At 38.6% G+C, this 144,179-nt stretch overlaps 1 protein-coding gene across 2 annotated transcripts; it reads right to left on the reverse strand.

The window, feature by feature from the left end:
• Positions 1–8,445: 8,445 nt before the first annotated feature.
• On the reverse strand, positions 8,446–102,127 carry PPP2R2A (protein phosphatase 2 regulatory subunit Balpha). Of its 2 annotated transcripts, XM_045991562.1 has the most exons (11): positions 101,813–102,127; positions 99,894–99,968; positions 57,209–57,347; positions 41,720–41,817; positions 25,165–25,330; positions 18,875–18,987; positions 17,969–18,146; positions 16,366–16,530; positions 15,381–15,550; positions 12,461–12,552; positions 8,446–9,441 (listed from the first exon to the last, which is right to left on the reverse strand). In XM_045991562.1, exons 3-11 carry the CDS (start codon positions 57,222–57,224, stop codon positions 9,162–9,164), a joined length of 1,278 nt encoding a protein of 425 aa, XP_045847518.1. In that variant the 5' UTR covers positions 57,225–57,347; positions 99,894–99,968; positions 101,813–102,127; the 3' UTR covers positions 8,446–9,161. The 2 variants fall into 2 exon arrangements, with proteins under 2 accessions (XP_045847518.1, XP_045847509.1); XM_045991553.1 differs by lacking the exon at positions 57,209–57,347.
• Between the last annotated feature and the right edge of the window lie 42,052 nt (positions 102,128–144,179).

A 144,179-nucleotide genomic window follows, 5' to 3' on the forward strand; every position in this document is an offset into this window, starting at 1 on the left:
CTCAAATAAATAAATAAAATCTTCAAAAAAAAAAAAAGTGGTAAGGAGAAAAATCTCAAAAACAGCAGCAAAAAACAAAAACAAAAACAAAAACAAAAAAAACACCACTTACCTTACAGAGAGACAAAAATGTAACAGAATTCTCACTGGAAACCATGGAAAGCATATTGATATCTAACTTAGAACCTAAAGCTTCTTATTCATTCATTCTTTCTTTCTGCTTGTTTTACTTTCTAATAAAGATTTGTCTACAACCTTTCTGGTGGAGTTAAAACACTGTATCCAGATTTTAAATGTAGCTGCTTGATCTAGAACTTTCATTTTCCGGAAATTGGTCTAACAGAATAATCAAAGAGTACTAGATGTCTATACATGGATAGCTATTGCAGAATTACTTGCAACAACAACAAAAAAACCTAGAAAAAAAATCTAGATGTGGCCAATAGGAAGTCAACTTAATACACCATGGCATAGCTTTGTAATGCAGCAATTAAAAATGAAAATGTATCTCAGTAGTGAGAAAATGTGGGCTACAACGTGAAAATAGTTTATAAAACAGTGAATAGGGCTCCTTTTTTTTTTACACATGAAAGCAAAACGAATGACCTCTAAGAGGTGGCATTATGGATGAACTCTATTATTTTTTTTTTCTGGCAGTCTAATGTAGCAGTTAAGACTCTGGGTTCTGGAGGGGTGCCTGGGGAGCCCAGTTGTTGAACATTGGACTCTTGGTTTGACTGGGGTCATGGGACTGAACCCCACGTGGAGCCCTGAGCTTCTCACTCTGGCCCTCCTGCTCATGCTCTCTCTCTCTCTCTAAAATAAATAAGTAAATCTTAAAAAACAAACAAACAAAAAAAAAGAAAACAAAAAAAAAACAAAGACTGTGAGCTCTAAACCTTGACTCTACTATTTATTAGTTGAATGGCTCTCTAGGCAAGTAACTTTTATGAAAATTACGCGAGTTACTTTATGTAAAATCTTTAGCACAGTGAAATCGTCATCATCATTATAAAATGGACACAAAATTAAAAATATAAAGTGCCTTTAATAACAAAGAGGCAGTGTGTTTAATATTATACCAAAGGACACATGGCAATGGGAGTAAGAAAAACTGGGTTTGCGCCCAAGCTTACCAAGTGGTGGAGATTCTGCGAGATTCTGCACAAGTCCCATCCTCGGAGCCCTGATTTCAAGGGTCAAATGGGGAGAGTAACACTCTTTCACCATCTCAGAAATGTGGCTGGGATCAAATGAGAGTTTATAAGAGGACTACATAAATCATGCTACACTCGGCAAAATATTTTATTATTATATTGAGTGTTGAATCCTTAATATCATACGCAATTACAAACAATTCTGTCCTAATTGCAAAGCAGGAAAGGTGCAAACTCAAATGGTTACAGCAGAAAGGGAAATAACTAGTTGTAGTAGAATAAGCTCGTCCACAAGATATGTCAGCACTTGGCCACCAGCAGGGAGAGTGAAGCAAGGGTAAGAGGAGAGAAAGAACTTTAAACAATATTTTCTTAGACTAGCAGTATTCCTAGTGTGGCATTCCATCACATCCTAAGCACCTGTTCTTTGCTATTTAAGATAACTATATAATCTGATCAGTGGATCCTTTCAGGCATCACTGAGTAAACTGCTGGGCAGCAAGGCTTTGATCTAGATTTGGGCCAACAGATTAACATTTTCAAAGTTACTGGGAAGAAACAAAATATCACCAGTTCAAGTTCAAATTATGGTGCTTCATTCTGCTGACTTTGCTGGGTGATTCAAAGAATAATAAAGTAATAGTACATTTCAATTCTCAGAAGGGACATATGTTACAGCTCTCTTTGTAGAGTGACTCACAGCTATGTGACTCTTGACGGAACAATTTTATGTTTTGCTATTTTTCAACTGAGGAGCTTGGCTTAATGGGGTTTGAGGTCCCTTTAAGCAATAAAGTACTTTATTGATTATAGGTCAAGATTATGCTAATAGGACATATTATTTGGTAATTTGGAGTAGATTCTTTACTTATAATAATTTTACCTATTATAACCTTGATGGAATTCAGAATTAAAGTAAGAAGGACCTTTTGGAGAAGAAAGTAACCGCCACAGAAATAAAATCCCCTTACCTCTTGCCACCCTACCCCCTCTGCTGGAATTCCCAAGAGTACACCTGATTAAAAGAAGCAAAACCATGCTAAAGCATTGAGAGAGATGAGACCATCTAATTTTATGAAGCTGGCCCAATCCTGACAACTGCACACAAAAATGTCATCTAATATACAGAAGTAAATTCCAAAAATATTATCCGTCAATTTAGTAGTTTCAAAGGGAATAAAATAAACTCAGCAGATAGCCACAGCATTTGATATTATTACATTTATAAAAGAAAAAAAAATCTTAGTGGAAATAGGACCAGGAAGATTTTTCTTCTATGTGATGAAGAGTATCTCAATCAACAGCCCACATTATACTTTAACAACAAACACCAAAGGTATTCCCCTGCAGTTATAAATAAAACAACTCCACATCTGTTTTTTATTTAGCATTACTTTGGAAGTTACTGCAATTAAAGCAGAGAAGTCAGAGATTTGAAAATAAGAAATACAATATTGGAAAATAAATGAAATTATGTGTAGACAACATAATTACACAAAACACCAAACAATCAACTGACATACAGAGTAGAACTACTACATGTTCTAGTTAATGGTTAAATTTAAAATACAGTGAAATTAACAGTTCTCATATGTCATTACTAATAGAAATGAAAATGCAATGAAGAAATAAAATGATTCATAATAAAAAGCATTAAGTGTAAAAAATGATTAAAGAACTTCTCATTTTCTAACCATAAATGAAATTAATGCTCTGGTTGGAATACAAAAGAAGAAGAAGGGGAGGGAGAGACAGGAGGAGGAGAAGGGGGAGAAGGAAGAAAAGAAAGTAAGAAAAAACAAAGTTACAGTATTTTGTTTAGTAGCTTAACCACAGGAAGACAAAACAGAATGTTATGAGTAACTACACTCATAAGTTTGGTAACTTAGATGAAATGGACAATTTCCTTTAAAGTCAAATTGCCAAAACTCAAGAAATAGTCTGCATAATTCTATTTAAAGAACTGAATTCAGATAAAAATCTTCCAATAAAGAAGCCCAAATGGCATCATTGGTGAATACTATCCAACCTTTAGAGAAGAAATTATATGAAGTTTTCCCACATTCTTCCATAACTCATGAAGGCAACATTACACTGACCAGACAATGAAATTAAAAGGTAAGGAAAACTACAGATCAACATCCCTTATGAACACTGATGCAAATATACTCAACAAAATACTAGCAAAGGAATCTAAGCAATATTCTGGAAATTCAAGGCTGGTCCTACAAAGGAAAATGAATGTAATTCACACACCAACATTATGAAGGAAAAAAAGACATGATGGTTTCAATAGATGCAGAAAGAAAAAAAAAAAAATCAGATGAAACCCAACATCCATTCATGATTAACAAGTCTCAGAAAACCAGGAATAAAAGGGAATTTCCTCAGTCTGAAAAAGGCCATTTACAAAAATCCAACAAATAACCTCCTTACTGAAGACAATGCTTGCTTCCCAGGACTGATGACAAGGCAAGAATGTGTCTAACCTCACCACTGCTTTCACCATCACCTAGAAGGTCAAACCAGTGCAACAGGACAAGGAAAAGAAATAAAAGGCATTTGAAAGGAAAATTAGAAGATTGTAAAGAAAGAAAACATTTATAAGCTGCAGACAACACAACTGAATAGAAAGCTTCTAAAAATCTACATAAGTGGATTTGGTAAGGTATCAGGATACAAGATCAATGTACAAAAACCAACTGTACAATGAACAATCAGAAATTGAAAATTTTGTACGTATACACACAGTAAACTAGTAACAATGTATGTGCAAGAGCTGTATGCTAAAAACTAGAAATACTGATAAAAGAAATCCATGACCCACATAAAACAAAGCAATATGCTGCCTTCATGGATTGGAGGACAAATATTAAGATGTCCACTCTCCCTGGTCTATGCATTAAGGGCAATTATCATCAAAATCCAAGAGGGTGTTTGTTTTTGTTCTCATCAAGAGGCTGACTCTAAAATGTATAACTGAAACATAAAGGAACCAAAATCGCAAAACGTTTTTGGAAAAAAAAACAAAAAAACGTTGATTTACTGGCTTATGGAAAGCTACAGCAACTAAGGCAATGTAGTATGGGTGAAAGCACAGACATATTAAACTAGTGGAACACCTTTTAGAAATAGACTAACACGGCATCAATTGATTTTCAACAAAGGTACAAAGAAAACAAACTTCGACCTATCTGTGGTGTGTATGTAATGTTTATTATGTACCGTATGTAAAAAGTAACTTAAATGGATCCCAGACCTAAATGTAAAAAGTAGAAACTAGTAAAGTCCTAAAAATAAAAAATCTTTGTCACCTTAAGGTAAGCAGTTTTACCTTTACCTAAGCATAATCCATTAAAGAAAAAGTTGCTCAAGTGGACTTTGTGAAAATTAGGAACTGCTGCTCTTCGAAGAGCTCTGTCAAGAGTAGGAAGAAAAGAGAAGCTCAGACTGGAAGAAAATATTTACAGAGCACATCTTGTATCAAGATTATGTAAGTTGGTATCTGGCTAGAAACAAAAAATATTAGTTACCACTTTTGACTTTTTCAATTTAATAAAGACATGGGATTTTTTTTGTCCATTAGTGAGAGTGTGATGATATGGGTAATCCCATATACTTGGTGGAGCTTCCAGTTTTGGAAGGAAATCTGACAAGATCTGTCAAATCTTAAATATACCCATATCCTTTAATACAGAAACTCTATTTCTAGGAATGTATCCTTAAAAATCTTACACTCAAAAAAAAAAAAAAAAACACTTTACACTCAGGTACTTCTATTTGCAAAAATGAAAAAAAAAATCAGCCCTCACGACAGACTGATGAAATAAATGGCAGATCATCCACCAATATGAGGCTTTGCAGACAAGGAACTCTTGCTTAAAGAGTCTTCTGATCTGGGAAACTGCTCAAGACACAACATTAAGTAGAGAAATAGGACATAAAACTGTATACAAGATCCCATTTTCCATGAAAAAGGAAAGACAAATATGTTTTCTCTGCATGATGAGATTGCTGGTGGGGTATTTTTCCTTTTTTGTACTTCCTGAAAAACCTGTATTTTCAGGATATAGAAGTTGCTTTGTAAAAGGAAATGGTGTCCCAGAGTTACCTCCACATACAGTTTGACATAAGCCAACATTTAATTCCTGGGCTCCTTGTAAAGGATAGAAGCAAGCATGGCACGTAAGGATGGGATTTTGCAAAAGGGTTGGCAGATTGCATAGGCTATGATTGAGAGCTCAAAACTTTTTTTGTTGCTTCCCCAGTAAGACCATGACACACACAGTTAACTGACATGTGGGATTCCCCTCTATCACTGAGCCCTCAATTGAGTACTCCTAGTATTCACGTTGAATACTGGTCTTATCTGGACTTACATATCCTTTGGCCTTTCCCTGCACTTGGATCCCAACTTAGTTTTTAGTAATTAAGCTCTTACAGTACAAGAATAGAATTCTGCTGATGCATTCTTAAAAATACCTGTTTAGGACTTAAACATTGCCCTCTACTGGGAAGCCTTCAAATAACTTATTGCTGTTCGCAGACTAGAGCAGAAACTGTAGCTAAAATATTAAAAGAAAAAAACTACTAGCTCTCCCCCCATGCCAGTTTCCTCCTTTTGGAGGAATCTTTGTAGTGCACTCATTATGATAGGTTCTGTACTAAAGAGGAACTTTTCACATGTATTAACTTTAAGCCCATAAGGTGGGCAGTAGTTATTTTAAGTGGCCATTTCTTAATGTTTACACAGAGATAAGTCACAGCGCCAATACCATTATGCAATAAAATATCAGGGAGACAAAAAATTTATCTTATCATTATGGCTAAAAAAGTATCTTCAGCAGTTGAAAACATCTCAAGACCTTTAATTTCACTGATCATTTAATACTACATTTTGGCCTCATATGCATTTTTACAAAATGAAGCAGCGTCAGGTTCAAAGGTTTTGGGTTAAGAGGTGTGTAAAAGAACTTTTTAGCCACAGTAACACACATACACACATACACACATACACACAACCCACCCCCGCCACAGCTTCAGTTACTGAACAATTGAATAAAGAAGATACCCCATAGAGTAGTGCTCTCAAATACTAAAAAAATTTCAGTTCTCAATTACCTAGCATTCACCTTTTTTCTCTTCTCTTGGTTTGGTTTTGTTCTTTCAGAAGTCTACAGTACTATCTCCACTTGAATGTACTCATGTGATCTAAAAAAAAAAAAAAAAAAAGATGCAGAAGCAGTGTTCCCTAAGAAGGTAATGATTCCACTAAAAATACTGTCAGTAGTGTTCAGGTTTCACATAAAAATTTTCCAAGACTAAAAACCCATTACTTGAAATAAATCCTGTTACACACAAGAACGTGTTTTCATATTTCTCATTTTCTCTAGGAATATCTGTAACCAGAATCCTCACACTGAAGATTTTAAAAGAATCCTCACTTAAAAAAGAACAAAAAAAATCCTCACAATTTGAAAGGGAAAAAAGTACATAAATGTAGTTATTTATTCCAAAAGACTAGGCTTCACAGAAGAAAGTTTAATATCCAGTAGTTGTTATATAAACTTTTGTTTACATACAGAGATTCATAAAGTAACTTTGCCCAGCCACTAAATAAAGATCAAAGGAAATTAACAGAATAGTTTTTTTTCCTACTCTGAGAGAAAAAAAAAGTTTTAGATAGAAGGGATAGGATAGGTGTCAAGAAAATAGGAGAATACAAGCAATTTGACAAGACTGTTTATTCTAAGCAAAATTTTTATTAATAAAACCATGACCATATGAGATGAGTGGCTGGGCTTAGAGTCTGCTACATCAAATAAATTAAAAACTGATAATTGAAAATATCATTACAATTTATAATAGCATTCTTTTATAGAGGCATTTAACTTTAGCAATGTTTCTCTTAAACATAAAAAACTAACCCTTAGTGTCATCGGTGAGAATCATCATAGCTACTGCTGACTCAAAAGAGAATTTCCAAGAGCTGTTTGGTGATATTACCTCAAGACCTACACCCGAACTTTAGGGAAACAATCTTCCAAAAAGATCTGGAGTGCCTGATAGGAAACAAGTATCAGTGTTTGATACTGTGGCAGGAGGATATCCCACTTCAAGTGTGAAGAATAACTAACACAAATTAAGAATGCATCCAAGACCCCCAAATAAGTTAGCAAAAGTGCCGTTACTTTAAGAATTATCAAACTTATGTGTTTAAATACAAATTCAAATTTGTTGAGCCCAAAAGATACAGTAATTTTATTACATAAAATCTCTCCTGTGTGCTAAAAGTGTTAAGTTACAAGAACATAATATTTGTATAAGTGTAGAGGGAATTACGGTCGAATTGTCTAATCATTTTTCATTGATGAGAATCGAACAGTAGGTAGTGGACATAGTCGAAGCACTCAAGAGTCCTCGAAAACTCAAGGTTGTCTATTACTGCTCAGCCAAAACACACTAACCATTCTCTAATAATATAAATGCCTACTTGATTTTTATTTTTAAAAATAAAGTCCATTTGTTTCTCCATTAAAGCTTCTGCAAGACTGACAAAGGTACATTCTACCTATTAAAAATAGGAGTACTCATCTTTGGATAGGGAAATGTAATCATATACAGATTACTAAATTTTTATTTGAGGCAGCTCTTGGGAGTCCATTAAGCACTTTTTGAACACTGTACCTTTAAAGTTTGTCTTTAATAGTAATACTTTGGAAAACCAAAAATAGAGGAAAAACATCTATGGCAAATTACATTTCATTCAGATTTGATAGCAGTAAAGTACAAAAAAAAAAAATAGTGCAGTGTCATTTCTCTGTAAATCACTTGAGAATAGTTTTATGTTTTATGATTGAATGACAAAAAGTTTTAACCTGTTTAAAAAATTTTTTAAGTCTTTGACTTTAATAAGGCAAAAATGAAATTAAGACTGTAAAAAGACTTTAAAAATAAGTTCTACAAATTTGGTTCCCATTTACAACAATTTCATTAACAGAGGAGTTAAGTGTAGATACAATGTATCCAATACTCATAACCACAGTAAAAAAAAAAAAACTAGCAATTTGTAGATTGTTAAATCCTTAGTAGTACCAATATATATTCAAAACATGTTCATACAGAACCAAAACCTCTCCTTCTCCATGTAAAAGAACACTTGTTAAAGATAATTAACAAAAATACCAATTAAACAATGGAAACTCATTTCATTTCACTGCGCCCAAAAGTATGACACAAAATACTGGCTTGAAGAGGTAGATTAAAAAGAAAAAAGAAAACCAGATTCTCCATTCTTTGTCACTTTTATTCAGTAGTAGTATTTTTTCCTTATTTTCGGTGCCAGACACGGCAAGGAGTGATTACAGCCAACTGTTATTAAAACATTTGTTCGCAACATATACCCCCTTTACCACTGACCCCAAACTGACTCATTTTGTGTGCTTTCGTTCTTTTTTTTTTTAATATACCACCACCAAGACTGGGTGGAGGGGGCAAGGGTAAAAGAGATGAAGGGGAAGAGTCCAGGAGGCCAGAAGAGGAGGAATGCTACAAGCCACAGTAAGAATGAGCTGTATTTAATTTAAAAAAGGGGGAGGGGTGTACCCCACAAATGATACAGTAATGAGGATACACAATTAAATCCCATAAGCATGACTGAAGGCTTTCACTGTGTTTGACGTCATCACAATGGAAGGCATAAAAAGTGGAGTAAATCAATGTTGATACAGTCCAATCTAGTCCATTAGGCAAGATGGTGCAAGAAGTCATTTAAATTAAAAGTGCCCTACCCTTACCTACATGGCTAGCAGACATGGAGAACACCACAGTGATGAATCCACAGAGATTTCTCCATGTAGCTATAAAAAATGTGTTGTCGAATGGCACATTGTCAAACACTGGAAAGGGGCGCCACAATGGACCTCTCTCTTTTTTAGATACGAATGCTAGATTCAACTATCTCAACTAAGCAGGAAGTGGGCTCTTCTGCTGGGAATGCCAACCCTAATTCACTTTGTCTTGAAATATATACAGATTGTTTGTAGTAGCTACAGCAATGATATTTTCCTTGGGGTGCCAGGCTGTATGAAGGATTTTCTTGTTGAAGTCTAAGCTGTCAACACTTATTTCATCTTTCTTTCGCTTGCCACTTGCACAGACTTTTCGTGGCTTCAGAACTGTGCGAGGTTTGTTGTTTTCCCGTGATGCTTCTAGGGTTATGTCTCGCTTTGTGTTCCTGTCAAACATTCTGAAGAAATTATTGTAAGATCCAGTCATGACAACACTGCAAAAGCAAACAGGACGCAAGTAAGTGAACAAAATTTATTTCCAGTAAAATGATTTAGTGATGAAACCTAGCCTATTACCGCATAGGAAATAGCTACTTCAAGCTAATATGGATTTAGGGAGAGGGTTGCTGACACCAACCAAGGATCAATTATTCAAATAAACTAGTACTAGTCTGGTACTAGTTAGTAGTAGTTAGCTTGGATTTCTATTAATAGCTATCACTGAAGTTGAAAATATTCTCAAAAGTAGCTTCTTAGTAGTACTGAAATAATCTCTGCTGAATATATTTTTGCAACTACAGGTTTTGTGATTAACCAAACTGGTAGCTTCTTCAAATACCAACTGTGGGATCACAGGTTCTAAAACCCTTCAAAATTCATGGTATATAGCTATTCATAAGAAACCAATGCATTACTTTGTGATTTAAATTATAAAAAACAGAATTTGCTCCCAGGATGTTGTCTGATTGGGAAAATGCTATCTTATGAATGCTTTTAAGATATCTGGGATGCCTGGGTGGCTCAGTCCATTAAACGTCTGTCTTCAATTCAGGTCATGATCCCAGGGCCCAGGGATAGAGTCCTGTATCAGGCTCCTTGCTCAGCAGGGAGCCTGCTTCTCCCTCTCCCTGCAGCTTCCCCTGCTTGTATGTGCTCTCTCTTAAAAAACAAACAAACAAACAAAAACCTTCTTCTGTGAATATTAAGAGTAGAATATAAATTTTTTTCTTCACAGGAAGTCATTTTTTTACCTATTGCATTAAATACATTTAAAGCACGTTTTCTGGGGACAAATATTTTTACAGTATCCGTTTAATCATTGCCAAATTTTAACCTTACCCAGGGTACCTCTGTCAGTTCAACTTCCCATCCATCACTGCTCAGCATTTGCTAAGTTTAAGCACCAACAAGCAAAACCTCCCAAGTCTTAAACTGTTAATTTAGAAAGGGTCTGGTGCTACTATTACATACCATGTTCTTCCACATGGTTTAAATTACTTTTGTAAATAAGATTACAGAATATCAAGGAATTGTTTAAAGTAATGCTTGAAAATAAGTATTTACATGTATCACATATTACACAGGTCATATATGAAATATAAATGATTACCATCTATTCAGTAAAGTCAAGTCCTCCAAAGGACACTTGACATTTTAATCAAATCAAATTGGTGCACATACCTGAGGGTAATAAAACTGTCTCTCTTTTAAAATGAATTATGTATTTGGATTGGCAGCCCCATATTATCTGAATTTGTGAGATTTTAATAATTGGACACCGAGGTCAATTGCTCTTTGTAAATTTTAAAAGGTTTTGGTAGGTCAGCATTTCTATGGTATACCTGCCCAAAATGTATAACCTGAATCAAATTATGAGAAAACATTAGGTAATACTCAGATTAAGAAACGTTCTATAAAATCATTGGCCTGTTTTTCAAAATGCCAAAGTGGCAGTAGAAAAGGGAAACACAAAGAACTACTATTCCAGATTAAAGGAGAACAAGACAAGACAACTAAATGTTACATATACTTTGGGACTGCATATTTGACTGGATTTTCTTCTCTGCTAGGAAGGACATGGCCGAGAGGGCTGGTGAAATTTTAATGGGCTCTGTGGATTTGATGGGAGGACTGTGCCACTGAACTGTTTTGCTTTGTATGACTGCCCCGTCACAATGTAGAAGAGACTCTTATCCTTTAGAAAATGCTCATTAAAAAGTTTAAGAGCAATGGGCCACCATGTTATTGGTTCACAAATAAAGTATGTGTATCTATTTGCATGTCTTTACAGAGACAGATATAAAGGAAGAGACTGACACAGCAAACAGTAACAGGAGACCCTGATTAAGGGTTAAATAAAACTGTGTCACTCTTACAAATTTTCTCCCAGTTTGAAATTATTTCAAAACAAGTTTTTAAACAGTAAGGGAAATCAAGAATTTCTTTTTGATAATGGAACCTAACTTAAAACTGGCAGCAATATGTTTCAACAATGTGAGAAGAGCTGGTACAGCAGTGCATCGGATCCTAGTGTATCAGTATCTTCTTTCTCTTCCTGTCTGCAAATTTCTCCTTTCTCTTCCTCCCTTTCCTTCTTCCTTCTTGATGGCTTAGGGTTAAAGCAGTAGCATTCGAAGGCAAACCTTGCTTGTTCTGAGTCTAGGTTTACTGTGGCCAGCCTATTTCTGGGTGGTTACATTCAGATGAAGATAATATTAAACATCACACCAAACATAAGTGATCCAAGTTCTAGCATCCTCTATAACACAGAACACCATGATACTTGAATGTTCTATCAAGCTTTCACTGATGAAACTGTTAAGATACATCTAATGACCATGAAGGCAAGTTTAAGTAATTCCAAAATTGTGTTTTCTAATGTTTTCTGTTCTACTGGAACACAATAAATGGTAAATAAATATTGATAAGGAAAACTGAAAGATTAAGACTTATTTGTCCTTGGAAATAATGGTACTACACATTTTAATGATACAGTAGAAATGAATCATACACTGTAGCAAAGTTGTAGATTATAAAAACCCTAATTACTCAAGGTAATATGGTTAAAATGACACATGGTAATTCTACTTCTATGAGATACTGATGCGGTATCTGGAAAAAACTGGTGTTTAATATTCCAAATGAAATATCTACTGCCTAAATATTTCTCAAAAGTTTCATAGATTAATCACCAAGGTGAAATTTCACCATTTTAACAGTTGTCATGTCAAAGATGTCACTGATCTGGTTCATAAAAAGGAATATTTAAAGATGTTTAAATCATAATTTAAGATAACTACATTTTTTGTGTATTTTCATATTTACTGAGACAAAGTTTAATTTTTATTTACTATTATTGCTACAAGATTACTGAATTTATTTCAAGCAAACTGAAGGAAAAATGAAGTTAAGGATTTGTAATTTATGTCTATCATACTAGAATTGAAACAGAACATTTCTTTTCCACCAATAAAAGGCCGATTTGAATGAGACGTTCAAATTATAATCAATTACCTGTCAGATCCATTCCAACAACATTCAAATTTATCAAATATGCAGTCATTTTCATACAGTGAACAAAGTTTACTTCTGAGGTATTCATGAACCTGGATTTTAAATATAAATATATTATTATAAATATACTTATTTAACTTCAAGATCTGCTAATTGATATTAGAAAAATATTTAAACAAGTCCTTATTTTTCTTAAAGGAATATATAGACACACATACATACTCTGTAATCTTACTAAAACTCAACTCTCTAAGTAACAAACAATAAAGGCGTTTATCCTTTTCACAAACAAATGAGCTCCCCTCCATGAACACACATTTTCCTACTGTAGGACAGAGAAAAATACCCTTTGAGGCACGACACATAATACATAAACTCTTTACAAGCGGACTAAAATATTTAGGCTAAAATACCTTTGAAAATGGTGCAGATAATAGAATAAGTAAGGATTATTATATCTATAGTTGAGTATATTAACACCTGTCTTTTTTCAGTCCATTAACTGCTGATTAAAAAAATGTTCAATATTGTTGTGCAAAAAGAATGAATACTGTTACGCTGAAAAAATAAATAAAATGGAAAAAAAAATATTCAATATTATGTTTTACTTCCTTTTCAGATACCATTTTCAGGCATAAATACCTGAAGCCTACATTATCATTAAAGTGCATATGCTATGCAATTATAACTGACCCTTGAGCAGCTCGAGGATCAGGGGTGTTAATCCCCCTGCAGTCAAAAATGCACATATGGGGACCTATGTGGCAGAGTCAGTTAAGCATCCCACTCTTGGTTTTGGCTCAAGTCATGATTTTGGGGTCTTGAGACTGAGCCCCATGTCAGGCTCCATGCTCAGGGTGGAGTCTGCTTCAGATTATCTTCCCCCTTCCCTGTGCCCCTCCAGTTTGCGCTCTCCCCCTCTCTCAAATAAATAGGTCTTAAAAAAATATTTCACATACACCTCTTGACTCCCCAAAACTTAACTACTAAGAGTCTACTGTTGGATGGGGAGGACTTACTGATAACAAAGTTAACACGCATTTTATGTTTGTAATATGTATTATGTACTGTATTCTTATAAGAAAGTAGGCTAGAGGAAAGAAAATGTTATTCAGCAAATCACAAGAAATATACATTTGCAGTACTCTACTGTTTTTATAGACAAAATACCCAAGTATAAAGTGGACCGACCCAATTCAAACATGTTGTTCAAAGATTAACTGTATACAGTTACTCAAAGCATGCATCACTGAAGAAATCGTATCACTTGATTTTCCTCACAGAATATCAAAAACTAATGAAAATGTACCTCTTTTTTGAAGTAGAATTCGCTAGGATTTCACAAGGGGATAAACCAAAAAATAAATAAATTTTGTATTTAAAATGTACTCTGAGAAATAATGCATTTCAATATTAACACTGTTAAATTACATAGGAGGAAAGTTCCAAAGCTTTTGTTGTGATGGGGTGGGAGGGAAGGGGTTGTCTCGATCTCACTAACCCTTTTTACTTAGAAAGAGCCCTAAAAAAGAATTAATGACAGAAAAGAGTAGGTACCTTCCAAATGCTAAGAATTCCCTGTTCCTTATGAAGCCACCTAAAATCATTTTAAGTGTCCATTTCAACTTTTAAGTATAACAGAATGATTCAGGCCATGTCTATGTGACATTACATACAAATTTGTTAACTATGAGGAACTGCAACTCAGGGAGGGGTCAGGATAGAAGACAAAAAATTAGTAAGATCAAAATACCCTTTAGTCACACACAGCTCAGGAAGATGCTTATATAAATTCAACAACAGCTAAATCTGCATGCATTGAGTATAAAATATAACTCTACCCTGAATCACTAATCCAATTCAGCAAAAGCAGAAAAACTGCAAATTAGGTTAATCATAACAATTCAGCAAAGTTTTAGAATCCACGTACAGGGTTTCTCACTAAACAATTTTAAGAGTATGAAATTAAGATCCAAATCAATTTTATTCTCAATGGCAACCCGGGTGGTGGTGGTGGTGGTGAGAAACACCAGGAGACAGATCACAATCTTGGAATTTACACAAATGTAACTGAAAACAAAGCAGTATGTATCTCTTTACCTTTGTTTCAACGTAGCATTTCCTTTAAAATTTCAAATATCATTAAGGAAGAATCTTTACAGTAGTTTATGTTTGTAAAGAGGAGTAAAAGGCTTGAGAAACATCATTTTAATTTTACAGACAACACACAACATAAAGAAGGTAGCATTTACAAATTGTGTATTCTTAAAAACAATGTTAAGTGTTTTCTATACTGTAGTCTAGGGTTTACCCCAGGTTTCTGCTCACCCCCCATTCCTGTCCCCGGCTGTCTTAATTCTCTTCTCCAGAAGAAAGGGATAAGGGAACAATGGTGGCTGACTGACAAGAGAACCCAGAACTAATATCCTACAACAGACAGCCAAACACCTAAAGCCGTACACTGGGCTTTCAAGCCTTTCTCCTTTAGCCTAAGACAACAGTCATCCACCGAAAGGCAGAATGGCAGTCTATTTGACTGGGCACGCCAAAGTTAAGCTCTAGTTCAACTACTACTGCTCATACTCCAACCAAGATGGGCCATTCTCCCCAATACTCTTCCCCACCTAGACCTTATTAGAGTACTCTTCCTCCTCACTTTAAATGTAGACAGCAGTGTGGAAAAATGGTGTCAACAGTGAACCAAACTGGTAGCAAAATCAAAATCACACTTTAACTGAACAGACAACACAACCTCTATAAAAGTATACATAAAATTAACATATGAAAAAGCAACATACTTATGAATCTCTGAAGGAAAACACCTAAGGGTCCACCATCCTGTACTAGGATTAACACACAGTACAAAATCCTTTTAGAGTAAACAGGGTATATGCTAATTGAAAGAAAAAACTGCAAATACCTGGTATGTTTCCACAGGCCTGTTTTCCATATTTAAGTCCCAAATTTTGACTGACAAATAGTCTCTAGTCATCATATATCGACCACTATGGCTGAATTTTACATCAGAAATAGAGGAGATGATTTCAGAAAAAAAAGACCTGTTACTGGGATCTTCAGGTTCTTCAAACACTAAAAACAAGCAAAAAAAAATTTTTTTAAATGGCAATTTGTAGAATATTCTGGCTTGGACAAAGCACTTGCTGAGACAACCATTCACAAACTTCCTAAGAGTGAGCTAGAGATGACAGGCTAGTACAGAACTGAAAAAACATCTCTCTGACTATAAGAACACAACCTTCCCTGAAGGTTTCTTAAGGGGAATGACGTAACATTGATATTGAAGATTTAAAAGTATACAGTATCTTCCCAGGGTCCTATAGCTGATTTAGCAGAACCAGGAATAGCCAGGACTTCTGATTTCAAAATACCAAGTCTGTAGGTTCTGCACATACCTCCATAACTTTGCCCATATGGTCACCACAAGGGAACACACCATTCGTATTTAAACCAGATTTTATTTTTTTTTAGCAGCCAGGTCTTGGTAACAGGCATGTACCCATTTTTATGAGTTTTAAAAACATGTCACGACATGAAGACAATAATAATGCAACCCTTAATTTTTTAACCCAGTGCTTTTTCAAAATTTTTTAAACCAAGGAAATATCTTCTCAGAAAAATCTTCCTAGAAAGCTCAAAACAGAAAGCAACAAAGGGAGAGCAGGAGGAAAAGAGAAATGGAGGCAAGGAGGGAAGGAAAAAAAACAAAACCAACTCTACTTAAATAAAAAGTTAGAGAGCCCAGCCCCAAGTTCTCCCAAAATCACATTCCATTTAAAAATACATCCACTAGGACAACAACAGACAGGCTCCCAGGACAGCCTTTTATGGTCTTCCAGCAGAATGACCTATAATACCAGGCAGTTTATTACCCAAAGGGTACTTACGTTTAGAATGCCTATCACAGAGGGCAGAGGCCCGCATGTCACATAACCGAATAGTTCCTTTACTGCTGCTATATACAAACGTGTTACAGCTGTTTGGATGAAATTCTGCTGCCGTAATCACCTCTGTTAGCTCTTCCATATTGGCAGGTTTGATATCCACAATATCTGGATAGCATTTTATTAAGGAATTTCCACTTAGAAAAAAGGGCAAATATAATTTTACATTTCTCAAATCTGAAATTAATTCATAAACTTAACCACAAGTTGCATTCTACTCCTTACAGGAGTATAAATCCCAGAGGGATAAAAATTTCTAATGCTTGGGAAAAAATCTTAGAAGAAACCATGTTAGAATGAGATGGGCCTCTTTTTCTGAGTATGATACAAATCCCAGAAGCCATAAGGAAAAAACTGATTAAGTTTATCTTCCTATATTAACAGGACTTAGTGTAAATTCTAAACAAATCAAAAGTAAAAAACTTCAAGGGGGTAAAAAAGAGAACCTATCTGCAACACAAAGGAGCTGATTCACTTAATATTTTAAAAAAGTGCTTTAAAAACAAAAACCCCAGTAAGAATATATATAAATTCAATGAAAAAATGAGAAGAGAACAAAAAGAAATATAAACAGTTGATAAATAGGACTTTTCACTAACTAGACTGGTAATGGTGAAGGGAAACAGGCTCTTTTATATACTATGGGCAGAATATGAACTATAGGGGCACCTGGGTGGCTCAGTGGGTTAAAGCCTCTGCTTTCGGCTCAGGTCATGATCCCAGGGTCCTGGGATCGAGCCCCGCATCGGGCTCTCTGCTCAGCGGGGAGCCTGCTTCCCTTCCTCTCTCTCTGGCTACCTCTCTGCCTACCTGTGATCTCTGTCTGTCAAATAAATAAATAAAATCTTAAAAAAAAAAAAAAAAAAGAATATGAACTATAATGAAGTGTTAATTTTTCAATGATGTCTATTTAATACAACAGTAACACTAGCAGCAATAACTATATGTTATTTTTTAAAAAGATACTTAAAACAAATGTATTTATAAACAATCCTAGGTTTATATGTATATAGTATACTGTGTATGCCAGGTATGTCTGTATCAGACACTTCTGCATGTACAGAAAAATCTCAGAAGGATAATAAACAATTAAAGTGGCGTCTGGAGAAATATTTCTATTGCCTTTATACCACAATGACTTCTATGAATTTCTTTAGCCAACCTTACTAAGAATATTTTTATAATTATAGATAATACTCTACAAATGTTTTATTAAAAACTCAACCATTAAAAAAACTTTTTATAGGTAAAACTATATTTAATATACATAGCAGTATTATAGCCAAGTATTTAGTACTATGTACTAAACTTACTATAATAGTACTTAAAATTCTAAGAATCCTATTTTTTAATCAATATATCATGCTCTTTATCAAAGAACTTCCCCCACTATTTAATCACTTAAACACAAAGAAAAAGTGTTATAAAGTAAGAAGCTACTTTTAAAAAGAAGAAATAAAAATACACGGAGAGATGAAAATAAATCTAGTATGGGGCACAACATGTCTTCTTTACCAAACACCAAAAAAAGAAACCAAACGGATACTAAAACTCCTGTCTGTAATCTCCAGGTGCCAAAGATTAATCCGTAAATCGTCTGCAGATAAATATGTTTCATAATCACTATTAATAGAAATTGAGTTGATGTGATATGTATGAGCATTGGCAAATATTCTTCGTGGACTGGCCTCAACCATTAGGTCCATGGGCCTAAAGACTGGCACCTGTCAATAGACACATGAAAAACGGTCATTACAAAATGCTCATTATTTACAATGGCACGTAAGGTTCAGTTCTTTATCCGAGTTTTTGAGGGAACACTATAGTATAATATAGTATAACAGTGCAGTATAGTAGTTTATATAGTATAATATTACACAGATTTAGCTTTATAAAGCAACTGACGTTGATCTTTAAAGTGTTGAAATGAGAAGAAAAATAATTTGGTTAATTTACCTTCTTTTACAGATAGCAGTATTATTAGAATTTGATGTGCTTTCTAGTTCTAATCTTTTACTGGAGACTCGCAAAGCTAAATGTTTCTGGTTTGGACTGGCTAAAAAGGAAATTAGCTCAAAACATCTAATTCTTGGTATTTCTTAGCTTGAACTAGAATATCTGGTACATTTTTACCTACTTTCTTATCTCCAAAGCAAATTAATCTTGATACTTAAGGTCAGAATAGCTGACATTCAAACCGTAAGGGCAAAAAAGAGTGTGGCATTGTATTAAACGGTCTTACATTGGGTCCTGGGTCAGCCCCTGGCACAGACAGACCTTTATGTGGGACAGTTATTTAAAACAGGAATTTTTAATGTCCTATCTGGTTATAAACTTCTTGGGAGGAGGCAGATTATCATTAATCCTATTCAAGTTCTGTTTAAGATCTAGAATATATAGTACGAATACAGAACACTATCAGAGTTACCATTATTTTTTCTTAAGTACTTACTCGTAGTGTAGTGACTGTAGTAGGATCTCTATACCTTCCATCTTCCTCTTTCAAGTTATACCCTTCTGGTCTTTTGTCCCTTTCACTGATTTTCCATAATTTTATTGTTTTATCTGGAGGGAAAAATGAAAAATGAAAAATGAAAAAAGTCCTCAAAAAAAGAATACTGCTAATAGAAGAAAAACATTTTAAGGCATATTCAAACACACTATTTCATATTTCACCTAAAAGGATCTGAAGAATACAATCTCTTACATGACTTAATAAAAAAATTTCCTATTACCTGGTGAATAAAGACACATATACATAGAACTACAATACAGAAATCACAAATTTATACATCAGTGGCACTCAAGGTACCATTTTTTAGAAAGACTGTATTTATTTATTTGAGAGAGAGAGAGAGAGAGAGAGAGCAAACGCGGGCAGAGCAGCAGGCAGAGAGAAACAAGCTCCCCACTGAGCAGAGGCCTGACACTGAGCTTAATCCCAGGACCTTGGAACCATGGCCTCAGAGCCGAAGGCAGACACTGAACCGAATGAGTCACCCAGGTGCCCCTCAAAGTACCATTGGTATTAAAATCAAGTCACAGCCAGGTCCCTGTCCTTTAAAACTAATTAATCCAGGGATGGGGGGGTTGTGTTTGTGTGTATAAGCACCTACATGTCTGTAAATACAAACACATACATATACATACACACATATTACTATAGCCTATTATCTAGAATAAAAATGATAAAGGAATATCTATCTTTATCTCCTAGGATTTCTAACAGATCCTACCAAAGACTCCACAAATTCCTTCCAAGACTGGATGCCTCTGTTTGAATCTATCTTTCCCTGTTGTGTTAGGGATTCAAGTCAAGTTGGTCAGGGTCTGAAAAAAAAATGACCAATTAAAAGCTGTGTCCCAAGTTCTTTAAGACAAAATTCCTAGTATCAAGAATATATTAAATAGTATTTTTATTTTTTAAAATAATATTTTTTAAATAAATGCTTATTTTGGAGTAAATTTTGACTTACAGTAAAGTTGCAAAGATAGTCCAAAGTGTTTCCATTGTACCCTTCACCCAATTCTTCTAATGTCAACATCTTAAGCAACCATGGTGGTGTATTTGTTAAAATTAAGAAATTAACATTGTATATATTACTACTAACTAAACTCTAGACTTTACTCAGAATGCACCAGGTTTTCTCCTAACAGCCCTTTCTATTCCAGGATCCAAGCAACACTGTATTTATTTGTCAAGTTTCCCTAGTCTCTCTGATTTTAACAATTTCTCAGACTTTTCTTAGCTTTCATCATCCTGACGGTTCTGAGAAGAGCGATGCGGTATGTCTGCTGTTTTCTCATGATCAGACTGGGATCACTGGTTTTAGGAAGAATACCAGAGGGGCAGTGAAGGTATACACAGTATCAACATGACTTTCCCACTGGAGATGATAGCTCTGTTCACTTGGTTAAAGCAGTATCTGCCAGGTTTCCCCATTTCAGAGTTAATTTCCCCCTTGCCATACTCTAGTCTCTGGAAATGAATCTCTGAAGTCCAGCCCACACTTAAAGGAACAATTAAGTTACAGTCCCTGTGAGGAGCATCCATCCATATATTTGAAATTCTCCTGTAAGAAGCATCTCCTCTCCCTGCTTATTTATTTATTCAACTGTTTATTTAAATCATTACGGACTTGTGCATGTTTATTTAATACTTTGGTTATAATCTTCGAACTGCAGTCACATAAAAGTATCACATTCTTAATGGTCCTTTCATTCAAAGGGTACAATTAAAAAAAAAAGTGTACAGAGGCACTTTCTAATACGTTGTCTCACAGAGAGGTACAGGACTCCTCTAAGCCTACCACCTCTCTCTGCCTGGTAGTGAAGAGGGTGCTAGCCAACCCTGTGGATACCCTTTGCAAGGATGAAGTATAAGAAGAAAAAAACTGCTAACTTTACTAACTTGTAATCTATTTTATCTAAACCCTAGTAATCTACAGTTAAGTCATATGTGTTTTCTATGTGGTATGTCTAAGTAAAGATTTACGTATTTTAGGATATTCTACTTGTCCCCAAATGTAGTAAGTTAAGCCTAAACTCTTAATTTTCAGGGTAATTATATAAAAATAAGGATGAAAAGCTTCTCCTCACCCAATCTCCTAAACTGTCTTATGGCCTGTCCAAATTCATCATCCTTACCAAAGATCCAGATAAAGAAATCACAATGTACTTACCAAACTTTTCAAATAAAATGCAATTAGTTTATGGTTCCTAATAGTGTTTTAGGAAGAAAAAAGATTTTTTTTAAATCATGAAAAACTGGGTAAACAGATTTTTAAAATGTTATTACAAAAAAAGTTGTCACTTAAGAGGTTAAAAAAATTTGGGAGTCTGGGTGGCTCAACTGGTTAAGCATCTGCCTTTGTCTCAGGTCATGATCCGGGGTCCTGGGATCGAGTACTGCAACAGGCTCCTTCTCAGTGGGAAGCCTGCTTCTCCCTCTGCCCCTGTCCCTGCTTGTGTGCTCTCTGTCAAATAAAATCTTAAAAAAGAAAAAAAAAAAGAGGTTTAAAAAATTTAGTAACATAGGGGTGCCTGGGTAGCTCAGTGGGTTAAAGCCTCTGCCTTTGGCTCAGGTCATGATCCTAGGGTCCTGGGATCGGGCCCCTACATCGGCCTCTCTGCTTGGCAGGGAGCCTGCAGAATTCTTCCTCTCTCTCTGCCTACTAGTGATCTCTGTCAAATAAATGGATTAAATCTTTTTAAAAAATTTAATAATATAAACACAGGATAGAAAAGTACTATGCAATTTCAGTGCAATGCTTGGGAACAAGGCAGGTCAGAAATAAAATATTTTAATATATGTAACAATTTTTTTAAAAAAATCAAATTCTTAAGCTCTGTAGTAGTGACTTTTTTAGCTGTAATTTTTGGCCTATTAGAGGTATGTGACAATAATCAAACTCCATAGGACTACATGCAAAAATTATGCAAATATACATATTTTTCTATAAGGGGATTATTGGATTCCTCAAAGAAATCTGTCATTTCCACCACTGCTCTATGGTGTTTCCCTACAGTGGCAATACTAACAAGTAAGGGCACCTGGGTGGCTCAGTCAGTTGAGCATCTGCCTTTTAATCAGGTCATGATGCAGGGGTCTTGGGATCAACCCCTTAGTGAGCCCTGAGTAGGGTTCCTTGCTCAGCAGGTAGTCTGCTTCTCCCTTGTCCTTTGCCCCTCCCCCCACTCATGCACTCTCTCTCTCTCTCACAAATAAAACCTTAAAAAAAAAAAAAAAATACTAACATGTAAAGAGGGTTCCTAAAGTCCCTAAGCCCCAGTGTTGGTCTCACCACAAAAAAGAGGATTGGGACAGGGAAGACCACACTACCATGTTTCCTTTGTGGGAATGCAGCTTTATGATTAAAGAGATTCTTATCAACAAGCTGTTAAAATACACTTTACTAGTAAACTTTGTATTACTCATATATACAAGACCCACCGTCAACAGGTTAGAGGTGGACATTTCTGCAATGTGGAAGAGTTGAGAACTCAGAGAAAGCAAAAGGAGATGAAAGAGAAAGAGTATAGCTACCTGAAGAAACATTAAATCAACTAAAACTATGAAGTTATTTAAGTAAAACCGATTTGGGAGACATGGGACAGTTTATGATGACCGTGGAAAGCCAATGCAAAGACAAAAGTAAGATTACTTTCAGTCAATCACAGGTGATATGTTTAGTCCTGTTTTCCATCAATCTCCCACAGGAGTTCATCTTTAGTGGAAAGGCCTGTTGTCATATGTGGGGGAGAGGTATTATTTTGCTCAATCTCACAGAGACAACTATACCAAATAATATAAAAATTATTACTTAGATTTAAGCAATGCTGACATTCTTCCATGATTACTTTCTCTCTTCTTAAACAATAAGGCTTTCCAGATATAGCTTAAGTTTTAGTCCTTCCATCCTTTCCCCATCCCACCACATCCAGACACAGCAGTCTGTAAAATTCCCACACTGGTTTTATCCTTCCAAAGTGGGCTCTATTTTCTAGCTTAAAAAAAAAAAAAAAAAAAAAAAAGAAAAGAAAAGAAAAAAACCACAGCCCCAAATAAATGTATTTTATTTACTATTCATTAAGAGTAACAACAAAAGACAGAAACCTGCAATGCCTTATGCAGTGCCCTTTAAAATAATTTGTATTATTAATCAAGGTCTTAAAATTTACATGGTAAACATATTGGGGAGAGACTGCTGTTTCCGTCTACAGAAAAATACTACATAGAGTCACATACTTGAGACCCAACCACTGGAATTCCCAGTGGCCTCTCCCTCCACTGAGCCTACTGCCTAGAAAAGCTTGTCTGGCTAAACACTGCCTTGCATATTTTCAAATCAGAGAGCACATGGAAACCTGCATGGAAGACAAATGTGAGTATCAACAGAGAAGATAAAGGTAATTAAGACTTAATACATAAATGAAGTGAAATGGGATTTGTTTCCAAACAATACTGAGAAGGAGGGGAAATGAAAGTACCTGAAAAAATAACTGGCTATGAACTCAGACCTGCTGAAGCTGGCTGATGGGTACATAGGGTTCCCTTATCCTAGTTCAGCCTGTATTTTAAATATTTCCCTTTATAAAAAGAAAAGTAATTTATCCCATAAGAAATGAACTGCCAAAATTAAGAACAAATATCCCAATACATGAATTATGTATGTCCCAACACACTTACTGGGGGCATTTATTTCCAAAAGTAGAAACCATATAAATGATTAGATTATTATGATTTTATGTGAAAGAGCAGTATCTGAAGTGCTATTTGAAATAGCTCAGTTTATCATATAAATGAAAACTGAACCAAGATTAGAAGCCAACATACAACAGGAATAAACACAATTCCTCCATCTATAATGCTCTAAGTCGTAAGCTTTAAATCATTTATTTTTCTTTTAATAAGGAGAAGAGAGGCACATACAGTGATGTGAGAAGAGAGGGGGTAAAGGGTTTTGGTGGACTGGCTGGGGAGAAATTTGACCATCAGAAAAACAAAATAGACACCTAAGAGGAAGTAAACATGTGTGGTGTTAGCTAATGACACTGTGTTAAGGAATACACTTTTAAGAACCTGAAAAAGCGGGTGATAAGGCCTAAACAGGGTGCAAGGGGCACTTTGCATTTTCCACCATGTCACCCCAGAAGTTTCCTGAGTTGATAATCAGCAAATGGTAAAGAATGGTAAGGTCTACCAAGTATTAAAATCTGATTTCATTAATAGTGCCTTATATCAGCCTCAAGAAAGTTTTAACTTAAACTTTTACAGACGAAGGCTAACCAGATCCTAGAAGTCCCCCTCAATCACTCTAATGGTTCTCTTCAGACCCAAGCCCCCGAGGATTAACCAAGTCACAACAACCCATAAGAAAAAAATTTCGAAGAACAAAAAGAAGGTGCCTGTGTGGTTCAGGTCATGATCCCAGTGTTTTGGAACTCTCCACAGTGTTTGGTTCCTGCTCCACAGGAAGCCTGCTTCTCCCTTCCCTGTCTCTCATGAATAAATGAATAAAATCTTAAAAAAGAAATGTTCTTCGACTTGTCATGAAGTACTTTAAATTCTGGGATTCTCTTATTTGATAACTTTTCCCGAGCGGACTAAGAAGAATCTTCTCCCACCCATGAGGTTTGTTGGGAGAAGGCAGAATGCAGACTCCAGTTTGTATCCTTACTGAACAATGGATCAAGCAGGAAGAGTGCTCCTCTAGAAAGTATCCTGGAATGGAGACCATCCTTTGATGGAGTATTTTGTATTTATAGTTTGAGATATTCTTTGGAGAGTTTAGGCACACTTCAACATTTATGAGAACTTACTACGCATTCCAGGAATTTTATTTACTACCCATAACAGTACTACTACATAGATATTACCATCTCCAGTTTGTGTATAACTCAAGTGCTATAACCTCTCCAAGGCTAGTAAGCCAAGCTGGGACAAGCCATACCTGATCTAAATCCAATGATCAAGTCCCTTTTTTCTCCACTACAGACTGTGTATGCACTATTAGAAAATTGACACCTGAGGACCTTTTTGTGGAATTTAAAAACTAAGAAGAGAATTTAAAAACGGAAGACAAAAAAGAAGAATTTACACATTCCCTATGGGGAAGATATATTTCCAAGTGTCTATCTGCAGAAATCTCTGAACAACTATTCCTCTTTGTAAAGGGCTAAGTATCCTACAGGATACATGTAGGTAGTGGGCATATAAAAGAAAAAAAAATTAACACTTACCATTGGTAGACAATAAAAACTGAGCAGCATTTTTCTGGGGTAACCACCTAATTTTGTTGATCTTTTCTTCTATTTCTAAACTTTTCAAGTAGTCAAACTCTGGTTCATGGCTCTGAAAGGTGCTGTAAACATTATATTCTCCTCTGCTATGAGACTGGATTTTGTTCTAAAATGGAAACAAAAATATTTGGACCACTGTTGAAAAATATTTCAAAAAATAAACATGCAATCAATTCCAACAGACCCTGTAAAATGCTGGTTAATTACTTGCAACTTAAATACAATTATATTGTTTTTTATATTTAAGGCCTTCAAGGAATAAATAAAAAAGCTCCCCTCAAAAAGGGAAAAGCTAAATAAAGCCTAATAACAGTTACGCCCAATTCAATAGGAAAAGTGACATTAAAATATGATCATTTCAATGAATACTGTTACGCTGAAAAGAAATTTAAAAAAGTGAAAAAAATACGATCATTTGATTATTAATTTACCATTATTTTAATACATAGTAGAGAACTATTTAAAAAAATCTAAGCATCCTTAATGAGGGAGCACATCTGAAAAGTTAAGATTAAATAAAATTAATAAAAAGGGAAGATTAAGTAAGATAAGCGTGTCAGAATCAGCTAGCCACAGCACTCTTTCTCCACCCATTTTAGGGTCAATCAGTTATTTATTATGATGTATTGTCCTTGTCTTCCTTTTTCATGCCTGCCTTTAGGTCATTTCACTGCTGAAAAATTCTTTAATTTAAGAGCTCTCATCAATGTAATGGCATTATCTGACCCTGACTTCCCACCCCAAAGACCACTGTTACAGAGCTCTGTTACTCACTGAAGACCACATTCAGCATTACCCAGCCAACCTCATTCCACAAACCCGTCAACAATTGCTTCCCCTCCTTAAGTCTGCCTTTTTATGAGCCTAGCACACACTGATTTCTTTCATTTAGTTATCAGTGTGAGTGAATACAGTTTAAGCTATTGGACTACTTGTGAACTTCTTCAGTTAACACTAATACCTTTGCAAAAGTGAGAATGAGAACCATGAAAGAATTTCATCTTTTCAACCTATTACCACATAACTAAAAATCTTTCCATCAAAAACATTAAAAGTCTAGTTCTAAGAACCTATGGGAAAACAGTTTATAAAGGAAAGAGATTACTGACAGTCAATTACTTTAAAGTAAAAGTGAATTATCAAGTGAAATGTTTACAATTACCTGATTATAAGAATGGCTCATTAGTTATTGTTCTCCATATAGAAAGAAAACCTTATCGAATCATCATCTTAAAACCATGTTTTAGGGTTTTTTTCCCCCAGTAGTCTGATTACTGAGTTTGCCAATATAAAGAATGTAGGGCATACCATAAAACAATCCACACTGCGGATTCAAACCTTAGTCTCATTATCATACTTTCACACCAAATCAAATAACCCTATCTATTAAATATATATATGCTAATATTGCTTTAGAAGAAATTCCATAAGCCTTCTATGGAAAAATTGCTGTTTTAGAAGGTTTGTCATACAGATGTTGGCGAGGATGCAGAGGAAGGAGAACCCTCTCTCACACTGCTTGTGGGACTGCAAGCTGGTGCAACCACTCTGGAAAACAGTATGGAGGTTCCTAAGAAAGTTGAAAATAGACCAACCCTATGACCCAGCAATCACATTACTGGGTGGGTATTTACCCCAAAGATACAAATGTAGTAATCCAAAGAAGCACCTACGCCCCAATCCATCGATAGATAAATGAATAAAGAAGATGGGATATATATACAAGGGAATATAATGCAGCCATCAAAAAACCTGACATCTTGCCATTTGCAACTATGTGGATGGAACTGGAGGGTATTATAATAAGTGAGATAAGTCAATCAGAGAAAGACAATGGTATGATCTCACTGATGTGTAGAATCTGTAGGATCATAGGGGACGAGAGGAAAAAATGAACACAAACCAGACAGGGAGACAAACCATAAGAGACTTTTACTCTCAGGAAACAAATGGAGGGCTGCTGAGGTGCAGGCAGTTAAGAAGGATGGGGTGGCCAGGTGATGGACACTGGGAAGGATATGTGTTGTGGTAAACACTGTGTATTGTGTAAGACTGATGAATCACAGACCTGTACCCCTGAAACAAATAATACATTATACGTAAATAAACAGTTTGTCATGTTATTCTCCAAAAAATCTATAGTAGCAATTTGATTTTTAGCATGAATGCTATGTTTTGAATTTAAACAAGAAACTATGGTACTATGTACACATTAGGTTCTAGAAGTATGGAGACTGAAAAACACAACAGCATCTCTACCTTCAAGTAACTTATGTAAGTTAAACTTTAAAGTAGAAATTAAGGTCCACATAACTTGGTAAAGAACTAAGGGCAAGCACATATAGTTCTATATGTAAAAACTATCTATATGGGTCACAACATAAAAGTAAGAAAAGCACAAACATATGAACATATCTTCTAAAACAGAAAAGAAAAAAACACCATCACCCTAAAGACTCAATAATTACTACATGGGTCTAAACATGATCTATTACAGAAAACAAAATGAAACCACTGAGGTGATTAACAGTCTTAATAAGAAGCACTGTTGCTTTTCAACAGAAAAAAAATACATCACAGAAGATGAAAGTTATGTCTACAAAGTTAAAAATGCCAGGCTGGGCTCATGTATTAGCATCCACACCCCTAAAACCCCACTAAAATTACAGTGAAAGAATTTTTAAAGACAAATCAACAAGAACAAAGAACAGCAGCAAAAATGACAGCAGCAGTAACAAAAAGCAGCCATAAAAGAGACGCATAAATGGAGACTGGCTTAGTGAACTGCAGAGAACTGTGAGCTTTTGCCTTAAGTGAGCAATCAGATTCTGCCTAAAACTAGGAGGGATGCGTTTATATTATTGTAGTGATCATGACAGAGAGTTTAAGTGCAGACGAAGTACCGTGAGCAAAATATGAAGAAAAGAAAATATAATTCCCTGTTCTTAACACTGTGCCCCAAAAAATGCATCATAGAATGCTTTTTTGTTTTAAAAATTCTCCTACGTAGAGAATCGACACATTGTAGAAATGGTGCATATTTGTGTTTTCTTGCATAGCTGTTTCCAACTCCCTTTATCGGAGGTTGTTATGACCACTAAGAACTTACGTTCTTAGGCAATCTCTTTATAGAATTATATATACATCTAAATAAAATATTTTTATATATGAAAATAAATAAAATAAATTTAGAAGTGCTTTATCCTTCAATACATGTAATAGTACCTGGCATAACAGACATTAAATAGGTGACCAAAAAGAATAAAAGCTGGTGCTGGTATGGTAAAGGGGGTTGGAATTAACCCAGTAATTAGAGTATAGTGCAGGAATCAGAAGAAATGGGTTAGAGGTACATATAGTAAGACAAAAGGATCTTGAAAACATAGCTCTTCGTTTAAAAAAGTAGGATATTGAATGAGATGTGAGATACAGTATTTTTCCTATATACTGAAAACACACAGTACAAAAAAAAATGAAATCACACATTTCAACAAACAAAATTCATAAATACATAAAAGATACTATACCATGACCAAGTTTTAAAACAAAGTAATGAAGACAGCATGGTACTCACACAGTACTGACAAATAAACCAATGGAATAGAATAAAAGGCCCAGAAAATAGCCCTGAATTACAACAAAGTAGCACTGATGAACCAGGATGGTCTTACCATTAAATGGTTTTGGTTAATTTGCTATTCATATGTAAAAAAATGAACCTCAGGGCACCTGGGTGGCTCAGTGGGTTAAAGCCTCTGCATTAGGCTCGGGTCATGATCTCAGGGTCCTGGGATAGAGCCCTACATCGGCTCTCTGCTCTGCAGGGAGCCTGCTTCCCTCTCTCTCTCTACTTGTTATCTCTCTCTCTCTCTGTCAAATACATGGATAAAATCTTTAAGAGAAAGAAAGGAAGGAAGGAAATGAACCCTGACCCCTGCTACCTCAAACCAGTAATAAAAATTGATTCTAGGTGAATCAGAAATACAAATATAGGGGCGTCTGGGTGGCTCAGTGGGTTAAAGCCTCTGCCTTCGGCTCGGGTCATGATCCCAGGGTCCTGGGATCCAGCCCCGCATTGGGCTCTCTGCTCGGCAGGGAACCTGCTTCCCTTCCTCTCTCTGCCTGCCTCTCCGCCTACTTGTGATCTCTGTCAAGTAAGTAAATAAAATCTCTAAAAAAAATACAAATATAAATGTTTAATAATCAGGTTCTAGGACAACAATGTCCAATACAGCTTTCTATAGTGGTAACAGTCTCTTTCTGTGTTGTCCAATACGGTTGCCACTAACCACATGTTGTTTTATGAATGTGGTTACTGTGACTCAGGTAATAAACCTGAAATTTTATTTAATTTTAATTAATCAGAATTTAAATAGTTGCATGGAGCAAGTAACTACCATATTAGACAAGCACACGTCTAAAAGATCTGGCACATTATGTCTTCCCGGACCTTGGTGCAGAGAAGTATTTCTGATACAAGGCAGAAAAAGCAGTAAGTTCAAGGAAATCACTGATAAACTGTACTGTGTTATTCTACTAATAACCTCTATTTACCAAAATCCACCACTGAGGAAAGGGAAAAGGTAAGACACAGAGTGAAAAATTCTTCCAACAAATTGTAATTAAAATTACAGTATGATATACTCAAAACCTCCAAAAATATTTGAAATTTTAAAAAGACTGACAATAATGAAGCATTGGCAAAGATGTGGAACAGACATAATTTTCATATATTGTTCATGAGAATAAAACTGGCAGAACCACTTCTTACTCTTCTGTCTACCCCATGACATAATTTTATGCATGACTAATTACCAAAAAACATAATCAGGAATATTCATAGCTGCATTTATTAACAGCCACAAACTGAAATAACCAAAATGTACACTTATACAACATAATGGATAAACTGTAACACAGCAATACAAAAGAAATTATACAGCAATGAATGTGAGCAAATTACTTCTATACAAAGGTAATACTGAGACAAAAGGCCAGACCCAACACTTACTGTCTGATTCTATTTACAGAAAGTTCTAAAACTATAGATTAAACTAAGTGTTAGAAGACAGGCTTATAAATAGGCTTATAGGGGGAGGAAGCAGAAATTAGTGACTTGGAAGGGGAATGAGAAGGGTTATGTAGAAGGGCAGGAAGTTCTATCTCTTTTTTTTTTAAGATTTATGTATTTCTTTGAGAGACAGAGAGCACACACACGTTGAGTGGGTGGAAGGGCAGAGGGAGAGAGAATCTCAAGCAGACTCCCCACCGAGCACAGAGTCCCACTTGGGGCTCAATCTCACGACCCACAAGATCATGACCTCAGCCAAAATCACAAGCTGGACACTTAACTGACTGAACCACCCAGGTGGTCCATCTCTTTCTTGACCTAGACATCTGCTGTGTAATAATCTACTAATGCTTTGTGTGCTTTTTTGAGTATATTTCAATAAAGTGTAAAAATAAATATAGCACACAAAAGGTGCAGCCATTTTGAAAACAGTACCAGGGAATGATTTTGTGAAATAAAACTACCCTGTGATCCAGCATTAGGTACGTATATGAAAGCACTGAAAACAGGATCTCAAAGAGATTATTCACAACAGCCATGTGGTGGAAGCAAACTAAATGTTCACTGATGGACAAATGAATAAAGAAAATGTGACATACAAACACACATGATTATTATTCAGCCTTATAAAAAGGAACTCCTGTCATACGCTACAACTTAGAGGAACCAGGAGGAAATAATTCCAAATCAAACAATCCAGGCAGATAAAGACAAATACTTCATGATTCCACTTATATGAGGTTATTTAAAGTAGCCAATTCATAGAAACAGCAAGTGAGAATGGTGGTTGCCAGGGGCTGGGAGGAAAAAGAGGACAGGAGTTGTTCAGTGGTTACAGAGTTTCAGTCATGCAGGGCTGGGGGGTAGTTTCTAGGTATCTGTTGTACAACAACATATACATGGTTGGCAATGCTGTATCATATAGTTGGAAACGGTTGAAAAGTTCCATGTTATAGAATATTTTGCTAGAGCTGAGTAAGAATTCGGCACACAAAAACAAAATACATATTTACAAGAACACACTGAAATGATTATCCACATAAGGAGCAGGTGATGTGCAAAGTTATGTGCGTCTGCACACCTATGTGCACAGGTTCATTTCCTTGAAGAGAGGACCATGCTATGGTATGTCATGCACTCTAGTAGGCTCCTGAGGTTTAAGCAAACCAAAACAAAATTTATAAAACAATAATAAAATTCAATGGTGTTAGAACCAACCAACCATTGGACAAGAGGACTGGAGCTTCATTTCTTTTTTTTTTTTTTTTTAAAGATTTTATTTATTTATTTGACAGATAGAAATCACAAGTAGGGAGAGAGGCAGGCAGAGAGAGAGAGAGGAGGAAGCAGGCTCCCTGCCAAGCAGAGAGCCCGATGCAGGGCTCGGTCCCAGGACCCTGGGATCATGACCTGAGCGAAAGGCAGAGGCTTTAACCCACTGAGCCACCCAGGCGCCCCTGGAGCTTCATTTCTTATACAAAAGTATATTCCAGAAGGAAAAATTAAATTCTTAAAAAGAAGTAAAAGCACCAAAATGAAAGAACAATGGTGAATTTCTATGTATCTTGACAGTGAAAAAGAACTTTTTAGTATAAATCACAAGCAAAGCTCAGAGAAAGGCTGATATCTAACTTAAAAAATAAATATTTAAAGGTTAAAAGAAGCATACTAGCAAGAAAAATTATATCTTATGATAGCAGGTTACGGTCTTTCATGTATAAAAAGTCCTTAAAAATCACTAGGAAAAATATTAACACCTTTCCTTGAAAGATGGCAAAGGTCAAAAGTTGGCAATTTTTATAAAAAATGGTGAGGTGTTTATGTATAACTGATCATCAGTAATCAAAATTAAGAAATAATGTTTTGTCTCTTAAACTGAATAAAAAAAATTTAATGTTTCTCAAAATTATGGGCAAAATTATATACTACTAGCAGACGTATAAATTTTTACAGCCTTTCTGGATAATTTGTTAATACTTACTGAAAGCCTTAAAAAATACAGATACTCAACAATTCCACTTCAAAGTATAATATATGCAAAGATGTATCAACTTAATGCATATACACCCTCAATGTCCATCAAGTGAGTTATGAAATACTACAGAGCCAACTACATTCAATGGCAAACCAATGTTTCTCAACCATATTAGCTTAGGCACAACTCTTCCTGGTACCCATTCTCTGCGGTGCCCACAAGCTGCATTTTTATTGGCACTTCTGTCACTTAAGTTATAAAAACAGACTGGATATATTCTTCCAACTACACATATATTCCTTTCCTTTCAAAAGTTGTACAGTCTCATCACTTCACTTAGATTAACCTGAGTAAACATCAATATATACAAAAACTGCAAGTTACAGAATGACATATTCAACATGATTCTCTCTCATTCTGCAAAACAGTAACAAAAACACCCAGAACACGCACAAATTGGTTTTTACTCATGTGATGGGATGATTTTGGATTTTTATCTTTTTCTTTGTGAAAATGATACATTTTTTCGTATTTTCCATGATAAACAAATCAAGTATAATGAATTAAAAATAATCTTGGAAAAGAACATCACCTGACAGTCCATTAACAGTTAATTCTAAATATAAATAACTTGACTGTGCTTTTACTAACTTCCTCCTTTTTAGATGAAACTGAAAATGTAGGATTTCTTCTGCTCCTTAAACAATACATAAGTTTTAGTAAAAATTAACTACTTTACTTTAATCATCATATAAATGAGAATGGGTATTTTTTAAGCTTCCAAACAGAACACTACTAAAACTTAGTTACTGTTTAGTAATGCTACTTTAATCTTACGTTTGTCAGAGAATCATTTGTTTCTATTTCAAAGTAGTTTAAGGAGTTTTAGAGACTTGTGAAAAGGACCATTTAGGGACAGTGAGATAAATGGCAGAAAACAAAATCAATTTATATCTGATAACAAGCCACTATCAGTGAAAACAAGTGGAACTTTCTAGAATAAATCAAAACACAACACTATCAATGATGTAAATAGAAACAAAAAAAGAAATTTCAAACATTTTCTAACTGATCACAGTAACAGTGACAGTGGCAGAATACCTCAAGATTTTGCAGGAACTTACTAAATTATATTCAGTAAGTTGTGCCCCTTCACGGAGTGCCTACTATATACATACTATACTAAGAAACATGCACTTTATAGACAACTTATTAGACTCTTAAGGAGTTGAGTTTCTCTAATACAAGATTCAGCAGATGGATCCCACTTAAAGTTAGATTTTTTAAAAAAAAAGGGGGGGGGAATAATTCTACTAGTTTTGTGTGTTTTTACCTCACAGATTCATTAAATATAAAATCTTCAGACCTCAATTTCCTCACCTGTTAAACAGAATTTATCCTACCTTTGGTGTGACAGGGCAGTTATGAGAATTAAAAGAGAAAGTGAGTAATGTTGAAGTATCAGTTTTTCTTCCAGATAGACAGGAAGTCCAATCAATCCACATCATGCAGTTTAGAAACAACATGATACAGCTGAACATATAATGGCCTCGAAATCAAGGAGCCTTAAGTCAGTTTCTCAAATTAGGAAACCTCCAACACGCTTTATTCTGACCAAGTCATTTATTTTGAAAAGAACATAAAGAGATATATGAGAAAGAAAGAACTTCAATGAATTTCAAAACCTGTCTATACAACTCAATTACAATACAGGAAAAATGAGGGGAGAATGGGTGGCTCCGTCGGTTAAGCATGTGCCTTCAGCTCAAGTCACGCACGATCCCAAGGGTCCTTGGATCGACCCCCGTGTCGGGCTCCCAGCTCAGCAGAGAGCCTGCCTCTCCCTCACCCTTTGCTGCTCCCCCTGCTTGTGCTCCCTCTCTGTCAAAAAATAAATAAAATCTTTAAAAAAAAAAAAAAGTTGTTTCATAAAGATACATTTAAAACAATCACTGTGATAAGATTTTCAATAATTATGTTGGAATCACCTGCCTTTCAATTTGGGAGTGGGCACAGAAAGTAGAGGAGGGGAAGATCCTGAAATTGTATTAATTAGGGTAATAAATTTCAACCAGATAATGAACTGAAATGGGACAAATGAAATGTGAGTAAATGTCTAAATAATTCAGAGGCAGGAAAGCAACAACAAAAACAAAAAAGTGAACACAAGTTAAAGGCAGTCAATCTACAAAACTGAAAAACACAGCCTCATGAAAACACTTGTTTTCCTCAAAACATGTGGCCTATAAGAATCATTGTTAACAAACACACCAACAAAAAAACAGGGCATAGAGCAAACAATTTTAAGAACTCCAAGTATTAAGAGGTTAGGTAAAACTAAAACTCAGTAAAAAAATACGTTTTCAACTATCAATCTGTTTATTTATCTCTACTGAGAAATTTCTGGTTGAAGTATAAATCAATAAAATTTACTAAAAGAGATCTGGCCAATATGACTAAAAATGTTCACAACCTTAGATCCAGCTACTTAAATTCTACAATGTTCTAAAAGCAGTAATAAATTCTTCAAAGATTCCACCAGAAGAATGTTTTTAAAGCTTCATTTATGATAGAAAACAAAAAATGAACAGAAAACAAGAAATAAAACACTCTAGTTAGTATCTAAAAATAAAGACTACATTAAATAGTAAATGAAATCAGTAATGGAATACCATATAATCATTAAAAATGATGGTTCAGAATCTTTAATGACATGAAAGGTCTTTACATACATTATGCAAGGGAGAAAAAAACCATACTACCCTAAATATATTATAACATCATTTTAGAAAGATAAACTTAAAAACATACCACAAGTGTGTGTGTGTTTGTTTGGTGGTTGTAGATATTTTCTTTGCACCTTGTCCTTATTTCCTGAATTATCTACAATGAGTATGATGACCTTTTTTTTAAGATTGTGTTTATTTATTTGAGATAGAGGGATAACACAGAAGGAGAGGGAGCAGCAGACTCTCCCCTGAGCAGGGAATCCGACTTGGGGCTTGATCCCAGGACCATGACCTAAGCCAAAGGCACACATCCAATCGACAGCCACCTAGGCATCCCCATGACTTTTTAATTAGAGGTAAAAAATTACTTAGGAGAAAAAACATGTATGATGTTGAGGAGACGATAGAAGAGGGAAGAAAAAGTAAATTCTAAAATTACTGGGTATTATTAGTTTCATAGATTTTGATCTGTTTGTTGCTGTTGGAATTTGGGGAGGACAATATAAGAAATATGGTTAACTCAAATTTCTGGGCCAGCAGGTGAAGTGGAAAAGTAATTTTACTTTAATAGGCCAAAATATCCTTTCAAGATTTAATCTAGTGTTAAGAAAAATAACACTTAAAAGAATCCTACTTTGTCTAACAGTTGTTTAGTGACAATCATTCTGACAAGCTCAGCAATCAGCAAAGGTACTTTAAATGATAATCTACTTTTGAAAAATGTAATATTCTAAATGAGATAGAACCTCAAAAGTTAAAAGGTAGTTGCTAAGTGTGTGACAGCTGGTTGGACAGAAATGTGGTGACAGACAGATGAACGAGTGATGACAGACAGATGAACGAATTGCTGCATGAATCCATGAACAAACAGAAATGAAGACTACAACTTCTCCAGGTATTTAAACTCTCAATTCAAACTCTTTTTAATTTTTCCCTCCTTAAGCCTACTACAGAGAAGACATCATTCATTAACGGCTACTATTAAAAAGCTAAGATCCAGTACTTTCCTCATTATTATAAAGGGATAAACCTGATTTTCCTATGTGATTTACTTAGCGGAGACAGATTTTTTTCATTTGTTGAAAACAATACTCAACATTGTGGGTATTCTAACAATTTATACAGAATTAGCTTTTACGCACCTTCACTAGCTGTGTGATCTTAGAAAAGTTAATTATCTTCTCTGATCTCAAGTCATTTATAAATTGGTGATACACTAAGACACAGATACGAGGTATGCATACATCTTCACTATTTTGCTGTGAAGATAATAATTAAGATTTAGCGACCTTGGCAGGCCTGGCACAAAAACTATTGTTGCTATACCCAGGTCGAAATGGGAAAAGCTACGGGCAGGGAAACAGGACAGGGAATAAGGGTTCACCTTATTAACTGTATGATTTTGGCCCATCATCTGGGCCCCTAATCTCTTTATTGGTTAAAGAAGATTACATTACTAGGGACTGTTAAATTGGGGCCCTATTACTATCTTATTCATGGACAGAACCCAGGGATTTTGTGAACTTGGATGTGGTGCAAGTTTACGTATTTATCCCACTAATGTTCAGCTGAAATTCAGCATTTCTTCTAATTACGGATAGAGGCGATAAACCATCATTATTAGGAGTACCTGTGACTTTGTCACTGTAGAAATGACAGGTTTTAAAATCACACCCCAGCTGCTGTCCACAAAAAACACGTATTACTCAATGTGTTTTAACCTTGAAAATATTTTTCAATATAGTTTCCTTCTATGTATTTTATGCATCTAAGACATTTTGAGAAGTCCACAGAACTGACCAGGCTGGAGGAAATCCATGACACCAAAGGTGGAGAACCCTTGAAAAACCCTGTAAATTTTAGCATTTAATTTCTGTGAATGCACCATATATATATAACGTTCAATACAGGCAAAACAAGTTCATAGTTAGCTTTGGTAGAGGGTAGTAGTGACAAGAAAGGACAGAAAAGGCTTCTGAAGTGCCAGTAATAGTCCATTTCTTGATCTGGGGAAGAGCAACACAAGTGTGTTTGTTTTGTGAAAATTCACAGAACTATACACTTGTGATTCTGTGCATTTTTCTCTATGTATCATAAGATCTACCTTGGGAAAACAGTTTAAATGTATTTTTAGATAATATAAACCTGAAGCTGTATTTTGGAGTTTTTATCATTAGCCTGGTAGTGGAATATAGACAATTTCAACTTTACATTTTCTATTAAGTGATGTTCCCAAATGACTTAAAAAAAAAAAAAAAAAGTGGAATCTCATGCTTCCAGACATTCTCATTTAGCAGTTCACAGACACAGCCTAGGAATCTGCATCTGAAATACAAGTCCCCTGGTAATTCCAGTATTTTGCACTCTGAAAAAAACAAACTTAGGTCAAATAGAGAATGAAAAAAAAAAGATAGTGAAAGCCTGGTAGCTTAGAAAAGAAATTTCATTTAATAGATATGTTGATTTGGAAGATATCACAGTGGTATTTTCTTGAACTTCTAGTGTATTCTTTCTGTAATATTCCTGATAGAAGGGCATCCAGCTCTTGTGTATTTATTTCCACATACAAAATAAACTAATCATTTTCTTCTCACGCGTATCTCTAAACATCAAGACTCTAAATCATCTCTTCTCCCAGCTATTACAGGCTCAGTCCCTTTGACCATTCCTCCCTGGCACTGTTGAATTTGCTGTTCTGATTGGCGCTCAGTAAATATACCATGTTAAGTGAATGCTGCCACCATCACCCTAGCACAGTGAGTGGGTTCTATTCCTTCACTTAAACATCAAACTAGATCAACTCCTTTGTATAGACAATACTAAATTGTTAAACAACATCTTGATTTTGAGCCCCATTCTAGTCTTTCCAAATAATTTAAAAAGAACATTCAATCTTTTAAACTCCCACCCATCTTTTGTGATAAGCATGATTTCTAAGGTTTCTTCTATATCCTGTTGAGCAGCTTTAGGAATACCACAAAGCAAAAAACAGAGACAGAGACAAAGAGGGGAGAAAAATCCTGCCAAATTACTAGCATTCATAGGAAATAAAAACCAAAAGCTATATAATAATCTAGGAAGAACTGAAAAAAGGAAAAATCCTCCTTCTCACCTTTCTCCTTAATTATTCCTTTAAAAAAATCACTCCCCGCACACTTTAACTTATCATGTACATCAGGAAGCCTTAGAGAAAACTCAAGATCTGAGCAATCCAAAGTCAAGAGGAAACCAGCTATTTCAACAACTGCAAACCACCTAATTTGAGCACCCGTAAAAACAAAGCTCCTCTAAAAAGTACAGAAGCCAAGTACACCTAACAGTGGCTTGCAATCTCCCAAGAACTGTATTAATATTTTCTAATCAAAAAAATATATCCCACCATCTACTTTGTTGTGAAAAGCTATGACAATAAATTAGTAAGACTGTTGACCTATTTCAGGACATGCTATAAACACTTGATTGGATATCAAAACACAAGAGGTGGGATGCCTCATGGAAATCATCTTATCCTTGTGCCTCAATTTCCCTACATGACCTCTCTATCAAGAGATTCTATCAAACAGAAAACTGTAAGAACATACTAGTTAGAAAAGTATTACTGAATGGCAGCATTCAGTAATTCATGTTATAAGATCACCAGGCTGAAATATACTGAATTGAATGAAGACCTACCCTCTAAATGAATACCTAGTTTCTCTGACAGGGGAAAAGAGGGACAGGCAGCAAGAAGTACCTAATAGGATGACAGGCAGGGTCCTGCCACATTTGAAGCACAACAGAAGTGAGACAGGTGAGTTAAAGTTATCAGTATGATATGTTAAGTGAAGTTCTCACCCAGCCAATGGGTGAGAAGATAAAGACAATAATGCAAACGCCACTGTGTTTTGCAAATAGAGCAAGCTAGCATCATCATCAGAGGTGAAGACCATGCTCCACTGACAACACCAGCATGCCCTGAAATATATGCATAACAGCTGTGATTGTTAGAAGAAGCTGGACTTCAGAGCTCTGCTATTAAACTAAGCAATGTTGCCTTCTGATATAAACTTTTCCTATGATTATCTAAAAACTAGGAAAGGACCACTTTTCAAACTGTTATCACTGTTTTACAGATATAATAGGTGTGAATTCATAAAAACCTAATCTAAATATATTAGGTACTGACATAAAGGTGCCTCTAGATTTAAGCAGCACATATAGTATCAGTGACGTAAACAGTGACTGTCCTGAATACAGCACTATACTAGAAGCTCCAGTAAAAGATATGGCTTAAAAATGTGGAAAATAAATTAGGTAATAGGCACCAAATTAATATTAACAAGATCAAGTTTCAGAGAAGGAAATCAATCACTACATCACCATTATTTAATCTATCACTTAAAATTACTGATACTCACACTAAGTAATTCTCAGTGAACACACTATTAATCTGAAGTTCCAGATAATGAATTGGTCTTGAATTCTTTTTTTTTTTTTTTAATATTTATTTGACAGAGAGAAATCACAACTAGGCAGAGAGGCAGGCAGAGAGAGAGGAGGAAGCAGGCTCCCTGCGGAGCAGAGAGCCCGATGTGGGGCTTGATCCCAAGACCCTAGGATCATGACCCGAGCCGAAGGCAGAGGCTTTAACCCACTGAGCCACCCAGGTGCCCCTTGGTCTTGAATTCTTAAATGCAGTTAAGAATGATAGATACCAGTGGCCCTCCTCAAAAAGTCATTTTGCTGATTCTCATTATCAGGGCATGTATTTTAAGTATCAGTACTTTAGGGGTGCCTGGGTGGCTCAGTCATTAAAGGTCTGCCCTTGGCTCTGGTCATGATCCCAGGGTCTTGGGATTGAGCCCCCCATCAAGCTCCCTGCTCTGCAGGAAGCCTGCTTCTCCTTCTCCCACTCCCCCTGCTTGTGTTCCCTCTCCCTGTCTCTCTACCAAATAAATAAAATCTTAAAAAATAAATATCAGTACTTTAGAATCTCCTATAGCATTTCATGAAAGAAATTATCTGCTTCAAAAATTTTGTTTCCCAATACAAGTAAACTGTTCAAGCAGTTTCAAGTAACTCCGTGTTAGACCTTTTATTCCAATTTAAGGTATTACTGACAGCTTCAACTGTTACTCTTGAATACATTTATCGAGAGCTCCAAATACCTTTCTTTAGAATAGAAGTGAAGCATAGACAAGTCATTAACTTCCAGGAAAAAAAACAAAGCAAAAAACACTCAAGGGCACAGAATGCTTAGGGGAATGCCAGCTCAAATTCTGAGGAACAAAATTAACACTCATTTTTTGGTTATCTAATATGAAAGACACTGAAGAATACTGAAAAGATTACATGTCAGAAGTTTTGGGTTCTAGTTGTTAGTTCTGCCACTAATCAAGTGATCTCTTAGTATCTTGACTTTCTCACTTGTAAAGAAAGGGAAACTGTAATGATCTGTAAGGTTCCATTTCAACTCTATGTATTTCAAGATTCCTATGGTCAAGATTTTAGTTGTTTGAAAACAGGAACAGAAAATTGATTTTGCCCCCCCCAACCCGACTTCCCACAAGAACAGTCTCTGACAAGAAAAGCTTGAGTCTTTTCATCTTGTCTTCCAACGAAAAAAATAATAAAAGGAGACATATTTAGTGTTTGTGCATCTTCTAATCAGACACTATTAATCATTTCTTTTAAAATTAAATTACCTACCTCACTGGGGTGTTGTGAGGATTAATTCATTAGTGTTTGTAAAGCACTTTGAGATCCTCAGGTCAAAGGCGCTATAGAAGTGCAAAGTAGTAGTATTATTACTAGATTCTTTGCTTATTTAAGGAACTTCACAATCCTTTAAAACCTAACTCTCTGTTATGATTTAGACATCTATTTGTAAACCCTTGCAATCTATGCACATTATTTTAACCCTCTTTGGATCTATAGACAGGGACAGGATGTTTCAAAGCGAATGATTTTAAATAAGGTTTAAACTTTAATCTGTAACTGGAGGGACAGAGCAAGGGAAAATCTAGTGTGACAAATTCTGTTCAGCATAAAATTTTAGTGAGAAATCCTGTCAATTAGATTTAGAAGTGTGCCTAAGCTATACCCAAAACAAAATAAAACTCAATTTAATCTCAAGAGTCTTCAATGAGAAATTCCTTTCTTCAAAGAGAAAAGGAAACAATTTTCAAATCAACTCATTTTAAAAAGGGTACTGAGCTTACAAATTACATTACATGGGTATACATGCAATTGTCATTTAAAACCGATTTAAATCACAGTAACAGTATTAGTATGAACTGATATCAAAATAAGTGAGCAGCTTTTCCTTTAAACTAGCCTCCCACCCCCAATTACACAAAGCAAACTAGGCACTGAGAAGACAACAAAGCAGTTTTGCTTTACGGAGTTTTTTGGGGGGAGGTCGGGGGGGGGTGTAATCAAGGCTTCAAAACTAGCTCAACTCTTGGATTAATTCCACCACTTCCCACTCCTATCTCTAACCAAATCTTCTAACAATTAAAGCGCTGTGTTTTTAAATCAAAACCACACACACACACACACACACAGCTAAGAAAAGCAGAGCTATCTATCAGTTAAGATATTCTGCTTGAATAAACAGGTACGTCTTTAAAAAAAAAAAAAAAAAAAAAGCCAACATCCTTCGATGAGATACTTCAGTGCAACACAAGTTCTAGCCCCAAGAGCAAACTGAAATTCAGATATTAAACTTTAAACACTTACCTCCTGCTCCTGTTGAAAGATGACAACTCTACCACCTTTATCTCCTGTTGCTAGTAATTCTCCAGAATGATTAAATTCTACTGTAGAAATTATATCTGCTGTATAATTGAAACAAAAACAAAGAGAAAATGTTAGTTTTTCTTTCCCAACTTACTAGTTTCAGAACTTAGCATGTTTTCCCTAACATGTTCCAAGCATATAGATCAAATCATCATCAGAAATAAGTAATTCTAAGGTTCTTTCATGAACATTTTGGTTCTCCAAAGAAACACTCTCTCCAGAATAAATCGATATGAGAATATTTTAATAAGAACAGAAGTAATACTTAAATACTAGTGGGTTACTGATATTTCACTAAAACAATTTGTGAAACATTTTGATTGCATCACTGAACATTAATAATTCTGTTAATTTTCTTTCTTATATACTTTTGATAAAGTTCTTTATGCAAACCCAAAGGCAGCCTACAAAATTAAAGCAGATATAACTAAAATGGGGGAAATTTTTAAATGTAAAAATGATTTCAGATAGAATTTTAATAGTAAAATTATTAATTCAAATTATGGCCTCTCAAACAAAAGTCTGCAAACAGAACACACATATAGCAGAAATGCACTGTACTACTGCACCTTCAATATGCACAGCTCTTGTGGCAACACAAAGGCTACTAGAATCAGTCACGTTACACCTGAAGTCAGTGCTAGTCGCACAGTAAGTTCAAATAAAATTAAAGGGTTTTTCACTTGCTTTTTGACACTAGAGCCATTTTGCTAAGGAAAAAAAAAAAAATCCAAGTTACAGAATTAGGCATTAAGATAAAGCAACTGCTCCGTAAAACTTACCACTGTTACTAACAAGTTCTTCACTACAAAGTTTTAAGCCAAATTACTAAAGACTACGTCATACGCACTTGAAGTAAGTAAACTTTTCCCACAAGAGAAGGGTCATTTTCCGGTCTACACAGGCTCACTGTAAGAATTTAAGGATGCTGACTTCATATAATAAAGAATGCTGTCTACCTTAAATTTTTAAAATTACTAACATATCTTTATCAATAATCCATACCATAATGCATTTTACAGTTTTATTTTTAGTGATTTTTTCCAAGACCAGTTTGATTTTGGAAAGCTTTCTTTACTTTCTCTGTTGCCTAGGTCCAAGACACTTTACCTTTTTGGAACACTCTTGAGAATCTACTGAAAGTTACACAGCATATAACTGCGTATGTTTTAAGTGTGCACAAAAATTTGCATATACCTTTCAGAAGGCATGGACAGCACCCCACCTCCAGGTTAAAAACCTTATTCCAGAAGCCTCCCATGGTCAATGGTATCAGGAGGAAAGATTAAGTTTAGTGTCTGCATATGTATCATAAAGGTGTAAACTGAATACACTGCACTACTCTGTAAAGCCAAACACACGTAAATATTTTTTAAAGCCATTCTATATTTTATTGTTTTTTATTTTAGTTCCAGCATAGTTAACATACAGTGTGATATTAGTTTCAGGTGTACAATATAATGATTCAACAATTCTATGTTCAGTGTTCATCATGATAAGTTTACTATTAATCCCCTTCACCTGCTTCACCCATCCCCCACTCACCTCCCCTCTGACATGATTTATTTTAAATGAATACCCTTAAAATTAATTTTTTTTCAACAAGAACATTTTTTACTTGAAGCGTACTTCAGAATACATGATTCTAAAATATACATATAAAACATTCACAAGAAAAGCAGAATACATATTTTCTTCAAGTACAGAGAATCCCCTGATTAAATCACATAAAGAGACCTTACAAATTTAAGAGACTGAAATCACACTGAGTATCATTTTCCCATCACAATGGTAAAACACTAAAGATCAACAATAAAATAATGTTGGAAAAGCTACACTATAAATATTAAATATTTAATATGTAAATATTAAGCAACACACTACTGCACAAGCAATGGGACAAATTAAGAAATCAAACATTAAAGCCATTCTATCTGGTGCTCTGTACTGTACTTACTTCTGTACTGAATATGTTAAATGACTAAAAACATACATAGTCCCCGCACTTAAAGTACATTACAGTACAGTTTGAGACAGAAAGTAAGCAGAAGCTAACAGTATCAGACAGAATATATGGACTCACTTATTTGAAGGTTAGGTTCTAAAATTGGGGAATAAGGTAAAAATCATACATAATAAAATTATTTTTAAATTCAAACCCCTCAGGGGCTTCTGGATGGCTCAGCACGTTAAGCCTCTGCCCTCGGCTCAGGGCATGATCTCTCTGTGTCAAATAAATAAATAAATAAAATCTTAAATAAATAAATGAGTAAATAAATTCAAGCCCCTCAGACAAGCATATAATTCCTTCTGCTGTTAGTCCAACTCAGCCAATTTCCCCTATGCACTGCTAGTTTATGGTTTCTTTGGCTAATGCACCAAATGAACTACTTAGTTTGAATATAAAGTCATGCTGCATCAAATGAACTCTAAAACTCTTGACTTGGTAAAATGCTAACACCTAACACCAGATTCATTTTTCTGTTCATCTAACGAATAATAGGCAGTATTTGCTCAGTATTTACATTATTTCATCTTTTTTCCAGGTACAAATTGTTGCACTCATTTAAATCACAACTGCTTGTTTAGTAGATGAGCTGTCATGGCTATACCTTAATATATGTCAATGATGATGTTATGACTAGCCTCACCAGCTTCCCTGCTGCGTAGTGAAAAGCAGGAGGGATAGGTATTCTGCAAGATGGTCTCTATTTCCAATGAACTTCCTTGGAGGACCCGGACAGGAAAAAAAATTGAGAGATGATCAGTCAGAAAGGAGGTTGTTATAGTAAAAAGGGCTGAAGAAAGATGAGGAATTGGGATGGTGGTGACGGGAAATCCACATCTAAATAATCCTTAGAAGACAGAACAGGGATCAAGTAATAAAGCAGCCTTTTAATACACTACTCCTAGGTACTAAAGACAGTACTGGGGGCCCCTGGGTGGCTCAGGTGTTAAGCATCTGCCTTTGGCTCAGGTCGTGATCCCAGGGTCCTAGGATTGAGCCCTACATCAGGCTTCCTGCTGAGCGGGAGAGGGAGAGCTTCTCCCTCCCTCATTCCCCCTACTTGTGTTCCTTCACTTGCTGTCTCTCTCTGTCAAATAAAAAAAATAAAAATTCAAAAAATTTAAGACAGTATTGGTTCACGAAGCAAGTCATAATGCAGTCACTGAATATGTGATAGGGAGGGGAAGTGAAGTGTATAGGTCTGTGTCTGTGCCCATGTAACAGAGAGCCTAAGGGGTAGGAGAGTAGAGGAGGGAGAGAAGAATAGAAAAAGACCAGTATTCGCCATCAAAAGAAATGAAATCTTGCCATTTGCGACGACGTGGATGGAACCAGAGGGTATCATGCTTAGTGAAAGAAGTCAATCGGAGAAAGACAACTATCATATGATCTCCCTGATATGAGGACGTGGAGATGCAACATGGGGGGTTAGGGGGATAGGAGAAGAATAAATGAAACAAGATGGGATTGGGAGGGAGACAAACCATAAATGACTCTTAATCTCACAAAACAAACTGGGGGTTGCTAGGGGGAGGTGGGGTTGGGAGACGGGGAGGGGGTTATGGACATTGGGGAGGGTATGTGCTATGGTGAGTGCTGTGAAGTGTGTAAACCTGGTGATTCACAGACCTGTACCCCTGGGGATAAAAAATACATTATATGTTTATTAAAAAAAAAAAAAAGAAAAAGAAAAAGACCAGTATTTTAGTGCAAGCTGCAACAAGAATAGTAAGACATCTGTTCTTACATATGTTAACTAGCTAGAATTTAAATAAAAATTTGAAAAAGGAAAAAAAAAAGACATTTATTCTCACAATGGTCACTCATCCCAGGAATGGTTATTTTGTAACAGCTAGAATGCCAGAGTAAAGGGATGTTATAAATGTTTAATACTGAAACACCTCTGCAGCAAGGGTACAAAAAATTTTAACAGGCACACTTGATAGGCTGAGAAATCCTAGAAACAACTAAGTAACTGGCCTAAAAATCAAAAGACACTGAATTTTAGGGAAGGGAAGGAACCGAAGATAAAGATACAATACACCACAGAAGTCAACCTACTTTAAACCCTTTTGGAAGGAAGAAAAACCATGGGTGAAAGGCATACAACTTTATCAATTTACAGATATTCTTAAGATACTGGTGTTTGTTATTATTCGTCTTGCCAAAAGCCAACGAACAAAGAGAAATTTTCAGAAATAGCCAACCAAATCACTGCTTAGTTGAACAGTGTAGAGCAACTGTTTCTGGTGAAGGGGTAGGTGGATAGACTTGTAGCCTCCTTGCTGTGATTTTTATACTTCATGTATTTAATACAACCATACTTCAGTTAAGTATTTTTCTGGTTTGTATGATGGGATTTAAATAGGCACTGTGTCAATGGCATTCCTTCATCCCTTCCCCCCAAAAGAAAAGAAATACCAAAATTTCTGGATGCTCAGCCACATGTACCAGCATAATAACCATCTAAAACACACAAGCACCTATTAAATCTCCAAGTCTGTGGATGATGATTTTTAAGTTTTTTTTGACTCATGAAATGCCAAGATCTCACAGGGTCTCACTGAAAATATGACTATGAAAGGGAGGAATAAAAGGAGAACAAAATCAAATGCTGCCTACAAAATCACATCACTTATGAAGAACACTATGAAACTGAGCTTTGAACTGGACAGGCCATGGCATAATGGTGTGCTAAAGATGGGTTATGAGTTTGACTGGATACTGCAAAGCACCCAAATCTGTTAACCTCCCATATGAACAACCTTTTTACCTCAGCGTGCCATACTGAAACAACTGCTTTCTAGGGTACCATGATACACAAAAGGTGAGGAAGAAGCACAGCTCTAAAAAGAGTGCTCCCATATCACACTGTATACCAGCAATGTTGACCAAATACAGGTTATCAGTTTTGGAAAATTATAATAAATTCACTCCTAGAAAATAATCCTTTTAATGTTCCATACCATTTTTAAAAAATAGAGGCAATCTGAAAGTCCACAACAGGGTTATTCTACAGAACTGTGTCACAATTTAAGTGTCTTGTATCTGCACTGTTTAATACAATCATCAGAAGCCACACCTGGCTCCCACACTGGACAGTGTAAGTCTAAAACATTACAGCGTAGACCCTGACTTCTACTGCAAAGCCAAGAATGCCAGACCGAAGATAATTTTGAACCTTTAAACAATGAGCTATGGGTAAAATAAAACTATCTTACAAAACATGGACGGCTACCCCAAGGAGCAGCAGGATGAAAATATAAACGTGTTTCATGAAAATTTAGATTCCTGGATACTAGTTTTTAAACAAACTTAACAAAAACTTGAGAACACTTCAGAGATTAAATAACTATAACATGCTTTTAAAAACAAAGACTTTAACCTCACTGTTAAGAGTCATACTACTAAACTCAAGGGATGGCTCAGTGTAACACATCAACTAGGCTATGTTCTCCCAAACCAATAGCAACAAACAACAAAACTCAAAGAACAAAAACTTTTAAAGTTTCTTTTAAAGAAAAAGTAAGATACTGCCTATGGGCAATAAAAATGTTATTTCACAATGAAAAAACTGCCTATGTTAATCTTATAAAAGACCATTCTAATATAGTTAATAAAAAGAAAGGACTCCCTTTCAACTGCCCTCCTGTGCACTAAGTCACACAGTAATTTTAGGCAGAGACTGAATTCCAAGCAATATAAAGACATCACTTCAAGGCACAATCAAATTTTTAGTAAGAAAGCTTAATATCCACAATGTTTCTTACCTTTACTGTCAAATCTTCTATACTGTTAGTAAAAACCAACAATTTATAATGTATTACATAAAATGGAACTCTTTTCTTCCAAAACTTTCCTTCTAAACTATCAGTAGCCAAATTTCATTCTAAGAAAGCAAAATAACTGCTTTCATTTGGGAGCAGAGTGGTAGTTAATTGGTGGTGGCTAAGAGTGACAACTGCAGTATTACTGGTCTGTTTTTATTTCATCAGACGTAACATTTCCTTCTTGTTACCTACCTTCTCTTTTTCTTAAGTGGTAAAATAAACAGGGTACAGAAACAACATTCTCAGCAAAAAAATCAAACAAGGGAAAATTAACTTATGGTTTATATACACATGGTAGTAATAAACAATAATTGCTATGTATTAGGTGAGTAAATAATTATTAGCTCTGACACGTGGGTGAGGGTGAGGAAGAGGGTTAGGATGGGTCTTCTGCTTCTGGCCATGAAGGAAAGAAAATAAGACAATCTGGATGGATCCTCCTGCTGGGAAGGACTAGAAAACGGAACAAAATACTGTGGACTATGAACCGTTAGGCAAGACAAAGAAATGGAGTCATATATTTAACCCCCTTTACTTTTGGACACTGTAGTCAGACAGAAAGAATTCAAATACAGACCGGCACAGAAAGAATTCAAATACAGACCGGCACTCTAACTTAGTAGTGGTAACCGACACTGGGGGTTAGGGAAAGCAGAATCAGCTGCAATTCATGGCAGAGTTCATTGGAGGGATTGAGAGAGGAAACTTAGGATCCTTAATTGAATACCCATGTGAGCATTCCATAAGGCCTAGGAAAGAACCACCAGAAAGCTTATGAGGGCTCAGGATTGTTAAGGATCCCTACCAGTTGGAACAGAGAAACCTCACAATTAATGAGGCACCAGGTAAAGTATTCAGAAGAGCATCCCCTTAGAAGTGGGACTAGGGGCGCCTGGGTAGCTCAGTGGGTTAAAGCCTCTGCCTTCGGCCCAGGTCATGATCCTAGGTCCTGGGATCGAGCCCCGCATCGGGCTCTCTGCTCGGCAGGGAGCCTGCTTCCTTCTCCTCTCTCTCTCTCTCTCTGTCTACTTGTGATCTCTCTCTGTCAAATAAATAAATAAAATCTTTAAAAAAAAAAAAAAAAAAAGAAGTGGGACTAAATCAGCACTAAAGATGGAAATCTGTCCTAACAAAGCTAAAAGTAAATGCTAAAACAACAAAATTTACCTCAAGTAACAACGATGTGCTAGAACAAAATCCAACGCTCAACAATGTAAACCGACAATATTTGGCATCCAATCCCAAATCACCAGAATGTAAAGTAGTACGAATATGTGACTCATAACCAGAAGAAAAATAAACCAACAGAACCAGAAATGACAAAAAGGATGGAATAAAGGTCTCAGCAGACAAGAACCTTTAAAATAGCTGTTGTAAATATGCTCCAGAACATAGAATTATCAATATGTCAAGAACTATGAAAGACAAAGAAGGAACACCTAAAAATGAAAAATACACTGGATGGATTAACAGATGCTGAAGTAGAAAAGATCAAGAATTTGAAGGGCTAGCAATAGAGGGAAAAGTCTTAAAAGGCAGGAGCAAAGCAAGAAAAAAGAACAAAGACCTGACCTGTGGGATACAAACAGGTATCTACCATATGGGACACTGCAGTCCCAGAAAAAAAGGTGGGAATATTTTTTTTTTTTTTAAGACCACTGTATAAATGTTCAAGCATTTATGACACTATATGTAGAATAACAACTGTAAGAGATCAGTTATAAATGCAGACTTATACAGGTATACAATAGTGATAACTCAAAAACTATCAATAGCCTGCACTGGGGATGTGCCTCTGCAAAATCATGGAGAATTCTTTGTAAAGTTCCAGTATTTCAGGGGTGCCTGGGTGGTGCAGTTGGGTATACAACTCTCAGTTTTGGCTCAGGTCATGATCTCAGGGACCTGGAATTGAGCAGTGCATAGGGCTCTGTGCTTCAGACTCTGCCGTTCCTCCCAGCTCACTCCTTCTAGAATAAATCTTTTAAAAAATTTCTAGTATTTCAAAGCACAATATTCCCTTGATATACACAGTAAACTTCAGTATGTACATTAAACCTCTGTTTAAAAAAATAATTGATAAATAGAAAGTTGTATTTTAGGCTCACAGAGTAAGTGATTTTTTCTTCAGCACCATGAACTTTTGGCAGAATATTTTAAGTCACGAAGACCAGGACAATTTTTCCTTGTTCAAGACTGTCCTGCAAGCTGCCAAATAGCTAACACACTTGGCCCATGCCTAGTATGGCCCATACCTAGTAAATGCCAATAATACCTCCAATCATGGTTAAATTAAGTAAAAAAGAATTCAATAGGACAAAAGTTTTTAATGTGTATATCTGATAAAAAAAAATGTGGTAGAGATGTTAACAGTCATGAATCTTTACACCTAGAGATTTTTACTATATGTAATTCAAGGTTATTAGAAATGAAGGAGTTGATAAAAATTTAAACTACAGTGTAAGACTGACATATGCTTCTCCATGCCTGACAGATTTGAAGAACAAGGGGAGAAAGTACATACACCTGGGAGATATAAATGATACACACTTGCAGAGAGCTTTATGCCAATATAAAAAAGTAGTATCTTCCAAAGAACTATGCAATTTTTAAAAATTCATCCATTGAGCCACAGGCAGTCCCTTAAAGAATTCTAATTACAGGGGCGCCTGGGTGGCTCAGTGGCTTAAACCTCTGCCTTCGGCTCAGGTCATGATCTCAGGGTCCTGGAGTCCAGCCCTGCCTCCACCCACCCCCCACCCCCGCCTGCCTCTCTGCCTACTTGTGATCTCTCTCTGTCAAATAAATAAATAAAATCTTTAAAAAAAAAATTCTAATTACAAATTTAAAGACCACATTCTCTAACCACAATAAAATTAGCTAAAGATTAAGAACCACTGGTTCTAACTAACCACTTGGTAATCTTACAATTCTAAGGCAAAAGATAAAAATCAGCACTGCAATAAAAATACCAAAAAAAGACTTACAGGAACCTAACTATGTAAGTATTTAAGACAAGTGTCTTTACTAAAAAAAAAAAGCGACCACTTTTAACTTAAAAAAAAACTGAAAGAATAAGAAAAGATGAAATCCCACTACTAAGAGATGACCACAGGTGAAAGCTAAAGTCTTTCAGCAAATTTGAGAAATTATAAAATATGTATCTGATGTATTTATATACACTATTATTTCTGTAAAATCTGTAATGGAATTATAATAACTTTACTGTTTTAATCACACAAACTGCTTTATAAAAAAAGACAATCATCACTCTTAACACCACTTCTGAGAGAACCTATAACATTAGTATATATCCCTCCAAAGTCTATCCATGTATACCTTACATTCTCAGTCCAAAACAATAATATCTATTTGTATTAAGAATGCTGTCTACACTGTATCACTGAGTTTAAAAAAGTAACAAAGCATATTTGATCTTACTTGTGAGACCTAAATAAAACAATGAGCATTATGGAATTTGTTTCCAGAGCTCAGACAGGAAGACCAGGTTAATACATCTACAGCCATTAACATAAAAGTAACCTGAAAACTCTTGACAAAAGATGATCTCTACATGGTTAAAAAAAAAAAGGAATGAAGGAGACCACTACACACCATCTGAATGACTGAAACTTAAAGAAAAAGATGACAATGCCTAGTGCTAATACTGAGCAACAGAAACTCTCACATACAGCTGAGGGGAACAGCACACCCACTTTGGGGAAAAGGAGAAAAAAGTCCGGCAGTTTCTTATGAAGTCAAAACACCATGTGACCTAGCAATCACAATACTAGATACCCAAATGAAACAAAAACCTATGGTCACATAAAAATCTGGATGCAAACATTTATGCAGCCTTACTGAATGAAAAACAAAAAACTGGACACAATCCAAAATAACCCTAAACTGTGAAATAAAGAGAATACAATATAACCATACAATGAAATAACACTCAGCAATAAAAAGCAACTACTGATACAAGCAATAATATAATTAAAATCAAAGTGCATTATGCTACAGCTAAAGGAACCAGATTAAAAGGTTACATACTATATAATTCCATTTATCTGACACTCTGGAAAAGGTACTAGAGGGACAGAAAACAGATCAGTGCTTGCTTAAGAGTGGGGTAGAGGTTGAGTACAAAGGGACATGAAACCTCTTGGAATGATGCAACTGCTTTTCATCTTGGTAGTAACTATATGTCTGTACGGGGTTGGTTTTTTTTTTGTTTAAGATTTATTTTTATTCATTTTAGAAAGAGAGAGAAGAGAGCACATGTGTGCTCAAGTGCACATGCTTGCAAGGTGGAGCGCTAGAGTGAAAGGAAGGGGGGTGTTCACCAGACTCCGCACTGAGCCTGGAGCCCAACACGGGGCTCGATCTCACCACTCTGAGATCACTACCTGAGTTGGAACCAAGAGTCGGACTCTCAACCACGCATGCACCGTGTGTGTGTGTGTGTGTGTGTGTGTGTGTGTGTGTGTGTTTAATCAAACCTTGAAGAACTATATGCTAAAAAGGGTGAATTTCACTGTTTGCAAATTATAAGAACAATATGAACCTTTCCCCTGATTATACCATCTTCCTTTCTAGTTCCATAGCACTAGCCACATTCTCTAGAAAACATGATGTTTTACATATAGCTTCCACATTTATACTTATGCTGACTCTTATGCCTCCTCTAGCTTGGGTATCTTGTCTGCCTTGCTTGAAATATCACCCTTCCTACCCCCATTCCTTTAGCCCTTCTCTATGTGGCCCATTAGGAAAAAAAAATTTCGTATCAGATCTTTGGAGGGGTGGAAATACACCAGAGATAATCAATATAGATGTAATAAAAGAAAATGTGATTTTACACAATAACTAAAGACAAGTGGACTAGGAAAAAAATGTTTGTATTTCCAAAAACAGTTAATATACAACATGGTAAGACAATTCACAGAAGAGCAATACTGGTAAAATCTAAGAAAATATCCACTCAAAAGTAAATTAATTTTTAAATAAGACACCATTTTCTACTAAATGAGAGAAAAAATATAAACTGTTCTACTTACATTGTAGAGAGAAGTGTATCTGGTTATTTTGGAAAACTATTTCGTAATTTGTATAGACAGCCACAAAGCACTGATTCTCTTGGAACTTTATGTCAGGTTCCAGAAGTTATCCTACTGAAATAATCCAACAATTTTAAAAATGTATAAAGATGTTCACTAATATCTTCAGTTATCTAAAGAGTTAGAGAATATAAGGGAAACATCCAATGTTCTTATTCTGCTAATATCCTTTCACATTTTGCTCTAATTTTCCTTGTAATACTCCTCCCTTTCCACTCTTTTCCCTTGGCCCTTCATTAACCATTAGGCAAGAAGTAAAAGACCCCTGGAGACGTAGTCTCAACTGTACTGTAAGATATAATTCGATCGTGAATAAGTCATTTATAACTTCAAAATTTGCAAATTTCATTTGCAAAGAAACACTGAAAGATGATTTTTCTCTTCAGAGTATTTATCTTTCACAGAGTATATACAACATGTATTCAAATACTTAACACGTCTAGGGAGGAAGAAAACAGAATAAAAAATGGCTGGAGAAAAATAATGGGCTTTTATCAGGCAACTTGGAATATGGAAAATTTTAAAGACCTGAAAGGACAACACATCTGCAAATGGTAAGTAACTCCACCCATGACCATGTATCTCTGTCAGTCCACTAGTCCAGACTGCACTGAGACAAAATGGATCTCAGATTTGTTTCTTTACAACCTGGAATTCATCAACAACACTGATTTAACACAAGTTACTTTCTGTAACTTATAAGCCAATCAATGGTGAACTGAGAACAGAACTGAGGCAGTGTAGCATGATTCTGCTCTGTTCAACTCCCACCACTGCTAGAGCAGTTAACCATGGTATAGAGATTCTTGAGTCACTCAATGATCATTACTCACTCTTTTGAGATGAGGCCTTTCTCGCTTTTAAAGTCACACACATAAAAATCACATGCTACTTAACTCCAAGTGATAATGCATAGACATGTAAGAGAGAAGTTCCCCGTATTTCAAGACCGGGATGGTTTTTCAAACATCACTGAACCAAAGTTACATAGCACAAAAGTTAACCAAGCTGAATCTTTGTTTTCCATAAATTAACTTTAGCATAATTTTAGAATTACGTAAGAGTCCCAAAGACAGTTCCCGTATACCTTCACCGAGGTCCTTCCTTATTTGATGGCATCTTACATTTGCTATGGTTTATCTGTCACAACTGAAGAACAACACTGGAATATTAACTGAACTCCACACTTCATTCAGATTGCAGTCACTTTCTCTTGTGTCATTTTTCAGTTAGACGATCCCACATTACATTTAGTCCTCTTGTCTCTAGCTTCCTCTGGTCTGTGACAGTTTCTGAGACTTCCCTTGTTTTGGATGACCTTGACAGTTCTGAGGAGTACTGGCCAGGTGCTTTACAGTATGTCCCTTAATTTGAGACTGTTCTTCTCATGGCCACACTTGCTATTATGGCTTACTGGCAGGAAGATCACAGAGGTGCAATGTCATTCTTATCCCATCAGGCAAGGGTACATTTTAATAGTATTATTTACTGATGACTGCCAGGTTTCTCCACTATAAAGTCATCCCCTCACCCCATAAGGTGGAAAGTCATTAAGCGCATCCCACATATAAGGACTGGGGGGTTAAGCTCCACCCCTTTGAGGCGTATCCACATAAATTACTTGAAATTCTTCTGTTGGGGAAATTTGTCTCCCCTCCCCCACTTATTTATTTAGTTATTTATCTATATGAAATCATATTTATTGATTTATTGTATTGTTCAAATTATTCCAGATTTGGTCATTGAAAGCTCTTTCAGGCAGGCTCCTGCATCCCTTTATGAGATGCTCCCACCCTTGTTTTTTTTTTTGTGCACTTCAGGAACTTTTAAAAAATGTGTAATTTTCACATATTCTTAATATTACCACAAACTGAACATGACTTCTAACTTTTTCATTCTATAGTTACATACTATGTATGAGTTCTGAAGAGAAGAATAAACCATACTGAGAACAAGAGGAGTGCATCTGGTAAGGGTTAGCAATGTAACTAAATTCTCATCCATGGAGTATCTGACCAGAACTAAGATTTCTGTCTTGAAACAGATTTTTCATTTGATCAGCTGAGGTTCTAAAACTTAAATTGTATGTTAGCTTTCTTAGAAGTTTTAACATACGCCTGCAATTTGGACTTCAGCCTATCAACCTTCTGGTACTCATTGCTCTCTTTTCAGAAGCTGAGGAGGTGGTGGGGTAAGAACACAGTGGGCATAGTGATCATCTTTAGCTCTGCTAAAGTCAAAGCCTGCTGTCAAGACGTTCTGATAGCACAGAAATACATTCTCATTTTCATCCGGTTTGCTTCAACACTCAGAGCTCCCATTAAGAAGCATGCTCTTTTGTTTGTACACAATCTATTTTCAAGATCTTTTCTCCTCTCCTAGTTCAATATACCCTAAAATACAGCAAACACTGATATTAGGATTGACCCCACATAGCTTATTACAGTTATGATTAACCCAAATTTCTTCTCAAAGGTAGCTAACCACTCCCCAAAGAAAATATTTTTCCTAACACTGCATCAATAAAATGCTAGTTTCTTGCTAGCTTCTTTCATGTAGGCTAGCTGTAGGTTTAGTTTTTTCCCATTATAATGCATGCGCCTTTCTCACTGTTGACCTCTAGAGGGAGCTCAAATGTTGTTACCTTTTCTCAAAGGTCAATCCACTTCTCCCACAAATGCGGTATATTCAAGATTTAAGAACATTTTATTATGGCCTAAAAAGCAAGTTAAGCGTGTGCACTCCCTTTAGGAATTTCTTGTTCCTGTTACGTAAATGAGGTCTTGACCCACTCACCCTGGGGGAAGTGGGCTCCAACCATTTCTGTCTGTCTCCCTTCCCAACACTCTTTCCCACTTGCCACTGACTAGGAGCATATTCTGTAGCCAGAAAGGCTGATTGGAGGGTTTTAAGAAGTGGGGGCAAACGCTCTCTCTTGCTGACTCTTGTTGCTTTCAGTGGAGCAGGCCAGTGCATCGTTATCTTCATGTCAGCACATACACAGAATATAATATTTGTGTAGCACACCAGTATAAAAGATTAGGCTGTTCATGTTTATTCAATCAGAAATTCTAGTCAGCTAAGTCCCCCCCCCCAACCCCAATCCAGCCCAGCAGGCATCCCCAGGATCAAGTGATCATTATCTTAGCACACCTGTAATACATTTTTGGGGCCCCATCTCTAAGAAACTTGTTCAAGAAATGAGAAGTCAGGGCGCCTGGGTGGCTCAGTGGTTTAAGCCACTGCCTTCAGCTCAGGTCATCATCTCTGCTCGGCAGGGAGCCTGCTTCCCTCTCACTCTCTCTGCCTGCCTCTCTGCCTACTTGTGATCTCTCTCTGTCAAATAAATAAATAAAAAATCTTTAAAAAAAAAAAAAAAGAAAAGAAAAAAGAAAGAAATGAGAAGTCAGACTGCACTTCACCTGCCTATATGACCCTGAGGAGGTAAAGTAAGGCTTTTAAAGACTCAGCTTCCTCATCTTTAAATATCTCTCAGAGTTGCTCTGAAGGCTAACCAAGCAATAAATGTAAAGAAATGAGCACTGAATGTGGCACACAGCAGGCACACTGGTAAGCCAAAGATGTCAGCAGGGGTTTGGGCTTTGCTGCACAAAGAAACAAGCATTCACCGATTCTAGTTCTAAGCTACTAAGGCCAATTTGGCTTAGGTAAAGTTCTCCAAATGGTCCAGCAAAGCTCCCTGGAGCCTGAAGCTAAAGCCGGAACTACCAACAAAGTGTTACAGCTGACCGACTTTGCTGCTGCTTTGCATAAACAGTCTTGACTGAAGACGAGGTTACAGCCCAATAAACCCATCATAAATTGAAAATACCATAAATTGAAATGCATTTAAATGCACCTACCCTACCAACATAGCTCAGCCACACCTACCTTAAATGTGCTCAAAACACTTACATTAGTCTACAGTTGGCTAAATTATCATATTGGATAATTTTGTATTAAAAGCCTGTTTGATAATGAAGTGTTGAACAGCTCACGTAAGTTACTGAATACCTATCCTGACAGTGAAAAATAAATGGTTATATGGGTACAGAACCACTGTTAAATGTACTGGCAATTTACCCTTGTGGTCACATGGCCAAACAGGAGTGAGTATCATACAGTGTATTGCCAGCCCAGGAAAAGATCAAAATTCAAAGTACATCTACAGAATGCATACAGCTTTCGTACCATCACAAAGTTGAAAAATCCTAAGTCAAACCACCATTAAGTCGGCAACTGTCTGTACACTCAAGAAGCCTCAGGCTGAAAGCAGGACTGGTCAGGTAAGATTCTGTACTCCTAGGTCTCTGGATCAAAATATCACTTTGATTACACCATTATTTCCAGTAATAAAGCAACTGCTAACAGACTTTATAATATCCTTTTTCAACCTCTGACTCAGTGAACAGGAACATGTTACGTGATAGGCTCAACAAAGACCACTGGCTATTGATGCTCATACAAAACCTACATTGTAATGTTGCCATGAGAGTCAGGGTCCATAGGGTAATTTCCAGAGATGTGTTCTGGAACCAGTCTCCCTTCTTTTTAACTTGTTCCTGGATAATCTGATATCATGTTTGGATAAAATGGAATGGAACCATACCCTCCTGCAACAAAGAACAGAAAGATAAACAGTTGCTAATACATTTACTCTATAGGTGTGATCTTAACAAACAAGCCTTGGTGTATTAAGGTTATATAAAGTTAGAATGAAGAGCTCGAAACTGACCATTCTAAACCTAAAGTTACCATCTTTGTTAGATGTTCACTAACTCTTAACTAGCTCATAATTCATTCCACAAAGCAAATCACCTCATTAAGTTGCCTTATCAAAATATAATGCACACAGTTTCCATGGAGATTATACAAAGTAGAACTGCACAAAATTTGTACATCTATGCATGCCCTAAGATATTTTTATAATCAGAATGGGCATCTGCTTATTAATATCACCTAAAATCTTTACAAACTAGAATTATTATGGCCATGCTTTAAGAAACAGAAAGCCCTTCCTTGTTCATCTGTCCTGGCAAAGTCACACTCAATTCTATTTTGTTTTGACAGGTCTCCTCCCTGCTCACCTACAAACCCTGCTACAAAGAGCAGCCTGTTCACAGAAAGAAGTTAGGAGTTCATAAGGTATGTTATAAAAAGTTTCACAGATGTTACTCCAAAGACAAAAGGGAGCCCACTGAGAAGTTTTAAACAGGGAAGTATTAAATACAAGTTATCCAAACAGGTGTGCCTTTAGATTACTCCAGCCGAAGTGAAGAGAACTGGGAACTGGGAGAAGACTAGAGACAGGGGCGCCTGGGTGGCTCAGTGGGTTAAAGCCTCTGCCTTTGGCTCAGGTCATGATCCCAGGGTCCTGGGATCGAGCCCCCTGCTCCGCAGGGAGCCTGCTTCCTCCTCTCTCTCTGCCTACCTCTCTGCTTAGAAATCTAGTTGTGATTTCTCTCTGTCAAATAAATAAAACATTTGATTTCTCTCTGTCAAATAAATAAAACATTAAAAAAAAAAAAAGACTAGAGACAAATCCTGGTAAGGAATGAGAGTTATCTGAACCAGTATCTACAGTAACAATATTAGCATAAATAGCAAATATTTAAAATGCACTTATAGTATGTTAGGTATTTAACCCTCACAACAAACCTATTAAATTGGTTTATTAATATTAACTATTTCATTAACTAAACCACAGAGACAAAAACAGGGGACAGAAGTGAAGAAATTTTAAAATACATCTATGAAGTCATAATGCAAGGCCTGAACACTGATAAGGTGTGGAGAGCTAAAGATGAAAGCAAGAATAATAATGTCCAGCTTCCCATCATGGTGCCTGAATACACTTAATACCATTAGGAGATTGGTATTTGTCTAATATTAAGTATCATTTAACAGCATCTAAATGGCAGATACAACTTTGGTTTAAAGAAAAAAGTTTACCTCCATCGGCTAAATAATACAAAAGATTATGCCACGAACGACAAAGCACCAAAATAATTGACTAAAAGGAAAACATTCTATGACATTAAAAAGAAATTTAGTTCAGAAAAAATCTTCTTGTCCATTTTTCCCTTTTTTTTTAAATCCTTTTTCTCTCAACTCTGGCAGGTTTGCTCAAGGTCATACTCCTGACCTTCCTGACAACTGTATTTACACTGCGATTCACTGCCTCCACCATACTTTTTTAAAAATTATTTTTATTAACACGTATTATTTGCTCCAGGGTAACAGGTCTGTGAATCATCAGGCTTATACATTTCACAGCACTCACCATAGCACATACCCTCCCCAATGTCCATAACCCAACCATCCTATCCCTACCCTCCCACCCTGCAGCAACCCACTTTGTTCTGTGAGATTAAGAATCTCTTATGGTTTGTCTCCCTCCCAATCCCATCTTGTTTCATTTTTTCCTTCCCTACTCCCAAGCGCCCACCCTGCCTCTCAAATTTCTCCTATCAGAGAGAGCATATAATTGTCTTTCTCTGATCAACTTACTCAACTAATATCCTCTAGTTCCAACCACATCGTTACAAATGGAAAGATTTCATTTCTTCTCATAGCTGCATATATATATATCACACACACCACATCCTCTTTATCCATTCATCTGTTGATGCGCATCTAGGATCTTTCCATAGTTTGGCTATTGCAGACATTGCTGCTATAAACATTCGGGTGCACATGCCCTTTGGATCACTACATTTGTATCTTTAGGGTAAATACCCAGTACTGCCATTGCTGGGTTGGAGGGTAGCTCTATTTTCAACGTTTTGAGGAATCTCCATGCTGTTTTCCAGATGCCATTACCAGATGGCATTCCCACCAATAGTGTAGGAGGGTTCCCCCCTTTCTCCTCATCCTCATCAACATCTGTCATTTCCTCGCTTGTTAATTTTAGTCATTCTGACTGGTGTGAGGTGATATCTCACTGTGGTTTCGATTTGTATTTCCCTGATGCCGAGTGTTTGGAGCACTTTTTCATGTGCCTGTTGGCCATCTGGATGTCTCCTTTGCAAAACTGTCTGTTCCTGTCTTCTGCCCATTTCTTGATTGGATTATTTGTTCTCTGAGTGTTGAGTTTGATAAGTTCTTTATAGATTTTGAATACTAGCCCTTTATCTGATACGTCATTTGCAAATATCTTCTCCCATACTGTCAGCTGTCTTTTGGTTTTGTTGACTATTTCTGTTGCTGTGCAAAAAGTTTTTGATCTTGATGAAGTCCCATTTTTGTCCTTGCTTCCCTTGGCTTTAGCGATGTTTCTAGGGAAGAAGTTGCTGCTGCTGAGCTCAAAGAGTTTGCTGCCTGTGTTCTCCTCTAGGATTTTGATGGATACCTGTCTCACTTGAGGTCCTTTATCCGTTCTGAGTCTATTTGTGTGTGTAGTATAAGGAAATGGTCCAGTTTCATTCTTCTGCATGTGGCTGTCCAATTTTCCCAACACCATTAGTTGAAGAGACTGTCTTTTTTCCATTGGACATTCTTTCAGCTTTGTCGAACATTAGTTGACCACAGAGTTGAGAGTCTGTTTGTGGGCTCTCTATTCTGTTCCACTGATCTATGTGTCTGTTTTTGTGCAAATAACATACTCTCTTGATGATTACAGCTTTGTAACAGAGCTTGAAGTCTGGAACTGTGATGCCACCAACTTTGGCTTTCTTTTTTCAACATTCCCCTGGCTATTCGGGGTCTTTTCTGGTTTCATATAAATTTTAGGATTATTTGTTCCCTTTTTTGAAAAAAAAAAAAAAATGGATGGTGTTTTGATAGGGATTGCATTAAATGTATAGATTGCTTTAGGTAGCATAGACATTTTCACAATATTTGTTCTTCCAATCCATCAGCACAGAATGTTTTCCATTTCTTTGTGTCTTCCTCAATTTCTTTCATGAGTACTTTATAGTTTTCTGAGTACAGATTCTCTGCCTCTTTGGTTAGATTTATTCCTAGGTTTCTTATGGTTTGGGGAGCAATTGTAAATGGGATCAACTCTTTAATTTCTCTTTCATCTGTCTTGCTGTTGGGTGTATAGAAATGCAACTGATTTCTGTGCAATGATTTTATATCCTGACACTTTACTGAATTCCTGTATGAGTTCCGGTAGTTTTGGAGTGCAGTCTTTTGCATTTTCCACATAAAGTATCCTATCATCTGCACAGAGTGAGTTTGACTTGTTCTTTGCTGATCTGGATGCCTTTTATTTCTTTTTGCTGTCTTATTGCCAAGGCTAGGACTTCTAGTACTATTGCTGAATAGCAGTGGTGATAGTGGACATCCATGCCATGTTCCTGATCTTAGGTGAAAAGCTCTCAGTTCTTCTCCATTGAGAATGAAATCTCCTGCCAGTTTTTCATAGATGGCTTTGATGATACTGAGGTATGTACCCTCTATCCCTACACTTCGAAGAGTTTTGATCATGAAAGCATGTTGTACTTTGTCAAATGCTTCTTCAACATCTACTGAGAGTATCATATGATTCTTGTTCTTTTATTAACGTATTGTACAACACTGACTGATTTGCAGATGTTGAACCAACCGTGCAGCCCAGGAATAAATCCCACTTGGTGGTGGTGAATAATCCTTTTAATGCACTGTTGGATCCTATCGGGTTGTATTTTTGTGAGAATTTTCACATCCATCCTCATCAAGGATATTGGTCTCTAATTCTCCTTTTTGGTGGGGTCTTTGGTTTTGGGATGAAGGTAATGCTGGCCTCATAAAATGAGTTTGGAAGTTTTCCTTCCATTTCCATTTTTTGGAACAGTTTCAGGAGAATAGATATTAATTATTCTTTAAATGTTTGGTAGAATTCCCATGGGAAGGCATCTGGCCCTGGGCTCTTGTTTGTTGGGGAGATTTTTGATGACTGCTTCCATCTCCTTACTGGTTATGGGTCTGTTCAGGTTTTTGATTTCCTCCTGGTTCAGTTGTGGTAGTTTATATGTCTCTAGAAATGCATCCATTTCTTCCAGATTGTCAAATTTGCTGGCGCATAGTTGCTCATAATATGTTCTTAGAGTTGTTTGCATTTCTTTGATGTTGGTTGTGATCTCTCATCTTTTATTCATGATTTTATTTATTTGGGTCATTTCTCTGTTCTTTTTGATAAGCCTGGACAGGGGTTTATCAATCTTACTAAGTCTTTCAAATAACCAGCTCCTAGTTGTTGATTTGTCCTATGGTTTTTGTGGTTTCTGTTTCATTGATTTCTGCTCTGATCTTTATGATTTCTCTTCACCTGCTGGGTTTAGGCTTTCTTTGCTGTTCTGTTCTCCAGTTCCTTTAGGTGTACGGTTTAGGTTGTGTACCTGACACCTTTCTTATTTCTTGAGAAAGGCTTATATCGCTATATACTTTCCTCTCAGGACCGCCTTTGCCGTGTCCCAAAGATTTTGAACAGTTGTGTTTTCATTTTGTTTCCATACATTTTTTCAATTCTTCTTTAATTTCCTGGTTAACCCATTCATTCTTTAGTAGGATGCTCTTTAGCCTCCATATATTTGAATTCTTTCTAGCTTGGTTGAGTTGTAGCTTCAGAACACTGTGGTCTGAAAATATGCAGGAACGATCCCAATCATTTGCTACCAGTTGAGACCTGATTTGGGACCCAGGATGTGATCTATTCTGGAGAACGTTCCATGTGCACTAGAGAAGATGTGTATTCTGTTGCTTTGGGATGGAATGTTCTGAATATATCTGTGATGTCCACCTGGTCCAGTGTGTCATTTAATGCGTTTATTTCCTTGCTATATTTTGCTTGGATGATCTGTCTGTATCAGTGAGGGGGATGTTAAAGTCCCCTACTATTACTGTATTACTGTTTGACTGTCAATGTTGTTATTAACTGGTTTATGTAACTGGCTGATCCCATGTTAGGGGCACAGATTTTTAAAATTGTTAGATCTTCTTGTTGGACAGACCTTTTAAGTATGATAGGGTGTCCTTCCTCATCTCTTATTATAGTCTTTGGCTTAGTATCTTATTCATCTGATATAAGGATTGCCACCCCAGCTTTCTTTTGATGTTCATTAGCATGGTAAATTGTTTTCCACCCCCTCACTTTATACCTGGAGGTGTCTTTAAGTCTAAATGAGTTTCTTGTAGACAACATATCGATGGGTCTTGTGTTTTTTTTTTTTTATCCATTCTGATACTCTATGCCTCTTAATTGTGTCATTTAGCCCATTTACATTCAGGGTAACTACTGAAAGATATGAATTTAGTGCCACTGTATTGCCTCTAAGGTGACTATTACTATATACTATGTCTGTTACTTTCTGGTCTATTATTTTTAGGCTCTCTCTTCACTTAAGAGTACCCCTTTCCCTATTACCTGCAGGGTTGGTTTGGTGTTTGCAAATTCTTTTTTTTTTTAAAGATTTTATTTATTTTTTGACAGAGACAGAGATCACAAGTAGTCAGAGAAGCAGGCAGAGAGAGAAGGAAGCAGGCTCCCTGCTGAGCAGAGAGCCCAATGCAGCTCGATCCCAGGACCCGGGGATCATGACCTGAGCTGAAGGCAGAGGCTTTAACCCACTGAGCCACCCAGGCGCCCCTATTTGCAAATTCTTTTAATTTTTGTTTGTCCTGGAAGCTTTTTATCTCTCCTTCCATTTTCAATGACAGCCTGGCTGCTATAGTATTCTTGGCTGCATATTTTTCACGTTTAGTGCTCTGAATATATCATGCCAGTTCTTTCTGACCTCCCAGGTCTCTGTGGATAAGTCTGCTGCCAATCTAGTATTTCTACCATTTAATCTTACAGACTTGCCCCAAGCTGCTTTCAGGATTTTCTCTTTGTCCCTAAGACATGTAAGTTTTACTATTAGACGATGGAATATGGACCTATTTTTATTGATTTTTGATGGGATTCTCTGTGCCTCGTAGATTTTGATGCTTGTTCCCTTTGGAATATTAGGGAAATTCTCTACTATAATTCACTCCAATATACTTTCTGCCCCTCTTTCTTCTTCTGGGATTCCATTTATTCTAATATTGTTTCATCTTATAGTATCATTTATCTCTCAGATTCTCCACTGGTGGTCCAGTCTCTCTTTTGCTCAGCCTCTTTATTCTCTGTCATTTGGTCTTCTTTATCACTAAATTCTCTCTTCTGCCTCATTTATCCTAGCAGTAAGAGCCTCCATTTTTTATTGTACCTCATTAGTAATTTTTTTATTTCAACTTGGTTAGATTTTAGTTCTTTTATTTCTCCAGAAAGGGCTTTTATTTCTCCATAAAGGGATTTTTTAATATCTTCCATGCCTTTTTCGAGCCCTGCTAGCACCCTGATAATCGTCATGCCTTTTCCAAGCCCAGCGAGCGCCTTGATAATTGTCATTCTCAAGTCTAGTTCTGACATCTTACTAATGTCCATAATGATCAGGTCCCTAGCCATCAGTACTGCCTCTTGTACTTTTTTTTGTGGTGAGTTTTTCCACCTTGTTATTTTATCCAGATAAGAATGTAAGAATGAGAGAATAAAATACTAAAAGGGTGGCAAAGACCCCAGAAAAATGTACACTAACCAAATCAGAAGAGATCCAAAACCTGGGGGGGGGGGGGGGTGTAAAAACAAAAAAATCAAAAATTACATATATGTATGAGACTGGTGAATAGAACAGAGCCACCCACTTGATTTGGGGTGTATTATGGTCTCTTAGCAGAAACCACCTCCTAATTTTTAAAGAAAGAAAAGCATATATACACAAAAATAAGGGTAAACACAATGAAGGGATGGAATATACTGTAAAGATAAAAATTTTTTAAAAGATTCTAAAAAAAGAAATGGTAAGATAATTTCGTTAGAAAAAGAGAAAAAACTAATGTGATCAGGCTGGAGACTAGAAAAAAGCCATGTGCTAGATTTAGGGTATATTTTGAGCTATTAGAAGAAATTGTATCCCAAAATTTTAAAGAAGAAAAATCTATATGTATACAAAAAATAAGTTTAAATATAATGAAAGGATAAAATACGACTATAACAATGAAAATTAATGATTTTTAAAAAGGTACTGTTAAGATAAAATAGTTAAAAAACATTAAAGAGGTAAGAAGAAAAGTTAGAATAAGAAAAAAAATAAAATAAAATAAATTTAACTCTGTAAGACTAAAGGTTCTCTTTCATCAGTGAACTTGGTCTTGGCTGGATGTTCTTGCTGATCTCCTGGGGGAGGGGACTGTTGCAATGATTCTCAAATGTCTTTGCCCCAGGCAGAATTGCACTGCCTTTGCCAGAATCAGGCTAAGTAGTATGTGTGCATTCAATCTCCAGAGCTTTTGTTCCCTGAATGTTTTCCCTACAGCTTCCAATGAAGGGAATGAAAATGGCGGCCTCCCAATCTCCAGCCCCATGGGATCAGAAAGCTTGAAGCCCCACCCCTCAATGCACCCTCAGAGAAAAGCAGTCAATCCCTCCCGTCTCCCTGGTCTCCAGCCACACTCCATGCTCACCTGGCCTATGAACGAGCGTTTCTATCTCTGGTGCACAGCCCCATTTGCAGTCTCCAAACCCAAGAGATTCCTGCTGCGCACTCCTGTGCTGCTCCTCTTGGAGGAGGAAGGGGGGGGTCTCCCTGATCTGCCACTTATGCGTTCCCTGCTAAAAGAGTAGTGGCCCAAATGTGCCTTGGATCACGGTTTAAGGTAACCACAAGCAGCGAGCTCAGTCTCGGCTCCGTCTCTGTAGCTGGCTTCCCCACTCAGATACCTGGCAACCCTGTCACACTCCAACAGTGTGACCTCATGGGTCCTGACACCACACTGTCCCCGAGAGGGTTCCACCCCCGCTTAGCCTCTGGAGCTATGTCCCTCAGTGGAGCGAACTTCTAAACGTTCTGATTTTCTACTCCTCTGCTCCACCGCTTGCAAGGAGCCGGCCCCTCCCCCCACAGTCTATCTTCCAGTCATTTTAGATTTACTTCTCCGCCCATCCTACCTTCCAGAAAGTGGTCTATTTTCTGTTCCTAGAATTGCTGCTCTTCTTTCTCTTCTATCTCCTGTTGAGTTTGTAGTTGTTCAGAATCATTTGATAACTGAAATCCTGGGACCTAATGATATTTCAGTCTGCTACTCTTCTGCCACCTTGCTTCCTCCACCATACTTTTTAAATAATTGTAATCATGCTTATCCAATGACTTGAAATTTTCACAATTCCACTTTCAAAGATGCAATTTCTTTCATTAATTCATTAAGAGAGAATTAAACATTAAAGATCTTCTCCACTTACTAGAACTAAACATTTATCCTCTAATTCTGGAAACTGTTGGTTTTTTGTTTTTTGTTTTTTGTTTTTTAAATCTCATGCACTTCTGTGGTTTTGCTTATTTTTGGGAAAGGCCTCCCCTCAACAATAGTTTAGTAAGCACCTATTTATATGCTAGTACGATACTCTGGGTCATGTTAGGATTTCTAGCTGCTAGGGAGGGACACATGAGTTTGTTTAAAAAATCCCTGCCTTCACGGAACATACATTCTAGTGTTGGGGGCTATTATAAACAAATATAAAATGTTTCAAATACTGTTAGCTACTATAAAAACAGACCAACAAGAGAATGTAAGTAATGACAGTGGGGCATTATTTCAGGTAGAATGGTCAGCGAAAAGCCTCTCTGAGGATGTGACTAAAGCAGAGACCAAAATGAACAGAGAATTGGTCATCCAAACTTGTAAAGGAAAATATTTCAGGCAGCCTAAGTAGAATAAGTTTGCTAAATTTCACAACACTAATACAGAATAAGGTGGTAGAGGAGATGGCTCAGTTAACAGAGGCCTGACCAGATACAGCTTTGTATGCCATGGTAGAAGGACCATGCATTTAAGAGTGGTAAGAAGCCACACGCAAGGTTTCTACCTTGTTCTGAGGTAATTATCTGTTGTGTGAATACAATGCAAAACTGGAAAAAAAGGAGACTGGTTCCTGAATTACTGCTGTAACACAGGTAAAGATAATGATGGTCTGACCTCAGGGGCAGCCACAGAGAGACGGATAAACTCAGAATATGTTCCCAAGATAGCACGGCCAGATTTATGCTGGTGGACTGAGGATTCGTCCAAGGTTTTAGAACCAAGTCCAATGGAGGAAAGGCAGTTCCATTCACTGAGGAAAGACACACCAGGAATGGGCAAGTCTGGGGTAAGAAAGGAGCAAACAGGCCCCTGGACACAGGTATCAGTTGGGCGTCTGACTCTTGGTTTCAGCTCAGGTCATGATCTCAGGGTCTTGAGACCTCAGGGTCAGGCTTTAGCTCAGTAAGGAGTCTGCTGGAGTTTCTCTCTCCTCCTCCTTCTGCCCCTCCCCAAACTTGCTCCTGTGCTCTCTAAATAAATAAATCTTATTTTAAAGAGAGAGAGAGAAGCCAAGAATTTCATTTTCACCTCTTTAGGTATTGATTTCAATCACACATACAAGCAGAAGAAATGTCATATAGGCAGCTAGACAGATTTAACAGCAGTTTAGGGAAGAAAGAGGAGATATAAATTAAAGTATCAGCTAACAGAAGACATTTAAACACTAAATGTGATTTCCTAGTGAGTAATTACAGAAAACAAGTAAGGCCTGAGGACTGAGCCTTGAGGCCCTCCCACATTTAGCACTAAGGAGGAGGAGCCAGTTAGTGAAGGAGACTGCACAAGGAACTACTGGTAAGGTAGGAAGAGCTTTTCTGGAAGCCAGGCAGTGTTTCTAAAAGGAGACAGTGATGAACTGTGCCCAAGAAGTGCACAGAGATCGAGCAAAGTAAAGACTGAGAAGTCAGCTTGAATTTGGCAGCACGAAGATATTCTATGTGATTTCAACAAAAGTGGTTTCAGTGGATTAAGTGTCCTTAAAATACAACCTGTTTTCTGTGGTTTTATTTTAACAACCGTCAGAGGGAGAAGCAGCTCTGGAGTTGAGATGTTGTAGGTTGAAATCACTGCTTTCACAGCCTGAAATCTGGTTTATGAAGGATATTCTCTTTAGATTTGCCATCAATGAAGATTCTCCCTTTAATAGATCTTAGGTTATTCTGAGAAACAGAGGGTTAAACAAATAGGACTCTGAAGCTGATTCATCATCCTTCTGAGCTGCTGACTCCCCAGGTGCCTGGATATACGGAGTAGGATTTTTTCAAGAGGAGTACTCGAGAGACATATTTCCAATCATCACAAGCCTGAAAACTGCCATACTGTTATCCTGATTATTTGAAGGGTAGTTTCACCAATTTAAAATTCTTAGGTTATAACAGCTTCTTCCTCAGGATTTTCTAAATGCCATGCCACTATCTTTAACATGGTGCTATCCAACAAAACTTTCTGTTATAATGGAAATGCTCTATTCTGCACTTTCCAACATGGCAGCCATACGCCTTCCTTTGCAGGTAACCTGTTTCTTGTCTGCGTACTTATACTATTCATTTCTGTATTTTAAAATTTTTAAATCCACTAGGCTATTCCTAGGTATGGATCTCATTTATTCTGCTTGGCATGCACTTTAGTTATCTGCAGAAAAATAACATTAACAGATCCTACCACATGTGGGGGTGGTAGAGAATTTCAAATGAGTTTCAAGGTGAAAAATACTTGACACATAGTAACTATTCAATAAATGTTAGCTATATATTCTCTGAGCCCATTTGATCCTTTCTCTCTAGGTCAAGATAATTTTTACTGTTTTTCTGACTTTATCTTTTGTATGTTTGCTCTGATCGCTCACTCTGAACTTTTATTATACACTGGATCTATTCTTTGTTTTTTTCTTACACTTGTGCCTATAGTGTCCATTTCAGTTTTTCCTCTTAATTGTGGGACTATTTCTAAAGCCTTCTGCTACCTCTCCAAAAACAAATCCTTAAGAATCACAAATCTCTATGAACACTGGGGAAGGTATGTGCTATGGTGAGTGCTGTGAAGTGTGTCAACCTGGCGATTCACAGACATGTACCCCTGGGGCTAATAATACATTATATGTAATAAAAAATTAAAAATTAAAAAAAAAGAATCACAAGTCTCACTTAAGAATTCACTCTTTTCCTGCGCTGATTCTTTTTCTTCAAATGTTCATGCGTCTCCTTGAGAATAATAATTGGTTCTTCTTTAAATTGCAACATTTTCTCTCATTTCTTGCAATAAGTCTGTATCACAGGATATCACTTGCTCATAATGATGGTCATCTTCTTGTAGACTACTGAGACTGTATGTGTCTAGGTTTTTGTATATTCAAATTAAAGGAGAAAGATCTATGTTTATATAACATTTGGGAACTGTGTCAGGTTCAATCAGAAAGCATTCAGAGCCAAGTTCAAAGCTTGGAGGAAGGGTGTGGGGGTGGGGTGGGTGGGTGGGGGTGGGGTGGGTGGGTGGGGGTGTGTGTGTGTGTGTGTGTTCACATTGTTATTTCCTGTCTTGGCTCTCAAATTGCTGCCTAATAAATTACCCCAAATTTAAGAAGCTTAAAAAAAAAAATCAAACATGTATTTTCTCAGTTTTTGTGGATCAGGAACCTAAGTGTGGCTTAGCTGGGGGCATTCAGCTCAGGGTCTCTCATAAGACTATGGTCTATGTGTCCACCAGGGCCTCTGTCATCTCAAAACTTAATGGTGGAAGGATCTGCTGGCAGTCCAAGCTCATTCACATGACTACTGGCAGGCATCAGGTCTTCACTGGCTGTTGGCCAGAACACTAGGTCCTTGCCTCGTGAACTCCACCGAGAAGTTTACAAAATGGGAGATTGTTTCTCTCAGAGAAAATCAGAAAGGATGGATCAACATGAAAGCCAAAGCCTTTTTGTAACCCAACCTGAAAAGTTTTACTGTTAAGTTAACCCACTCACTTCTGTCATACTTGGAAGAATCAAGTCACTAGCTCCAGCCACACTCAAGGGGAGGGGAATCAGATACAAGGCATGAATACCAGGAGGCAGAGATTATTGGGGGCTATCTTACAAGCTGCCTGTCACACTTCCTTGGTCACCAGAGACTCAGCAATATGTAGTCAAGTAGCAACAGTCCAGACCACAGGCAGATTTCAGAGCAAGCGAACTTTGAGCTTTGTGCTTCATGGTTAGTCTCTCCCCTGCAACCATGATCACTGATCATACTGCCCTTGGTAAGAACCATTCTGAGTCATTTAGTTTCAATCCTTGCTTCAAAGTACAAAATATCAAATCAACCATGGACAATCCTTAAATTCTATCTCAAAATAGGTCTTTACCCACAACCACAGAGGGCCTCTCAACCATCAAGTTAACCAGAAAGAACTTCCCTCGCTGCATTTCTCATTTGTACCTCTTCCTGCCAAAATTCTCTTTAGTTTAGTTATGGCACCTTTCCACGGTTTCCATGGAGACCAAACTCTCCCATTATCTTATTGGTCATTTCAGTGTGTGCTTGTCTGTTTGTTTTAATATATGGGCTTAGACCATCATCTTCCACCGGAAGTCAACACAGAGATTTGTTTAAGTAAAGAACTTTACACATTCTTTAAAACGCTGTTTTGATAAATATGGCAGGAAATGCCTGTTGGTTTTCCGACCCATGAATTCCATTGTATTGTTGGATAAAACAAAGATGTTTTAATCTGCATCATCAATTCGCAGGATACATTCTACTATGTTAATTTAAGTAACTAAATCTTGATGATTTCCAAAAAAACGCAATGTCACCAAACTTCGCATAGAAAGACTTTAACAAAACACTTATAATCTTAAAAGGAATCAGACACGCAGCTGCTCAGAAGCACGAACTAGTCACACATGGTTGTAAAGAAGCCCCTACAACTATGTGCGCAACAGTAGGTACCTAGCACTGTCAAAAGAACCTAACGCTTAATCAAAGACAAATCAAGTCAGAATACCAAGAGAATTGTAATTCACAAACCAATATCCAGTTTTGGTTTACAATGAAAAAAATTTTTCCTACACTGTATTACTCCTCTACCCCACCCTTATTCCCCTTAACATAATTTATTTGCCCTACTTTCTTCAAATACTAATAAACAGGGAAGGAGGAGAAATCAACAAAAACTGTATCGGATGTCAACAAATTTTCTCACGTGATAATATCTGGTACAGAGTGTATATTCTTCTGGTATAATCAGAATTATGGTTTCTTGTCCTCTGCTAATGAATATACAGGAAGCGGAATTAAGAAGGGACTTAACACAAATAACATTAAGCACCAATAACATACTGCTACACTGGACCTATCCTATATAGCAGCTAACCTGCACAGACAGGTAAGGCAGAGCACCTGAGGGATGAACCCTGTATCTGAGCTCTCATCAGATTTCTAGGTGGTATGTTCTTAGTCAAAGAAAAGGGATTTTCAAACGTGTTAGCACTTAAGGAATAAAATTACTTGTTATCTCAATGAAGTTGCAGGACACAAAATCAACACACAAAAATCCATGGTGCTTCTAAACAATCCCAAAAGGAAATCATGTAAATAACTGATTTTACAACAGCATCAAAAAGAATAAAATAGTTAAGAATAAATTTAGTCAACAAGGTGAAAACTACAGAACACTGGGTGGCTCAGTTGGTTGGGCGACTGCCTTCGGCTCAGGTCATGATCCTGGAGTCCCAGGATCGAGTCCCACATAGGGCTCCCAGCTCCACAGGGAGTCTGCTTCTCCTTCTGACCTTCTCCTCGTTCATACTCTCTCTCACTGTCTCTCTCTCAAATAAATAAAAAATAAAAAAAATGTTTAAAAGAAATTTTAAAAGTGGAAAGACATCCTTTGTTCATGAACCAGAAGATTTAATACTGTTAACATGTCAACATTATCCAAAGTGATCCACAGATTTAATGCAATCCCTATCAATATCCTGATGGCATTTTTTTGCAGAAAACTGAAGGGACATGAATAGCCAAAACAATGGGGAGGGGGGTGTGTGGAACGGATAAAGTCAGAAATTTTGCACTTCCCTATTTCAAAGAGTACTACAAAGCTACAATAGTGTGATACTGACATAAACACAGACATACACACCAATGAAACAGTGACCAGAGAGAAATACTACTCTATTCTACCTATGGTCCCATGTGACCGCACGTACAGTCAAATGTTTTTTGACAATGTCTTTTCAATACATGGTGCTAGGGAAACTGGATAGCCAAATGCGAAAGAATGAAGTTGGATCCTTACCTTACACAACCTACAAAAATGGATCAAAGACCTAAAACTAAAACATAAAACTTTTATAAGAAAATAGGGAAAAGCGCTCATGCCATGAGATTTGGCAGATTTCAACATCAGGATGCTAAGAAAAACAGGCAACAAAAGAAAAGTAGATAAACCGAACACCATCAAAATTAGAACTCTTTTGTGCATCAAAGGACAAAAGTGAAAAGTTAACCCATGGAATGAGAGAAAATATATGCAAATTATATATCTGATAAGGAATTATATCCAGAACACATAAAGAACTCCAACAACTCAACAATTTAAAAAAAGCCAATTTAAAAATAGGCAAGGGACTTGGAGAAACATTTCTCTTAAGAGATACAAAAAACGTGTAACATGTTTTTTGTATGTGTAACAAGAAGATGTGTAACATAACCAGTCATCAAGGAAATATAAATCAAAACCACACTGGAACACCACTTCACATCCATTAGCATGACTATTATTGAAAATAAATCATGCTGATGAGGATGTGAAGAAATTAAAACCCATGTACACTACTGGAGAAAAGTAAAATAAAATGGAGCAGCCACTGTGGGAACGATATGGTGGTTTCTCAAAAAGTTAAACACAGAATTACCTTAAGATTCAGCAATTACACTTTTGGGTATATAAACAAATGAATTCAAAGCAGGGACTTGAACCTATACCAGAATATCAACGTTAAGAGCAGCATCATTTGTGATAGCCAAAGGTGAAAACAATCAATGGATGAACAGATCAATGGATAAACAAAGTGGTATTACAATACAATGGAGGAAGGAAATGGACACATTCTGTAACAAGAATAAGTTCTAATCACTATTATGGACTGAATGTTCTTTTTTTTTACCTCCCCCTTTCTGTATTTTCTTATCTTTTTTTCTCTTACAGTGAGAACCTCAGTTCCCCAATCTGTAGCTAACTTTTGACAGAATATAAAGTGAAAATAACCTGGGTCTCTGATGAAATAAGCCCAGAATTCATGCTGAAATCCTAAGCCTCACTGTGGTATGAGGATGTGGGGCCTCTGGGAAGTAATTAGGTCGTAAGGGTAGAGCCCTCATGATTGGGTTTAGTACCACTGTATAAAAGATCCCAAAAGCTCTCTCGCCTCTTCTGCCACGTGAGGACACAGTGAGAAGATAACTGTCTGGGAACCAAGAAGCCTGCCCTGATCAGATGCATAATCTGCCCGCACCGTGATTTGGGGCTTTCCACGACTGTGTAAAAATATTGTTATGGCAGCATGAACAGACCAAGACAAAGACATTATGCTATGTATGACAAAGACATTATGCTATGTAAAATAAGCCAGTCCCAAGAGGACAAATACCCTACATAACTGCACTTTCATGAGGTACCTAAAGCAGTCTAATTCCTAGGGACAGAAAGTAGACTGGCAGTTGCCTGGAGCTGGGAAAGGGAAGAATGGGAATTTACTGTTAAGTAGGTATGAAGTTTCAGTTTCTAAGATAAAAAGATCTGGAGATGGATGGCAATGATGGTTTCCACAATGTGCACATACTTCTTAAACTGTACACTGAAAGATGGTTAAAACAGTAAATCTTATGTATATTTTATTACGAAAAAAATTATGTTATCTCCCATAAGAATTCCCAAGGTAGGGCAACTAAATGCAAGGTTAGTTAATTCAGTGGTTTATTTCATCAAAGATCCAGGTTCTTTTCATCTTCATATTTGGCCAAAAAATAGCTATGGATTTGGGAACTGAGCTTCTCACTGTTAAGAGAAAAAAAAGATACAGATACAGAGTAATCTGGGGAAGGTAATAGAGAACTCTGGTAGTAAATCAAAATGAGCAGATCAGTATAAACCAGTATTTTACAAATTTCATCACAAATTATTTTAATTATATATGAAAGTAGGTAGAAGAGAAAATTCACGGCTACTCTTGTTTTATCCATAAAACCATCCTATATTATTTTGTGCATATTCCAGATGCCTAATTATTTTGCCCATAAAAATTTTTCAAAGGTATCTTTGGAAGATAATACCATTTTAAAAATAACCAAACACCATTATACATGGGAAAACAAAGTGGAACATAGTACTTCCTTAATATCAAATATCCAGTATACTGCATATATTCAAATTTCTAATTCTTATGTAAAAAAAAAAGTTTACCTGTCTGAATTACAATCCAACAAGGTTTTCAAACTATAATTGATTGATATATTTTTTAAGTTTTTTCTTTCTTCTATAGGATCCCCGTTTTTTCTTGCAACTTATCTTTTGAAGAAACAAAAGTACCGTAGTTCATCCTGTATGAACTCATAAATTAAACACGAAATGGCAAAATCCTTTAAATAGTTGTCTAATAAAAAAAAAAACCCTGACATTCCAGTAGTTAAGAACACACTCAGCACATAAAATGGTTTCTAAATATCATGCCCTCCTAAAAGAACCCAAGACTTCTTATGATTCCAAGTCTTAGGAAGAAGAATTGTAATCTGAAACATCTCGTCAGAAAATAGGGAGTGATCAAAAACTGGAACATGTAAAACCCGGCAAAGGAGGGACTTGAAGGTCTCTCTCACAGATCAAATTTAAGACAATCTGAACAACAAAAGGACAGTGGCATTAACAGATTGGGTGACATTAACTGACCAACACACTGAACAACAAAAGAACCTATCAGTCCACAATGATACCATAAAGGAGAGGAAGAGTTAGAAGATTAGGAAATCACCATTCTGCATCCAGAAATGGAATAACTTAACTTGCCTCAGGCAAGGACCATCAATGAATGTTTATTAATAACAAAGATGAAAAAAGTGTCTTTCTTGAGAGATGAGGCACACAAGTGATCAATAATGGGTCAAATTTACAAGATTTGATGCACCAGGAAGTACACATTATGTTTTGCTAAGAATGTTTAACATGGATTTTATTATGAGGAAACAGTGAAATCCAGAAAGTATGATATTTTAGTTAATAAGCTTTGACTCTTCAAAATTAATAGAATGCTTTGACTGGATCCTGGATTGGAAAAAAAATAAAAATTAAGTATAGGTTTTTTTTTTTTAAAGATTTTATTTATTTATTTGACAGAGAGAGATCACAAGTAGACAGAGAGGCAGGCAGAGAGAGAGAGAGAGGGAAGCAGGCTCCCCGCTGAGCAGAGAGCCCGATGCGGGACTGGATCCCAGGACCCTGAGATCATGACCTGAGCCGAAGGCAGCGGCCCAACCCACTGAGCCACCCAGGCTGGGGAAGTTTAAATATGAACTGTGCAACAAAGAACATTTCTGAATTAATGTTAAATTTCTTGGATATGATGTTATTGTGTTTGTGTAAGAGAATACTTCTTAAGACATTAATGCTAAGTTATTTAGGGGTAAAGCATATGCTGTTTCCAACATATTTTCAAAAGATTTGAAAACTTAAGTGCAGGTCTAAGTGTAAGAGGAGGTAAAGGTAAAGCAAATGTGCCAAAATGTTTATAACTGGTGAATATAATTAAAGCATAGTTACAGGGGCACCTGGGTGGTTCAGGTGATAATCATCTGACTCTTAATTTTGGCTCAGCATCATGATCTCAGGGTGAGACTGGCTCAATGCTCAGCAGGGAGTTTTTTCTGCTTGAGATTCTCTCTCTCCTTTTCCCTCCCCACCAGTACACACACACTCTCTCTCTAAATTAAATAAATACATCTTTAATTTTTTAGTAAGATTTTAAAAATTTATTTATTTGAGAGAAAGAGAGAGCATGTGCATGCGCCATCATGGCAGAGGAGGGAGAAGGTAACTCCCTGCTGAGCAGGGAGCCTGATGAAGGATTCCATCCCAGGACGCTGGATGGTGACCTCAGCCAAAGGCAGATGCAGAATCTAACTGAGCCACCCAGGCGCCCCAATACATACATCTTTAAAAAAGGAAAACATAAAGAAAAAAAGAGAAAAAAATGCAGCCCTCTTCCTTGGGTTTCTTTTTAAAGCTTTTGCAAAGCCTTTCATGGAACCACCTCCCTGGCTTCTACCCCCAAGAAAGAGCTCTTTATTATTTCATTGTATAGATCTAATATTATCTGTCTGACCTATTTTCATATTTAGCTTAGTCCTAAAATCATGAATACACCTACAACGAGGGGAAAAAAAAAATGTCAGACTGGACTTTTCCTACCTAACCAGCAGGAAAACCAAGATCTAAACTGGAGTGTTTCTTCCAAACCATTACTGAGACAAAAAAATCTCCCCTACTCTATCTAATAACACTAGGCTATATAAGGGCACTCGTAACTGGGGAAGGATTCTTGCCTCTTAAAACGGACATGTAAGTCTTTTCCATCTTCCATCAAACAAGACACAATCAAACCAAAATTGAAGACTAACTGTTACTCTTTTGTTACTGCTCTAGAACCTACCCCATTCTGGATTAACCAACATTTTATCTGACAATGAAAGTTGCAGAAATATTTTTAATTTTTAATTTCCTGAAGAAAATATTTAATGTTAGATATAAATGAGGTGGGAAGGAAAGAACAATGCACTAAGGAGTCAAAGGCTTGAGTAAATTTCTGAAAATTACTAGCTATAGCAGAGACTGTCTTGCAAGTGGCCATGTCTCCCTTTCCTCCATTTAGTAAAAAAAAGGTACCCTGGTACCCTTTCCTCCCCAGCAAAACCTCAGAGTTTTCAAGGAAATCAGAGTTTACATTCCTTGGGCTCTCCTAAAGCCACATGACCAAATTCTGAACAATGGACTTAAGTGTAAAATTTCCATGTCACACCCTTACAAAGAAGCTACTTGCCCTCCTTGCTTTGTCTTCCTCCTGTGGGCTGAACACAGATGTGAGTCAGATCTGACCATGCAGACAAGAGCATACTAAACACCAAGACAGAAGAAAAGAAACCTGGGGAGCTGGAAAATCTCTACAAAAGCAGCTTATCCACTTTGGACTCCTCTCTACACTGGAGAATTATGTGAGTGAGAAATTAGCTGATTTTCAGAACCACTGTATGGATCTTTTTCAGCAGGCTGGCCCATAAGAGCTTGTATGACTGGGTACTTCTCTGGACCTCACTTTCCTGGTTTACCCAAAACTGGGAAGACTGGTATCAGTGCTGTAACTTCTTCTTAGCTTACTGTATTTTTTTATTTAAAAAAAAAAAAAAAAGGATGTGGGATGCCTGGGTGGCTCAGTGGGTCAAAGCCTCTGCCTTCAGCTCAGGTCATGATCCCAGGGTCCTGGGATTGAGCCCCGCACTGGGCTCTCTGCTCAGCATAGAGCCTGCTTCTCCCCCACCCCTCTCCCTGCCTGCCTGTCTGCGTACTTGTGATCTGTCTGTCAAATAAATAAAAACGAAAATATTTTTTAAAAAAAGGATGTACATTTAGTAAAATTAAAAACTGAAGTTTCAAATATTTTCAAATAGGATGACATATGAAAACACTTTGTACAGTTTACCTAACCTTTCAACAAATAATTACAAAATGTCCACCAAGGGCCAGATACTGTTATGTACCTCAAACTGTTCAAAATGCTAACAATAAAGTCGTAAGACAAAAGAAACAGAGTTCATTCCTTCATAGGTCAAACTTAAAATGTGAGAGGAAGCCTATAATAAGCTGGCAAACAATAAATAAACAAGATTATTCCAAGTAACAGTAAGGTTATCTGAAAAAGAGAAAAGAAAATAAAGCAAGTAACACCGAGTTATCTAGGTTTTGGAGGGAAATAGTTAATTTACACAGGGCCACACAAAAAACCTGGGTGAAGTCTATTACAGGTTAAAGGGCAAGTCTGAGGCCTTAAGCAAGAACAAGATGGTGTTTGTTTAGGAACCACCAAGAAAATTCCAGTGGCTTGGAGCTACTAGTGAGCAAAGGAGAGAAAGAAAAGCTCTAAAGCAGGCAGAGGCAGTGTGGTATTAAGTGCACAAAAGTTATATTATTAATATCAGGGGATGAGTGCTCCTCATGAAAAGCAGGGGAAAAACGATACTCCCTTAATTCTGTGTGTTGGTTTCAGGAACAACTAATAGTCCCAATAGAAAATTATGATCTTAGCTGCCCTTCAATCAGTAAGTAACTATAATCTTACATTCTACTTATAAATGTCTTTACTGGGCGCGTGGGTAGTTCAGTGGGTTAAGCCTCTGCCTTCGGCTCAGATCATGATATCAGGGTCCTGGGATCAAGCCCCAAGTTGGGCTCTCTGCTCAGCAGGGAGCCTGCTTCCCCCTCTTTCTCTGTCTGTCTCTCTGCCTACTTGTGATCTCTCTCTCTGTAAAACAAATAAATAAAATCCTTAAATGTCTTTACTTCGGGATAAGTGTTTTCATTAATTAAAAGCAATTTTAGGAGTAGAAATAAAACTTAAACTCACTTGAATCTAACAAAGCTAACACCTTCTCTGGTATTTTAGATATGCGAACAAATTTCACATATGTACTCAGTCAACAAATACTTCATGAGGACCTACTGTGTATGCCAGATATGGCTGCAAGCACTTTATTAACATACAGACCCACTCCTTGTAGAGTTTAATAAATCAGAATACATTTCAAAGTTTAAATATGGTAATAATAAGTTTTTTAAAACCTCACTGCTTTTGGCTGATTCCTTAAAGGTGCCTAAAATTTAGGTTTTGAAAATCCAAGTTAGTATCTTAACTTCTGTCATCAATTGCTGTACTTGAGGGAAAGAATTCACAACTTTCTAAAGCTTAGTATATTAAATACAATACTACACAACCTTAGAATTTAGATCTAAGAAAGCAATCTTCTAAAAAGAAAAATAGAAATATGAATTCTGTGAATTCTCCTGTTTTTTTTGTAGATAAGGCGATTATCAAGTGTTTTGAAACATGAAGGAAACAGTACTAAACACGTTTTATTAATACACTTGTTAAACACAGAAATCCGAAACTCCGTTCTCTCTCCCCTCTGGATCCCATTAAAGTGACAATAAATGAATAAAAACAGTTAAAGACGGTAAGAACAATGGAGCATGCAGGGAATAAGCAGAAGGAAGAAAACTATGAATGTGCTAGAAAACAGAAACCACGTAACTTAAAAGAATAAAAGCATATGGAAGGGGTTGCCAAGCAGAGGCGAGCAGACTCGCGTGGCAGACCCTGAGAAGGGTCAGGAAAGGACAACAGAGAGGAATGGGGCTCAAAACATGGCTACTGGTTAAAACCTCTGTGTACGATGCACAGAAACCCCACTCTCATGGAAAAACGACTTTACTTTCTCAAGTAGTTAGACCAGAGAAATCAAGAGCTGGAGCTGAGGCTGATGGTAAAGTACCAAACTGAAAACAAGATTAAGTGGGAGGACACAAACTAAACAATGAGCTGCTCAAGGCAGGACTTGAACACACCACCCTGAGACCAAGACCTGTTAGTTCCTCATTCTTAAATGTTACTGACAACCAAGAATCGCTAGGTACTGCGGTCTGCGGACACAAATAATAAAGAACCTTGAAAGAAAGGGAATGCCAAAACCAAAACACTTTTCTAAAAAATTAGTCTTCTCAAAAAGAAAGGTTTACTGGAAAATGAACAGAGTTCTTAAAAACAAATGGAAATGTAAAAATCAGTGAAAGAGTTGGAAACAAAACTGAGGAATTCTCCTAGAATGTAGAACAAAATGGAGAAAAGAAAAAAAATTGGAGGATCTGTTCAAAAACCCAAAGTCTGTGTAACAGGATCTCCAAAAAGAACAGATAAAAGAGAGAAGGAAAAAAAACTGAAGGAAATGAATCCACAAGTTGAAAGAGCCCAATGAAAACCAACCCAGTATTGAAGCACAGCATCCAAATAGGAAAAAAGAGTAAACAGAGTGGCATTAGGCTTCTCAAATGCAACAATGGACACCAGCAGACAGAAGAAATGACTTTCAGTTACCAGCCAATCCTTGAAATGGGCAAGTAGAATAAAGACGTATTTTCCAAGCAAGCAAGACCTCAAAAACTACAACCCATGAAATCTTTCTCACAAAATACTGATGCTGTGCACCACTAAAAAGAGGAAGCAAACCAAAATAGGAAAAGATACAGTTCCAGGAATACAGAGCCAACACAGAAGAAGCAAAAAGAATTCTCAAGATGATGAAGTAAAAATAAGAATGAAGGAAAATTCAAGGACAAGAGCCATGCAATAAACTTAGAAAAAAGCCAGCCCAGACTGAAGGTCAGAGCCCAAGACAAAAGTAAAACTGGTAGAAATTTGACATACCTCAATATACTGACAGGAGATTTAGTAACCTGTCAGAAAAACCTAAAGATGATTTAGTCATAGTCACAGAGAACAAAGAAAATCACTTTAGACTGAAACAGGATGGAGAATTCCAGATGGTGGGGTGTGTATATGTGTGATCTGATTCTCTTGACCATGTAAAGAATTATATTGAAAGGTGCACAAGAAAACAGTGATGATGTATTAAAAAACAACTGAAAGGGGCGCCTGGGTGGCTCAGCGAGTTAAAGCCTCTGCCTTCGGCTCAGGTCATGATCCCAGGGTCCTGGGATCGAGCCCCACATCGGGCTCTCTGCTTGGCTGGGAGCCTGCTTCCTCCTCTCTCTCTCTCTCTCTCCTGCCTCTCTGCCTACTTGTAATCTCTGTCAAATAAATAAATCTTTAAAAAAAAAAAAATAACAACAACAACACCTGAAAAACAAGGTAATTATTAACCCTAGAAAAAATGTCAGAGCAGAAAGGATATAACCACAATACCTGGCAGCAATGAGTATATAGACATAATAATGTCCATTCTTCTACAGTTTCCTACGTGACTGTAACAAATTACCACAGATTTGTTGGTGGCTCAACAGTATGCAGGTTACTCAAAGTTCTGGAAGCCAGAAGTCCAAAAGCAGCTTCACTGGACTCAAGGTATCAGCTAGTCTAACTCCCACTAGAGGCTCCAAGGAAGAATCTGGTTACTTTCTTAGTTTTGGGATGCTACCTGCATTTCTCAGTTTCTAACTCTTCCCCTGCATCCTTCCAACCTCTTGCTTCTGGTACCACATCTACCTACTTCTCCTCCTCAGATCTTACCTCCCTCTTTTCCATGTAAGGATCCTTGTGATTACATTTAGGGCCTAGGATAATACAAAATAATCTCCCTATGTTAAAATCCTTAATTTAATCACATCTCTACTCCCTTTGCCATATAAGGTAAATTCACTTGTTCTGGGAGGACATCATTCAGCTTACCAAAAACCTGAATACTGGTTTAAACTGTAACAGTAAGGGTGTCTTGCCTTCAGCTCAGGTCCTGATCCCTGGGTCCTGGGATCGAGTCCTACGCTAGGCTCTCTGCTTCTCCCCCTACCTCTGCCTGCCACTCCACCTGCTTGTCTCCCTCTCTCCCCCACAAAATTAATTAATTAGTTAGTTAATTAAATTTAAAAGAACAACAACAGTATAGCAATACTGAAAAACAGGAGCAGTAAGAGGGGCTATCATTTACATCTGAGGACACCTAAAATTGACAAACAGCTAAATGAACATACTCTTTAGAAACAGGAAAATAAATACCTGAAGAAACTAGCTGGAAGTCTGAGAAAGGGGACTCCAGAGTAGTTAGAGGTGAGGAAGACAGAAAACTGTCACTCTTCCTCATAAGCATTTTAAAATTACTGACTTGTTGAACTACGCACACAACCTATAAAGTGAAAATCGACTTAAAATAAAACTAAGATTAGGCAGGGAGGGAGAGAAATCCTGATTGGAGATTGAAAAAGTATCTCCCAGGCTAACAAAACAAACAGAAAAATCAGAAAAATAAAAATAAAAAAGTTAATCATTTATACTTCTAAAAATCTGTGTTAAAGATTATAAAACAACCAATTCAGGAGTGAAGATTTTATTTCCTAAATTCATCTTTTCACAGCACTAGGAGGACAACCTATTTAAAAAAGCAAATTACTGGGGCGCTTGGGTGGCTCAGGGGGTTAAAGCCTCTGCCTTGGGCTCAGGTCATGAATCCAGGGTCCTGGGATCAATCCCCACATAGGGCTCTCTGCTCAGCAGGGAGCCTGCTAACCACCCTCCCCCCCCAACTGTCAAATAAATAATCTTTAAAAGTAAATAAAAAATAAAAAGGCAAATTACTAGCAAAAGCAAACCTTTAAGTACACTGAGATACTGACTGGTCTGCGCTAAATTTGAAATACAAACACAAATTTAACAATTAGGGGTGGCTAACAAGTAGTACACTATGGTGCAAGCTGCTCTTTTAACAGCTAGTACAAAGCTCCCCAGGAGGTATTTATTCATTTATTGAAGGAATGTTAAATGATGTGAGAACAGTACAATGAATCTATTAAGTCTGTCAGAAATGCTGAATAAGATACTACCCTACCTGTTCTCCCTTCCCCGAAAAACGGCAACAAACTGCCTTTCCCTGTAAGTGTAGACTGCAAAAAAAGTGAGCAGCAGTGGCGGCAACATGACCATCACTGGAGTGAGTTAGAAAAGCAAAACCATAGGCTCCGCCCCAGATCTATAAGCAGAATCATAATCTGCATTTTAACAAGATTTCAGGGAAACCCGTAAGCACATAAAGCTTGAGAAGTACTGATATCCAGCTAATACAGCTCTTTTGACAATAAAATAGTGCACTTCTGAATAAAGAATCAGAGAGAGAAATAAGGGTGTTCATTGGTATAATAATATGCACTTTCTCTTCAGACTCCTATAAAATTTTTTATGGGCTCAACATACATTCATCAGCCTACTCAAGGCCTGGTAAAAGATTCAGATCATCACAGAACACCACAGAAACAGAGAACACTGCCACAGAGGGGGAGGAGTAACAGGGCTTTTTTAAGAAACTCCGCAATTTAGAGTCAACACTTCTCATGGGATTTTCCTGAGATCACACCTTCAGGTGCTTCCAAACTCCACTCCTACCAGCTAGGGGAATATGTAACCACCACTATGAAGGATGCTTTGGCTCTAGTGCCCGCTGAAAGCCCCACCACTAAATGCAGAGTATCCAGTCACAGGAAAGAACAAAACCATGGAGGGACTTGAGAACAGGAAAAGGAAACAAAAAAATTAAGCAAGCTTGAACTTTTACTGTAAATTAATCAACCTAATAATCGAAGTGCCAGACCCCAGCCTAACTCAAATTCTGATGAAACTAATCTTCCTACTTTTGTCTTTGGATTCCCCAAATTCCCAACTCAACTAAGCTAAAGCTGTATTCATTAATCCAACATGTACTTATTGAAAGTGACTATAAATCTCAAAAACTGGTCAATCTTGGTTTGTGGACTTGAAAGACATTTATTCTGTTAATTGTTAATCTGTTAGTTATTGCATTAAATAACTAACTGCACCAACTAAATTTTCTGAGCACTAAGTATATGCCAAAACTAAGCACTCATGTATATCTAATCCTTTTAATAACAATGCAAGTACTATTAATTATCCCCATGTAGATAAGAAAACTAACAAACAGTAGTTGTCAAAAACTTTTTTCTTACACTCTGCCTTCCACTGCCTGTCAAAAACAGACCAAAAAAAAAAACAAAAAAAAACAAAAAAAACACAAAAACAAAAACTTCATTTAGAAAGACTTTCCTCTTCTACTCTAGACCCAAATTATTTCTTTGAGTTTTCATACAACTTTCCTCAGCTATGATGGTGGGAGGGGTTAGCTATTACAAATGAGTAAGAAAAGCACCGGTAAGGAGCAACAAAGGACATGAACAGAATCTACATACATACTTAAACATGCTCAAACAAGTAAGTGGAAAAGATTTTACTGAATGGCAATATTGTGCTAGACACTGTCAACACATCAGGAAATGGGTACTCCTATTCATTGTTGGAGGAAGTGAAAACCCACACTAACTTTCTAAGGCAAATTTTAGTAATACATTCTTTTTTTTTTTAATTTTTTTTAAAGATTTTATTTATTTATTTGACACAGAGAGAGAGGGATCACAAGTAGGCAGAAAGGCAGGCAGAGAGAGAGGGGGAAACAGGCTCCCCGCTGAGCAGAGAGCCCGAGTGGGGCTCGATCCCAGGACCCTGGGATCATGACCTGAGCTGAAGGCAGAGGCTTAACTCACTGAGCCACCCAGGTGCCCCTTAGTAATACACTCTTTAAGCCATAAAAAAGGTCACGTCTTTTGACCAGGAACTCCATGTCTAGAAATATGCCCTAAGTAGTAAGATTCTCACAAGGATGTTCATCATAAATTTACAATAGCAAAACTGTAAAAACTAAAAAGCCCAAATTAAGTACAAAAGCCATTTATCTTCTTAGACATTAACTGGGGGAAAAAAGCATTATACAAAACTAAACATGTAATGCTTGTTTTTAAAATATACATTCACAGCAGAAAAGGGACAGACCAATGCCAATATGTTAATAGGTGTTAACCTTAAAAATGGTGAGATTATATGTGACTTTATTTTGTTGTTTACTTATGGTAGTTCTAAAGTCAGAAGAACCAAGGTTCAACCTCTGGCTCCCCCGCTCACCATGTGTAACCCTGATCAGGTTACTTTATCTAATTCTTGATTTCCTTATCTATAAAATGAAAATACTATTAAGACCTATCCTCAGATGCTAGCTGTGATGATTCAATGGTAATGCAAAACACTTAACACCGGTTGGCAGTTAGCTAAGTTTCTTGAGCACTTTTTTTTTTTTAAAGATTTTATTTATTTATTTGACAGAGAGAGATCACAAGTAGATAGAGAGGCAGGCAAAGAGAGAGAGAGAGGGAAGCAGGCTCCCTGCCGAGCAGAGAGCCCGATGTGGGACTCGATCCCAGGACCCCAAGATCATAACCTGAGCTGAAGGCAGCGGCTTAACCCACTGAGCCACCCAGGTGCCCCTTGAGCACTTTTTTTTTAAAGATTTATTTATCTATTTTGGAGAAAGAGCGTGCACACGCCAAGCACAGGGGTGATGGGCAGAGGGACAGGGAGCCAGAGTCTTAAAGCCGACTCTGCCCTGAGCCTAATGCAGAGCTCAATCCCACAATCCCAAGATCATGACCAGAGCTGAAACCGAGAGTCTTAGACCCTCAATCAGGTGTACCACCCAGGTACCTAGCACATATTTTTTTTTTTTTTTAAGATTTTGTTTATTTATTTGACAGAGATCACAAGTAGAGAGGCAGAGAGAGAGAGAAGGGGCAGCAGGCTCCCCGCTGAGCAGAGAGCCCTATGCGGGGCTCAATCCTAGGACCCTAGGATCACGACCCGAGCTGAAGGCAGAGGCCCAACGTACTGAGCCACCCAGGCGCCCCCTAGCACTTACTTTTAAAATATATGTTTATGCTGATATTGAGTTGTTTTTCCTTAAATTAAAAAAAATCCGTAATATTAACAAATCATCACAAGAATTTAAAAGCTGTATTGTCACTAACTTGAGCTGTGTCATTTTACACAATGTTAACAAAATTCCCAAGTCTGGTCAAAAATCAGAGATAGTGGACATATATGAACAAAAGGAGCTATGCATTTACTGAATAGTGAAAGACTCAAAGGAGAGGGGGGAAAAAAAAGACACGACACATTTAGGTCTTTAGGATCTAGCATACTTAATAATGTCTAGTTTAGTTCTAAATAAGCACCCAAAAAAAAGACCGAGTCACTTCAGACATCAGGAAAAATTAAGATTCAAATGGAGAAAACTCAAGGTCCAGTTTAATGATGGAGTATGACACAGACTTCCGCTTCAGGTATCAATGAAACCAAATTGTTATTTTTCAAAGATCAGGGTATCTTGGACATTACTACTTTATTATTAGACATTATTATTTCATAAATTTTACTTAGCTTTAGAGTCTACTAACTGCACATCTAGATGCACATTCCAAACATGTACAAACTTCTCAGCAACTCTTGAGACTGAAGTTATAGAAATCACAGGACAGTTAAAAGAAAATGGTAGCTACCCGAGCAATTCATTAGATCCTCTCTAAGACAAGGCCTATATACCTTGCCTATCACAGATCTCTGGAATTTATTTTCCCACTTTCAAATCTAAAATGAACACACTCTGTTAAAAACATGCAACTGTGAAAAACTTCTGAAAGAAATTCGTGACAATATCTCTAGGGACAGAGAACCTGGGAGAATGGGATTAAGAGGGAGACACATACTTTGACTCTATACCTCTTGCACTGTTTGGATTTACCATCTGTAGGTGTAACCTAAAAAGTTTACTTACTATTATTCATTTGTCAATTTCAGTGTACAATTCAGCATTTATTACTATATTCACAAAACTGTGTAACCGTCACTATCTAATTCCAGAATTATTTTCATCACCCTTTTAGAGAAATGCTGTATCCAATGGCAGTCACATCCCTCACTGGTCTTATCAACCACAAATTTACTTTGTCTTGATAAATTTGCCATTTCTGGATATTTCATATAAACAGAATCATATAATATGTGGTCTTCTGTGCCCAACTTCTTCAACTTAGCATAATGTTTTCCAAGCTCTTCCATGTTGCAGCATATAACAGCATTTCACTCCTTTCTATGGCTGCATAATATCCCATTGTACAGATATACCACCTTTTCTGTATGCATCATCAATTAACAGACATATGGTCTGTTTCTACTTTTTCGCTATTATGAGTTATATTGCTATAAACATTCATGTCTAAGTTTTTATGGACACATGTTTCAATTCTCTCAAGTATATACCTAGGAAGAGAACTGCTGGGTTGTATGGTTAAATCTATATTTAACTTTTTAAGGATCTGCCAAATTAACCAAATGCAGGCTTGAAACACACAGGATAGAGGGAAGAGAGAAAAAGGCTTTGAGCAACTACATTTACTTGGAGAGATCTCCAGTAACATTCATTAGTAAATTCAACTCAAAAGCATTTAAAACTACTGAAAGACATAGATACATGTGATTCTAGAACTAAGTATTTGTACTACAGTACCATCTCAACACCAAAAAGCATGTCAACTCAAAAAACAAAAAATAATTTAAAATTACCTGTAAAGTTTTTACATAGGATTAGCCAAGGATCTCCCAATAATATGAACAGGTTAATACCACAAGCCAGAAAATGTTATGGAAAAGGCTTAGTGTAACAAATTGATGCTTTTAATATATCTAAAGTAAAGGATATATATACTTATGTTCCTCATATTCTCCACAGCACTGGCACTCACCATATACTTGTTGAATTGTGGGTGAGTAACTATCACTCTACCCTTTCTCTATGAGAACTAGAGATTTAGATTTTTTTTTTTTTTTTTAAAGATTTTTATTTATTTATTTGACAGAGAGAGATCATAAGTAGGCAGAGAGGCAGACAGAGAGAGTGAGAGGGAAGCAGGCTCCCTGCTGAGCAGAGAGCCTGATGTGGGACTCGATCCCAGGACCCTGAGATCATGACCTGAGCCGAAGGCAGCAGCTTAAACCACTGAGCCACCCAGGCGCCCCGAGATTTAGATTTTTAATCAAATAGTATTTTTAAAACGGAACCACAGAGAAGCAATGGGGAAGACTAAAAAGCAGACAGAATAGTTTTACTCACTCATAATCTTGGGTTAACAAGGCTTAACTTTGAGTTTCAGTGTCCTTGTGTACAAAATGACAATAATGTCTACCTCAAAGGCTACTGCAAGAAATACAACTATGATCATTCCTTATAGAGGTACCAAATTTCCCTAGTATGCTGAAGATTTTGATTAATTAAAACATGTATGAGGGACGCCTGGGTGGCTCAGTGGGTTAAAGCCTCTGCTTTCAGCTTGGGTCGTGATCCTGGGGTCCTGAGATCAAGCCCCGCATTGGGCTCCCTGCCAAGAGCCTGCTTCCCTTCCTCTCTCTCTGCCTGCCTCTCCGCCTACTTGTGATCTCTGTCAAAGAAAGAAAGAGAGAGAGAGAAAGAGTCTTTTAAAAAAATAAATAAATAAAACATGTATGAAATAACATACCAGCCATCTTACTTTAATACAAGGTTTACAATAATGAAATGTGATTTACAAAATCCATGGGATCTTCTATTTTTAAACTAGAAACTGCAAAACAAATGAGGTAAAACTCTGGTCAAAAATTTAGATTTTTCAGGGTGCCTGGGTGGCTCAGTGGGTTAAGCCTCTGCCTTCAGCTCAGGTCATGATCTCAGGGTCCTGGGATCGAGCCCCACATCAGGCTCTCTGCTCGGCAGGGAGCCTGCTTCCCCTCTCTCTGCCTACTTGTGATCTCTCTCTCTCTCTGTGTCAAATAAATAAATAAATAAGAATCTTTTTTTTTTTTTAATTTATTTATTTGACAGACAAGAGATCACAAGTAGGCAGAGGCAGGCAGAGAGAGAGGAAGGGAAGCAGGCTTCCTGCTGAGCAGAGAGCACCATGTGGGGCTTGATCCCAGGACCCTGAGATCATGACCTGAGCAGAAGGCTGAGGCTTTAACCCACTGAGCCACCCAGGCGCCCCAAATAAGAATCTTTTAAAAAGAAAAAAATTTGTATTTTTCCTTAATCCTATCCTATAATAGCCTACAAAATAAAGTAATCCATTTCTAGTTTTCAAACTGTTAACCTGGGATAAACAGATTTGTCACACAGCAGTACCCATCTACCTTCTTTATTATCTTCTGTCCAGGGCTCTCTCTGTCCACCTCTGATCATTTAAAGGAAGTACTTCTGCTATTCCTTCCCTTAGCAATAAATAAATACTAGAAGCACACACTTGCTATAAGGTAGAAACAACCTAAAATGTCCATAAATGCATGAATGGATAAACAAAATGTGGTATATATAAACACAACAGAGTATCATTCAGTCTTAAAAAGGAAAGAAATCTTGTCACATGCTACAATATGGATGAACCCTGAAGACATGAAGTAAGCCAGTCACAAAAAGACAAATACCATATGATTCCATTTGTAGGAAGTATCTAAGGTAGTCAAATTCATAGAAACAGAAAGCAAAATGGAGGACACCAGGGGCAGGGGAAGAATGGGGAACTGTGAAACAGGTCTAGTTTCAGTTTTGCAATGTGAAAAAGATCTAGAGATAAGTTTCACAACAACGGGAATACAGTTAACACTACCAAAGTGTATGCTTAAAAATGGTTAATATGGTATACTGTGGGGTTTTTTGTTATGTGTTTTTAACAATAAAAAATGCATTAAAAGAATGTATTTTATAAGCTAAAAAATATTTTGCTTGAAGAACTGGTTCTGTTGCTAGAAAAAAATTAATTCTCCTTTTATGTCAAGGGAGAAGAAGACTAGGAGCAATCCCTTCTGAACGACCAATTCCCATAATAACCATTTTTGCATGCTGCATCCCTAGATAAAGAATTTGACAAGAATTATTTATTGCCTGCAACAGATTTCTCTCTTGAAATAGAGCCTTCCCAATCTACTAACCAGTAAGAATGTATTAAAGACTCCTCTTGGAGCGCCTGGGTGGCTCAGTGAGTTAAAACCTCTGCCTTCCGCTCAGGTCATGATCTCAGGGTCCTGGGATCGAGCCCCACACTGGGCTCTCTGCTCGGCAGGGAGCCTGCTTTCCTTCCTCTCTCTCTGCCTGCCTCTCTGCCTACTTATCTGTCAAATAAATAAATAAAATCTTAAAAAAAAAAAAAAAAGATTCCTCGTATGCTATCTTGGAAACACATCTATTCCATACCCATAGGTCTCTTACCTTGTGGTAAACTGGAAAAAGAAAGAGACAGGCAACACCAAAAAGGTTCTATTTCTACTCTGACACAAAGGACACCTGATACTCTACAATGTCAAGTTCTAAAAGTTAACATTTTTCCAGATCTTTACAGAACTTAAAAATTATTTTCTCACCAATCCTTTTTATCTACTTTGGTGTCTCTCTTAATATGGGCTACTAAAGAAATTTCGATTCCTTCTGAATGAAGTATAAAACAAGCCAAGTGGTTCAAAACTCAATATAGCCCTCTAATAGTTTTACCCATGGTTAAAGAGACAGAAGTTTTTAATTAAAAATTTTAAAAAATGGGAATACAATAAAACTGTCAAGTCCGCTATCTTAAAGATCCATCCCTCTAGTATCATAGCAGAAACAATAAGTACTAAAAGGATTCCTAAGAAAAAGATTACCCTCCTAACAGTCTAAAAGCTATTATTTCCATATAAAATAATCTCAACTCTTCCGTATTTCAGTAGGCATACAACCATAGGCAAAACTTTAGGTTAAAGTAGAGGTTCTTAAATAGGGTCACTGGTCCATGAACTCCCTTGAACTGGATAGAAGAGATCTTTCGAAGATTTCAGAAGAGAAAATCTCAGTTGATACTGGAACATTCAGAGAGGGAATCAACCAAAAGAAACTAAAAATTACAAAAGTACCACCTCTGGTACAGTGGGTTATAGAAAAGCATTTCATCATGATTTCCCCAGGATTCCACATATGAAGCAGGCGAAGACCTGGGTGACACTTTAATCAACTACTGCTAAAATTAACTAAACACATGTTATGAAAAATAAGTTTTTAACAAACCGAACATTTAAACACAGATTGGGAAATTGGTGCAGCCAGTTTTAACAGGTGTATGTACTTTGACAAACGTCCTCTGAGGGGTAGAAAAACAGCCACAAAAATACTGAAAATAGGGGCGCCTGGGTGGCTCAGTGGATTAAGCCGCTGCCTTCGGCTCAGGTCATGATCTCGGGGTCCTGGGATTGAGCCCCACATCGGGCTCTCTGCTCCGCAGGGAGCCTGCTTCCTCCTCTCTCTCTGCCTGCCTCTCTGCCTACTTGTGATCTCTGTCAAATAAATAAATAAAATCTTTGAAAAAAAAATACTGAAAATACTAAACAATAAATGAGATTGGGAAATTCAGCAACCGCTTTAAAACAAATTACACTGTACTTGAAAATTTAGGAGTACCTGGCTGGCTCAGCAGGAAGAGCATGCAACTCTTGATCTCAGGGCTGTGAGTCTGGGCCCCCCAATGGATGCAGAAATTACTAAAATATAGGGGCGCCTGGGTGGCTCAGTGGATTAAGCCGCTGCCTTCGGCTCAGGTCATGATCTCAGGGTCCTGGGATCGAGCCCCGCATTGGGCTCTCTGCTCCGCAGGGAGCCTGCTTCCTCCTCTCTCTCTGCCTGCCTCTCTGCCTACTTGTGATCTCTCTCTCTCACTGTCAAATAAATAAAATAAAATTAAAAAAAAAAAAAAAAAAGAAATTACTAAAATATAAATAAACTTTAAAAAAAAAAAAGTAAAACTTAAAGAAAACACTGTTTTCTCTCCCCTTCCTCCCTATAGTAATTAAGAGTTGGGAAGTACAAAGTTACCATGCCAATTTTATGCCTTTCTTCCAAGAAAAAACAACACATCAAACTGCTACATATTGGCCTCAAAATTAAACACAATGCCAAAGTCACCAATTCATTTCTAATAACCAGGCACCAACCCAGAAATGGCACCATACCAGGCTCTGAGAACTCAGTAATCCTACATTAAGTATTAATGTTGGGGCGCCTGGGTGGGTCAAGTGGTTTAAGCCTCTGCCTTCGGCTCGGGTCATGATCTCAGGGTCCTGGGATCGAGCCCTGCATCGGGCTCTCTGCTCAGTGAGGAGCCTGTTTCTCCCTCTCTCTCTGCCTGGCTCTCTGCCTACTTGTGACCTCTCTCTCCGTCAAATAAAATAAATAAAATATTTTAAAAAAAAAAGTATTAATGTTAACTGGACCTGAGCAGATAGTGGGAAAAGCCCTAAAAAAACTTTAAGCTAAAGTATTTTGGCAAATATGTACTGGTATGTAATCTCTGCAAGGGAGGTAAATGTAAAAATAGATATTTTAAAGTCCTAAAGGTATCCTTCCTTCACCAAGATCACCAGATGAAAGAGCTTAAAGCAGATCTAATTTGGTATCTAAAGAACAGCGAGAGAGTAGGCTGAAACAATATCAAGTCACAGGAAAGCTTTTATAGGAAAGCTTTAGACATTCATGCACAAAAGCAGCATACTGCTCTGATCACTTATAGTCTGTGAGACTCCTAAAGCATTAATACAGTGAAGCCTATTAACAGACTAAACCAACTGCTGTCAAGTATTTCTGGATAGCAGGATTTCTTTACACTTAAAATTTGAGGACCCCTAAGGCCTTTCAAATTTTCAACTATTTATCGATTTAAAAATATTAATGATAAACCCTAGACATTAACAAAAAAAAGGATGAAAAATGACTTTACTTTCCCACAAAAAATTAGCAAAAAGAATGGCACTGTTTTACACTGCTGCAGATCTCTTTAAGGTGTGGCTTAACAGAAGACACCTAGATTCTCTTAACTGCTTCTGCATTCAATACACCGTGTTGTGTTGGTTAGATATATGAAGAAAACACCCTCATTCATGTATGTGGTTGAAAAGGCAGGAGTATTTTAATAGGCCTTTCAGGTTATGGATATCCCTTTGACACTACACCAAACTGGACAAGTGACAGTTTTTGGAAGATTTGTTAAGTCTGAAACCATTTATCAGTCGTGTATTACATTAAAATCCAATGCTGCATGATACATTTTTTACTTATGCATTTTTTAAACATCACAGGCACTGGATCGTTGGAAAACACTGATTCAGAGTCATCCAAATATTCAGAGCTTCCAAATGTTGACACATTTCATCACATTACATTAAAAAAATGCAATCATTAATATTACTGGTCTCATCTGAAACATCTTTACGTACTGGGAAGGTTATCCAACTCAGGATGGCATATACATGTTTTCTAAAATTCTCACTTTTGCTTGAAAGCTTAAATTTTATCGTGGGCAACAAGTATTGTCCACTGAGGCAACAAATTCACTGTTTACTTGAGAAAATGTCTGCCAAATATCCAAGTCTAAATAACCATCATTTGTCACTAGTTCTTTCCAATAAAATAATGTACCATGAAAGGAGGACCTAATTAAATGAGCTCAAAACCCAAGTGCACCAATGCTTTTCCTCCAGACAACATGTACTCTGTCTGTAGCATTAGTGCTGTGGTGTAGCTCTCATTTTGTCACACAGAATGTTTAACAGACATGTACTCAAGAATCAAGATTTAATAAAGTTCGTTTTTACTGCTTCACCAAAAACATTCCTATGTAAAATTGGCATTTTCAAACTGCTGGTACATGGTAAAGATTATCACCATGACTACTGGGACCAGTTGACGTCAAGGCCTTGATTCACTCTAAGACACCGGCAGCTTTACCCATATTGCTTTTGTACCATTGCTGCACATATCAACATTGTCAAAAAGGCAAATATATTATAATGCAAATAGCTTTGACTTCATGGTCCTTTTGAAAGAGTTGAGGGGTCACCAGACCACACTCTAAAATAGCTGTTTTGATAATGGTTATGGACCCTCTTTAACCGGAAAAGTGCACATGTGTACAAATATACACAATACTTTTTTTTAAAGATTTTGAGAGTGTGTGCACACATGTGAGCACACTGGGGCAGAAGGAGAGGGACAGAGAAGCAGACTCCTCACTGGGCAAGGAGCTGACGCAGGACTCGATTCCAGGACTCTGGGATCATGACATGGGCTAAAGGCAGACACCCAACTGACTGAGCCACCCAGGAGCCCTAAAACCATTAAAATTTTATGTGATATCCCAAAAACTGTTTTTCACAATCTTATTTAGGTCTTTATTTGGGGAATATTTAGACTCTACAACTGAATTTTTTTTTCCCCGAAGAACCAGTCTGTAGGTCTAAATCCTACCAAAAATAAACAGAAAGTGAACTGTTGAAAGATGCAATGCACATGGACATGGATATGCACTGGATATGCAATGCATATCCAAGTTCCATAAAAACAAGGCTTTGTGTAATAAAATCATATCCTAAAATATCCTAAATAATTACATATCCTAAAATAATAATAATTACATATCCTAAAATAATTACTATAAAATAATTACTATAAAAAAATCGAGACTGTCAAATATGGAGATAAGGGAAGATATACTTGTATTAAAATATTATAAATCTAAAGTTATTAAGTCAACAATATTAAATAATGAAAATGTACAAAAAATAATATCCACATGTATTTGAATTTTTAGTATTTAATATTTCCACAAGTAAAATTTAAGCAAATAATAGTTTACCAGGTATTGCTGCTGCAAAAAAAATTAGGAAAACTTCCTTCCTTCCTACGGCACTTTAAAATGATGAACTTGGTTTTCTAGTGTTGAATCCAGATTTTAAAAACAAAATCAGTAATGTTTCCACTACTAAATACAAAGGACTGAGAAGGGATCAAGTGATGTATAAATGGGTTGCACTGGCCATGGGTTGATGATGTTGGGTGATGGGGGTTCAATACACTATTCCATACACTTTGTGTAATGTTCAAAATCTCCCATAACAAAGTGTTTTAAAAAAAAAAAATACAAAAAAGTAAAAATAAAAGCACAAATACAAAAAGAACCAGACCAATTAAAAACTGGCCAATTCCTACCTTCAGGACAAATGAAGGGATGCACAAGAAATACTGCAGTCTTGGTTCAGCAGTGAACATCCACATGGTCATCATAATGTAAGCACTGACTTCTAATTTAATCATATACATGGTATGGTTGAATTAGGGTATGGGGATGATAAACTGGGGTATGGGGTGATGGGGTGATAATATTAACAGCTTAATCTTCATCTACTAGAGGAAAGTCAATTGGAAATGTCTAAAATGCATGAGAAATAGAAGTTATCACCTTATTCACAAAAAATTAAGCAACAGGGAATAGTGGAAGAGTTGAATATAATCACCTTTAGAAGGACGAGGGAGGATTAGGGAGTGAATGAAGGTAGGGACTGCCAGCTTTCACTCTAAACCCTTTCCAGCACAGTACTGATTTAAAAACATAGACAGACAGACACACACTTTTTTGGGGTGAAATCTAACAAATAAAGAAAATCAAAAATCAAAAAAGACATGTCCAGGATAATCAGTTAATCATTACTATAGCCATCACCCAGTCAAAACACTATCTCCATGAGGCCCCCATATTCCTTCTCAAGAACAACTCCCTTCCATCACTTAAAGTAACCACCACATACTGGCTTTTATAGCAATTATTTTGTAGCTATTCTTCAGAGTTTACCACTTTAGTATGTGTCTCTAAGGCTATGGTTTAGTTTTGAATGTTTTTTAAACTTTGTATTAGTGGACTCAAAGAATATGTATAAAACACATACATACCATCTCTTCACTTTGGCTGAGGAGAAATTCTTAATTCCCCAGTTTTCTCATTCTCCAACTCTTCCCTACTTGCCATAAATGTTCCAACAATAACAGCTAAACCCTTACAACACTTATGTGCCAAGTTTGTTTTATGCATACTAACTCATTTAATCACCAAAACAACAGCGTAAGGAAGATTTTATTGTTATCTTCATTTTAGAGAGAAGAAAACAGGCACAAAAAGGTGAATTAATTTGCCCAAGATTACCCAGCTAGCAGAGGACTGTGTTATGTAGAGGATGTAATTATGTAGCCTAGCACCAGTGTCTGTGCTACCTACTATCTCATGAGAGCAAGTTGTCTATTAATAAAGGAAATTTTTCAAGTATGGAATATGATAAAATGTTATTACCACTGCCACGAAGATTAAAAGGAAAACTGCAGGATCAGAGATTGTCTTGAGTGATAGATATTTCAGTACCTCACCCTTCTCCCAAACAAAGAGCTATACAAAGATAAACCACTTAAAAGTGCCTGAGGAGGGGTGCCTTGGTGGCTCAGTCCTTAGGCGTCTGCCTTCCGCTCAGATCATGAACCCAGGGTCCTGGGATAGAGCCCCACACTGGGCTCCCTGTTCAAATGGAAGCCTGCTTCTCCCTCTGTCACTTGCACTGCTTGTGTTCCCTGTCTCATTGTGTCTCTGTCAAATAAATAAAATCATTTAAAAAAAAAAAAAAAGTGCCTGAAGAGACCTGTGCATAGAATAAGTATCCCAGTAAGATTACCCCATCAGCACGTGTACCCGAATGTTTATAGCAGCAATGTCTACAATAGCCAGACTATGGAAAGAACCTAGATGTCCATCAACAGATGAATGGATCAAGAAGATGTGGTATATATACACAATGGAATACTATGCAGCCATCAAAAGAAATGAAATCTTGCCATTTGCGACGACGTGGATGGAACTAGAGCGTATCATGCTTAGTGAAATAAGTCAATCGGAGAAAGACAACTATCATATGATCTCCCTGATATGAGGACATGGAGAAGCAACATGGGGGGGTAGGGGGATAGGAGAAGAATAAATGAAACAAGATGGGATTGGGAGGGAGACAAACCATAAATGACTCTTAATCTCACAAAACAAACTGGGGGTTGCTGGGGGGAGGTGGGATTGGGAGAGGGGGAGCGGGCTATGGACATTGGGGAGGGGAGGTGAACCATAAGAGACTGTGGACTCTGAAAAACAACCTGAGGGTTTTGAAGGGTCAGGGGTGGGAGGTTGGGGGAACAGGTGGTGGGTGATGGGGGGGCACGTTTTGCATGGAGCACTGGGTGTTGTGCAAAAAGAATGAATACTATTACGCTGAAAAAATTAATAAAAAGGGAAAAAAAAAGAAAAAAAAAAAAAAAGATTACCCCATCAACCAAAGACCAATCAGTTATCTGGTCAAACATAAAAATTCTTAGTTCTGCAATGCACTTAATGACAAATTCTGAGCCTCCATTAAGTCCAATAAAGACCTATTTGTAAATTAAGGCCCCCAAAGAGCCCAGTATTTCATACAACTTAACTTACCAGTAGTAATAATGTTGGGCTCTTTCTTCTCTAAAACATCTTTGAGAATTAACAAGATTAGCGTATAAGGAACAACAGAAATCTAATCCAGTCCTGTCATCTTAAGGCTAACCTTACTGGAACCCAAAGAATCACTTATTCCAAGTGACAAATACTTGTTTGTCCCCAGGATAAAAACTCAAGGTCTCCTAACTTCTTTCTATTACCCAACTGTAGAACATCAAATCAAGTAAATACATCCATGACGTGCAGAGTATATCACAATCATCTTTTCAATGGATCTCTCTCCGTTTCAAAACCTCTTAACAGTAATCACATTCCTTCATTCAACAAATACTCAACATCTACTGCTGTGCCAGGCACTGTTCTAAGCACCGTAATTTGTATAAGATACTCTGCATAGAGCAGATGCATTAGTCCTACACAAAGTAACAGCAGAGATTTAGGGTAAATTATAAGTAAGAAGGGCTAGAAAGAAAGATTTTTTAAATATTTCCAAGAAAGGAAGATAAGGAAAAGAGTTACAGACATGAAGAATTCTAATAAATGATAAATTGTGGGGTGACTGTAAGGCATTTCGAGGTGGGAACAGCAAAAAAAACAAAGACCCAAGAGTAAGACTGTACAAGACTTGTTTGAAGAACAGCAACCATTTAGCTGGATCATAAACCATATTAGCAGATGAACTTAGAGAAACAGGGGACATAGTTGAAAGACCTCGTATTCTAGGCAGAAATATCTGAATGTAACTGATAATCCTAGGGAAGCAGGGACCACTGAAGATTTTGAGGAACATAAAATTGGGACAGCATTTAAGATGAACTTAGAAGCAAAACAGAGAACAAGAAGCAGGGAAACATTTAGGAAGTTACTGCAATGTGGATGAAAGATAATGAGATCCTGAACTAAGGGAAGTTGGGTATGGAAAGAAGACTAAAGCATTACAAAAGTAACAATGGTATGCCATGACAGCTAGCTGCGTGTAGGCGGGGAAAGACAATCCAGAGCCCTTGATGGGAAAGAACTTGCAATACATCATTAACAGAAAACAGGCAAGCTAAACTGAAGATTTAGCTAGATGTAACCTGTTTAGAGATTACAGTCTAAACCAAGGGGGAAAACATTAATCTTATTTGAGAAAAGCAAACCTTCCCTTAGGAACATAAACATAATAGACCATGACATGGAAACTACAGTATGCAAAAAAACCCAAATTAAAGGAGTATAATATGAAAATTGGGGACTTTTTTAAACTTACTACACTAGCATAAACTTAGGTACTTAAGTCATGTTTTTATTAAAATATACATACCAAGCCTCAGCATGCTAAGATGCTAGGAATGCACTGTATGTTAAAGTATTATCTAACAACCTCAAAAGAAAATCACTTAATGAATCAGTAGCAAGGGGCACCTGGGTGGCTCAGTGGGTTAGGCTGCTGCCTTCAGCTCAGGTCATGATCTCAGGGTCCTGGCATCGAGTCCCACATTGGGCTTTCTGCTCAGCAGGGGGGGGCCTGCTTACCTCTCTCTCTGCCTGCCTCTCTGCCTACTTGTGATCTGTCAAATAAATAAATAAAATATTTAAAAAAAAGAATCAGTAGCAGAATGTAGCTACTAAGTATTAGCAGAATAGAACTGCAACTGATCCCATCATACATTATCACAAACCATCATTTGATTCAGTTAGATAAGTTTAGAACCATCAATTTTTTCTAATTAACACCCATGTGGTCTCTTTGCCTAGTGTTTAAAAAAAAAACTACGAGCTCCTTCAAGGCAGAGTTTATGTCCCAGATACCTTGCAGCCCCAATGCGCAACATTTCAGAAGCCCCTCAACAGATCTTTACTATAAAAAATGAATGGAAATCAACCCAGAAATAGTTTCCAAGTATACAGCACTCTCATTACTTGAGTATTATACAACAGCACAAATGATCCAGTATTCAGTGGCTACTATTCAACAGGTAATGGAATTACAAAATGAGTAACACATGAGTCCTCCCTTGAACTTAGAGATTTCTCTAAACAAGTCAACCACCACAAGCTTCACCAGAAAACCTTGATTTGCGCTATTTATGCGACCATCAGTGAGTTTCTTAACTAACTTTTCTGGTTTCTCATCTGAAAAATAGATGAGGATTCAATAGAAATGTGATAATGCTCTACAAAGTATCACAGGTACAATGTATGCCAGCTGGCTCCCCCAAAGAACACCAAACTGATCAAACACGTCACTGATAATGACACTGACACAGGCAAATCCAAGCATTTGACTGGCTCAACACCAAGTCTATCATCCTACCATCACTTGAAGAAATCCTCAAAACTAAAGGTACTGCAGACAGTAGGTTAGAAATAGGATCTTAATGAGGACAATACAATCTAGAGAAGATTTATAAACTTAAGGGAAACTTTAAAATTAAAAGTACATTTTAATTCATTTGAGTTTTGTTGGAAAATTCCTACTATAATTCAAGACAGAGTACCATTAAAATTCAAACTTTAAACAATATTTCTGAACAATGAAATGATACAACTACTTTATGCGAAATAATGCCTCCAGCACCTAAAACCATCTCAAATGAGTGCAAAACTGACATTTCCAAACTTGAAGTTTTTGAAATACACTAATAAATTTGGGAGAAGAATTAAAACTTAAGTAGTTTAACTGATCAAACCTAGCTTCTAACCGCAAAAGAACAGGCTCCCAGAACCATGGTTGTTTACTTACCCACCTAAATTAATCCTTACAAGACAAGAAAATGTATCATTTGAGCCATCATTTCCTTACAGAATGTCAATCAACACCACACACTGAAAGCAAGCAAGTTAAACACTAAAAATCTTACCTCAAAAATGAAAGGTAGTCATTCAAAAATGTCTGAGGTAAATGTTGATGCCTTTTTTAACATAATTATCTAAAAATGACGTCTGAACATGAAAATGCATCACCATTTATTTGTACATGAAATTTACAGTCAGGAAATCTTTACAATATGAAACTTAGATTTTTCTTGTGACAGTTTTATAAACATCATCATCTAGTACCTTCACTTAACAGATAAAAAGTAATGATATAAGGTACTAATAATAAAAGACTAAAGACCATTTTCCAGAAAAGTGACTTTTAAAACTGTTCCTCCATTGCTCAGACAATAAACTCAGTATGTTCTTAAACTGTTAACAGATCTAGCTGCAAGGAAATCATTCAGTAATCAAGATTTTGAAGACTCCATATTCAAATTTTGCATTATTAAGTGTTTTCTTACCTTCTGCTACATCATCATCTACTGCTCCTTTCACCTGAGAAAAACACCACTGAATATCGTTCCCTCCTCCAGCTCCTGGAAAAAGAAAACACAGCAATTAAAACTGAGTTCTGTTCATGTTTACTCTCGTAAACACAAAGATGGTATCCATGGTTGGCATGACACTAATAGCCTGGTACTGCCCACACATACAACCACCAGCCCAGAGCACTAATCTGGAAGGAGGTTAGTCTCCAATAACTGGTAGTGCATTTAGAAAAAGAGAGGATTCCAGGTATGAAATATCTGAAGGCCATGTACTATCATTAACACTGCACGTGTGTTTAAAACTTCCATTTTCCCTTCCCCTCAAATATAGTAAAAGCCTCACAGTCACGGAAGACCTACCAGAGAAAAGTAAATACCAAAAGTCAGACGGTTTTCCTTTAAGTTTACAAAAGCCTGCAGAAGGGTTAATAAGGTTAAACTACCATAAAACATGGAACGAAGAGAAAACTTCAGGAACATTACAGCCTGGGTGAGGAGTAATGAATCATATGAACCCAATCACCAAAGCGCACACACAGCAAACACAACACTCACCACCCATTTCTTTGCATTTCATTACCAGCAAATCACTGGCTCCAGACGGGAAAAGAAATCGAAATAAATGCTGGTGAGGAGACTGTCAGAGGAAGCTTGTTTTGCCTCCTTTCACCTTATCCCTCAGAATCCAGGACCTTGCAAAGAATTTCCCTAGTTTGTCATCATCTTGTGCAAAACAATTTTTATTTAGCTTAATTATTCAACAAGGCCAAAGAGCAACTTGTTTACAGCAAAACATAGGTCAATCCAACACGTTAACTTTTTTGAAGGTTTAATTATTTAAAGGTTATCTAAATACTGGAAAAAGCATGGAAAATTGGTTTAGTTCCTGAATGTTTCTATTTCACTTCCAAGCACTGTGGAGAAAATGTCCCTGATCTATGGAGGCAGAAACTGAATCAACACCTAAAATTGGTTCTACAAGAAGGAAGACATTCAGCAACATCAAAATGTATAAAAATCACTCTCAAAGCAATTACCTTTCTCTTCCTTCACCTTCATTCCTTGCTAAATATTCCAAACTGGATTTCTCTATGCAACCTTCCCCCACCCCAAGCTTTTACCTAAATCTCTCTCCCCTTGGCTATTTATATCACTGAACTCCACAACTATTTTAACTAACTCTATGAAACCCTTTTGGGAAAAGGACATATGCACAAAAACTAACATACAAAACTCAAAGTTTAAATTACATTTTTCATGCAACTTGGTGTATTAAAGACCTTGCACTCTTGGACACGAAGGGTAAGAAACCAAAGGGAACTAGTTCAAGACAAAAAAATTCAGGCTTATGGTCTCAAAAATACACGTACCCACAGTGGGGGGAAAAATACACATAGGTCCCCATTGTATTTTAACTTGCAAAGTACTCTTCCTTCTCAGTACAAAATACATTATATGAACACCCAAGAAGGCTTGCAGCAAGGGAAAAAACAGGTATTAAGGAAAAACCCTTAAAAAAGCCCCGGGGAGCTGGGGGGAAACCGGAGAGAGCGGGGGTTATAACCGGCTCCTCCAAGCAGTAGGGACAAATCTGCACTCGCCCCCACCCCGCCCCACCCACGCCTTACCCCCCGGCTCGCCAGCACACACCCCACCCCCACCCATGCCAGGGTTCCAGCCCTCATTTTAAAAGCCATTTCGGTATCACAAGGACCCCTTCCTTGCCTCAGCAGAACCCTCCCCACCCCCACCCCACCCCACTTGACCAATTCCCTGAAATCCAAGGGGCGCCCCGTGGCTCTACGAGAGGCACAGGCGGTCGCTAGGGGGTGATGGAGGGAGAAGGAAGGAAGCGGTGCCTTGTCAGTGGACGAGGGTGATTTCTCCTTTACCTGCCATGTTGCGCTGCAAATGGTGACCCTGCTGGGTTCCTCGGGGTCTCTGCTTCCTGAACTCACCCCCCTCACCTGGGGATGGGGGGGTAGAGAGGGCGGATGGCGGCGGATGGCACCTGTGGGGGGAAAGGGCGGGGGTCAGGGGAGAAGGAAGGAGGGGCGAGCAGATCAGCCAGCAGGATGGTGGATTTCACTCTGGGGCTTCCCCGCTCTCGCTCCTTCTCCAGCGGCGGCGGCGGCAGCTACGACAGCGACGGCGGCGGCAGCGGCAGGGGTAGGCGACTCCACTTTCAAAATGGCGCCGGCTGGCCTGGCCAGTGACGTCACCCGGGGGCGGAGCGGCCGGGCCGGGCCGGGCCGGAGGGGCGGGGCGGGACGGGGCGGGGCGAGGGCCGGGGCGGGAACCAGAGGGGGAGGGGCGGGGAGCCGCCGGCCCGACTCCCGGGCCCCGCCCCTTCCTCCCCCGCCCCGCGCGCTGCGTCCCCGCGGGCCTGGCCTGCGCCGCGCCCTATCCCGCGCGCTGTTGGGCTGAGGTCTTGCAGTACCTCGTCTGCCCTCCGTCCCCGGCCCGGTACGCTGTACTGTGCACATCGCAGTGTCCCAAACCCTCGCGCCTGTGCCTGGACTCCGGGACGGGCTCAGCCGAGCAGTTACCATGCTCGCTCGCGGGGATTCGTGGGATCCTGTGTCTTTGAGCGTACCGTGCTTCTACTTAAAATAGTGACTCTGTAGCCAATGAAAAAAAGGACGGGGGTGGGGGGTGGTGGTGGATAGACTTGGAGGCTCGGCCAAGGGGAGAGTTCGCGGGTCTGAGAAGGACGCAGCTGGCCTGGTTCCATGTGGGTGAATTAAATACCCTCTCATGGGCCCCGGGAACCGAGGCAAGAGTCCTTGGCGACTGAAAGCAGTTGAGGGTTTCTGAACAGAAAGCGGAGTTTGCTGGTAGCAGACATGGCGGAAAAAGTGGCCCCGGTCTGAGAGAGTGGAAGCGGTGGTTAAGCGAAGAGCTGGGCTCTGAAGCCAGGCTGCCAAATGCTGACGCCATGCATGAGATGAGGTTAACAGTCCTACCTCATAGGATTGTTTCAAGGATTAAATGACTTAATTAGAATACATGATGAATGTTTGCCGCCGTTATTGTTAGATTTGTGTTGAAAGCATCTTCAACAGAGTTAAGAGGTATAAGGAGAAAAAAAAAAAAAAACGAGACAATAGTCATCATCCAAGAGGGTTAGCATTGGTACCTCATTGAAAGATGCATTAACGATGCAATCGCTATATCCTACTGGACACTTTACATAGCTCAGTCCCCGCAACACTCCTAGGATACAGATATGCATATTTTGCACATGACAAACACCTGTAAAAATATCCGGAATTTGACCTTAAGGCTGAAAGGAGTGATCAGGCATTCAGATACTAAGGAGAAGTTAACAATTATTTACATCTCCTTCTCACAGCTCCACTTTCTACCTTGGTCTTGATTTCTAGAGCAGTTTGATTGTAAAAACAAGTTTCAAAACGTATCCACACATGGGTGCCTGGGTGGCTTAGTGGGTGAATCCTCTGCCTTTGAATCGGGTCATGATCTCGGGGTCCTGGGATGGAGCCCCATGTTGGACTCTCTGCTGGGTGGGGAGCCTGCTTCCTCCTCTGCATCTCTGCCTGCTTGTGATCCCTGTCAGTCAAATAAATAAATAAAATCTTTTAAAAAAAATAAAACGTATCCACACAGAAAAACTGTACCATTGGATTATTATTCCTCCATTTCTATCTTAGTATTTCTCCCTTAACCAGTGAATAAACAAACTAAAAATCCACCCAGTATTTGTCATCTTACAGCTACCTGTACAAAATATGAACCACTGTGTGCTGTATTGACTTCTATTTTGGTTGATTTCATAAATGTGTCTCTCTGCCTATGCCTTTACTACTCGTTTTTCCTTTTTACTTTCCATGCCATTGTTTAATAATTCAATCCTAGACTCTCCAGTGAACCTTAATCAAAACTGAGAGAGAGAATAGACCATTAAACTAGAGGATTGGCACCCCTATGCACAAGTCACTTTCTTGTTTTATGCTTCAGTTTTGCTATGTGTAAGATTTGTATCTTCACGCTTCCTAAAAAATGATTCGGTCTACATAAATGATTCGTTCTTCTTAGAAGCTAATGAAGCTTGTCTAGAAACTGAGATAATTATAACAGAAGTTCATACAGCACTATGTGCTAGGTGCTGTCCTAAGAACATTGTACGAACTCTTGAGGGTACTACATGCCTATGGGACAAGCTGAGATGGGTCTAATGGGTCTAATAATCAAGAATTGGTGACCCTAAACTAGTAGCCGAAAGACAAGGGTTGCTCTTGTTGGTCCCTCCTTCCTTATCTTACATTCTATCTTCCGTCTCTGTACTAGGGCCCTTTCCCTACCATTTCACGGAAATGTCTTATGTCAAGGTCATTAATGATCTCCATGTAACCAAATCCAATGGTCACTTCTTTGATTTTTCTCTTTCTCAACTTTCCAACAGTATTTGAAACCACTCACCACTCCATGCTTTTTGAGACCCTTTTTTTTTTTTGCTTGTTATATGATTGGTTTACACCCAATCTCTCCATACACATTTTTTAGTTTCCTTTATTGGCTCCTCCTCCTGGACCACCCTGTAAATATTAGGGTGATATGTCTTCCTGTCTTCTGCCCTGTATACGCCTCTCTGTCCCAGGCAACCTCATTTAGTATTTACAGATGTAAATACTGTGTATACCAGTCGCTGCCAAATCTAGACCTCCAGCTGTCCTCCCCCTGGAACTGCAGACACATACCTGTACCTGCCTGCTTGACATTTCTACAGATGTCCAGTAAGCATATCAAACAAGTAGTGACAGAATGTAAATCTTGATCTACATCTGCTTCATACCTTGGCTGATGCTGGTTTTTCCCTGGAATGTCACCATCCCCTCTAACCCACCCCTGTCTCAACAGTCCCACATGCCCGTCTCTTTCTCCTTCCTCGTCAGTAAAACCCTTCCTGGTTCTTTAAAAATCAGTTCTGGGGGCACCTGGGTGGCTCAGTGGGTTAAGCCACTGCCTTCGGTTCAGGTCATGATCTCAGGCTCCTGGGATCGAGTCCCGCATCGGGCTCTCTGCTCGGCAGGGAGCCTGCTTCCCCCTCTCTCTCTCTGCCTGCCTCTCTGCCTACTTGTGATTTCTCTCTGTCAAATAAATAAATAAAATCTTTAAAAAAAAAAATCAATTCTGATGTAACTGCCTTCAGAAAGCCTTCTTTGATATTTTCCCTTATTCCCTATCTACCTTAAGCTGGGTTGGGTGCACTTCTGAAATATTCTCATAAAATCTAATGTACTTCACTCTTACTAGATTATGTTAAAATTATCGAAATATGTGTCTGTTACTAATGGAGTTCTTTGAGGAAGGAGGTATGTCTTATTCATCTCCAAATCACCAGCCACATAATTTGTTGGATTAACGGATGAATGAATAAATCTCTCTGGCTTGGGAAGAAAACCACTGAAGTATTGTCTCCATAAAGCTTATCCTGTCATACATGTTTTCACTTACTCTTCTTAACCCTGGAAAAAAGAGGGATTTTACAAATTATCTTGGTCATTCCGATGTACATCTATTAGGCATAGTTGGTTAAATTTCTAAGTTGCTTAGGGATAGATTATTCCCAGTTATTTCCAACTGCTCCTTTGTCTCTGAATACATATTAACCAAGAAAATCCCACAGGACATCACTTCTCATCCATATGATCCACACACCTTCACGCAAACATTTTGTCATTAAGCCCCTAGTCAGAACTTTAACACCTGACCATGGGTAAGATGCCTAAAGTAATAGTTCCCTGCAGAACTGAGTTCAGCCTAGACACACCAAGAGGAAAACTCGAGGTTTTCCCGATGAGGTCCTGGAGAACCTACAAGTCTTAGAGGTGTTTTGGTTCCAATCTAAGCTGAGAGGCACTAAGGGGACCTACAATCTCACCAGCAGAATGGGGCTAATGGGACTCACCAATGGGGTTTTGCAAGCTGGCTTTTTAAAGCATTTCGCATAAGGAGGGGAGAATCACTTGAAAGTTGGTTGTTTCCTTGGAGTGAAGTTGAATACAAACCCTCCTTCACACTGAGAAGTGACATTGTCTAGATGCTTCTCCTCTAGGCAGTTAGAATTAGGAATGTCTAAAAAAGGGGCGCCTGGGTGGTTCAGTGGGTTAAACCTCTGCCTTCAGCTCAGGTCATGATCTCAGGGTCCTGGGATCGAGCCCCACATCGGGCTCTCTGCTCAGCAGGGAGCCTGCTTCCCCCTCTCTCTCCACTTGCCTCTCTATCTACTTGTGATCTATCTCTATATATCAAATAAATAAAATCTTTAAAAAAAAAAAAAAGGAATGTCTAAAAAAGACCATGAACTCAAGGGTAAAAGGAGAAGTCCTTGATTAGCAAATGACACAATTTAAAATTTTGGCAAACTCACTACAAACCATGCTTTCTAACATGGAACAAGTTCAAGGACTTCGTAGGGAAAATTATAAGCAGATGTCAGCTTCTTACATACTTTCTTAATACCTACGAATTTGGCCTACAAAGCCGTTTTCCAAAACCCCGCAGAGACTAGATTATATTGACAATTCACATCACAATATTCAAGGTATAGAACACACTATCAAGGGGTGCCTGGGTGGCTCAGTTGTTCAGTGGCTGCCTTTGGCTCAGGTCATGATCCCACAGTCCTGAAATCGAGCCGGCATAGGGCTCCCTGCTCAGCAGGAGGCCTGCTTCTCACTCTCTCACTTGCCTCTCTCTCGCTCTCTCTCTCTCTCTGTCAAATAAATAAATAAAATCTTTAAAAAAAAAAAAAGAATGTACTATCAAATCACTAAAATATCTTACACTAGCAGGTGTTTAAAGAAAACAATAGTGAATCTACCAAGAGGACTTTATGTAGCCAAATGTTTGTAAAAACAAAGGAAATTGCTTACGCTTTAGTAACAGGATACGAAATACAAATACAATACGATCATAGGTATGTACAACAAACATACACAAAATACATGGAACTGAAAAAGACAGGAAGGAAAGGTACCAAGGTGTTCACAGAAATGTCTCTAGGCAGGGACACAATGGTAATTTTTTCTTCTTTGACATTTGTGTTTCTCCCAATTGTCTATAATCAATAAATATTAAGGGAAAGAATAAACTTTAGCTTGAAAGATCTTTAAAAAGTCCATTCTAAATGCTGGTATTAGAGTTTGTTGATAAAATCTGTGTTATAGATACTCCACCTTAAAGTAAAAGTTGTAGTCCATTATAACTGTGTTCAAAGATGTGATTTAATCCACGGTTTTACCATAAAACAAAGAAATATTTTCTTTTGATCTTTTAACAGTGTGCATTTTTTTTTAAAGATTTTATTTATTTATTTGACAGATGGAGATCACAAGTAGGCAGAGAGGCAGGCAGAGAGAGAGAGAGAGGAGGAAGCAGGCTCCCCACAGAGCAGAGAGCCAGAGGTGGGGCAGGATCCCAGGACGCTGGGATCATGACCTGAGCTGAAGGCAGAGACTTTAACCCACTGAGCCACCCAGGCGCCTAAAACAGTGTGCATATTTAAAGATGAAGAAAAGATCAGTAAATTCTTGCTGTTACCTTGAGTTTGTAAATTGCAACCAAAAATCTTGTTTTGTGCTTTCATTGGAGATACAGTGTATAGATATATAAGCTGACTATCTCTTTGATATAAAATGTAAATTTTGTGAAATTAAACATTATCTCTGAAATCTATATTCAATATTGCTTATTAAATAACTATAAACGCTCTGCAATGTAGATAAATTATTATCCAAGCTGCTTGTTTGATGTATAAATCTACTTCCACGCTGTAGATTTTTCAGGAGGTATTTGAGTTTCACTAAGACACTGGCATGTGTTTTATGCCTAAGTAATAGAAACATACACACTCAAGGTTGGAAGGAACTTTAGGGACTAACTAGCTCAATTCTCATGATGCACGAACTCCCTATTCAACACGCTTTCCAGTGCTCATTCAGTCTTTGCTTAAAAACTTCCAAGTAATCAAGAACTAAGATCTCTTCTGATTTTACTAATCACTGAGTAATTCTTCCCTATATTGTATAGCAATGCACTTCAATACAACTTTATTCTACAGACCCTGGCTCTCCCATCTGGGACACCTTTAATGTGAATATGAAGGTCATTTGAGTATTAGGATTAACTATGTCTCTCAAATTTTCTCTTCTCCATAATCATTGCCCCAGCTTCCTTAAAGCTTCCTTCCTTAATCCAGCTTTGATCTATGTATCAATGCATTATCTCAGTCAATATCCTCTACATACAGGCCAGTTGTTCCAAATGCCTCATATAATCATGCGGAGGGCTAAGTACAATAATTCAGGCCCAACAATTACACATCTGTTACCTGCCCTCACTTGGAAATCATGTTTCCATTAATGTAGTCAAGAATCCCTGGGATTTCACAATCATGTATTGTGATCTGAGCCCCTCTTCCATGCTTAGCTGTTAAAATAAAGCCCCCTAATCTTTTCCCCTAATGGTTCATTTTTCAGATTGATACATAATCTCTGGAACATAGTAGGAACTTGATAAATATTTGGATAAACAAATACAAGCCTTATTTTCTATTATTGTTTCCTTCATAATTGAAGTTTTACTCATCACAATTGATGATTCATAGAAATTATGAAAAATATATAGAGAAAATCTAAAAAGCCATGCAATTGTAATTCTTCCTAGAGAATTATTCCAGTGACTTTTTAGCTTAAAATTTGGTATCAAGGGGCGCCTGGGTGGCTCAGTGAGTTAAGCCTCTGCCTTCGGCTCAGGTCATGGTCTCAAGGTCCTGGGATCGATCCCGGCATTGGGCTCTCTGCTGAGCAGGGCGCCTGCTTCCTCCTGCCTCTCTGACTACTTGTGATCTCAATCTCTCTCTCTGTCAAATAAATAAATAAAATCTTTTTTAAAATTTTGGTATCAAAATGTTTTTTTAAAAGAGAAGTTCTTACATCTAAAGTCCCCTGAGTTCACAATCATCAGTTATACTACATGCTCAAGAATTTAAACATTACACATTAGCAGATTTTTTAAAGATTTTATTTATTTGTTTGTTTGTTTATGAAAGAGCAAGAGCAAGAGAGCATATGCAGCAGAGGGAAAGGGAGAAGCAGGCTCTCCGCTGAGCAGGGAGCCCGATGCAGGGCTCCATCCCAGGACCCTGGCATCATGACCTGAGCTGGAGGCAGACGCATAATGACTGAGCCACCCAGGTGCCCCCACATTAGCAAATTATTAAGAAAAAGTCATCTACAACAACCAAAGACATTACAGATAGTTCACATGTCTGACAGGGAAGATTTTAGGTCCCAACTCCAAAGATTCTGATTTAGTAGGTCCTTTAAGAAGCTTCCAACCAGGGGCGCCTGGGTGGCTCAGTGGATTAAGCTGCTGCCTTCGGCTCAGGTCATGATCTCAGGGTCCTGGGATCGAGCCCTGCATCGGGCTCTCTGGGAGCCTGCTTCCTCCTCTCTCTCTGCCTGCCTCTCTGCCTACTTGTGATCTCTCTCTGTGTCAATTAAATAAATAAAATCTTTAAAAAAAAAAAAAAAAAAGAAGCTTCCAACCATATGATCCAGCCATCCCATTTCTGGATATATATACACAAAATATATACACAAAGGAAATGAAATTAATACCTCAAAGCGGTATCTGTGTTCCCACGTGTATTGCAACATTATTCACAACTTCCGAGATATAGAAACAACCTAAGTGTCTGTCAGTGGAAGAGTAGATAAAGAAAATGTGAAATATATATATATATATATATAAAATATTAGTATTATTTAACCTTAAAAAGAGGAAGATCCTGCCATTTGCAGCAATATGGATGAATGTGGAGGACACTATGCTGAATGAAATAAGCCTGACAAATTGCAGACAATACTGCATGATTTCACTTATATGTAAGGCCAAAAAGTTGAACTCACAGAGGCAGGGAGTAGAATAGTGGTTGCCAGAGGTTAAGGGGAGGGATAAGTGGGGAGATATTCGTCAAACCGTACAGAATTGCAGCTCTGTAGAATGAATAAGTTCTAGAGATCTATGTGCAGCATAATAACTGTGGTTAATATCATGTATTATATACTGGAAATTTGCTAAGACAGATTTCAGGTGTTCTCACCATGCACACAAACACACACATGCACACACACAAAGCAGTAACTACATGAGGAGATGGCTATGCTGATTAACTTTACTAGTAATCACTTTATATATGTATATTAAAACATCATGTTTTGGGGCGCCTGGGTGGCTCAGTGGGTTGAGCCGCTGCCTTCAGCTCGGGTCATGATCTCGGGGTCCTGGGATCGAGTCCCGCATTGGGCTCTCTGCTTGGCGGAGAGCCTGCTTCCCTTCCTCTCTCTCTGCCTGCCTCTCTTGTGATTTCTCTCTGTCAAATAAATAAATAAAAATCTTAAAAAAAAAAAAAAACATCATGTTTTAGGGATCCCTGGCAGGTTCAGTCAGTAAAACATGTGAGTCTGGATCTCAGGGTCATGAGTTCAAACCCCACATTGAGGGCGGAGCCTACTTTATAAATTATCTTTTACATTTTAAATAAATTAGCATGTTTTACATTTCATAACAAGCAAGCTTCTACACGAATCTTATACGCAATCAAATTTAGACTCACTGATTTAGCATATCCACACACTTGACTGACATGCTGTAAAGCGTCTGACTACAGTCGTTAACGACAAATATTGAGGGATGGGGTACTTCCTGCCACTCACAGAGCAGTGTTTTTCAATCTATTGTCCATGAAATAATTAAGTACTCTGTGGAGGAAAAAAGGATTCTACAGTCAAAAAAGTTGGGGAACATTAGGTGTAAAAGGGTTCTTTACTATTTAATGTTTTAAAGATTTTATTTTTTTTATTTTAGAGAGAGGGAGAGAGCGTGCGTGTACGTGAAGGGAGGGACAGGAGAGAAAGAAGCAGAGGCCGGGTTGAGTGCCGACTCTGCACAGGGCCTCCACCCCAGGACCTGAGATCTTGATCGTGAACTGAAGTCAGACCCTTAACCCACTGAGCCACCCAGGCGCTCCATTACTATGTAATTTTTAAGTGTACATCTTGAATATGGAGCAAATGAGATCTAACACGAAGCACGGAACAAAAAACATGGATCCAGAAGCCAGCATTATTTGAGCATAATCACTCTCTAGCTAAGTATTAACTTGAATGGAGAAGGATCTAAACCCACATCTCTCTGTATTTTTTTCATACAGAAAAAAAATATTTCACTGCTCTTCCTTTCTCTTTTTATCTTTCCCTAAAGAGGCTCTGATGTTCTTTAACTCACAGCCAATGGTGTCCTGGAGCACTTCATATTGTCTCTCAAGAGCTGGTTTTTAAATTTTTAGGAATTTTGCAAGCTGGTTGTTAAACGGACACTATTAAAAATTAAAAACTATATAGCAACAATCAAATTATTTATATTACAAACAAAGATAATACACACTCAGATCTCATTACTTTCTAATTTTACTCTTTTCTATGCTTTGGGGGTTATTTACATCTATTGCAACTGTATGGTAGAAATTGGTCACGATGGGATATTTATACCTTAGGAAACAGCAAAGGCTAGAAATTAGCCCACAGCCCTCCCAGACCCCCTATAATCCTTGCCGCTCCCACCAGAAAGCTGGTGGTTAGACATTTATTAGCACATCACCACCCACAGATTCAGGGACTTCCCCATAAGTCATAAGTAAATCTCTCTCTCTTTTTTTTTAATTGATGACCAACCAACCAACATCAAAAGAAATCAATGCTTACAAATAAAGGCTGTTTTTGAGTTGCAATAAAGATCAATTTGGACATGCTAGAAGCTATTCCTTATTCGTTTCTCACCATACTGTCAGTATCGCTCCTGTATTTCTTCGCAGAAGTTGCTGCACAGCTCTGTCCCAATGTGTGATAAGGCACTTGCGGGTTTAAGCTGTTTGTTTCTGTGCTTTAACCTCATTTTGGACATCCACTGTATTAGGTTTATTGTATCCTGCCATTGCCCACTCCCTACTCCTATCTAGCTCAAGGCATTCTGTAGCAGGTCATGAGAAACACTTCAGAGCTCACAGTTCTTCTAAGCCTCCTGGCGGGACATCCTGCACAGTCCTTCATTATTTCTCTGCACTCACAGACAACAGTGATAAAACAGTACTTCCATGAGTCCTTATTACACACATTTCCTTCCTTACATACATTCTTACCCATGGAACATTCAACCCAAAATAGCAATTCCTCCGACATGTTTCCACCAGACCTTCTATTCATCAGTTTTGCACTAACTATTCAGAATAAGCATTGGGTCTGAATACATTCAAGAACCTAGAGGTCCTCTAATATTGATTACTGGATCCTGTTCTACCATATCCAAATATCCAAGGCCAGTGCACGTTGCTTCTAGGCCCCTCAGAGCAACAAAGAATACATGTGTCACTGAGCCGTTCAGAAAATAGCCTTTGACGTTGACACACACTTCACAACGTCTTACCTCCACAGTAGCGCTTCTGAATTCAAAGCCTGGTTCAGCAGTGAGTCTGCCTGGAACACTGGAAAGTCTGCCTGGAACATGAGGGAAAGTGTATGCAGGTCTTCCTGGGTTCCCCTTCCAAATTCTTGAGTGAGCCACAGGTCTGCTCATTTCAGTTTTCACCGTAATTCAGGTTTCACTTCTCACACCATTATGAACGACAACAAGATCAGCGATAGTTTTCTGCATTGGGACAGTACGTTAGTTTTATTTGTCATGCCTGTTATCTCCCAGAGACCTTTATTGAGAGAAATGAGAACACTGGAGTTCTAAGGGATTAAGGCATCTATATAAAATGCTGGTAGCTTGCTTGAGGTCCCCCAGCTAGTTCGTGGAAAGTCTGGGAATTAGAAGCCAGTTTTTGGCTCTCAAACCATTTGATCTAATGCTCTTTCCATTTTCCCACCAAACTACTGTTCATCTCAGTCACGTTCGTTGAACCAGAGCACTTACAGAAGATAGGTCCTCAAACACACACATTTTGAAAACAATCAAACTATAATTGCCTGAGTAAAAATTGCCTTGGGGATAAAACATATAAACCCATCTATGAAGGCCCCAAAGGCGGCCTGGTATGACTGTACCGCTCATCCTTGAATAGACTCTCACCACCCCACCCCACCCAAGAAAGGTAATGTATGCTTCCACAAACACTTGAAGACAGCTTTGGAAAAAAATTGAAAGCCTAATGAATCAAATCCGGCTTATACTTAATAGACCTGCAAAAACCTCTCTGACATGGTATGTTGGTAGCTTTGCAATAAAAATTTAAATTTAATAACTTCTTAATTTGGAAGGCAATAAAGCTACAACAGAAGTTAAACTTCAAAATTGCTTTCAGAGAGGGAAATTAGATAAGACACCACTGTGCAATTGCTATTTGAAGCACCCACCTCCACATCTGAACCTCCTCCACCGTAGTGAAGTTCGCCATCCCCACCAAGTTGCAGAAGGGAAAAGGTGTGAGTCTCTGGAAGGTCACATGAGAATACAATTGTGTGTCCCACCTATGTTCCCTGCCAGAGTCCTTTCCAAACCACACGTACCCACCTCCACAACTGAACCTCTCTTACCACTGAAGGCTTCATGGCCCCAGGCAAATCATCCAAGAGAAAGGACAGCTGTGTCTGAAGGAGGCTAATAAAAATCAAGACAACTCGGTCAGATAGTGACAGTTCCGCCAAAGTTCGAAGATTTTCCTCAGCTAAAATCCTGACATCCAGGAATAAATGGGCTTAAGCTACTTCCGTAGAGCAGAAGTCTACTGTAACAGCAAACTGAGGGGGGCCAACGGTTGGTAAGCCACTAAGAATTAAGATAACTGAATTAACCGGCTGCTATGTTAATAAACCTGAACATGAGGCCACAACAGCTGAATAGACATTGGCATTTTGATGACTGAAATCTATGTATTTCATTAGGATTGTATAAACTTGACTGTATAAACTTGAATAAATCCTATTCCTGATTGGTCCCAAGGTTGATTAGAAACGGAGTCCCAAAAAGTGTATGTTAAGTTTTATAACACAAATTCACTCTATATCAGTACAGAGTGATTATAAAGGGGTTTACCAAGTATCTCAGACTCTGGTAACTACCTCAACCCTTTTAGAAGAAAAAACAGATGGCGCAGGAGACATATATAACTAGCCATTTGGAAACATAAGGAAATGCACTCTGTTCTTGGAAGGTCCCAAAAGAGTAAATTTTTAACAGGCTAACATAAGAGCAGCACCTACAGAGAACTGACTAGAAGTACCATTGTCGTTACTGACCCATATGTGGCAGATATTTAAACCCAGCCCTCAGGGCTTCTGGGTGGCTCAGTGGTTTGAGCATCTGACTTTTGGTTTCTGCTCACGTCATGCTCTCATGGGTCATGATCTCAGAGTTGTGGGATTGAGCCCCATGTGGGGCTCTGTGCTGGGCATGGAGTCCGCTTAAGATTCTCTCTCTCTCCCCCAGCCCCTCTCCCACTCACATGTGCAAGCACATGCACACACACTCTCTCTCAAAAAAACAAAACAAAAAACAAACAAATAGCAGATTTTCTTTTTATTGACAGCTCACTGTTCTCAACAGGAAATGCTGGGAGATGAGTTAGAGGTCATTGAAAAGCTGCTAAAAGCCACTTTCCAACAGGATTACTGATGGTACAATGATCAATAAGATGACAGATGATGCAAAATGAGAAAGATGACAGGTGAATTTTAGGAAGAAAAGAAACCTAGGTTTGCCTGTTGTCCCCTTTTATTCTCAAAAGTACTATGTTTAGAGGTGCATGGGTGGTCCACTCATTTAAGCACCCAACTCTTGATTTCAGCTCAGGTCATGACCTCAGAGTGGTGGGACTGAGCCTGAGTTGGGCTCTGCACTCAGTGGGGAATCTGCTTGAGATTCTCTCTCTCCTTCTTCATCTGCCCCTCCCTCTCTGCTTGCATGTATGCTCTCTTTCTCTACAATAAATAAATAAATAAATCTTAAAAAAAAAAAAAAAAAAGTCTAGGTGTGATCACCTTTCCAGCCATGAAAGATGAGAGAACTCTCTGTATTCAGAGGCCTGGGCCCATGTCTGGCCCACTCACTACCAGCTGAGACTTCAGGCAGGGGCATCACCAAACTGGGCTGCTTTCTCATCCATAAAATGAGAGAAATAGCACTCAAGTATCTCAGTGGTCCCTTCTAGCTCTAAAATTATGACTTTATAAGAACTTTTTTTTTCTGCCTACTTAATCCCACCTACTCAGGCTTCACCTTACTCTTCACCTCTACCGATGAAAGCAGCAGCACTTCTTAGATGTTTCTGCCTTGTCTCTGGACTTCTTTACTCATGCAGATTTAACTGAGTCATCTACCTCTTCAAAATCAGCTTCAAGAATTTTTTTTTGGCCACCACCTCCTCTTTGTCTTCTGTTCTTTCAGTAAAGCTTATCCATGAGATTGGATGGCGTTTAATAATCCAGAGTAGCTTTCGTTTTCTTCTGCTTCTTGTTCTCCCCCATCATAACCTCTGAGTCAAATGAAATCTTTCTTGACTGGTAGCTGAACAATACGTTTCTTAGTGACATTCCTAATAACAAGGTGAAAGGCAATTATTAGCTTAGAGAGGAAATTGTTATACCCCACACAGAAAAGACACTGAAAGTGTCACAGAAAGACACAGAAGACAGGAGTTTGCAGAAGCTGAAATGCCCATACTAACAGAATTATTCTCTTAAATATGGAGAGGCAGAAAAGCAGTGTTTCTCAACCTCGATTTAACATCCAAATTATCTGGGAGCTTGAAATACTATTGATCCCTTGCTCCTACCCTCCAGAAATTCCGATTTCATTGATCTGGGGTATGGCTTTGGGCACACCTTGGGATATTATGCTAACATATGGCCAAGGCAGAGAACCATTGCAAGAAGAGAGATTAAAAATAATGGCAAAAATAGCCAGATCGCAAGTTTTACCTTATGAAGGTATGGCCCTAGAACTTGGCATATTAAGTGGTCACCATGGAGGTGGGCCTCAGAGAATTTTGGAAAGAAGATCCATTCCAGGTCTTTCTTTTTCTATTTCTTCTATGTCTATACAGGGGAATTCTAACATGAGGGTGAATGAATCTCATGATATAGCATAAAAACGATTCCATACATATAGGCATATAGGCTCTGTTCTAAGCAGAAGGTCCACAATTTTCATCAGATTTTTAAAGGGCCCATGGCCCAAAATATTAAAAACCACTGATTTATTGAGGGGGGGAGGTCATATGGGATGGTTCATACTAAATAGTGAAAGTTTTTATGTTAGTAGAATACAAGCCCTTTATGATTATTCCCTGTGCTCTTGGTTAAAAAAGTATCACTCACAGTCAAGTGTTGTCATTTTATGAGACCTTACACCCTTATGAAATGGGGTGAATACCACCCATGCTGTCCAACAACTAGCAACAAATGTTTCGGGAAAATGTCATCAGTGCAAAGCAAGTGCAACTTTTCATCCTTCCCACTACTACTTAGCTAGAAAGGCAAGGTTGCAATAATACAGTGGGATGTATGAGGATGTTAATACTATAGTTGAGGGAACTGGAGTATGACAATAAAATGCAATCTCTTTCCACTTATTTGCAAAGACTTTCCACTCACTTAAAAGTTGCTGCTGAGAACTGGATGATGTTGGTGACATTTCTCCCAAATGCTCACCAGAGACATGTTTTTGAAGAAAGCAGAATGGCAACTCCAAACCTGCAGATGACATGCAGACTACTTCCTTTGGTTTTACATGGAAGAGTCATCCCCAGTCTTTTTCATCCCTCTGCAGAAAGTCTTGGGAGTATAGTCACGAAATACCTAGCATCATATACCACCCCTGTCAGCTTATGCACATTAGATGAGTCCATGCTCAATACAAATCCTACTGGTCACTAGAGCAACTACTTCCTCCAGGTCATGCTTGGAGATGTGCTTCACAGCTCTGGATCTCAAAGGAAGAAGAACTTTGCATGCCCTTCAGTGTGAGCTTCTGGTTCCTTCCAGAGTGATCAACTCTTGGGCCAAATCCAAGATGTTAATGACCTCCATTTTGTCACTCCAGCTCTTAAAAATTGATGAAAAGTGCTCTGGTATTTGTGCATGTTTCTTTCTTCCTTCCTTTCTTTCTTTCTTCTTCTTCTTCTTCTTCTTTTTTTTTTTTTTTTTTTGTCAATCAAAACTTTGCAATTTGGAATTTCCCTGTTAAATCCTGAAATTTCTTGTGCAACTCAATGGCATGCACTTGCTGGGCCAGTGACTCACCAATTCTGGCCAGGCAGACTCTCCACAGTACCTCTGTGGGCAGCAGTTGAGGGATATGCACTCCCCTGTCACCATACAGAATATCCTCAGGTACTGTGCAACCATTACTGACCTTGTCTGTCTGTGTGACCAGAAGCCACATAGTGACAGAAACAAAACACAGGGGATCAGAAAGGCAGACATGTGAATACCCTTACCATCCTGGAGGAGCTGAACATGTTTCTGTGTCAGAAACATGATAGAACTGTCAAAAGTTGACTGAATGGCCTCTATGTTGTGAAGTGTCACAGATTTTTTGTTGTTTGTTTGTTTCAAAGACAATGTCACTGCGAAATTTTTCATCAAAATAGAAAAAGGAAACAAAGAATACCTATAATCACACTGGTATAATCCAACAGATGGCCATAGCACCCTCATTGTCCCATCCTCACTTGGCTGTTAAGAGATGCCAAATCTCTAGAAGTTTCCCTTGGACTCTTCCCCCAATTACCTGGCTTCTTAGCAAATGCTGGGCTACTGAATGGGAGGGACCTTGATGTAGTTAAAATAGACATGCTTCACTCCTCCACCCCAGGCTCCTTATCCCTCACCTGTACCGCTATATAACAGATGAAGACCAAATCTTTGACTTGGGAGAGAGAGAGAGAAAATATTTATGGGGGTGTAGAAGTGACCTTTTGTCATTTGATTAGCTGCCTCAAATGCAAAGAGGACTAAGGGGCCAGCCAGTCAACATCAATCCAAAAGTTGCATTCAACCATCACTGGTGTAAAGTTAAAGGATCCCAGCCACGAGAGAATACCTAATGAGTGAAAAGTAAAGTGGGCCTGCTATCACCAGAGTGTGTCCTTGAAGAAATACTAAACCCTGGGATGCCCAGGTGGCTCAGTTGGTTAAGCCTCTGACTCTTAATTTTGGCTCAGGTCATGACCTCAGGATTGTGGGATGGAGCCCTGGGTCGGGCTCCATGCTCAGTGCTGTGTCTGCTTGTTCCTTGTCCTTCCCCTGCCCCTCCCCCTGCTTGTGTGCCCAGGTATGTGCTTGCTCTCTCTCTATAGCTCTCAATACATAAATAAATAAATAAATAAATAAAATCTTATTTAAAAAAACACAAAACCCTTCCTGGTTTTTGTACCCCTAGTAACTTCAGCATCTTATGACACATGCAATTAAGGCCCAGGTTGAATAAAATAGTACTTTATTCAGGACCGGCCCCAGTCATGAGAGCCATCAGCTAATGATTGCCTGAGTAATGGATGACATTGTGTCATTTATCTGAAACAACTTCTTTTCATTTAAATTTGAAGCTGTGCTATCTGCTTCCTAAGAAGTCATCTGGTTTGGAAAATCAGAAAAAAATATACGTCAAAAATCCTTTATTTTGAACAGAAAGAGGTATGCAATACGTATTTATTTCTTCAAAAAATGAGCTCCTCTCTAACTCCTCTAAACACATGATAAAAAAAAAGTATCAGTTTACAGGGTGCATGATTACTACTCGCCTGAGGCACTGTTGGTTTTTTAAATCAAGCTCTATATACTCACCTTATATCAGCCTCGTAAACTCCTCCGATGATCTGCAGTCTTTTGAAACAGTGGAAGTGATACACCAAATCACACTACCTGAGAACTGTTAGAAAGATCTAATAGCAAGGCCTACATTTTGTCCTGCACCAGAATTATCTGGAAATATTTCCTTTTTTTTTTAAGCTACAAAGCTAGCTCAGAACTTCTGAATCATTCAGGAGTGGAGTCCAGGAAGGGAATCTTTATCTTTTAAAATCCCAGTACAATTCTGCTGTGGGCCATTGAAGAACCAGGATTTGAGAACAGCTAATTTAGTCCACTGACCCCAGTGAACCAACCTCTTACGGGTGAAGAATGTGAAGCCCAGGAAGATCCCAAGCAATCACTTAACATGCATCTGGGGAGTGCCTCCCTGTGCGAGGCACCATTCCAGGAGCAAAGCCTCCATCAGCAAATCGAATAGGCAAAAATTACTAGTCCAAGGGCTTGTTCAAAGTAACTGATGAAATAGTTATCATGTACCTATGATGTAGTTTGTTAAGCTAAGTTCTGGAAATACAAAGATAAAAGCAGCATTGTCGCTGCCTTCAAGGAGCTTATAGACCAGTGAGGGACGAACCAGGTAATTATAACATAAGAAAAATCCTCCGTAGTAGAGATATACACCAGGTGGGCCAAAAACAGTAGTGGGAACAGCGAAGTCTAGAGGCCCTTTTTGCCTGCGTTGCACTTAACTTCACTCTCTATTTTTTTTTTTTTTAAGATTTTATTTAAGAGAGACAGTGAGAGAGGGAACACAAACAGGGGGAGTGGGAGAGAGAGAAGCAGGCCTCCCGAGGAGCGGGGAGCCGGATGTGGGACTCTATCCCAAGACCCCAGGATCATGACCTGAGCCTGACCTGAGCCAAAGGCAGGCTTAAGGACTGAGCCACCCAGGCACCCCTTCTCTATTTTTATGTAGTTTTCTTATTCTGTTAGAACAGCATTTAGTTAGTCATTTGGGAGCTGCTAATAAGATGTTCGCCTGGAATGCTGATTTATGTTTTTGGTGTGACTGAGGGAATGAGGCCTATATGATTAAACTACAATATAGCCGCATAAAATTAAATACTAAGCTAGTGAGGTACTGATAAAAAGTGCCATTAAGGGGTAGGCAAGTAGTAGTGTGGGTTGGACTGGAGGGGGGTGAGAGTCTAGGATGGGCGGGGTAGGAAAATAGACTTCTTTACATATTTACAACCCTCCAAGCGCTTCCCACCTGCTGCCTCATTAAATCCTCATTGGAGCCTTCAACGCAGTTGTTATTACCAAATCACCCCCTCCTGTGGTAGAGGACTATAGGGAAGTTCAGAGAGGCTGTGTACCTTGCCCGAGGTCACACAGTGCAAATCCAGTCCTCAAGGACTACCTACTTTAGGATCTTCCTACTTCACCGCCCAGGGGCCCTGTACTGCACTGTGTTCACGAGGTGTAGGGGCGGGACGGAAACCCCCTTCCCGGTGGAACAAAACCCTAAGTGCTACCCTCCGCACTTGATTATTCACTGGATGGGGAACAAGAAAGGAACGTGAAGCACGCACAGTTACCCTGAACCTGCACACAGGGAACCGCCCCGGCGTTCGAGTCCTCACCCGGGGCTCATTGAGCCAGAGGAAAGCATTGTTTGAGGAGCTCGGCGCCCGCGAAGGATGGCCGGGGCGAGATAAGACTGCTGAGAAGCGGCTGCAGGGGCCTGCTCCATTCAAGCAGGAAAATGTGTCACTTCCTCTGGCTCCTAGATCATTTCTCCGCGGGGGAGGAGGGGGGAGGGACCCGAGCCTCGAAAGAATTTAGAATGGGTCCGGGCGGGGTGAGGGGAAGGCCAGTCGGAGTGGAAGGGTAGGCTTTCACCGGCTCTGGCTACACCCTTTTTAAAAGCCCCAGCATATTTTTACTTCTTGGCTCATTCTCAGCCTACCCTTCTGTGTCCTCATTCTTTTTTTAATTCAGTGCTGGAATCTCAGCACATTTCCTCCTCCCCCACCTCCTTCTCCTGTGCAAAATCTTGCTCCTCAATCTTTGCTGCATCTATTTTTCTGCAAAGCTGAAGCATTCAGAGCGGGCTGAATGCTTTTTCCCCTCCACACAGCCCCACCCAGTAGAAATGTACACACACACACACACACACACACACACACACACTCAGCACTGAGTGCCTGATTCCCACAGAACAGTTATTTTAAAGAGTCCTGGCTTTGCTCACGACCACACTTGGTTATTTCTCTCTTACTGTCTCGCTGGAGAAAGTCATGGAAGGAAAGGAAAAGGTGGGTTTAATGCTAAACCAATTCGAGTTTGTAACAGAGCTAGAGTACAGACGGTCCCCGGGATTACAGTGGTTCGACTTAGCATTTTTCCACCGTATGATGCTGCGAAAGCGATACGTATTCAGTAGAAACCGTACTTTGGATTTTGAATTTGGATCTTTTCCCGGGCTAGCAACGTGCCACACGATCCTGTCTTGTGATGGGGCGCCATGGCAGTGAGCCGCAGCTCCCAGTCGACCACGCCACCGAGAGGGTGAACGACTGATAGACTTCCAGCCTCTCTGTACTCATGGAGACATCCTGGTTTTCATTTTCAGTACACTATTCAATTACGTGAGATTGTCAACACTCGATGATCAAACAGGCTTTGCGTGAGACGCTCTTGCCAAACTGCAGGCTAATGTCAGTGCTCCAAGCACGTTTAAGGTCAGCTGGGCTGAACCCTGATCAAGGTAGGTTAGGAGCATCAGAGGCCTTTCGAATTCACGGGATTTTCAATTTATGATGGGTTTACCCGGACGTAACTCCACATTCAACTGAGGGACATCTGCAGCTTAGAAATGGAAGAGCTTATCATGCTTTCACTTTTTTTCTGCAGATGAGAAAATCAGGCCTCACAGAGGTGGGATGACTGACTCCAACTCTCACAGCTGTCAGGAGCAGAACCCAGGCCACGGGCCGTGGTTCCAGTGCCACAGCTCTTCTGTATTCTGTAATTCACTATGGGTGCATAATTACCCCACTAGGGCTTTTATGGGCATTGAAGGACCTTCTCTAACCCCGCCTTCAGTCACTGCTTTCCTCAAACATATCCAAAAGCCCAAAAGCCCAGCTTGCCACTCAGATGCATGCTGAGTCTCACCAGCAGTGACTCCACTGACCTCTCCTGCTTTGAAGCCGCCTGGATTCCGACAACTACCAGTTTCCCTCTTTGCCTCGTTCCTTATTTGGAAGCAGCTGAGCTTTCCCCAAAACAAGTTGGGACAGTTCTAATGGGCAAGGTGTGTGTCAAGACTTCTAAACTCACCAGCCAACTTACATTGTTCACCTCTAGAAGTAGTTCCAGGGGAGAAGCCGGTTCCCTTCCCAGCCCTCACTCGATGCCACACACGCCCAGCCCACAGGATCAGAAGGGCTTGTGCAGGGAGAATTTCCGGTTCTGCTGACTCATCTCCTGCAATGAGATGGAAGGCAAGCTTATATTTTCTTTTCCAGCTTTTAAAGGGAAATGGGAGTCTTCTGAGTTCAGACCTCTTTGAGACAAGATCAAGTACAGGCAACGCCTGGCGCAGAACACGAAATAAACGAGCGTCGAGTGTATTTATGATGGCCCAAAGAGCCAACTCAAAGTGGTGGGCACTGTGTTGGGATAAGGTGCAAGGCTGGCTTTGGGTGCAGCATAGCTCAGGGGTTGTGAGCTTTCAGTTTGGAGGGAGGCTATTGGCCAGGAGGACAGTTTGAAGGGGGCATGCCTGGATTTCACTTGCCAGTGGGTAACAATGCAGCAGTCAGACCTAATATCCCATATGCTTTCTGACTGAGAACAAAGGCATTCTGCTTCTGGCCAAAACCTAAATCGAGGGAAGGATGATTCAACTCAATGTAGGAAACAGCAGGAAATCCGTCAATAGCATTTACATTTGGGAGGCAATCAAGCCAGATTTTTGCCAAACAAGATTGGAATTAAGAGAAAAAAGGATCTGGATAAGATTTGTTCATTTCAATGTATGTACATTTTACCATAAAACACATATATATTTAATATAAAAATATAAAAATATATTTAATAATAACATATTATTAAATATATATATAAAATAATGAAGTAGGATGTGGGAGTAATAGTACATGGGAGTCCATTATAATATTCTATTTCTTTTATAAATGCTTGCATTTCCGTAATAAAAACAATTTAAACACTTGGATCCTATTTTGGGCTCTAATTTACAATGTTTCCTTTATGATCTTTATTTCTGTACTTCAAAATCTTCATCTGTAGTTTAGGGATACCTGAATGTATTACTTCTTGGTTCATGAATTTTGGAGTATTTGTGAAATCATGCTTTGGAAAATACTTTGTAATTATAATGTTCTATTGAAATGTGGTGATGACTTTATCATAATAAAGATAATATACACACATAATAAAAAAAATTCAAGCCATATGTGTATGACACAACAGTTTCCCTCTCCCAGCACTCTCCTCCAGGAGCAATTACTCTTGTAGAAATTCTGTAGATATGAAATTTCATATGCTCATGTAAGTCACTTGAAACTTCTAGGCCAGCCTTTTAGGAAAGATTTGCTGAGGTGGAGCCGGGAACTCCACCTTTCCAACCAGCCCTTTAAGGAAGTAAGAATCCCCTGGAAGATACTGCTGAAATGGAGATTCTAGTCAGCAGGTAAGGGCTGGGACCTGAGACTCAGCCTTCTAAAGGGCTCCCACACCCTGCAGGTTCAGGACCACACTTGGAGTATCAAGGCTCTGGAGACTTCTACTCTGCCTGGAAAACTCCTTAGGTTTATTGAAAACACTTTCAGTGAGACAGTAAAGCACACAGAATTTAAGAATGAAAGCCATATTGAGAAATTCCCTGAAACAGACAAACATCCCTTCTAAAAGCAACTCACACCTGCACGGCTCTGGTCCTGAGCACCCACGAACAGCCCCTCAAAGAGGTCATGTTCTTATAAGCATCATTTCTTCTGTGCTCTAGAATCTAAAGCAGAAATAAAACCCTCAGTGCCTCCCACAGCTGATGTCTCCCAGGTGTAAAATCACAAAAATGTGATTTTACATTTTTTGTATCGACGTCTAGCCCCCAGTTTTACCCCTTCACTGCCTTTTGCCAATGACAATTGATCTCAAAAGATCTTTTGAGCTTTTAGTCTCAGCTTTTTGTGGACTGAAGTTGAACTAACAGGTACGGTTTTTACAAATTTGTATTGGGCCCTCTGCAAGGAGGGAAGAGGGTCGTTTGGCATATATATTAACTAAAGTTGTGGGAAATACTACAAACAGCACCTTTTTTAATATTTAGAAGAACACTTATGAACTAGTCCAAATTACACCACAGTAGCATAAAAATTATTTTGAGCTGAAGACATTTGAGAATCAGCAGATGCAGAAAGGAGCTTTGTCTAACTGACCACCATGCCCCTCCCCACCTCCCCCCGCCGGCCCAGACACACACTTATCTGACTAAAACCAGAAACTCCTGAGAAAGAGACTGTCATAATTCCCCTCTTCTGGGCAGTTTCACTCCCAGGAAGGGTATTGAGGATGGAATGATCATAAATCCCCTCTTCAGGGTAGTGTCCTGCCCCAAAGAAGATAAAGAAGACCACTTACACCTGCATAAACAAACATTATTACAAACTATCTTACCTCCCTTTTTTTCTGCTAAAAGCCCATTTGTTCTTCCTATAAGAGCCTTTTCCTACCCTTACCTTTTCCCTCTGTTATGTCAGGTGTGTAAACCCTTAGTTTTAATTGTCGAGCTGTACAACTTTCTTTGTTGTACCTCTCTACAATACCTCTGTAAATAAACATTGTCTTTTCTCTCTTCCGTCTGGCTTTTGGCAATTTAATTCACTGGTCCCAAGTACCAAATCCAAGAGGGTAGATGAAAAGTTTTCCCTCTGTGATACCTATATAATTCATATATGAATCCAAAACTCTTGATGGAGAACACGTATTACTTCATTTCTATTTAAAAATTTTTCCCAAGTTATGATAAAATGTGTATAACACAAAATGTACCATCATAATCAATTTTACAAGTATAATTCAGTATGATTAAGTGGATTCACATCATGGTGTAACCAATCTCCAGAACATTTTCATCTTGCAAAACTGAAACTCTGTTTCCATTAAGCAACCACTTACCATTCTGCTCTCCCCCTAGCCTCTGGCAACCACTATTCTACTTTCTGTGTCTGTTCAGTTGACTACTCCAGATACCTCATATGAGTGGAATCATGCAGTATATGCCTGGTTCATCCATTATGTGAATTTTTAAACAAAATGAATATTCATTCATAGAGATATTCCAGAGTCACTGTTCCATGAAGCTTCTTATTGTCAGATTCTATTTTCGTGGGGATAAGTCTTAGCTTCCGTGTATGTGTGTGTGTGTGTGTGTGTGTACCTGTGCACGTGTGGTCTGTGCGTGTGTGTATTTGCACATGTGCACGCTTTGTGCCTGTCTATGGCTTGTTCTGTTTTTCTAGTCAAGGCTGGTGCTTTACGGTCTGAAAGGCTTTAAGTTATTCATGTCATTTTACCTCACACTATTTCTGTGAAGTCATGAAGCCAAAAGAAATAGACATTTCAGGAACAGTAAGTTGTTGGTCGAAAGTCAGGTTCCAGGGCTGTTTTGTTTATGGTTCAGTTGGCTCTAGCACTGTCCTAGGGGAGGTAAGTCTCCGTTGTAAGCCCTGAGTGGGTCAGCTTTCTGGTGCTGTGTGTCCTCAGATGACAGTGTCCATCTAGCACCCACCACCCTCTTGATTCACAAGGGGGTGCATAACCACAGGAGGGCTATCTATAAAATTAGTCAAGGCCGTGTCCTGCGGGCTTTGGGACAGTGGCATCATCTCTACAAATAAGGACTCATTCATGTCCCTGGCTCTCTCCCAAATATCCTTCAATTCCTGCCAGAAGGGACTGAGAAAAATGAGGCTCCATCTTCCTGGAAATGGTTTTATTTTTATCACTCTGAATGCTAATCCTCTGAGGCAGCGAGGCCAGAGGTCCCCCAGAGGGGACTGTAGTGGAGGGTGGTGGAAGAGGACGGAACTTGAATCCCAGCCCTGGCACTGTCACTCACGCTCCTGATAGAAACCCACAGGGACAGGCTGGACACATGGTAGACACTCAACAATTACCTCCTACGAGTGAGTTTTCCCACGTGACCTTGGACAAACCAGTTGACCTCCCTCGTCTTCCATTTTCTTTCTGTCAGATGAAATAACGGGGTAGAATGAGCTCTGTTTTTCCTCTCAGCTTGAGTATTCTTTGATTTGAGAAAGAATTTTCTAAATTTAACTGTTATCACTTCTATGTCAGCATGTTCAGGGTAGGGATAAATTCTAAGAGAACGGTTTTAAGAATTTATCTTCCCTGAGAAAATTGTTTTTCTCCTTAGGGTAACACTTTGGTGTTGAGGGTTGGGTGGGGAAGAGGAGCAGAATTTGGGAGATTAATTATCAGCCTAGCATAAGAGTCTAGAGATGATTGCTTGTCACTGCCTCAGGTCATGATTTGGGATATCAGGAATATCTTGTTAAGAAAGACAGATGGGGGCAGGGCGCCTGGGTGGCTCAGTGGGTTAAAACCTCTGCCTTCGGCTCAGGTCATGATCCCAGGGTCCTGGGATCGAGCCCCGCATCAGGCTCTCTGCTCAGCGGGGAGCCTGCTTCCTCCTCTCCCTCTGACTGCCTCTCTGCCTGCTTGTGGTCTCTGTCTGTTAAATAAAATAAATAAAATCTTAAAAAAAAAAAAAAGACAGACAGATGGGGGCACCTTAGTGGCTCAGTTGTTAAGCGTCTGCCTTTGGCTCAGGTCATGACCCCGCTTCCTCCTCTCCCTCTGACTGCCTCTCTGCCTGCTTGTGGTCTCTGTCTGTTAAATAAAATAAATAAAATCTTAAAAAAAAAAAAAAGACAGACAGATGGGGGCACCTGAGTGGCTCAGTTGTTAAGCGTCTGCCTTTGGCTCAGGTCATGATCCCAGGGACCTTGGATTGAGCCCCGCATTGGGCTTCCTGCTCAGCGGGAGGCCTGCTTCTCCCTCTCCCACTCCCCCTGCTTGTGCTCTCTCTCTTGCTGTGTCTCTCTCTGTCAAACAAATAAATAAAAAATGTTTTAAAAAGAAAGACAGATAGTTTTTTGTTTTTTAAGATGTTCTATTTTGGGACACCTGGGTAGCTCAGTAGGTTAAGCGTTGGCCTTTGGCTCAGGTGGTGATCCCAGAGTCCTGGGTTCCAATCCCGTGGCTCCTTGCTCAGCAGGGATCCTGCTTCTCCCTCTGCCTGCTACCCTCCAACCCCCCCCCCCGCTTGTGCTCTCTCTTTCCCTCTCTCTCTGACAAATAAATAAAATGTTTAAAAAAAAACATTTTTTAAAAGGGACGAGTTTCTATTTTAAAAACCTCATTACAAAAGAGATGAAATCAATAATCAAACTATTCAAGGTATCCAAATTATCCAACAAGGGTATTAATTATATCATTACACGCATCTGGAAAGACCACTTATTAAAGATTAGCTTATTAAATATATCAGTTATATATCAAAATTTAAATATATCAACTTATTAAATATATCAGTTATACAGGATTTTGATCAATTTGTGCTTATAACGATTTTCTTTTTTTTAAATTTTTTAAATTTTTTCCATAAAGATTTTATTTATTTGTTTGACAGACAGAGATCACAAGTAGGCAGAGAGGCAGGTAGAGAGAGAGGGAGGGGGGAAGCAGGCTCCCTGCTGAGCAGAGAGCCTGATGCAGGGCTCGATCCCAGGACCCTGAGATCATGACCTGAGCTGAAGGCAGAGGCTTAACCCACTGAGCCACCCAGGTGCCCCTATAGCAATTTTCTTTTAAAGAAAAAAAAAAAAAAAAGGGAGAGCAAAGCAAAAATGAGGAAATCTGTGATAGGCAAAGTTTTCTAGCTTGTTCTCTGAAGTGCTAGGTAACTTCCCACTCCTGCTGCCATCTAACAGGACAATGAGACAGCCTGTTGTGATTGTATTTTACAGGACCATCTTCAGTATAGGCAGGTTTGGTATAAAATGAAAGTATAATAGTAGTGTTGCTCAAAATGATGTTATTTCACCCCCGGAAAAGAGTGTGCACTTGTTATGAAACCCTCGGGAAGATACAACGAAGCTGGGAATAAAGCCATTTGGGAGCCCTGATTTGAGCACTATGGTTTTCTGCTTAATTATCAAGTGATTTCATTATTTAAAAGCTGCAGAGGGAGGCACAGAATTTTGTTGGACAGATACTCAAAACACTTGGCACAGAGCACACATCTGGGGGAGGGATTCGGTGACTGGGAGATGCAAGTCAGGGTTGAGAAATAGAATATACTCTTTATACTTGAATTTTCAAACCCATATGCATATAGCACACTTTCTATGTTCACAAAGACAAAGAGCTATACATCATTACTCAAGCTGTCAGGATAAACTCTGGCCTAAACACATGGACCAAACTGCCAACGGGCTAACATGTTATAAAGCATAATAAAGTTTTATAGGATTAAAGTTGAAAAAGGCATCAGGGCATGGTGAAAACAATATTAGAATAGCAGTCTAGAGGGTCTCTACTCCTGTCTACCTTGGTCATCTTGATTGGTGATTTCCCTTTTTGGCCATGGGATAAGAAGGGGTTCATCTAAGTCAGTGGTGCTCAATCCTGGCTATATAGTAGAAAAAATAGCTTTTAAAAATTGTGTTGCTGGGATCCCACTCCTTTCTCATAGATTCTGACTTAATTGATCTGAAGATGCTGGCCTTTCAGTGTTTCTCAACTTTTTGTTGTCATTATTTCTCCCCTGAGATCCTTTTTAAATATATATTTTCCTAATTGCCCTTTCCCATAAAAATTAACCACCACTGGATATGTTCATGGGCTGTGTGTACATCTGTACTTCATGCATGAAAAGAGTCAGGTCCTTTTTTGCTCCCATTGCAAATTCATGATCTCGATGAACTTTGAGGTCCCTTATAAGTTTAAGACTTATATAACTTTCTAAATTTAATTTATCCGAAATGACAGAAGCAAGAAACGGAGAGAGAGAGGATACGCCACCCTGCGCATTCCAACATGGTCTCTGGTATCCTGGCGTACAACAGCCCCATGCTGTCTGTGCCCTGTTGGGTTAGACCAGCCCTGGTAATTCGAGACATTACATTCAGCGAAGGGAGCAGACAGAGGGGCCATTTCAGACCAATATCAAGAAGATCCACCCTCCCTGTGGGAAGGTTCCTGACTACTAGAGCTAGGCACGGTGGGAGGGACTGCCACACAGGCGTGATCTGCCAACGCGGGGAGTGGCCGAACACAAGCCAGATGCGAAAGCAAATCCCAGAATTTGCTGGGAGTTTGAGCTAAATAACCTTGAAGGACCCTTTTAAACACAATTCCATGCCCAATGCAAGTGCGAGTCGTTGAAATGAATGGTAAAGCCATTTCCCTCCCCAGGACTTCATGGCAGGTGGGTACGTGTGAGTTGGTACTAGCCACCTCCACTCGTACTTAGCGTCGTTTATAAACAGGTCCACGTCTATGGTCCTCCCACTAAGAAAAGGGGCTTAAGAAATGTACAGCGGACGCCCATTTAAGAGGCACAGAGAGGGAAACAAACCACAAGAGACTCTTAATCTCAGGAAACAAACCGAGGGTTGCTGGAGGGGAGGTGGGTGGAGGGTTGGGGTGGCTGGGTGATGGACGTGGGGGAGGGTATGTGCTACGGTGGGTGCTGGGAATTGTGTAAGACTGATGAATTACAGACCTGTACCCCTGAAGCAAATAATACATTATATGTTAATTAAAAAATTAATAAAAATTTTAATAAGAGAAAAGAAAACATATCTATGGTCCTCTCACTAATAAAAGGAGCTTAAGAAACATGCAGCAGATGCCTATTTAAGAGACAAGACAAAAACGAGCAATAGTACTCAAAGAATGTGGAATGACTTCCAGTAAAATGTTTTAAATTAAGTCCTTTCATTCTGAGAGAACCTATCACACACAGGCAAGATGCCCCCCCCACTTCTTCACCCCATAGCGTTTCTTTGTTTTCATAACAACACAAGACTCAGAAAAGCCTAAAAGTCGTAGACGTGGATTTGGAGACATACAGAGTCCTAATCTGAAAAATCAGGCTTGATGTGCGATGCTTAGGATGCCGTTATTTATGGACGTTGATCCTGAATGCTGGGGCTTCCTTCCCTTCTGGCTGGAGAGCAGAGCTCCGTTCCTGCCCTCACTTTCATTTGAATGTACCAGTGAGCACATTTTTGGTCTAACATTGAAGATTCAGGGTCAAAGGAGAGAATGAGAAGTAGAAGGGAGAGATGTCAACCTAAAAAATAAAAAGTAGCAAACAGACAGCAAAAATAATAGTCCATTTGGAAACCCACGTTGGCCCGGGTGCCGTCAAGGGTTTTACAATCCAGCTGCTAAATCAGATCATTTCTATGAAAAGCTAAGTGATAATAGAAGGTATTATTAAATAGGAAGCACAGATAATGAGGAATTTAGAGGTGGGAGTGCTCCCTGAGATCTGGTGTCAGAGATGTTGAGGAATGGTGGGGGTGGAAATATCTGCATATATATAAGGCAGGAAGAAAAGCCAGCTGGAGATTGAAAAGGAACAAAGTCAATTAATTGAGTTGAACTATTCAAGAGAAGTTTAGAAGTTTCTTCTCTTAAGTCTGGTTTTTCAAGCTGCTGATTTTGGAGCTGTTCCTATGCCTAGTAATACAAATCCAGGAGAAGATGATCTGGTGTCTGCAAAAAGGTACCTGGGCGCATTTGATGGCTTCCAGATGCAGATGGAAAGAACTCCAGTGCTCAAAACGAGAGTCATTAGCAACTGGGTGGTGGGAAAATCCAGGACAGGTAGCAGGTCTTGGGGCTAAATGTGAGTGGGCAGTTGGATGCATCTCTTCTAGCAATGATGTATGCACCTCGCTGAGAAGGGTCCATTGTTCCCTTGCCCAGCACAACAATGGGGAAGCCAGTGGGGACAAAACATCATGTCACCTATGGAATCAAGAATTACACCCCTGACATGGTATAGAAGGATACTGATGATGCCGTCCAGAAGATTTTGACCCCCTGACATTCCAACAGATGAGACAGGGTGAGGCTGCCGTTATGATATATTTCACATCATGATGTGAAATATATGATGAGTTCACAGGGACTCCAATCCTTTGATGGCATCACCCAGGCTTCTGGACTCTGAGCTGGTATTGGAGGAAACTTGCATTTTGATAAGGATGAAATTTAGATTAACTACACCAAAGGCATAAACTTGTTTCTCCTTGTTGTTCATGAGCTTGGCTCTTACAAAGATCCAAAGGCTATCATATTCTCCCTCTACAGTTATGTCAACTTCAACAGATTTGGCCTCTCTAATGATGACATCTGTGATGTTCAGTCTCTCCAAGGAGAGTCACTAAAGCACCAGCCTATGTCACATCCTTACATTTGGCCGCAGTTTGAATGCTGATACTGTCACCACCTCTGGAGGAAAAGTCTTTTTCTTTAAAAGTGGGTGCTTTTGGTGGAAGCTTCCCGAGCTGTCAAGCCATTTATGAAACTAGAGCCAGGAGTCAAAGTTTTCTTTTTAAAAATGATAAGTACTGGTTAATCAGTGATTTAAAACCACAGCCAAACTATCCCAAGAGCACACATTGTCTGGGCTTCCCTGACTCTGGAAAAGACTGCTGTTGCTGTTTTTAATCCACTAATCTATGAGCCTTTTCTCTTTGTGCATAAACATATGGGAGGTGAAATGAAAGGAGAAAATTTGTGGACCTTTGTTATTCCATCTTGATTACTGAGAAATTTCCAGGAATTGGACCTACTCCAAAGGATACAACTGTTTCTTCCAAGGATGTAATCAACTTGAATAAGACAAGTCATCCAACCACATTACCAGAGGTTGGGAAGCAATACTGGGTTTGGCTATTGGGAATGGTGTAAGTAATGGCATACATCCATTTACTTCATGTTATCACGTATTTACTGCATGTGGGCTTTGTGCCTAATGTGCCTTTATGCAGTGGTATCTTCAAATAATAAGGTAATATCTATATAGAGACCATAGACTAATAATTATGAAGAATACAAACTGAAATTTTTATAACATTTTTCAATTTTGAAAAGCCCTCCAGGATATAGTTTCTCGTTTTCAATTTTTCCTGTTAAGTCTGAAAATAGAGACCATCAAGGCCAAGAGGAAACCTTTTGGAGAACACTCAGTAAGTTGGTTCTTAAAAGCCTTTGGACAGAGAAATTATAATTATCCCTCTCTGACTTGTCAAAAATTAGGAAATGGCGGGGCGCCTGGGTGGCTCAGTGGGTTAAACCTCTGTCTTCAGCTCAGGTCATGATCCTAGGGTCCTGGAATCGAGCCCCGCATGGGGCTCTCTGCTCAGCAGGGAGTCTGCTTCCTCCTCTCTCTCTCTGCCTGCCTCTCTGCCTACTTGTGATCTCTGTCTGTCAAATAAGTAAATAAAATCTTAAAAAAAAAAGTTCTTTATAAAAAAAATTAGGAAATGGTGTTTCAGTGACCATTACATTTTCCAACAAGGGCATCATTTTAATTAAGATTTATTACAGAGAGGTGACTGGCTGGCTCAGTCATGTAGCATGTGACTCCTGATCTGAGTTTGGGCCCCATGTTGGGTGTAGAGATTAGTTAAATAATAATAGTAATAATAATAATAATAAAGAGTAAATGCAGAATACAACTTGGAACTGAAGAAAAGTTGCAATTGTGTCAAACAAACTATTTAAATGGTGATAATATAATTTTATTCTATTTCAGGATTGACTCTCTTAATGTTACATATAAAGTATACATGAATTAAAACTTTGAAAGAAACAAAGCCCCACTGAATCAGTGTTCTGTTTGGATCCCCTAATTCTGTCAACATCCCCTCGGCTTTGACCTCTTTGGATTCCCAGTTCACCTCTGGGCCTCTTGTAGCCTCAGCCCTACCAATGGCCAGCTTTGGCCTTTGCTGGTGGACAGCTCCCAGTGAGGTACTCGCAGGACACACCTCCACCACCATCTCACCTGCGAGGCAGTGGCAGGAAACAACTGGATTTTGGCCTTGTGGTTTAAGACTCAGGCAGGTGTGGTGACCACAGTATGGCATTTCATACAACGGCCATGATCTGGAGAAAGATGCAGAATGGAAAATGTGAAAGGCCTTTGGGGGACTATGTGCTGGTCAGTTCACCCTGGAACAGATGGTTTGCAGCAGGGAACACTGAAGTAAGGCAGGAGGAGCTCAGAGTTCTACCAGTGGAAGCTTCTAGATGCCAATCTGAGGACTGAATTCAATCAAGGCCTTTAAGACCCAAAGGTACAACAGAACTAACTCTCAACTTCTAGGTATTGTAAAGAAATAAAACTTTAGGGGAAGGAAGGGGTTAACCATTGACATCCAGGTCCCCTTCGTACTTGCTGAATCTTTTTGCCCAGTTTTACAGTCAGACCCTTTGGGAAAGAAAGGAGCACAAGTCAGGTATGGTTAGTTGGTTCTCCTAATGTGGGAGGCAAACCCACCTGTCCCCAAGTTTATATAACCAGAGACTCTTAGAGGGAGAAAGGGCCTTAAAGTCCTTACATCACACCCTCACCCATTGTTTAAAAACCTGCTCGATCAAATAGCTGGGCATGAAGCCTAGGCTTGAACCAGTGCAGGCTGGCTCCTGACTTCCCAGAGCAAACTTGACCTCCATCCATCTCCGCTCGTTCAGCCACCCCGGGCCACACAGAGCCCTGTGGATCCCTTGCCCACACAAGGTACCCCCACAGTTCTTCTCTTCCATTCCCTCTCACCTCTCTAGCGTGAGTATCCCCACATCCTTGCAACATGTCTCATGCATTTGGGTCCCCTCTCATTCTCATTTCTGTCCTTGTCATTTCTTTCTTTATAAAGAGTGATGTGTAATAGGTAAGGAGTAAAGAAAGCATTTACATAGTTTTTTTTTTAAGTTTTGTGATCTATAATATACATACCATAAAACTCATCCCTGATCGTTTCAAACACATCCATCCTTCCAAGATTTCCTTGTGCCAATAGCATCGTTTGCACAATTAATCCCCGTTCCCACCCCCAGCTCTAGGCATCCTCTGATCTGATTTCCATCTCTGTAATTTTGGGGTTTTCTAAGGGTTGCTTTTTATACAAAAAAATTTTTTTTCTATCAGTCATCTGAGAGCCCGTGAAACAGTTATATATTATAGAGCATTCCTTTAAGAGAGCCTTTTTAAAAAAAATTTTTTTTAAAAATTTGCCTACAGATGCAGATAGAGTTAATAACAATTCATGAATGATTGTTCCAGGGTGGGTTATTACGTAATTTATCTTCCTAATCATTAGAGTCATCCAAATAGTACAACCAGAGGCTCTCCCAAAATATCCCCTGGAGCTTTCTTCCAAATATAGAGTACTGAATGGACTATCGATCCACCCAGCACAGCACTTTATAAGGTTCTGATGTCTTGCCTGGGGTCATGGGATGAGGCCAAGCCCTGGCTCTGCTCTGCTCCTTCCTCTCACAGACCCTCCAAGCTCCAGCCCACCATTGTTTGCATCTTCAGCCTGCAAGGAATGCCTTGCCTTCCCTCTAGCCCCCACCCCCGCAACTCAACTCGAATCCAACCCACTCTTTGAGATCCAGCCCAGGTCTCTGATGCCTTCACTGGCCACACACTCCACGACCTTCCCGTGATCAAATACCACATATTGCAGCTGCTCGTGACACTGTCTGTGGCCGTAAATGGCTTGGGAGTCTGACCCCGGCATTAAACCTCCCTCACAGTTCCCACAGTGTTAGACAAATGGGCTGTCCTGACCCTTGCCCCTGCCCCTCACCCCTGATTTCTCCCTCCTTCAAGCACCTCTCTGTCTTTGAACTTCTGCCTTATTTCGTCGTCTTTTGAGTGCTTCATTATGTTGCCATGTGGGCAGTCCCTCACTCATCTTCACGTCCCCCTTCGGGGCCCAACACAGTGCCTTGTACATAATAATAACAGTCAAGTAACAACCACTCACCCTAGCAGATCGCTTTGCAGTTTTGGAAGTGCTTTTATCGTTCTTCTGTGAGTTGATCCCATGCAATCCCGTGATAAAGGTAGGATTATTATACTCCTTTAACAGACAAGAAGTCTGTGTCCAGGGTTCTGGCTTGTGTTTCTCCTGGGTGGTTTATTTTTCCCAGTTTGAAAAATGCTGTCCCATATAGTGTCTCATTTAAAACTCACAGGAAGCCATGACGTTAGGCTGTCATGACAACGAGGCTGCTTCATTTTGCAGGTGAAGAAACAGAAAGCCAACTGCTCTGAGTCGAAGTGGACAGAGATCATCCCAATGTAGAGCTTCTTATAAAAATATCCCCCAGCTACGTACACAGAACAGAGCACACAGGCCAGGTTCCTACACAGAGAAAATTCTTTGAATCAGAACAAGGATGGCAAGGAAGGCCAGAAGCAAACAAGTGTGTTCCTAGCTATCATTGCTGAGCTTATGGTTCTTTTTTTTTTTTTTTTTTAACTTTCTTGAGTTTACGGCCCTTGAAACACATCTGCTATCAAAGGCTGCAGAGGGTAAACACATTACATCCAGGAAGTACCAGATCACCAAGGCCAGCACTCGACCACAAGTATGTGAGCTTGAAAAGCCTGTCTCGATCAGAAAGACTGGAAAGTAGATCTACTTTGGCTGGTCTTCAATGTGCTTTCTTGGCTTTAGTTTATATCCGCTCAAATGTTTCCTTCCAGATTTCTTGAGATGCAGTTGACAAGCAACGGTGTGTAATTTGAAGGTGGAAGAGGGGATGGCTGGATACACCTTGTGAAATGTTGACCTCAGTAATGTCAGTGAGCACGCTGTTACCCTGATGTAATGACCACTTTGTTGTTAGGGTAGGAACAATGAAGAGCTACACTTACAGCAACTTTCAAGTGTACAATACAAAATATGTTTAAAAGGATAATTTGTGGCTTCAGCAGTTTAGGAGATGCCCTGTGGTATGGTCCTAGGGGCACACTGCGGAAAAATTGATTCCAGCAGCAGCTAAAATGGGGGCTTCATAGGCATCCCCAGTGTTTCTATTTCTGTGGCCCACACTCTGTGCGATAATCAGTGCCTTCTAAAACACCAGACATGTTTGTCTCCTAGAATCCTCACCCTAAACGTAGGAGGTGCGAATTTTTATCTCCATTTCCAGATAAGGAAACTGAGGCCCAGAGAGGCTGTGTCTTCTCCCATGTCACAGAACAGATGCGTGGGCAAGAGGGGATTCAAAACCAGGTCTGTTTTTCAAAGCTAGGGCCCATTCTCTTTCTCCTCCATTCATTCTCTCTCAAGGAATTTAGCTCTTGAATAGAAACTTTGTGTCACGCTTTTATTGTTCTTTGATTTTCCCACCTTGGAAAGTAATGATTAATTTTCTACAAATAGGACTAAGTCTCATTGAGGAGGTGATACTTGGCCATCACAGTGCTAGGTACTTGCGATGTGGTAATTTAGGAGATGGCGATTGTTGGTATGCTTTTTCTGCTTGCCTCGATCATCAGAAGCAATCCCGAATGAAATAGAAGTACACTAAGAATGAGTAGAAGTCAATCATTTCCACTTTCCTCCCCCAAAGTAACCATTTTTAATAGATTTGTGGGTATTCTCTTAGATGCGGTCCTTAGCACTTAAAACCATGTGTTGAGGACAGGTATTCCCATTTACAGATGAGGACAAAGGTTCAAAGAGGTTGAGCAACTGCCCAGGATGGAACTGTAGGCAAGTGACAGAGCCGGGATCACAAGCCAGGTCTTCAGACGCCTGGCCCACGGCTCAACCCATCACCTCTCCCACCAACCTGAGGTCTCAACCCAAGAGCCACATGGAATGCTGCTCCGGGGCCAGAGCTAGCTTAACTCTCGTGCACAGTACATGCTATCAGATAAACTGCTTAGGATTCCTTGTGGACTTTGGTTTGTCTGTTTGAGAAAAGAAGGTAAACATGCCTTCACCCTACTTCAGCCACAGGGGTGCGGAGAGAACAGAGTAAATAATGTCTGCAGCACACGCCCTGAGCTCCTAGGAAGAAGGCTCTACTTGGATGCAGAGCGGTTGAGGCAGGGTCACACTGTGCTCTCACGCAGACATGCCTATGCAGCCTCCTTTGGAGAGGTGCAGCCCTTGTTCTAGGGTTTCTTTCCAGCTGACTCATCCTGTGACCTTGAGAAAGTTCCCTGTCTCTCTGCACCTTTTGTTTCACACTCCGCTGTAAACCAGGGCTAATAATACTTCCTACCTTGTTCATAAGATAGGAAATGAACACTCAAGTCCATATAGCACGTTCCTACCTAGCTGGGACCCAAGTGCGGGCACAAAGCAAGTGAAGTGACTACGTGATCAGCTAGCTGATTTTAGGCCAAGGGACCTGTGGAAAAAGAGAACACATTTTAGCAGATGTGTGTTTCTCTACGGAAACTGTTTCTTAAATCCCCACCTCTGTGAAATTTTTACCTCATGCCTTTGTTAAAATGCTTTGCTTCTCCTGAAATGTCCTCCCCCATCTCTTCTTGTGAAATTGTACCTGTCATTCAGTGCCCCGGCGAAATGCCACATTTCCATGATGCTTGCCTCTGTTCTTTCAACTAAACACCGTAGCTCTTTCCTCCGGATCCTCTGAACAGAGTTTGTCTTCTCGTAATCTCAGATTTTGCCAGGAATTTCAGATTTTTGCCAGGAATTTTTTAATAACAAATCTCATTCTCCTAACAGATTATAAGTATATTAAAGGTAAGAATAATACCGTATTTCTCTAACTTCTTAAATTACTAACACAGCTTCTTGCCCACAGTAGTTGCCTAATAATCAATAAGTAATAATTAATTGCTGAACAAATACATGAAATGCTTGAATTTTTGTAGGGGAAAGTTGGAAGTAGTGCTGAAGGTCTGGTGAAGATGGATAGAGTACCAAAGAATTTTTGCTCATCAGCATTGACCTGTTAAATTCATGCCTGTCGATGGACCCATCAATCCACAGATCCTTTGAACACATGCTACCTGAGCATCTCTGAGGCTAGGACGCTGTGAGAGATTCTTCAGGGAAGAGCTCTGTGAGTCCTGAGTGCTTGTGGCCCTTGCCAGTCTCATGTTGGCTCTAGTTTCTGAGCTGTGTTTGTGTCAAGACACCTTGATTCTAATCCTGGTTCTGATCCTTGCAGCTGTGTAACGTTGAGCAAGGCATCTCATAAATCTCAGTGTCAGCTTCTGTACAAAGTTAAATTGATAAAGAGGAGATAATACCATAGCGCTTGTTTTGTCTGGCTCCCAAAGGTGTTGGAGGCAATTTGCAATCCCAGGCTGAAAATATTTTGCCTTCCTTAAGAACACTATGAAAGACATACACACGCATTTATATATATACATATATATACGCACACACACACGTAATATGTATGTATATTACATACATATATTTCACATTACATGAAATACATATATTATATGTGTATTTCATATTACATACGTATATTATCTATATACATATCTAGATACATATCTAGATACATATCTAGATACATATCTATATACATATGTATATAGATAATATATGTATATAATATGAAACTACATATAGATTTTTAAGGGACGCAGTACATCATATATATCAAAAAGTTTAATTTAATTTAATTTTTTAAAGATTATTTATTTATTTGACAGAGAGAGAGAGAGAGGGAAGATAAGCAGGGGCAGTGGGAGAAGGAGAAGCAGTCTGCCTGCCCAATGTGGAGCTCAATCCCAGGACCCTGGGATCATGAACTGAGCTGAAGGCAGTCGGTTAACCAACTGAGCCACACAGGAGCCCCTTATTTTATTTTTTTTTTAATTAATTTATTTATTTATTTGAGAGAGAGCAAGCACACACATCTGTGGGGGAAGGAGCAGAGGAAGAGGGAGAGAGAGAATCTCAATCAGGCTCCCCGATGAGTTCAGAGCCTGATGATGCGGGACTCAATTCCAGGACTCTGAGATCATGATCTCAGCTGAAATCAAGAGTTGGAAGCTCAACTGACTGGGCCACCCAGGCACCCCAACCCAAAAAATTTTCAACGGTGCCCTGAGTTACCTTAGAAAAACTCAGTAGGTTCAATTTGTGATACACACTTTTGGAACAACACATGGCAATTATTTTTTCATAGATTTTTTTTTTTTATTTGTTTGACAGGCATAGATCATAAGTAGGCAGAGAGGCAGGCAGAGAGAGAGAGAAGAGGAAGCAGGCTCCCTGCTGAGCAGAGAGCCCGCGTGGGGCTTGATCCCAGGACTCTGGGATCATGACATGAGCCAAAGGCAGAGGCTTTAACCCACTGAGCCACCCAGGCACCCTTTTTTCATAGATCTTTGTAGCAAAAGCTAAAAAGCATTGAAAAAGCAAAATTCTAAATTTCACTAGAAAACACCCATGATAATGGTTCTATGACATGGCCTTTTCTGTCCATTGTCATTATACATACACCATGTTGCATACTTGTAATCAATGTGTATATTCTAGTTGGTGTTCCAGTTTTATTTTTAGGGTTATTTCAAACAGACCTTTCCATATTTACAATTTTAATTGCAGTATTATTTATCTGTGATCAGAATCAATTTAATTATTTCCTAATTGTTGGTCATTTGGGTAATTTTCAGTTTTTCGTTACTACACACGGCCTATTTTTAATCACATACAGGTTCCTACCCGCCACCTAACACATTCTTGGCTTGGCTCCCTCTACTGTCAGTTGATATATACCCAAGAAATGCCAACTCATTTTATTATTAGCCCAAGCAAAACAGAATTAGGAAGGAACCACCAATGTTTTATTTTAAAAATTAGATTGTGCATTTCTAAGATGATTTGTGAACCATTTCCTTTGGGCAAAGGGAGATCTGGACCATTGCACCACAGCTTCCATGCATCAGGGAAGAAGAGTGATGACCTACTCTATGCTGGGGGCTTTATACATTTATCAAATATTTATTGGGAACCTCTGAAATATCAGAAACTGTTTTTTGCTGAGGACAAAAGGTCTAAGCTTTGCCCTCAGGGAGCAGAGGACCAAAGCCAGCAAACAAGCAATGATAAGGTAGAGTGACAAATGCTGTTGGAGTCGTAAATTCAGGGTCCACATGGGAGAGCAGAAGATTAATGCCAGTCTGGTGGAGGGCTTTGGGGAGAAGTGTCACAGACACTGAGGCCTGAGTACCAGTGAGCATTAACCTGGCAAAGAGTCATCCAAGCATGGGAAACAATGTTTACAGAAGCCAAATGAGACAGAGGAATTTTTTTTTGGGGGGGGGGGGATTTCTATGTAGATATAACCAAAGTAGACAGTTTGAGTGGGCGTATAGACAGAGATTAGGATGCAAAGGTAGGCTATAACCAGATTAGGAGGGGCCTTGTAAGCCTCATGAAACAATTTGGACTTAAAAATATCTGAGGTTAGTATAGCTACTTTAGGAAAGAGCTTGGCAGTTTCTTAAAAGGTGAAATAGAAAAAAAGTTAAATATGACCCAGCAATTTCACTCCTGTCTAGCCAAGAGAAACAAACATGTACACCCATGGAAAGACACGTATGTGAATGTTCAGGCAGCATTAGTCATAATAGTCAAAAGGTGGAAACAACTCAAATGCCCGTCAGCTGATGAATAGATAAAGGTGGAAGAGCCACGCAATGGAACATTATTCAGCCATAAAAAAGGAACAAAGAGCTGAAGCTTGTACAACATGGATGTCCCTGGAAAACGTGATGCTAAGTGAAGGAGTCAGTCATAAAAGACCACGTATTGTATGATTCCATTTAGAGAAAATGTCAGAATAGCAAATTTATAGAGACAGAAGGTCGATCATTGATTGCCAGAGATTAGAGGGAGTTGGGGAGAAATCGGGAGTGACTGCTAATGGGTGTGGGGTTTCCTATTAGGTGATGAAGATATTCAAAAATTGGTGTGTTGCTGGTTGCACAGTTCTGTGAATATACTAAAATTGAGGAACTATAGACTTTAAGTGGGTAAATGATATGACATGTGAATTTTATCTCAACGAAGCTGTTAAAAAATCTGGGGGGCATATATCTATATCAAGTATAGATATTCTAGCATGTATTATATACAAGATTGCCTTTCGGCCCCTCTTACAGCAAACTCAAACATGAAATATAGCAATATTTCTTGATTCAAGGGCCTAAGGTCAGTTTCTCCCATTGGCTTTTTATAACCAATATTTGAATAATTTAAGGACCGTATTTTTTTAAGTTTTAATTAGGACCTGTCTTCTGTCAAGGGTTGGATAAATGCAATGGGAAGAAGTATTTGAATGCAAGACTAGCTTAAAATATAGCCTATATAGCCATAACATGTATCCCTCTCCATAGCATACACCAGGAAGCAATCCGGTTCAGCAAACCGGCGGACAGACAGGGCGGTACTCATGACTTACTTGCTGTGTGCTCTTAGCAAGTTCTCTGATTCTCGGATTTCTCAGCTGAAAAATGAGAATAACTGAATAACTACATTTTCCATGTGGTAGATTACAGATAAGAATGTGTAAAGTGCCCAGCCAAGCGCAGGGTAGGGTTTCAATAAATAGTAGTTGTCGTTATTAATATGATGATCTTATGTTTTCAAAAAGAGATTTGATACAGTGCCAGAAAGCAAATGTTCTGATTCTCTGTTTTTTTGTACTCTCTTCTAGTTCCTAGATCTGTTCTAGCTACATAAATCAATCCTGCCTCTTGGTAAATGTTATTTTAGACTAAGTATATTTTAAGTTGTTCCCTTAATGAAATGCATGATTTTAAACTGACAGCTCTTTGATCTAATTTGCTGGCAGATTATGCAAGAAATAAATATTTTATTGAAATGCAAAAGCTAGTCAGTTTTTGCACCCTTTTCCTCCCCACCCCTGCGTGTGGGGAGTGCGGAGGGGTAGTAGACACAGAAGCGGGTGCGGTTTCTTTTCTGACTCAGATCCAGATGGCATGAATCTTGAAAGACCTCCATGTATGGCTGATCTTGACCCCCATACTCTCCTCTACCTATTTCTGCACAGTCAGCAACTTCTCTTCCCTGTAGTGAATGTTGACCTTCTCTGTACTCCTCTCACCCGAGGTGTCCACCACCTCTGGGTTTCCAAATGGCCCATGAGGGCGAGCTGGTGTCCGGGCAGACAACCTAAGGACAGAGGGGAGTAGTTAGGGTTTCCTCCAGGCTGGGGCAGGGAGGCAGGGAGGTGGGGGAGGGCCTGACACTCCCTCTGAGGGCCCCAGGAGGATTTGGCTGGCCTAGCTGCATTGCTTTTGTCTTTTCTCCAAAAGATGCTCCTGGGAGCCAACCAGAAAGCTTTCTGTGTCCATTTTGTATCCGGGGAGCAAACACACAGCTTTGGCAAGGGAACATCAGACCTATAATAATAATTCAGATCTCTGACATTAAAGTGCAAAAAACATTTTCCACGACAGCTTAAAATTAATCACCACCACTTGCTGCGAGAGATCCTTCTCCTTTATGCAGTGCCAGCCTTGGGACAACTGTTCAGCCAGCCACATGGCTCCCAGGGAAAGACCGTGAAGTCTGCACAGACCATTGGCAAACTGATTTCTCCCTTCTCTCTTTTGTCCTGGGGACGATGTATTTTCCGCTAGGAGAGTAAGTAAGACGGGGCTGGTAATTGATCCCAGAGAACAAGCCACAATTGACTCTTCTGGGTGGGATTAGAAATGCATCTGGAGCTCTTAGTGACATTGATAAACCACCGGAGACGCCAGCTTTGCAGCCGAATGTTCCGGAAATTGTTCCTATGGTCTTTGAACTCATGTCAAGGGAAAAGAAAGGAGTCTATGCATATCACTTCCTTTATTCTGCTGCTGAAAACTAATAATCAAACAAATTCTCCCTCGACAAGGTCAAAGTAGTTCAATAGATACTTACTTGTTTACTCTTTAGAAATTTTTTAAATTAGTTCCTGCTGATGGTAAAAAGTTGAAATTGTTTTGGAGGGTAAACAGTGAGTGTGAAAACTGGTTCTCTTTCTCCTCATTCCTTACCCCCTTTCTGTAGACGTTACTATGGTAAAGTTTCCCATATAGCCTTCTGGAAACTCTTCTTGAGCATGCAAGCCTATGTGTGTATGTGTGTGTATATTTGCAATATACAGGGGCTTTTCTCATTTAACAATATATATTGGACACCTTTTCCCACCAGTGTCTAGAGATCTACTTCATAGTTTTTAACGTTACATAGTGTTCCTTGGGTGTGTGTGTATGTGTGTGTGTGTGTGTGTGCGCGCGCGCGCATTATTTATTTAACTGGCCCTCTGATTCCGGACTTTTGAGGTGTTTTTTTGTTTCTTTGTTTTCTTGGTTTGTTACTAGGAACAATACCACAAACCTCATTTTTGGAGAATAATCTATTTACACTTGTGCAAGTTTGTTAAGCAAATTCCTAGAAGTGGAATATTTAGGTCAAAAGGTAATTCGCAATTTAATTGCAAAAGATTGTGAAGGTGCTCTCCCACCAGCGGAGAAGCTATACCGAAAGCTCTCTCCAGGCTCAGCATTGTGCTGGGTGCTAGGGATAAAAGGTCACAGTCCTTTTCCTTGACAAGCTCACAGGAGACACACAGCCAATAAATTATTATAATGTAATGTGGTCAGCACCATAATCAGGGTTTTACAGCACTCATCACTTTCCTGTGTTAGCCACTCGTTTTATTCCCTCCCTGTGAATTCTTAGAGATCCTTGAAGTGTTTTTCACTCCAACGTAAATTTCTGGATGGTGATACATTTCCCAGGTCAAAAAGAGAAAAAAAACAAAAACAAAATGTCAAGGATGGGATTGGCTGGGACTTCACTGGTGAGGTCCAATCAATATTTAAGAGGCTCCCAAGCCCAACACTCCTGTGCCTGTTACCCCATTTAATCTTTGTGACATTATGAATATTCCAACGTTACTGATGAGGAAGCTACAGCCAGAGGTAGGGAAGGAATTTGCTCAAAGCTGTGCCACGAATGAACCATGTAGTTTAGTCTGATGGCAAACCCAGGGCCCTTTCTACAGAGTAGCTTGGCCACACCACCAGGGATTCATGCTGTCCCTGAGGATTTATACCATGGCCTTCGCAACAATCTCGAGTTTACGGAGCAGTGGTAGAGTGCCAAGAATGGAGAAAAACAAGTAGGAGGAAGACCCACTATTTGCTCTTGGAAAACAGACTGCTTAGTGGGGAAGCAGGTCTCCATCTAAATATATGTGAACCATAGGCCAGTCATCCTGACTGACGTCA

The sequence above is a fragment of the Meles meles genome, chromosome 2 (assembly GCF_922984935.1).
Source record: "Meles meles chromosome 2, mMelMel3.1 paternal haplotype, whole genome shotgun sequence".
Lineage (NCBI taxonomy): Eukaryota > Metazoa > Chordata > Mammalia > Carnivora > Mustelidae > Meles > Meles meles.

Bases quoted from the DNA above. Each gene is read 5' to 3' on its own strand.
- PPP2R2A (XM_045991553.1), bottom strand. The intron at 18,147-18,874 runs GTAAGTACTTAA...GTCTATTGACAG, and splicing joins CTACAGTCACTACACTACGA to GTGCCAGTCTTTAGGCCCAT. The intron at 12,553-15,380 runs GTATTTGCAGTT...TTTAAAATCCAG, and splicing joins GGCCTGTGGAAACATACCAG to GTTCATGAATACCTCAGAAG.